Source organism: Acanthopagrus latus, chromosome 5, assembly GCF_904848185.1.
Source record: "Acanthopagrus latus isolate v.2019 chromosome 5, fAcaLat1.1, whole genome shotgun sequence".
NCBI classification, from domain to species: Eukaryota; Metazoa; Chordata; class Actinopteri; order Spariformes; family Sparidae; genus Acanthopagrus; species Acanthopagrus latus.
The window spans coordinates 18,084,821-18,220,655 of NC_051043.1; the positions used below are offsets into that span (position 1 = coordinate 18,084,821).

At 42.0% G+C, this 135,835-nt stretch overlaps 4 protein-coding genes and 2 long non-coding RNA genes across 11 annotated transcripts; 1 reads left to right on the forward strand and 5 right to left on the reverse strand.

Annotated features, from left to right (window-relative positions):
• Positions 1–7,643: 7,643 nt before the first annotated feature.
• Positions 7,644–9,698, reverse strand: zgc:112294 (transmembrane protein 17A). Its single transcript, XM_037097740.1, has 4 exons — positions 9,572–9,698; positions 9,014–9,120; positions 8,267–8,380; positions 7,644–7,961 (listed from the first exon to the last, which is right to left on the reverse strand). Exons 1-4 carry the CDS (start codon positions 9,696–9,698, stop codon positions 7,644–7,646), a joined length of 666 nt encoding a protein of 221 aa, XP_036953635.1.
• A 613-nt stretch (positions 9,699–10,311) lies between these two features.
• On the reverse strand, positions 10,312–12,894 carry selenoe (selenoprotein e). The gene is made up of 4 exons (XM_037098474.1): positions 12,579–12,894; positions 11,931–12,007; positions 11,624–11,702; positions 10,312–10,655 (listed from the first exon to the last, which is right to left on the reverse strand). The coding sequence occupies exons 1-4, from the start codon at positions 12,684–12,686 to the stop codon at positions 10,512–10,514; spliced, it is 408 nt and encodes a 135-aa protein (XP_036954369.1). The 5' UTR covers positions 12,687–12,894; the 3' UTR covers positions 10,312–10,511.
• Positions 12,895–23,326: 10,432 nt separating this feature from the next.
• scarf2 (scavenger receptor class F, member 2) lies at positions 23,327–42,992 on the reverse strand. Its single transcript, XM_037098795.1, has 11 exons — positions 42,743–42,992; positions 40,405–40,463; positions 40,205–40,306; positions 38,708–39,227; positions 38,031–38,249; positions 37,653–37,781; positions 37,220–37,323; positions 35,746–35,860; positions 35,313–35,410; positions 28,862–29,017; positions 23,327–27,859 (listed from the first exon to the last, which is right to left on the reverse strand). Exons 1-11 carry the CDS (start codon positions 42,850–42,852, stop codon positions 26,619–26,621), a joined length of 2,853 nt encoding a protein of 950 aa, XP_036954690.1. The 5' UTR covers positions 42,853–42,992; the 3' UTR covers positions 23,327–26,618.
• A 626-nt stretch (positions 42,993–43,618) lies between these two features.
• prodhb (proline dehydrogenase (oxidase) 1b) lies at positions 43,619–58,518 on the forward strand. Of its 2 annotated transcripts, none has more exons than XM_037098798.1 (14): positions 43,619–43,637; positions 47,988–48,196; positions 50,507–50,541; positions 50,634–50,783; positions 50,950–51,014; positions 51,117–51,233; positions 51,397–51,470; positions 51,889–51,970; positions 52,479–52,571; positions 53,627–53,773; positions 54,838–55,013; positions 55,942–56,040; positions 56,189–56,277; positions 57,269–58,518. In XM_037098798.1, the coding sequence occupies exons 2-14, from the start codon at positions 47,991–47,993 to the stop codon at positions 57,457–57,459; spliced, it is 1,524 nt and encodes a 507-aa protein (XP_036954693.1). In that variant the 5' UTR covers positions 43,619–43,637; positions 47,988–47,990; the 3' UTR covers positions 57,460–58,518. The 2 variants fall into 2 exon arrangements, with proteins under 2 accessions (XP_036954693.1, XP_036954692.1); XM_037098797.1 differs by lacking the exon at positions 43,619–43,637 and adding an exon at positions 45,826–46,357.
• On the reverse strand, positions 51,855–61,960 carry LOC119019864. Of its 2 annotated transcripts, none has more exons than XR_005075176.1 (6): positions 61,805–61,960; positions 59,844–59,896; positions 59,223–59,348; positions 57,334–57,455; positions 53,068–53,118; positions 51,855–51,987 (listed from the first exon to the last, which is right to left on the reverse strand). It is a non-coding gene; the product is annotated as an uncharacterized LOC119019864 (long non-coding RNA). The 2 variants fall into 2 exon arrangements; XR_005075175.1 differs by having other exon boundaries at positions 59,218–59,348.
• A 48,945-nt stretch (positions 61,961–110,905) lies between these two features.
• Positions 110,906–117,588, reverse strand: LOC119019725. 4 transcript variants are annotated; one of them, XR_005075137.1, is made up of 6 exons: positions 117,056–117,588; positions 116,921–116,981; positions 112,206–112,362; positions 111,833–111,937; positions 111,523–111,633; positions 110,906–111,401 (listed from the first exon to the last, which is right to left on the reverse strand). It is a non-coding gene; the product is annotated as an uncharacterized LOC119019725 (long non-coding RNA). The 4 variants fall into 4 exon arrangements; XR_005075136.1 differs by having other exon boundaries at positions 111,760–111,937; XR_005075138.1 differs by having other exon boundaries at positions 111,523–111,885; positions 112,248–112,362.
• Positions 117,589–135,835: the final 18,247 nt, after the last annotated feature.

Genomic DNA, 135,835 nt, shown 5'->3' on the forward strand with positions numbered 1-135,835 from the left:
AATTTAATCTACAATAGTTGGGGATTTACAACTTCTAATGCTGGATGGATGGAGGGACTTTGTTTCCTGGCGAGAGTCCCTGCTGGATTTCTCAGAGCCGAGAAGAAAGTAGCTGTTGCCAAATTTCAGTATGAGATCTCTGTTTTGCCTAAAAAAATGTTCTTTTTAATGGGCTGAACAACCTTCCCAGTGTTATTTTTCTTCATTCACACACTTGATCATATAATGTTTAACAAACACACCGTACATAGATTGAAAATATGATTAAAGCCGGCAGCTTGATTGATTTTGACGGTGCCTCAAAGAAATCCTACCCGATCCATAATCAGCATGTTTTTTTTCCACAACACCTTCTGTTTCATATGGGTATGTTATATCATCTACCCCTGTAGATACAACATCTTTTTCTCATGCTGAAGCAGAGAAGATGGACCCAAATGTAGTAGACGCCATTGTTGGGTGACGTTTTATTCAGGCTTAAGGCAAGCTCAGGGTGAACGCTAAAGAAGAGAGGACAAAGGCTGAACGAAAGACTGGACTTAAATACAAACTGGATTAACGAGGGGATGGGGTGCAGGTGGAGTGAGGTGGAGAAACACAGAAGAGGGAGTGAATGGAAAAACACTGGGAGGAGGGCTGGGCTCACTAAACAGATACAAGACAGGTGTGGTGGGAAAACAAGACCGGTGAGGAGCACAAGAAAACAGGAGGGAAATCAGAATACTGGAAAAAAGGGCAATAGGACAACAGAGAGTCTTTGGAAACATGCAGAACACAAGTAAAACGTATATTATTGTCTTATTTACTATTACCTGTCTGTTAATCCTGAAAGAGGGATCCATCCTGGTGCCTGAATATTAAAGAGTTTTATAATGTTAACTGAAGTCTGGATGTTCATACACCAGACTGACAGAATGGGCCAATTAAATACCCTTTTTTTGTTTTATTGTTTGTATCCTGTGCATATTTTAATATACAATGTCAGAACAGATTAGAAAGCTTTATTGATTCTTGCAAGGACATAAATTACTACAGGTAAACAGGGCAAGTGAAAATAAATAATAAGATGTATGTTGAACCAAAATAAGTCATGTCAAACTGCCACTTTAAGAAATTATTTTTTGTCCGTACAAATATATTTTTCACACATGCCACCACCATGTTAGTTACCTGAAAAAAATCCTTACATTTGAAAAATTCAGGAACCATCTGAAATCTAGTTTCCAAGTTTGTGCAAACAGCTGTGGGTGAGAGGAAAAATTGGGACAGAAAAATCGTGTACTTTTGCTTTTTCGTGCACATAAACTGACCCTGACAAAAGATTAAAATTCCTGCTCCTGGAGTGAAATAACCTTCCTCACATGTGAAGAGCAAATTCAGCTACCATGCAAATGGCTCTATCCCAAATCCTCTCAAATTATGGCAAAAATAATAAAACAAAACATGAATTGAATATAACAGCTTGTTTGTGGTTTGCCCTGAAGGCAGTACATTCTCCTGTGTCATCAAGCTCTACAGATTTAATACTGTCACTCCTGATAAACTATTCATCCGTACTGTACAGTGAGTGGCCATTTAAACGACCCGGAGAGGTGAATTGCCTTGCCATTCCCCCTCACCCAGGTAATCAGACCCAAATTGAAAATATCCAGCCACCAATTTCGGTCCGACTTTCAATATTCCCTGCCTGCCAGTGTGATGTCACATTCCCCGCGGAGCCTCCTGGCTGTGAAGGTGGAGACAATGTAAGTGGCTTATGAATGAGATTTGAATTTCATGGCCCAATATCACTCAGAGTCCATAATTGTGCAATATGTATTCTGTAACCTTAAGAGGCGCATCCTCTTGTTCTGATTTGAGTTGGGAAGCGGTCGGGGCATGGGGGACACCATCAAATATCGGAGCCATACGTGTGTTCCCATCAGCTATCATATTGCCATTTCTTTGCAGATGTAAGGCCCTGTTCTATCAGCCGTGTCTGGGGAAATGAGTCAGAGAGATTGAACAATGTCCCAGAGGATTTGGGGGTAGGTGCGCAGCTTGACACTCTCCGCAGGCCTGCGCAACTGAGGCTCACAGTATGCTCTTGGAAGTATTTTCCTTCAGTTGCTAATGGAAACAGGTTACAGAGGAGTAGCAGGGGCCACGCAGAGGTTGGTCAGCTGTGGATGTCTCCTTGGTTTAATTAGTTTCTCTATTATCTTAGAAGATTCAGTTAAAGGTCTGGTTCATCCAAATTATAAGAACCCTTTGTCCTCACCTCGAGTTAGTACTTTGCACAGCTAAAATGCCACGATACGTAGAACGCTCATCACATAACACGGCGCTCAGACTTGCCAACAGTACCTGCTCTGACCCCTCACATGTTTTAGATGAAGAAGACCAACTTTTGTCCTCCAATAGGTGATTTAGAGTCACCCAGTTTAATCACAATAGGCTGAAGAATGAATCGGTCTGTCCTGTTGCTAAACCAAAATCTGCGCACTGCTAAACAAGATCTGGAACTGTCTGATGTGCTTTAAGCATCTGTGAACATGCATCATATGTGTATCTGTATGACCTGTGTGTAAACCTCTTGATCTAAGATTGCAAAATCAATTTCAGTGTGTACAGACAATAAAGTGGTCTCAGAATGTCCATACCTGATAATTCTATACCTAGACCAGGTCTTGCCTCCTGTGACATTCACGGTTTTACTAACTGCAACCGTGATCTTTTCCCAACTTCAACAAGGTGCTTTGTGGTCCCTTGACAGTTAATTTGCTGTAGACACAATATTTCCCTAACAGTAACATTAAGGATGACCTTAAAAATGGGGCTTTATGAAAGAGCTGACCACCTGTTGAATTTATAATCCAGACACATTGGGTCTGGTGTGCATGGTCACAGTGGTGATAACAGTCACTTGCCAAGAGCTTCAGCCATTGCTGCGATGACTGTTCCCTTCACTGACTACAAATCCCTAAAAGGTCTTATCCTGCTCCCATGTTAAACTGAGGGTCAACTGGAGGCTGCCGCAGCTCACTGCTGCCTCCTCAGGTACAACGTGCTGTTACGAGGCAGCGTGGGCAGGGGCTAGCTGGTGAGAAGGCTTTGACAGCATCCAAACCGTTCACATTCTGTTGATCATTTGAAGTGTTTTGACTGCAATTTTTATTTATAGTAGCTCCTTTAATCTCATAGCCATACACAAAAAATGTAGAAAGGAAGGAAAATCATACATTAGATGGCAAATAGATTATTTATAATGTGGGCTTTTGCATTATTCTGCAAATAGGGCTGTCAGGGGAGGGAAAAAAGCCAAGGGGCTCATACAAAGTAGTACAAAAACAAGTAAAACAAGAATGAGGAAGGAAACATTAATAAAAAGAGCTGGTCGAAGAAAATTAAAGTAAATAACAGAAAGCACCAAAGAAGTATGCCCCGAAGCAGACAGTTTTTAACTCCCCCAGGTTGAGATGTCTGTCTGATATTTTACCGTGATACAATAAGGGTGAACAGAATATTAATTGTGCTGCTCACAGCGATGAAAGCCCTTGCTGCTCACAGGTTCATCAGGACTTCTCCGTAGTAATTGGCTCCAGTGGTATATAGACATATCCAAACTTAAATATAACTAAATTCTATATGGCTGGGAGCCAAAAGTGTTCGAGAATAAGCCTGGTGATATTCTAACCCTTTAAACAATAATCCTGGTGTGCATTAGACAAGTTGCCACGATACAAATTTATGAATGAGGATGATAGTAACCACCTGAGATTAATAGGATGGGAACGTTTCCAGACGTCTTGGCAGGGCCGGTTAGCTCTCCACCAGGAGGGATTACTGAAATGAGGACTGAGGATGTCGCTGCCTTGGATATTTATTCCAACCGCTGCTGAGTCTCGTCAGTACCCTTTCTGTGATTGCCTCTGAGCTGCACCCAATCATAATTAAGGTGAAGAAGGACTCGCCAACGCTGCTCCACCGTTGCATTCTGGAGTAGCTGTGAAGAAGAAAAACTGGATGGGAAGTTGCAAGGAGCACGCTTTCAAAAAGGACGCTCAGAAAGCAGGAAGGAAACAATATGTTTAGCGAGATAGAGAACATTATGTCCCCACATTATCCAAGGCTATTATTCACCACACTCCACCGAAGAAAGGCAATTTGACGGGGCGAAAGGTGCGAGGCGCTGCTTCAGATGTGACCACTGTGTCTTCTTCCTCTCGGCACCTTATAGAGTTCATACTTAAAACAGGAGCAGTATGGGCTTGGTGTACATTCAGTGCTCTCTTGAGGGAGCAACGCAGGACTTGTCTCTCTTTTGGTATATGATCAGTTAAGCATAAAGGCAGGAAGTATTGAAAGATGCTCTGAGAGGCATTTTCAACAAATCAATACATGATTAATTGTGGCTCCTTGGCATAATTACCATCAGCAAATGAGACCCCCTGCAGCTTCAGTGTTTCTCAGATTCACCTCCATTTTGTCTGCATGTGTTTGTTTCCTCTTTGGCCTCGCTGAAGATGGAAAAACATGTTGAAAGCGACTTCTCCGTGAGCACTTCGCTCGTCTGAACATCTGCCGTTGTGGGGCAGCTTTAGCTTTGTTTGCACTGGAGGACCAGTCGTAAAAGACAAACGTTTGGCCCTCCTCCTGTTATGTGCTGTAACAAATTCCATGCAGTGCACCGTAATATGAGGTTTTCAGATTCAAAGAGAAGAAGAGACACAGGGATCAGCCTGTGCTCTGATGGTTCGGTTGGATTCTAGGGTCTCGGAGTTGACGTAGCAGTGATGAAAGTATTTCTTCAGGATTTTTCTCAGAGCTGAAGAAGCCAAACTTCAACAAGATCTGCAGCCCTGTGATCGTTCAACCGTCCCCTGGTGATGGTGATTATTATTGCTCATGTAGTCTAATGTAGTCTGTAGCCGGGATGCTAGCCACAGGAACAACACATCCTCATGCCTAACTGATAGAACAGGTTGATTGCCAGACACTCCCAAAACAACATGACTGTTGCACCGGTGAAAGGCGAACTGGACCGGATGTCACATGGTCGCAGTCTGACTGGGTTTAGGCAGAAGACAACTTGGTTAGGTTTGGGAAAACATTATGGTTTGTGCTAGACTGTTTGTGCTATACCTGTCATTGGGCGTCTTTTTTAACAAAATCTTAAAATCAATTCTCAAACTCAAAAGTTCGCCAGTGAAGTTCGGCAGGATGGATGTAATGTGGCTACTTCTCTCTGTAGGTGTTTAAAGCCTGGCAACAGTGTTGTGTATTAACTGAAGTCTCTGGACTCTTCACTTGCTAATACCAGAATAAAGAGTGTGGCAATAGTCACATATAATGGAAATAAATGCATGTTTGTCTGATATCATCTGCACTGGTTTCTTTAACTTTGTCTTTGTGGTAGGATTGTCAGTGCTGCATTTTCTTTCACTGATTTTTTTCCTTTTTTCCATTTGCAGTTGTCCGTGAACAGTGCAGCAGCCACTGCGGTTTGTTGTTCCTGAATGTAAAGTACAACCAGATAAGCATGTTGCATCACAGAAACTGTGTCTCTCACATAACCAGCTTGTTGACAACATAGTGCACTCTAAATCATTTCTCAACAGAAAAATAGAATAGAATAGGGCACCAGATACTGGCAGTGATCTTGCTGTAAAGCAAGTGTGACATTTTAAATCCAAAGAGAAGAAAAAAAGGTGAAGACAGCATTTTATGAAATCGATTTCCCCGTAGACAGGACACGACTTGCAGATGATCAAATAATACATCATATACAAGTGTGGACATGCCCAACCTTTATTCTGCTGCCAGAGGGTTTCCTGACCAGGACATGTGCTGCATGACAATCTGTTCTCATTGGGCTTTGCAGCACTGTCAAATACTCCATCCCTCTCCTGGTCGCTGACTGCCACTGTGTGGTCATAAATATTTAACACGTTTCTGCTGCAGTTTGGTTTAAAATCTATCACTCCGCGAGCCTCGAGCAATTTTGTTGGTGCATCGCACTTATCAAACTTATATTATATACTGTAGAGTGGCTTAAGGATAAATTGGATAGATTGAATGTTAGTCTCATACTGTTCCTTCCAGAAACAAAAGAACAGGCTGCTTCGTACCTGGCAAACACTAATCTGTTCTCAGGGGCAAAAAATTGAATCTACCTCTGCAAAAACAATTGTGTTGCACCAACTCTGCAGCCTGCATCATCCATCACCATTAAAGAAGAAGGAAAAAAATGAAACACCTTTAATACTGTTTGATAAAAGCAGCTGCTGGCAATGCCCTGCTGCGTATTTCGGAGCCCATTCTGTTGTTTGATGGTGTATTTTGCTCAATTACCCTGTAAAGGCACATCAGTCCACGACAGTTTGGCTGACATGGCTGTAGGTTGCTGACATTTAGAGTGGGGGTGAACTGATGCTTTTTTGATATTTTTTGTAGACATAAGGGCCAAATGTCTGGATTTGTCCTCAGTGTTTCTATTAAATCGGCCTAAATAGGCCTTTTTTTAAAAAAAATTTCAGGATTGTCATTTTATTACAGTTATTAAATGTCAGGCAGGACACACATTTCTGCACTGGCATCAAGTCATTCAATTCATCCTGCACATTCTACCTCAAATAAAAAAAAAATGTAATACATATTTTATAACTTATTATTAACAAGAGGAAAGACATCAAGCAGTTAAAAAATGGATAGATTTATTTAAATGCACTCAGTGCCACAACTGATTGAGAATAACAAAATCACATTCATTCTCACAGGCAACTTAAAGGGACACTTCACCTCTAAATCAAAAAAGTGCTATTTATTAATCCAGCCGTTTCATGTGGGAACTATTCTCTCTTTGCTTAACAGTTAACACATCAGCAAGCAGAACGATGCATCTACCCATGGACGAGAGGCTCTTGTTTGTTGCAGCACAGGATAGAAACATTAATGATGAACTGAATTTTAGCTGGCTCAGCTAGCAGAGTTTGCTTGTCCATGAGTAGATGCACGCTTCCTTCTCCGCTGTGATTACAGTTGGCGAGTGTAGTTCGGCGGAGAGAACATAGAAAACTGCTCACACCGAGGTCTGTGTGTTCCGATGGGTGACCAGGTCATTATTCTGGAGAGATACATTGCTACTGAGTTTTTTTCAGCCCAGTCTCCAGGATGAAGTTTTGGCAGATTACGTTTCCTAAAACCAAAACATTGCAGGCTCCGTCCTATATTGACATCTCTTCTAAACATGTCATGGCACGTTCACATTACATGCTTATGACCTGACTTTGATATCTGGAGATGGAGGAAATGGTGGTGTAGCGACAGGTGAGAAGGCTGCCAAGCCAGTGACCCCAAACCAGAGCATATGTGCAGCTTCGTCACAAGATGAATTTGTAAAATGTAACACAAAGGAATGTAAAGATTCAACATAATCATCTGTATTTGCGAGAAGGCCGACATCTCTACGGCTGGTATCTTCTAAACTCAGCAACCATCTCTTCAGTTATTTTAGATGTATGAACAGCGCTACAGGTAAGAGGAAAATGTGTTTTTAATGTCCCTTTAAATCTCACGATGCGGTTTCAGGAATGACATGTAAACAAAAGTACCAGACACCCCAAATTTAAAGTATCAAAAAGTGAAAAGTTATTTTAAGGACTTTAATGGTACATGTCATTGGGTGACACAGGCAGCACGCTGTGGTGATAGTGCAGCCCAAAGACGGGGCTCATCCCCGCGTGGTGGAGGCTCTCCACCTTGCCAAACTGGCGCAGGTGGAAGAGCAGGGTGAGCTTTCGGGTCATTTTCCGGAGCGCCAGGAAGGAGGCCAGGATCTGGGCGAGCAGGAAGAGGAGGTAGAGGGAGTGGACGGCCCTCTCCAGAGGCAGGATGATAATTCCTTCATCGGTCAGGAAGAACAGCAGCACTGGCAGCTGGAACATGAAAGACAGGAGCCAGAAGGCTGCCAGCTCTGGCACCTGATGACAGGGAGAGAAGTGGGGGAAGGAGAATTTGGGTTGGTGGATGGACGCCATGCAGAGATAGAGCAGTCAGGCATCAAGTGCTTCACTTGTACCCACATGAAAGTGCAGACACACACCTGCACGTCCAAAAACACACACACACACACACACACACACAAAACCCAATAGACAGTCATAGCCAAGAGCTGATTGTTTACACACGCAGGCAGAATACTTAAGCAGCCACTTCCTCCGCTGTGTTATTCAGGCAACGGCCCACAAAAGAACCCTTCCACGGAGAGGATGTTGGTTTGAATTACCTTTTCTTTAAGGTTGCCAATGTAGCCCAGATAAAGTCGGACCACTTCAATGACTGTGAGGAGGATCATCCCGGTTATGAGCAGAGCCTGGTAGTACCCAGGTAGATAATAGAACTGGAAATAAAGCAGAGCTGGAATGTCAGGATGTCAGGACGGTATGAAAACACTTTTTTCCTTCTTCAAACTGAGCTCTATTTAGTGGTCGGACGTACCTAAAGACAGATAAAAGAGTGCTGTGAGCCTTTCTCAAGGTTTTTTCATGGTGTTTTGGGTCTACAGAAGGATGAGATAACCTCGGTGAATCAGGCTCCCTGCATGTGATACTTTAGCTCTATTAAGTTCTTGGTTGGGTGAGAGGCTCCAACAGGGTCGTTTTTTTTTTTTTTCTGCTACCACTAGAAGGCACCAAAGTCAAAGGTTTTTAAATTGCACAACTAAACACATCAACAGTCAATATTATTTTTCATAGGCTTGTGTTTATTTTTACAGCCTTTAAATGCAGAGAAGTGCAGCATGAATTGTTGAACTGAAACCTTCTGATTATGTTATTTTGTCCTAATGACACGACTGATGCAACATGACATCGGATCAAAACTGCCCAATGTGTGAGCGCCTTGTGAATAATTCATTGTGAATTCCTTTTTTACACTCGGCTCCAGACTAGATCTAAAAGGTAAGCGAGATATATTTGGACCAAGAGAATGGAATCTGAAAACCGACCTGTGAAAATGTAAACCACCAACTAACCTTTATTTCCAACATGAAAACAGCAGAGAACCACCAGCAGGGGAAATAAAACATGCTGAAGTACAGCAGCATCTGCAGGGGGAGGTGGGAGACCAGCTCGTTGACCACTGCAAGACAAATAACTTATGTCAAGACTGAAATCCATCACTCCCAATACTATTATGAACACCCGCACAATCAAAATGGATCATTTCTTAGCACAGTAACCATCAAAGCAGACACTTGGGTTGTCAAGTGTCTGCTTTGATGGTTTACACGCTTTAACTTTCACACCTGGATACTGCCTCGTTCAACCAAAGTCAGAGGCTTTAAAGGTCAAATTCACCCAAAAGTGAAAACAGACAGTAATAGCTGCAGGAGCACGATTCAACACAAATGTAATTCATTTGACTAGATTTAAAACAGTTCATCTGCAGTGTTCACCTTATTTTGTCTACCCCTTGTAGTCAGCTGTATGATACCAGAATTTGTGTCAGTTACACATATTGTCCACGTGTAATCATGACACTATGTATTCCACAATGCTACCTCAGATTATGCAGACAGAAGTAAACCCACCAGAGGCGTCCTCCTGCTCCCTGCTGAAGTCGCTGTCTGCCGTCCGGTTGTTGGTGAACACGGAGCCTCCCATATAGGCCAGGCCCATCTGCAGGTTCTCCGGAACAGGTGAGTAAAACACAGGCATTGTGGGTAGAGCCGGCGACCGTGACCGAGCCAAGGAGTCAGGAAGCGTAACCGCCAAAAAAAAAATCGGTGTTTGTTTGTTTGTGTCCCTAGCGCCTGCTGCTAATCCTTGTCGTGTTTCAGTCACACAGGTACACGAATGCACAGATACAAATGGACACACACACACACACTCGAACGCTCGCTGGCAGACACCACTGCTAATCAGATTATAGTGAGGGGAGGCGGGCTGAGGATTAGGCTGAGACAGCAGCGTGGCAGTTTGTGTGGAAGTTAGCGGCCGTTTGTGACTAACAGAAAATGTACTGATCAAATTAGAGAACTGAACAGTTGTTTAGGCTCTGCGCGGACACAACAGGGACTAAGATGAAAACAAGAGCGATGCATAGTCAGTAAAGCTAAGAAATCCCCTTACATTTCACTAACGTACACAGATAAATATATTTATTGTTCTCCAGCACAAATGAAACATTCAGATTTCTGCTCTAAGTGTGTGCACAAATTGTTTACTCAGCCATCTTTTTTATTATGTACCACTACAAGTGAATAGTAGCCTATTAAATGTAGACAACACATTAAACGCACTGATCCACTCCATAATTTATTTATTGTGGTGTTTTTTTTTTTACAGCCTTGCTTTTTAATGCATTCAGCAAATGAACACACTGACACAGAAATGACTAACGCACTGCTCGCCGCTCCCGACCGGCGTCTCCCTCAGAGTGGTGCCTGGCTTATCGCTTTGGCCTTGGGGCCCCACTCGTCATTCACGCCTGCCGGGGGTGCAGCGGCAGAGCTCGGCCACAAGGTGTCGTCACAGCTCGTCCCTGGGGGCGCGCAGGGGGAAGTGCTGGAACTCCTCTGGCACCTCTTCCCCTTTCTTGGACCTCTTGTAGAAACCGTGCGAGTCTAACAGGCTGCTGATCTCGTCCGCCTTCATCTTCTTCACTGGAACAGTCTGACGGGTTGGGAGGGAGCACACACACACACACACACACACACACACACACACACACACACACACACACACACACACACACACACACACACATTTGGACACAGGGTTAAGGGCTTAGAAGCAGTGATGCAGTGTAAATTGCGCAGAGGAGTATGTGTTTGCAGACTTGCAGTGTTTTTTCTGAGTCCCAGTTAGACTGATGCATTCATTTGGTCTCCCAAAATTGGATTTTTATTAAACTTCTCTAGTCTCTGCTGATATGGAGCTTCCTCCTGCAACATTTGTTTTCATTCATTTGCTCAATAATTCGCTCAATAATACTCACAGTCTCAGAGGGCATTGTGAAATGCCAGACGAAAACAATATCCGACCCTGAGCGTGACTCCTACGCGAGTTTTACGAGGGAAAATCCAAAGGTGAAAGCCTCGTGAAAAGCACTGAAGTCCACGAGAAGTTTACAGCAGTGGATGTTTTTTGTTTTTGTTTTTTGATGCATTTTCGAGGAGGCTTACACTTCAGAAATTTATTGGTTTCAGTGGAGAGTTTTATTGTCCCATTCTGGCCTAAAATGCAGGTTCAGGGGCTTTTCCACGCTGACAAAAATAAAAATAGTGTGGGAAACACTGAACGGTTGTAATTCCAGGGCACGCAACCGTTCAAAAACCATATCAGCATTCATACCAACTCGTCTGTTTCACGACAAAAAATATTACCCGGCTGTCTGAAAACCCCTGATTTAAATGCTCCCTGACTCTCTATCTCTCTTGCCATCTGTTATTTTTGTGTAACTCTGCCTCGCTCTTTCAAACACACTCGCTCTCGACTCGGTATCTGACACAGGATCTGATATCGGATGCGGCAGTCTTAAAAACCTCCCTACATGAATGTGTCTTGACATTCACCCCAGATGAGCTCCATCACAAGGCGGAGGAGTGAAGAAAAAAAGATCCCCCGTGCTCACATCTCACCTTTACAACCTCGTCCTTTTCATTATAGAATATCAGGCGCGGATTCTTCTCCTCCGATGAGTCATATTCCAAGTTGTGGCTACGCGGGGAAGCAACAGATCAAGGGAAACAACAGGCAAACATTACATCACTTTTAATATTTTTAGACTTAAAACTTGGAAGAGTGAGAGTTTTGGAAAGCTCACAGAGCTGGCACTGGTCTTGGCAACTTGTTTTGTTTACTAAAGGGGTCATGAGAAAATCTGGGGTGTTTTTTTTTTTGGGGGGGGGGGGTGGAATTCAGCTCTTTATCCAGCACAAAGGATACTATAAAGCCCAGCGCTCCATGAGAAAATGTTGGAGCTCGGGCATTTTCTTTATGCCTCATCCAACCAAACTGGGAGCCTGCAGGGGAAGACGACAGACAGTTGTTAAAAGACAGCATGACAAATAGCGTTGTGCACGCTTCGTTCTTATGTCTGATCAAAGGTGCCAGGAATAGGTCCCGCAGAACACACAGTGACATGACATGACAACACTTGGCTTATCCCTCATTAGAATCATTTTCCCATTTGGAGCAATCCCACATGGAACCATCACACGTGACATTTTTTTGTCTTTACTAAAATGTCATTGTGTGTAAATATAATTATGTCACATGTGAACTGGGCAAGCAAAAAACAAGTGAATGTTAATGTGATAACATGAAATGAATGAATTCTGACAGTTTCACTTCACAATTTCAGATGCTAACTACGGTTTTAAGTTTTACCCATGAAGGTAAATTAATTTTGTGTGGGGAATTGGACATTTTCTAACGTAACTGGCTCTCTTCATATATAATCCAAATATAAATATCACCATTACATGTGCAATGCCCTTTTCCACTTGTGAAAACACAAAATATGTTATGGTCATGACAAGATATGAAGATTTGACAGTCATCCATGTTGTCCATATTCCTGTCTGCACTCACCAGCAGTTTCCCTCTGGCTATAACCAGCTCTTCTTCAGCTGCCGTGTCGTTGGTGGAGTCTGATGCTCTAACAGAAAGGGCAAGAGTGAGCACCAAGAAGGCCCACATTTTTTCGATGACAAACTAAGACCTCTGAGTGATTTCTCCTAAGTTATCACCGACAATATGTAACCCTTTAATCAACTGGGACAGTTTCTCAAGCTGGACAAAACCACGGCCACCCCGTACAGGGGAGTGGTGCCCTCCTGTGTCAGATTTCTCTCACTGTTTCTTGCTGTTTTCTGATCAAAAAATCTTTAAAATCTGAAAAGTAAGTCACTAATTAACCAACTTGCCCACATGTAAATTATAATTCTATTGTATTCTTAGCTATTAGGCTGTTTTGTATTTTTCAACAGCCCCTGGTTTTGTAGTTTATAGTTTCTTCCACATCATATGTTGTTGGGGGCCAACAAAAACCAGAGCACCTGTGCTGTTATCACTTTTTCCCATGCAGTTCAGTGGCAGGTGGTGGATGGCCACTGAGAGGCGTCCACGCTGTCATAGCTGCTGAAACGCAAATTTTACCTGAGGTGGATTTGTACAGATGTCCTTGAAAGAAAAAAAGGAGGACTTTTCCCTTTTCTCATTTAAAAAAAAAAAAAAAACATGAAAAAACTTGCACACTAAAAGAAATCCATTTTGAATCTCGTTGGATTCCTCACATGTCTGTTTTAACTGAGCGAACATTTCTAACTCCTAAAACATAAAGTTATGGGATGTAAAACAAAACACTATGCTGGAAGATACTATATAAGATACTATATAGCTCAATCTGAGGGGATAGACTGCAGGTATGCTGATAATTCTGTATGAGCATGTATTACGTACAAGCGGACATGTGATCCATTGTAAATGTAAATATTAGGGCTATAAAGATTCACTGATACAAATCAGTAATCATTTCTAAAGTTAAAGTTAACCCGGACGATGGCCCAATTCTAAAGTTACGTATCGGTTGACGGAAGTTTTGCTGCTAATTCTGCAGAACGTCTCTTAACTCTCGTAAAAGGTTAAAGGTCAACATGAGACGAATAACGTCAGCGTATCCAAGGGAAAAACCACAAGAAGAAGAAGAAAATGTCTGACAATTCCGACACTGTTTACAATGCACCAGCTAATCTGCATGGAGAAAACTACACGAGCAACGAAGAGTCTGTGGATGCTAACTCTGGTAACATTACAGCTAGCACAAGCAAGAACACGCAAGACAACGACATGGCTATTTTAAAGACTTTTTCCATCCACAACTTAGCCACAACTCGGCGAGGTCCAGGGTGACCACAGCATCTATAGCCCGTTTTACTGCGAAGGACTTACGACCTTACAGTGTGGTTTAGAGTGATGACTTTCAGACATGGTAAGGTAAGCAATGCCACTTTTATAGAATTGCTTATTTTAGTTTACAATGGAAAATTAAAGTCTACATTAAACAAACGTTAAGAATTGTATCAGATTGCATCATATCGTATTGCCTCTCCTCGCCTCGCCTCGCATCGCATCACATCGCCTTGCCTCGCATCGCATCGAAGTGCACCAAATCATTCCATTTTTAAAATGTATCATCCCTGAATTGTATCGTAGCCCATGTATCTAGATATGTTTCGAATTTTCTTATGAGGGAGAGATGCACACCCCTGGTAAATATATTGATCAGAGCCACCTTGATTTGTAGGTCCTAGAAGTGATGGTAAGGGTATTTTCAAATCAATGACATCCAGGCTTGCTGTTTTTCGTTATGACCATTAACAGGCAATATATATGAAAGTCCTTGCAGTTAGTGTTGGTTAACTGCCAAAGTAACAGGGTCCTTATAAGTCATTTGTGAGATTCATATTAACATTATGTGTTAATAAGACAATGTAAGTGTCTTTACAATAGACTCATGAATATGTTTATATGGCTTATATAGCAATTGTTTTGTATTGTTGTAAATAAGTTAGTATGTGTATAACTAAGGATTTAGTAACCCAGTTGTTTCCACTTTAGATCCTGTAGCTGCAAAACACATCTGTTAAAGGTGCAATATGTCGTTTGTATAAGATTTTTAGTTGAAAATGTTTCAAAATAACTAAAACTACTAACAGAATGTGAGAAAAGAGCAATTTTGACACAAAGCCATGATATCTATATATTGTGGTGTTGGGATTAACATGCAAACGTCAGTTAGCCCAGGCCTGTCCGGTCCGAAGCGCATGTTCTAGCAGTGTAAATACCAACACATCCCTGATGTTCTGAGCTCTGGATCACTAGCTGCATGGCTAACAGAGCTAACTAGCTGACAGCAGCCACAACTTGCAGCAGTTACCGGTTACTGTGGTGATATGCTGCCCCCTATTTGTTTGGAGTATGAATTTGACAGCTGGCTGTTAAATTACAGTCCTAAAACATAATAATGTTAAGTATTCTATAAAGACTTAAAGTGGATTTAGTACCAATGATTCATTTAATCCTAATGTAGAGCTTAATCTAATGATAAACCTGTGCCCTGCATAGTTCAGAATTTAGTCAAGAAAAGGTTTTTCCGAGGACATATTTGTTTAGCTTTCATCTTTGTTTTATGATATCCTAACGTAGTTTAGCACACCAAAACATCAGGTGCACATACAATGCGACAACATCACAGACTTCCAGTTTCTTTCTTTTTTTCTTACTTTCATTCTTTCTCACCATGTCGGAGTTGCATGAGAAGCCATGTTTAATTCCATTGTGTACTCATGCTGTGCATGAAATCAGACCTCATGACAGCACAGCACATTTGCACTGTGTTAACACCCTGGAAGAGGAAAACATCTCTCCCCTCCAAGTTTGTTCCTGTGTTGTGAAATGGCAAGTACGTCAGGTCACCACAAGAGGGCTCTCACGCCTGCATGCACACTCTCTGGCAGTTTGGCGGGCAAAGTGTACTTCCAAATCCTAGCCACAGACAATTATGTTTCCAACAAAAATAAACCATTCCTGCCTGGAATGCTGAAGAGAAACCATCTCCCTGTCTCTATCTTTTCCAGACACGGACGTCTGCAGCTCAGAGTCCTGCGCTTGCTGTGTTTGAGATTATGTGTGAAATGGCAGTAAAACAGTTCCCTTTTTAAAAGGGTTTCCTCCCCTTTGGCAGCCATCATAAATCTGCAGACTCGAACACTTCTGCCTTACTTTGGCATGTTTGTGTAACGTACAATGCACCGTATGTTCGCCTCTACAGAGCTTAAAAAACTCGATTTGGAGAAAGACGGGAGAAAGCACAATGAGCAGTGGGGGTGGGGTGATCTCGCTGTGGCTGACTCCTCTGTCTATACGTGTGGATGCATACCATATGTGTTCACAGTTACGAATTCAGCTTACATGACATAGTGCGTGCCAAAAAGGGGGATGTTGTTATTAGTAATCTGCTGACAAAGGGGAAAACGGAGTCGTTTATAACCGGGACAGAGAAGTAGATGATGAGGATGTTTACAAAATTTTTAGAAACTGAGCAACTTTTTCCAGTCGGAGTTTAGCAAAATGCAACACTTGCAGCTGGCAAAAGATCAAAAGCTGAAACACCTCACTGTAATCCTGCCTCCCTCAGAGAGCTTCTCATAAAGACACACACACTTCCTGTTTCTCCAAAGCACCGGATGCTGCCGACTGGCCAGCGGGATGCTGAAGTTTGTGTTGTCTGCTCTCTTTAGATGTGTGGCTCCAGTGTCTGTTTCTCTGTGACGGGAATGTATTTGTATATTTAAGGAGATGAATAAAAAAATATGATTTTGAGCGCAAACAGTTGCATCAGTGTGTGTGTTATCTGTCTGGAGCCTCGGGGCAACTCGGAGGGGGGGAAGCCTGGTGCCTGTGTGCATGCTGAGCTCGGGTCTGGCCATAAAGAAGAGAGGCAGGGCTGAAAGAAGTGAAGGCCATGCGGAGGGCTTCATTCAATAAGAACACAATGCTAATGAGTGTGCTGCGCTGCACACTGTACAGTGAGTGGACATAACCTTGTGGAGGTTCAAAACTACTTCCCCTACTTGTGTTTGCCCAGCACAAAACAACAAGTCCCAGTGTTTTTCTTTGTGTTATTATCTCACATAGAGCTTCTACACAGAAAGACAAACTGTTTTTTTATGTTAATTTGCAGCATTTTACTGTCATGATTCGTCTCTCTCTTGGCTGCGACTCTGGTAATGAGTCCTAATGGAGTGAGACGTCTGTGCGTGACAGCAACTGTAAGCAAATTTACAGCTCCGGAGTAAGTGAGAACGTCACCCAGTTTGATTTAGCCTTGTGGTCGGCTTGAACCTACGACCTAAAATAAGTGGCTCCAATTTTCCCCACGCAGGGAGGCCGCAGAAAGCTGCCCGACGCTGCCGGCCTTGGCAGACGATGTGTGTTGCACAGGCATGGATGACGAGGGCGGCTCGCTGCCAGTGACCTTGTTTTGCAGTGTCTTTGTAATGTTGATGGTGAAGGTGAGAGACTGCTGCTGCTTTTTTCAGCATTAGGGCCTATTTAGTCAGATTTTTTGGAATGGTATTTAATACAGTACTCGACATCTCTCCTTGGTGGTAGGGCGTAACTGGCTTAATTTATTCCCGTATAATGCTGAAGTGCAATTTCAAAAATCCTACATCAAGCACAGGAGACTCGATGGTTTGAATATTTGAATTTTATGCCACTTTATAATTCTCCAATACTTCATATTTAAAGGTCACATTTTATACTCATTTTCAGGTTCATCATTTTATCTTGGGTCTCTACCAGAAAAGATTTGTGTTCTTCACGGTATCCCCCTTCTGTCTGAAACACTTATTGTCTTTTTCGTGTCTTTTTATGGCCGCCCCCTCCTGAACACCCAGTCTCCTCTGATTAAAGGCGAGACTACTGACGAGGTGTTTCAGGAGCCATGTTTTCTGTGGGAGAGAAGAGCTTCTGTTGGTGTGGACTTTGACCTTTGTAACTTTCAAGATCTTTAACATGCACAAGAACCTACAGTGTACAAAACACTGAATTAAAGGGAAATTAAATAAAAAGCTTAAAAGGTCTCCTTCGAGGATTATATTATAACTCCACTGCATCCATTTGACTGCTGCAGTCATGACATACTGTGCAGATTAATGTTTTACATGCAAACAAATCTTAATGTATTAATATCAGTTACCCAAAATAAAGCAAGCTATAGCTAAAAGTACCTACTCTTTGACCAGCTACAGCAACTTATTTTCAGTGCATTTTTCTAGTGAAACCTCTGGACATTTACATTGTGCTTTTACATGCAGAAATGACTGTGGAAAATGTACTTCCAGCCAAGAGTTAGATGAGAAAATTGATATGAACTGGACGTTACTGCCCTGGTTTGAAAAAGTCCTGAATATTAACCCATGTAAAACTGAATTTTTACACTTTCTATCAATCAAAAAAGGAGATGTAACTTGTCTATTTGTGAGTTGTGGATGTGCTGATGGGCATAGAGTGAGCCAGGCTAGCTGTTTCCCTGTGTTTCGGGTGTTTATGCTAAGCTAACAGGCTGCTGGCTCCAATCTGATATTTATCGGATGTGAAAATGGTATCTTGCTTATCTACACCCAGGCAAGAGAGAGGACAGGTTGAACTCTTCCTTTGGGTAAAAGATCTGAATACTCAATTCACCATCCCAGTAATCAGACCTAAACTGTTTTGTTGTCTATTTGCTGTTTGAAATCTCAACATCTCTTGAACTAAAGGCAATTCTTCGGGGTACTTGGCATGTGAGTGGTTTTTATATAGACTTCAGGATGCCTTTCATTAAGATAGTATTATGATGCAATTTGCATCCATGCGGCTGAGAGGATAAAGCTTTTACATTGTTGTTTTAAACACCATCTGGCTCATTGGAAAGGATGATGAAAGACTGATGAAAGGCTGGCTGCAGCAACAATGATAATGACCACTTCTGGACAGATAAAAAAAAAAAAAAAACAACAAAACAAACCTGCAGAAACTGATTGATATACAATTCTAATACAAAGACCCGAGTTAACAGCGTCCATTTTTGAGTTGCTATAATTAAAAAATATACTGTAAGTAAGTTTTGACAATTCTTGGACGTGACTGATGTGACTGAACAACTGCTTGTGCTTTTCTGGGCGGCCCGTTGACCGCTGAGAGTCCCCGATCTGGGCTGGGCTGCTTTCGTGACACATAGCTGTCAAAGAGTCCTTGAGCAATTTGTGGTTTCTTCGCACTCACACAGCGTACTCTCTTGTTGCTCACCTCTGACCTCTCCAGAAGGAGGCGAGTCATGAGAGAATTCCCCCGTGGAGGTCAAAAGTCTCACACTACTGCGGCAACAACAAACACAAACCCCTCGCCTTCTGTGGACACACGCCAGAGCCGCAGCGGTGTTTATGATTAAGCAAACACATTGTCAAGAATACAGCAGTGACAGCTTGGTGTTTTCGGCGCCGTATGTAGGTCGAGGAGGAACAATTCAACTGACAAAAATTCCAGTGTTTACATTTTTTGGGCGTCATCAGGGCGGATGTGAGGTGGGAAGGGGGCCCGAAGGCGGGCGGAGGGGTCCAGCTCTGATGGATGTCCAGTTTTCTGGCCACATCAGACGAGCCCGGGGGCAAGCAGACAGCAACTCGCTGCTCGCCTCCCTCTAATCTGTGCCTGGGTAAATCAGAAACACATGGCTCCCCATAATGGCTCCAGTGTTGTCCTGCGAGGCAGAGCGGGGCTGTGAGGGTTGCGTACACACCAGCGCGCACACACACACACACAGCCACGATGACGGTAAATACACAGCTAACACTTCCCTTCACATGCCAGTGCACTGTGACCACATGCAGTAAATACATCCTGGCATCCATGTGCAAGCAAAGGCGACTTCTCCGGCTTAGCTATCAAAGTGTGTCCGACCAAGCAGCCCGTGGGGAAGAAGGGTGTGAATAATCCCCGACCTGGCCTCGGAGTCGTGATCGAGAAAATCAGTTGGAAAAAGGAGGAAATGTTCCTGCAGGCAAAGACGAGTATAACTCTGCATCGACGTGTGTTTGACTGGTTTCGGAGGAAGACTGAGAAAAAAGAAATTGGAGTGAAAGTCGGTTGTTTTCTCGAACAACCAAGCTGTTGTAAGCTACAGTTTGTCAGTCGCAGACTGATTGTGGGACAGTTGGGGTTCAGTGCATAAAAACATAAGCCATCTGCTTATTTTCCTTGGGCTTGGGCAGACACATCTCAGGTCTTGTGATCATTTTCCGTCCCAATATCTGGAATCAGACAGCAGCTTTCTCTCTCTTTTCTCTGCTCTCTGTTGGAGTGAATGAGAAGCAGTAATGGAAAAAAAAAAAAAAAAAAAAAAAACTTTGGGTCAGCCTGTGGAATTATTTGAAAGCTGAAACCTCAAGCCACATTATGAAGTCTCGAGTCCCACTTTACTGCACAGATAGCGGATTGACGGGCGTGTGAGGGAATAAAGGACGTGGGTGGGGTGGGGCGGGGGGGGGGGGGGCGGAGTGAATGAGGGAGAGGGAAAATAGGCTATGGAGGGGGAAAAAACATGAGAGAAGGAGAGAGGGGTTTTAAAAGAAAGAAAGAGGAAGAGGGGGGAAAAGAGGAAGAGAGAGAAAAGAGCATCTGACTGATCTGCTTTCTATTAGCCATCCAAATCTTCTCCCCTGATACACTCGTTCCGCAGAATTATGCTGACAAAGGGGGAAAAATCCAGGGCAATTTGAAGTCCCAGACAACTGTTTGCACACCCCTCCATGTGAAAGAAAAAGGGCTGGGGGGAAAAAAGAGAAAGAAAAGTCTCCATCTGGATTGAGAGAGTAACTGTGGCTTAATTACATTTCTGGCTATTCATATTCATTCGTATTTCCACATTAGCAGTTCTTGTCAAGACAAAAACTGGTGTGTGTGTGTGTGTGTGTGTGTGTGTGTGTGTGTGTGTCTTCCATGAGCAAAAATCACGATGCATCAGTCCGCCTTATAGTAGCGTGAGATGTCACGGATGCAGCAAAGTGGGTTGAAGTAAAGTAAATAGTAGTTTTCCGTCTCATAGGCTGACTTGAAGCAGAATACTGAGACTGAGACTTTTCTGACCCAGATTCAGCACTTCAACAGCTTGTCTGAGTGTCTAATTGGGAGGTCGGCGCGCTGTGCAGTTGCTCTTAATTTCTGCATCAAGAGCGGACCCTTTCCTCGCTCGGTGCCACTGCAGAAAGGGAGTTTCAGGGCCTATTATAATGACAGTCTTAAATCGCAGAGTGAGTAGATGTCATTGGAAATCTATAAACACACATCCCGGCGCTGGCCCTGTTTCTCCCTCCCCATCCCGGTTGCGAGCTGACCTCAGTTCTCAGCGGTTTTGGCTCGAGAAAAGCAACCAGCTCCGTTTCCAGTAAATGTCATTTCATAGTTACTGCATTTCCACGGGGCTGAGAAACAACATTTAACGTGTAAGAAGGACTGCAATTAGACAGAGTTTCTCGCAGACAGCGCGTCGACAGGGATAAGAGACGAAACAGCATTCTCAAATCTCCTCTGGCCACGTCTGATGCAACAAATCCACCGGGGATGTGAGTGCATTTTTTAGGGAAATCTCGCCGCAACAGACACATTTACTGCAGCCTGAACGCGGGAATAAAAGCGACTTTTTCCATTGTCGACGTCAAAAAAGCTCGGACTCTCTGCTACAGTGAGGTTTTTTCAAGACATAATGAACACTGCAAATACTTCAACAATAGGATTTTCAAAACAAATAAGGGGATTTGCACAGAAAATATCTTTGTGTGGCCACTCGCAATCTTGCCTTTGTTTCTTGAGCACACGCATGCTAATACAAGTTGCTTTCCACTGTAGGCCTCTTACACAATTTCAGCTTGAATAAAGCTTAATCCGTTATCCTGGACTTCCATGGGCACCGAAAGAACCGCTCTCGACAGAGTCCACGGTCGAATTAATATTTTCAGCCCCTTTTAAGTGTAACTCGACTCCACTTTCTTTCTGCTTTGCATTGCAGAAAATATTTGTCTTTTTCCCCCTCACTCATAAATTTCTTTCTTCCTCTCCTTGCAGGGACTGAAATGGCTACCAGATGTGGTTCCAATCTGTTCCCGTTGCCGTGGAAACACAGAGACTGGAATAGGTTTTCTGAGTCCAGGGCTTTTGGCTGACTCATAGTGCCTGAGTCTTAAAGCCTCGCCGTTTTCTATAGACTTGGCACACTGTGGACGCCCAAGCTCCAAGTCATGTTTAGACTGGCAGTCGACATGTCACTGAACCCCCTTCCCACACTCCTAACCCTGACTTTTTGACCAAGCGTTGCGTTATCCTGCATAGTCGCTCCTTTGTATTCGCTTGTGTTGCAGCGCCAAAGCGAATTTATGTTTCACGCGTCAACCTTCAATACCAAGTCAATAAAACAAGCAAAATATTACTTTTAGCTAACTGCAGAGGGAATATGAAAAAAGGCCAGGTTCCATAGTCGTACACAGGCCTCTCCCACTTAAATTCATTAAAAAGCAACAGGCACAGAAATCCATCACGAGTCACACATATGGTCAATCAACACAGTTTATCCACAAATGCTGCACAGCGGTGACACGCAGCGCACATTTCCAGGCTGTGACTTCACCACAACATGTCATGGATGAGAAGTCAGAGAACATGTGTTGGTATGCTCAGCTGAGCGTCTTCTCCATCTGCAGGCTGAGGATGGGCAGATGGAGACAGTTGTATCAACATTCCTCTCCATCCTGGCGATGAATCAGACTTTGAGCCATTGTCACATGAAAAATGGGGCGATTTTAGATTCCAGTAAGGGGTTTGGCTTATAGACTGTAAATCAAGTTATAAGGAAGATTGATTCGGAGACATCGAGGTTGTGATAGTTGAAACAGGCTTAAGACCAGGCCCAAAGCCGGGCCAAAAAAAAGAAAGACCTAAACCAGATCAAGCTGTGACCTATTAAAGACTAAACTAAGTCTACAGCCAGTCTTTCTACTCTGGGGTCAACAGGTGGCCAATACTGGACCTCTGAGATATCAACAAAGTTATTACAGTTTAGACTGTGGGGACATGGATGTCTAAATCAATTTTCAATTTCAGTTAAAATGGTCATGCTTATGGTGAAACGCTGGGAAAAAGGCATTCCCAGAGTTATCATGGTTCTTCGTCTTGGGACAAGGAACTGTGTAAGCATTTGATAATTATCCTAAAGCTGATGTCATTAGTTTTGTAGGTATTGATCATAAACCAAGGGGAAAAAAAGAGAAATAAAATTATAGTTTTGCCTGGGGGGGACCGTGAATGTCTGAACCAAATTTCATGTTAATCCATTCACATCAACTTCAAGGTGGCCCAAGAGGAAAAGTAAACAAACAAGTAAAGAACAATGAATGGCTGGACAGTATATTGTGCCAATCTATCCAATATCTGTTTGGACATTTCATGAAAATAAAGGTCAAGCTCAGTGTGGAGCTACAGAAAAGGGGCTTTCCAAAAGTGACCATGGTTCATCCTCTGGGGAACGGGAATCTCTATGCAACAATACATAGCAATCCATCCAGTAGTTTCTAAAATATTGTTCAATAAATTGTTTGATCTACTCTCAAGAAAAAAGGTAAGGCATTTCATGTTGAGCAAACCTTTCGATAATCTTTATCATCAGATGCACATCCTTTTGCTGTCAAGGTCATTTTAAGGTATATTCAAAATAAGCAAGTCCAAATGTGAAATATGAATCAGACTCAAAGTATAATAAGATTTTTCAGGACTGCAGAACTTAACACTTCATACTCATACTGTGTATGAATAACACACATGTACATAGTAAGTAAGTCGACACCAAAAGAGTGGAATCCAAACACAACAACCTTGCCTTCTGGTTCCAGTTACCCATCATATGACCCATCCATCCATCCTCATATCCATCCATTCTTCCTCCTTCATTGCCTTGTGCCCCAGTCCTGCCATATCCCTCTCCCCCCGCCAAAAGAGGACACATATGCAGCGCGTGATTAACTCCTTAGCACAGACTTTCCACTGTTTTTCCCTCATGAAAGGAACTCTTGTCCCCCAGTCCTGAAGGAGCCAAATGAACAGGTCCCTGGTTCCCTCCAGCGCTTTGAAGAGCCACCGTGACCGAATGACTCCGGAGGACTCCTTTAACCCAGAGTCACAGGAAAGGGTCAAATATCAATAAGCATTTGAAGGAATCTGTTTGAAGCATACAAAGAGAGATTTATGTGGCATATTACCCAATACATCCCTTTTTACCTTTTTGTTGTTCTAGTTGATTGTGCACTGAGAGAAGATGCCACGATGCCCCCATGAGAAAGTGTGGGAGTGATCAATTAAGATGACCACCATTGTGAATCGATTAAATGAGGATTGATTTTTAGGTTCCGGTTTGACTAGAGCTACATGTATTGCTTTTTTTTTATTCCAAAGAAGTAAATGAGGAAACACCAATTTAATGAACGTACACAAATGGAAATCAAAGATGCTAAAAACAAACCACAAAAGACAAAATATACCTTACAGTTGGTAATGATTTTGCAGCTTTTCAGGCCCTTCTTTACAAAAAATGCACTGTAAGCCTATAAAAACAGGCACGGGCCAGTCAGATAAGAAAATTGCCACTTCATAATTACACAATGTTATTGTTTTAAGTATAAGTTTCAACAGTGGTATCATAGTACTGTACAATCCTTTCTGCATGAGTTATTTTTTATGGGAGGCAATAATAACAACCGGATGGGATGAGAAGGTTACAGAAATCCTGTGCAGCTATTAATGCCATATAATTACACTCTGCGTCATGCAGTTAAGTGTTACACAAACAATAACATCAACAGAGAACAATTACAAAGCCAATGTAAACTTTACAGGAGGAGAGTACTCATACTGTAGGTTTGGTTCAGAGCCAAAAATAAGCAACATAGCAAAAGAAAAAAAAACAAAAAGCAAATACAACATGAAAGCCAGTTCATTGACACCAAAGAAAACAGAAGAACTAAAAAGGTCATATAAGCACAGCTTACAAAGATAATAAAAAGTACACAATGTATACAAGTAGAAATTGTTGAAAAAAATAACCAAAGAAATGCGTTGTACCTTGATAAAAACAAACAAACACATAAAACCAGGACGATTTTTCCAATTACGTGTACATGTAAAATAACCAAGAGCACTTAACGTGTTGCATACATACCTATCGTCCACTGGTCGTAGCTCATGTTTGGAGCGCTATTTTCAAAATAGCTGTCCACCATTACCAGAAATAAAAGCTTTTTCTCTTGACATACTGAATGAGTCAAGTTTAAGTATTCCACCCTACTGCTTTCTTTTTTTGGCCTAGCTGAAATAAAAAAAAACAAAAATAATAATAAAAAAAAACAAAAAAACCTGGCAACAACATTTAGGCAAACATAGTTAGCCTGGCTTAAACTGATCCACAGTTGAGGCACATTTGAACACTTCAGGCATGGTACCATTTGGCCTTATAGTCTTACCCTAAAAACAATGACATGAAAGAACCCCCGTTACTTCAGCATTTATCTACTAGCTTAAGATAAAATGATCCTTGAGGGACAAAACATCTATGAAAAGATTGTCTTCTCACACAAATAACCCGATGGCGTAAACAACCTAATGTAAAATGAGAATAGCTCGGGTGGTGTTATTGACCTAGTTTCTTGACTCAACTGAAAGAGCCAATACAGACACATGGCAGTCTCCTCCTGCTCGGAAGAGAAGGCAACTAACAGCCGTTGCTTTAACAAAATCTGCTTTACAGAGGGGAATATGTCCTGAAGTATGTTTTCTTAAGTACAGCATAGGGAAACTACAGATGTTGTATTACAGAAGAAAGTAAGTGTGTTTAAAGTGATTTATAAGCATGACATAAAGTGAGGACACAGGATAGTCTGGGATTTCATTTTTGGTTTAGTGGTTTCGCTGACTGAATAAAACTTACAGTAAGAGCACATTCTGGTGATTTGGTGTTAGCACAAGTATGAAAGAGGTTTTTAAACAGCCCTTTTTGCAGAGGGATCAAAGAGCGTGTTTGGGTTCCAGCAAACCATGTCTGACAGAGTTGGACAAAAGAGAGCTAAGACTTTAAATCCCAAAATGTAACATTTCTGTAGAGGAAAAAAGCCTCAAAACCAACTCTTAAGCTCAGTGTAGAATTAAAGGTGACTCACACAAGCAAAGAAGACAATTAAGTCCTAAATGTAGCATAACTTGTGTACTGCGGGGTGTCAGATTGAGATGATTAAAGGGGAGCTTGCTAATAACATGGTTTATCAACCTGAAAGTTGCTCTCGTAGCAAAATAGAGGAAAATTAAAAAAAAAAAAGAAAGTTCTCCAGCAAATCACGCTGAAACTGTAAACGTGTTGCTTTTAATAAACACCTTATTTGACCATTATCTGTAAAGAGTCAAGCCTTGACTCTATTTCAGGGTTGCTTTAGATATAGAATTTGTGCAAGTTGGTCCTTGGAAATGGAAAAAAAACCCCAAAAGAAATAGCTTGCAATCCTCAGAGGATCTAATGTTCTTGTTATTCTTAGTACCTTTTGTACCTTTGGAGAGTGTACATAAAAAAAGCTACTTTTGTGACACCTGCATATGAAAACTCAAAAGCAATCCATACATAAATATAGTGGTGGACATACTGTGGAGGAATAGAGATGAATGAACTTTGGATTATGTCTGTGCACCACTGTCCTCACAGTTGTGTCCAACTTAGCCACAGGTTGTGGTGTGAGATTGATACATAGTTGTTATACAAAAAAATGAAATGCTTGAAATGAAATACAATGGTGTATAGAGGTCATTATAATACAACTCACCAATCTGACTCGCCTGCGCCCTTGATTTTAAAGCATTTCTCACTCTTGAATGGTCCTGGAGTCACAGCACACTCAAAAAAATGTTCAAATTCCTTGATTAAAAAATCTATGTGGTTCACTGTCCACCAAATCCATTTATGCCTCTTTGGAATCCATCTTTGGTCATCTTTAAAAAACCCACTTATTTCACCACCTGTGGTGGCATAATAGCTGTCTTTTGCTGGGGTGTTTTACCCTCCGACATATCCAAAGTACCCTCCTTGCCTTTCTTCCTGGGTGGCTTTTTTATGGGAGTCTTCTTTGGTGTAGGATCCAACTTTGGGTCCGCTGCCCTTGAGTCGTTCAAGTCCTGCTTCTCCGGGCTCTTGGCATCAGGGGTCCCGAGGTCGGTGGTGACGGGCGCCAACATCTTCTGGAGGCTGCTCGAGGTAGGCAGCAGGGGCTTGGTGGAGCCCTGCTGGCTCAATCCACCTGAGGGGGTCCTCTTGGCTTTCTGTGGCGGTGTTGGCTTCTCCCTGTTTCCCTTGGGTGTGGAGAGACCATTGGTTTTTGTCAGACCTGTCCCCTCGTTCCTGTTGATGCTTTGGGTTTTCTCCTTGAGCTGTGCAGCGAGGAGTGTTGCCGCCTCAGAGTTCATATGAGGGTGGATGACTTTGGGGCTCTTGGGTGGCTCCTTGGCGGTCTCCTTTGGACTGTCAGCAGCACTTTTCTTCTCAGATGAAGAGCTATGGAAGTTACTTATCTTCTTGAGGGCATTTTGAACCACACCGTTTATGTGCTCCATGTGACTGGGACTGCTGTGCTCGTCCCCAGACTTCTTACCTCGCAGAGGTTTGTGTTTGCTGGGGGAGCCATTGACTTCTGCCTCCTTCCCCTCCTGTTTCTTCTGTTGTTCCCGGGCCTTCTCCTTCGTTTTCTGCCGCTCCTCGCTCTTGGCTGAGCCATCGCTGGAGCTTCTCTTTTTCTCCTTTGGCACTGCAAGTGACTTCATTCCACCCTGCCCCTGCTGCTCTACCTGGGGAGAGCCTGTAGTATTTCCATGTATCCATGAGACCTTGGGCTTGGTGGATGGGTCCGGTGGGCGTGGTTTGGGCTTGCCAGGAGAAGGTGGTGGCCTTCCATTGCGCTTTGCCTCTGGTGTGGGAGTACCATCTCCATCCCTGCCGCTGCCATCGTCCTCCTTGGACTGCTTGGAGAGGCGGGCGATTCGGGCGTAGAGGGCTGCAGTAGTGGACTCGGAGCCACTGGTGGAACCCTCGCTGTCAGAGGATTTGAGCAGGGGCTGCTCACTGCCTTCTGGTTTTGTGACACTGGTGTCTTTCAAGGAGGTGTACTCCCCAGCATCGTCTTCGTCAAGGACAGCCTCTGGCTTCTCTGTTGTCGGGGAGGGGCTGCGCTTCTCTTTGCATTCGTTTACAGATTCTGTGGATCAATGGAGGGTGGTATTAGTCAAAGATTAACTATACAACAATGACAAACTATGGCTTCACTGGTCAAGTATGACTACTTCCTTATGGTGGCTAATGTTTGCTAATTTGTCCTAATTTCAGTAAGATTCTCTATTTTTGATACTACTTGTCTGTGTTTGAGCATTTACCGTCATGCTGTAATTACCACATGTGGCCACAATGTTCAAAAAACAAGTTGTGTCATTGTTTCACGTTTTGTGGTGTCTATTTTCATTCAAATCAAGGGGCTGAGGTTAGAGCATGCTGTTGGTATACAGATTGTAAAAGCCAAGCTACATAATGAGCTACATGATTAAAACTGAGCAATACAATCAAGACAATCAGTTAAGAAGACTGTAAAAAATATCTCTTCCCCATTAGAAAAGCAACAACACATGTTATTTAAAGACTGATATCTGTAGCATTCATTGGCTAATTTGTATACACAAGACTGGAGCAGCTTGGTGCGACTCCAATTCAAAACCCTTTCCTGATGTTTGCAGTAATTCTTTTGTGCTCAAGGCGTTTTAGTCAAAACAATTGTTTTCAAGCCCTTGAATCACTCATGCCCAGAATGAGAACTAAACCAAATGAGCACTAAAAATCCAGCGATTTGCACTGTCACACTTTGAAAAATAGAAACTGATGGAATGGGTGTTTTCCACCAAACTTCAAGGAGTTAGTCATTGTTTGGATTTGTGCCATATGCTGACTGGAGCGTTCCATTTCCTGTTTATACACTCCTTGTTCTCGAAGCAGAACCTGGGCCTAGATGGCATATGATAAAGGAACTATCTCCATAATGAGATTTACAGAAGCTGGTGAGTCACTGAACGGTCACACTTTTCTCCGGGTGTCTATCAGCATATGTGTGTGTGCGTGTGTGAAAAGGCTGCTTCATGCCAAAGACAAATTACGGATTTATGTGCGTCATTCCAGATAACTAAACTGTTTATTTACTCTTACGATGACTCACCTTCATGGGGCACGCAGTAAACTGGCCCCTCGTCTCCGCTCTCAAAGGAAGAGAAGGACTCCTGGGACGACCATGAGGAGGGGGAGGGCTGCTCAGCCACTGAGGGGGGCTCGATGAAGCTGCAGTTGAAGGTGTTCTCTGGGTCGTGGTGGGCTACTGAGAACAGAAAACAAATGCAGAAGCCAAAAGGTCAGTGAGAGGGTATTGTACCGTGTTACAAGAACAACAGTCTGTTCTCACTCACTCTCACAACTGCTGCGGCGTCGCAGAAAGTGTTGGTTTAGGTGAGTCTGCGGAAAAACTGGGTTTTACTGGCTCTGCATGTGAGCTAACAAAGGCTCCAACATTATGAAAAGCGAATGAGCTGTCAAGTATTTGTTATATGCTGATGCCAAAAAGCTGAAGTGATTCAGGTTTTCCCCAGAGTGTTCTCCCAAGCAGGTTAAAAGACAGACAAGAGACAGCGATACGACCTTCATAAGGGACACAGACTTTAAATCAGCTTTGGTTGATTTTGACATTTGGTGGGTGAGCGGTATGCAGGGATGAATAGGGAATAAAATGACAGATTTCTCTGGGTGTGAACATCTGGGATAATATAAGTGGACAGCTTGACAAAATATTTAATAAAGGTCTAGTTTTTTTCGGGACATTTCATTGTGGAAATGTTACATATTAATGCTTTCAAAGGGTGGCAGAGGACTGATAGCAGTCTCTTCTAAGGACACTCTTATCCTAGCTTAGCATAAAGACAGCGAGTCTATAACCTTTTAGCTGTATTAATTGTGAATCTGCGTTAACATCAGCAATTTTTGATACAGAATCAGTAAGGTAATCAATTATTAAACCTAAGTTTAACTTTTCACTTTTAGCATCGTGGCATCTCGTGCTCTGGTCATTTTGTTTTTTTGGTAATGAGCAAACTGAGTCAGAAAATCGGTTTGTTGGTCATTTTCCGCTAAAACCCTCTCCCTCAACCATACTGTATGTAGGTCAAGCCATGTTTCTCGCTCCCTGTCTGCCTCCCTCGCTTTCTCAATCGTCCTCTTCCTTCCTCCCCTTCAGACGCTGCAGCATTCTGCTGACCCTACAGTCTCAGGACAGCTGCGGTTGCTGAGGGATACTTGCGGTTGATCATCCCATCTGGCGTGAAGAGCGCAGTTTGGGCCTGAACTGTGCTGGGCGTTAACTCGACATGACCGACCACATCAGATGCTCCTGTTTACATGCCCAGAGACACATGGGTCCATCCGTTTGTTTAGACCTCAGATAAACCCTGCGCAGAAGAAAATCCCCTAACTGTACCAGGACCCTGGCCAGGAACAAATCCCAGCTCCTTAGCTGTTGTTGTTTGACTGTAACTAAAAAGATGAACTACTTTAAGAGATTGACAGCTGGATTTTTGCCGACATGATGACTTGTAGAAGCACTGTCAGATGAAACACTTTACTTTGCATTTACTTTGTCTTTCATCTGTAATGTCGGGGTGTGAAAGCAGCTCCGTCAGTCAGATTTCACACAGCTTTGCTTAAATTCTCACCGCATCTCTCCCAAGTGCTTGAAAGGCATGCACATGATAAAATACTACAAAAGAAGAAAATATTGATCTAAATAACATCCAAAGAGATATAACTCTGAGGACCTGTTTAGATGTTCATCTCACCAGAAAGAGTAAACGAAACATGTCTGGTTTATTTTTCTTCATAAACCAGCCTGATGTTTATTCTCTTGCTTCCCATGTCAATCTGTCCGCCTCTCACCATGTGACTCTCTGTCTCATCTGCTTTTCTTGCTTCAACATTTTCTCAAACAACAACCAGGTTTAGTCATGGTCACTTCAGAATCACAGAGGATGCATGCGTGTGTTTGTGCCACAGAACCGTTTTGTATACTGACATGTTTGAACACAGCAGTTTTTTCACGGACAGGCTGCTGAGATTCATCTAGTTCGCCAAATCTTGGGATTTAATTGTAATACCTCAGAGCGGAGATCTGTTTCTAAGAAATAAGATTGACCTTTGGGTCAGTCTTATTTGATACACTGATCTAAAACCATTGCTCTCATCTTATGTAAAATATATATTTACCTCACTAGTGTGCACTAATTTCAGCTCGTTGCGGGCCTTGAATGAGTTTTGCTGTCATTTACTGTTGTGCTTGTTTCTCTCCTCTGATTTGTTAATCACGGGCGCAGCAGCTGACACTGTGAGATCACTGGGGGTGGGGCCTCACATACACGCACAGGGACCAGAAGATAACATCTGTTGATGGAATCTTGCTATGATGCATCTTGTTATGTGTGTTTATCTTCTGTATGATATCACATGAATTTCAAAGGCAGAAAAGACGAAGATAGATGGTTTAATAGATGGATATAGGCCATGGGATGTTCTCTACAATTATTATGTTTTAGAGGTACCGGGGTGAAATAGACAGTAGTTCTGCTTGAGCAGCCCTAGAAGAGCCCACAGTCAGCTATGACATAGGCAATGTATTTCTCTGAAAAAACAGCCAGGTTCAGGCGAGAGTAAGGCTTTGCTGTTTCCTGACAGCAGTGCCCACATTCATTGCAGTGGACTCCACAGTGAATTTCATTTTTTTTTTTTTTTACATTTCATTAACAGAATTTGAAATGTGTGGGAGCCGAGCATCCCTAATGTCTGATCCTAGAGTGGCCTCTGGTGAATCGTAGGATGGATAATGTCAACACAGGTGCAACTTATCCACAATAAGAAACTACAGATGTGTGTGTTCGAAGGGGAAAACAAAGACAAAGAATAACAAGCTAATATGTATGTAGAGGGGGACTTCCACCCAAGGGCACCCATTTATGTGATTATTTAAGGATATCCTGTTTGGCAGAATAATGCCACACTGCTCTCTCTACATGCGTACTCAGTGATGGACTGTTGTGTCTACAGAAACGACTCTACCATGGTATTACTATTTTGAGTGGATTGTCTGTGAAAAAAAACAAAAAAACAATCAACTTGGTGTGGATGTGGTAGATTAGCAACAACTGTATACAACTGTATACAAAACCCAGAAAATATTTATCAGGAGGTGTGGATGAAAAACAATATTCCTGCCCTTGTGAAGAGTTCTGGCTGTGCAGCAGCAGGCAGAGAAGCAGAGACTATTTGAGTGACTGAGGAATGCAACGCAGCCAACCTATGCAAAGACTTCAGATGAGTTAGTCAACAAGCTAGCACATGGGGCATTTTGCGACATCACTTGTATGCCGGGATGAACAACTGCTGCCCTTGAAGGCTGTTCCCTCCAGACTTGCAGGACTGGTGGGGCAGACTGCCTCGCAGACTGGACGCCACTGTGATCCCTCCCCTGCATGGAGGCCAACGCACAACAGGGCATTATTGACACGTCCCAGCTGAACAGCCCCACCGCCACAGTTGCTCAGAGGGGGGATGCATTAACAGACCTGGGGCAGATGTAGTCTAAAGGCTCGGGAGCCGGGCCTGGGACATGAAGGTGGCTTGTTCTAATGCCAGCTGGATGTTAGGTGCCGATGATAAGAAGAAACAATACGTTTCAGCCTGAAACAGCCTGAGTCAGGGTTAGAGAACAGTGAGTGACGTCTGACGCGGCCAACCCAGAGCCTGTTAACTAATCAACCATGACAAGTATTTGTGAAATGATCTGATGAGGACAACAGTAACAGAAGCATGTTTCCCATGTTCTGAAGCACTTAAAGGGCCGGTGTGTGGGATTCAGTGGCGTCTAGTTGGCAGGCTGCACACACTGTAGAGAACCGAATACCCTCCCCCTCACCATCCCCCTACAGCTGTGTGGAGAACCTACACTGGCTGCTAAAAATGCAATAAAAGCAAAAGGCGCTCTCTGTAGCCAGCATTTGGTTTGGTTCTTGGCAAAGGCAGGCACATGCAACATGCAACATGGCTGACTCTGTGGAAGAGAACCCGCTTTTCATGTAAATATAAAGAGCTTATTCTAAGGCAAAAACAATGATTGTTACTTTCACAGGATTTTACACTAATCAAACCATTTCAGAATCTAACAATAGATCCTCCTTAGTCCTTCACACTGGACCTTTAAGAGTGACTTTAACACTTGCAGTTCCAGACAACTTTCCCACGATATCTGAGGATGAAAAAAAGCAGGCAGTGCTGCTCTCAGCTGTCACTGATGGGGAAGCATTTGGACACAGAGGATGCAGAAAATGCCGACAGACGTGTATCTGCAGGGCGTGGAGCAAATATGCTTAGAATGGAATGGCCAAACTACAAGCAAACAGCTCTAGTTGCGCCAAGAGGCAAATAAGTGACAGTGTGTTAATGACGCCATTTCTCTCGGGCTAACTATGCTAGTAACGGACGAATGAATGTTGTCTTCCTCCTCTACTTCCCTCCTTTCCTTTTTCATTTTGTCTTGCCACATCTGTTGCAACTGACCCTGGTGTGGATAAATCACAGTTCTGACACGGGCTGGGGTAAATTTGACCACTTCCTGTTTCCAGCCCCATCGGGCCCCCTCTGGAATGTGTGTGTGTGTGTGTATGTGTGTGTGTGTGTGTGTGTGCAGGACTGTGAAGCCCCAGTCAGAGTTTGAGTTTCTAAGTGTTGGCAGTCCGAGCTTCTGTGGGTAACCCAACAGAAAGCAGCGGAGAGACACACAGCCGTGATCTGTTTGACTGGGTATCGAGGACTGGTCTTCAACTTCATTACATGTCCGTCTTATTTGTTGATTGTCTCAAAATGCAGAAATCTTGACTGCAAAAAAGCTAAGAACCTAGTTAAGTTTCTTTGCTTCGATTCTAAACACAAATAAAAAAGTGATTATTCTTTATTTGATGGTGCTTTTAATGCCTCTGGCATTAAAATGCTTCACATGGTCAAACTCTTCAGGAAGAAGCACATTAATGTCCCACAAAACGATAACAAAGGCAACTCTGTCCCAGTGCTGTGAGGCATATTGGAGACAGAATCTAGCCTAAATAATCAGCTGGATAACTGAGGAGGCACATGCTGCTAAGACGTGGAGAAGAAACCAGGTCATCATGTTTTAACTCCTTCCACAGCACACTGACTGCAGCGGAGCCCAATTAATGAATCAAATTACAATGACGCTTAAACTATGGCAAAGTTTGAGACTGTCAAACTATTTTTCAGCCAACCTAATCGATAAATCAGTAAATAAAGAAAGATTCCCATAGTTTCCACTTCTCAGAGCCTAAAATCGAAACCATTGTTTTGTCAGACTAACAGTCTTTGGAGTGACATAAATCGGACAAAAGCAGCAAATTTGACAAGCTGCAGCAACAGAATGGTTTTTCATGATAAAAAATAACTTCCTGTCAGTGGACTTATTAATTAATCACCTAATTGCTTTTGCACTGTTGCAAATTTCATCCGATAATCTGTCATTGTCCATAGCTAAACATTATTCATCTTCCTCTTCAAACTATCAATTAAAAAAATGGAATAATCAATACAAATGGTCTCCTGAGAAGAATATTTCCATGTCTTGAAAATACTGAAAATTTGACGATTGAAAAGTACAGACAGATACTGCTGTTCTATTATGCAGTACATAAATGTACCCTGCGACCTGCATGTGTGTTGTGTTGTATAATGATATATATTTTAGGATAATTGGGTGTTTTTTAAACCAATAAAACTATTCATGAGCTCAGAACAAAAACATTCATGTTAAACTGTGTGTGGTGGGGTACTAAAGATCAGCACATCTCCTCTGTCTGTGACGAAGAAAAAAAGCCCTGGGTCACGGACAGATCTGTCACAGACCACGAGACCTCCACATGGAGCAGCAGAGCGGCAGCGTCCACCCAAACAGTGCGGCCTTTGATAGTGTGTCACTCAGCACCACCCGTCCCCCCAACGACCACTGGCCTTCTTTTAATAACACAGCCTCCTCCTCGGCCCAAGAAAAGTTTTCTCGGGGAAGAAGACGATGGAAAGGAGTAAAAGAAAATGGGGCGAAAAAAGCCCCAGTTTAGGGTTGTAATAATATGAACACATGGCATTTGAGGGTGCCAAGAATAATAAGGGGCTCTAAAACCAGTGCATTCCTTTCAAATGAAACCCCATACTCGCCTGGCAGCCACCATACACTTTTCAACCCTATTCATCATCTAAGAGGCGGACTAAGGTAGCACTGAAGGAAAATGCTCGCCGACCGACATTCACTGCTGTCACTGTCTCTGATGTTTTAAGCTGAAACCCGTATGAAAAGCGCTGATAACCCGCGAAACCACAGTTTTTTTGATTGTCCACCTCCATCAAAATCATTGCATGCGCAACCTGAGCTTCTTATACTATAGCTATCAGTGAAGCGGAGAGTGATGTGACTCCAGCAGACTGTGTTGTACAAGCACCAGAGAGGTCGATTACATAAAATACAGCAGCCTCTGGCAGCAGTGCGGCGGGATATGAGAAAGAGTTTTAGGGCTTACCGACTACTTTGGGCAGTTTCTGTCGCCTCAGTGGAATACGGGGAAGTTTAGTGCTGATTCGGCTGAATCGTCCACACAGGATCCGCTTGGCTTTTTTGCTGTTGGTAGAGTTGTCTCGGTTAGGATTGAAAAAGGGATGACGCCATGGAAATCCAAATGAATCATTCAAAAGGAGGCATATTAAACCTGGCCCCGTGCCTCTTTCGAGGGCTCGGGGGCCGCTCACGTTGCTACTCACGCCGTAATGTCAATACATTAAATTCACTCAAAATACAATTCATATGCAATTATTCATTTAACAATCTGGTACCTGTGAGAGTAAGTAAAAAGAAAATATTTCCCCCTGTTTTCATAACCGGAGGTGAGCGTCCTACTGGGAACTCTAGCTCCCATTGTGGACGGTAAAAGGTAAAGACACTCGTCTGTCACTCACTTGTGGTCGTCTTTGTGTCGACAGAGGCAGCAGCAGCAGAGCAGCGAGAGCAGGACGATCAGTAAGAAGGAGACCAGGGTTCCAGCCGCAATCACACCCATCCGCTGGTTGGGCTCTGAAAAACGAGACACAGGGAATTCTGGGTGTGCCACATTCAGAGCAAACCTCCCTGTGCCAATTTCAACAAATCTCTCTCTCTGTCATCACTAGACCCTAGACACCTCGGCGTGGAGCATATTACTGTGATTTACTGAACAAGTACATTCTAATGACTTGAGGAGAGGCTCGAGCTAACTGTGCATAATCTTTATTGATGTGATGGTTAGCTTTGATAACAGAGATGAAGCGAGGGGTTGCATAAACAATTGATTTTCAATCGCCACTTGACGTGAGGCGTCTCTCCGAGGAAATGAGATTGCAACAGGCGGTAGTTCCCTCCAAATTATTCACTATTAATCTTATCTCCCTCAAGACGTGGGACCACTTACCCTTTCATTGCTGATTTCCTGCGAGCGACTTCCTCCCCTTTACCCCCTCACCATAAGTCATCGATGATTTATTAGCACCCCTCCCTCCTCGAGCGGAGCGCACACCCCAAAGATAATAAGTGTAGCATTGCATAAGTGTGGACGGCATTTTGGTGACAGATGACACCAAGAGGGGAGCAAGCCATCAGTTAAGGGGGTAAGTAGAAGTGGCCCTCTGGTCTTCACACTGTCACAAAAGGCCGAGATGGATTGTTGGGCAGGGTGGGCGTGACATGTTGTCATTGCGTCACGTTTCGAAGGTGGATAAAGAGCGGACAGCAGTTTGGGGATAGGGTTAAAGTAAAAGTGGCAAGGTCTTGTCATACCACGGGACGACTTGCCGCTGCCCATCATACCCACAGGCCCTGTTACCGGCTGTCTTTGTGTCCTATGCAACAATATTCTCCCCGCCTGCCTCCGACCATCTCCCCTTTCCAAACAGTCCACATTTGCCTCTCCCTCAGTCTCCCGTCCAACTTCTCTTTTCCTCTCATATTTTCTCCATCCCACTCTCTTTATGTCTTCCTTCCTCTCTCTCCTGCTCTCTCTCTCTCTCTCTCTCTCTCTCCCTCTCTCTCTCTGGCTGGACAGGAACGGAGCCAACAAACACAGCCATAAAAAGGACACCGGTCTGGGTCTGGAAACACTATCAAGGCCTCGCTACGTTAACTCTCCCACTACACACACTGACCTGAATAGACGTGTTTGTTGGTGCTCGGTGTGTACAGCCGGCTATTAAGACATTTAATATGCAGGCAGCAAACTGGTGGCATCTGGCTCATTGGACAAACAGTTTGGAGGGTTATAATTCTTTCTGTTTGTGCAGCACAAGTAAGAAACAACTGTGTTTTTTTTCCCGTCTCTGAGAGGGTGCATTATTGAGAAAAACACCAGTTTTGCGTCAACATCAAAGCATGCTCCGGAAGAAACAGGGGAGATTTCCTTACGTAGATGGCAAGCACCAGACACAGGATCGCAGTTCTTGACATGGCAAGAGCAGGTTTGGTTGCAGTTCACTCCATACTGGCCAGGCTGACAGGTCATATTGCAGCTTGAGTACAGAGAGGAGACAAAAACAACATCTGTTTAATGTTCCCTCCAAGTGACAGATGCAAAAATAGGACACAAAAAGGAAGAAAATGACTAATGGGATCGGGGCTCTTTTCTTCCTGTGATGGAGGTTTGTAGGTATTTCACTTTACTATTCCAAGAGTGTCCTTTCTCAGTATCTGTTAAGATTGTTCTTCAGAACACAAGCTCACTCATTCAATTCCCAAGAAATACAAGTGTGCGACATAAATAATATAAAAGCATGTGTGCTGTAAAGCTGCCGAGGGCGTAAACATGAGTTTTCGTCTCGGGTATGAGGACGTGACTTACTAGGTGCCATAAAACCCCGGGTCACACAGGCACTCTCCGGTGACAATGTGACAGATGCCGTTAAAACAGTGACTGCAGTTGTTCTCACAGTTCTCGCCGTACGTGCCGTTGGGGCAGCGCACCTCGCACCTATCACACACAAAAGGAATGCCATGATTACAGTCATTTTCATGCTGAGCCGTGTGAGTCATCGCCGTTATTGCCGCAAGGAAACACGTATTAAAGCAGCTACTAGTTAAAGATACTGCTTTTAGGTTTTTACCCCTGAAAATGACAAAGCTCTACGAGATCAAAAGGTCTGGCTGAACAGCAAAATATAGATATGGCACGCTGCTTTTACACAATGTCTAAAGTTGGATTGCGTGTGTGTTTCCTTACCTGTCCCCAATCCAGCCAGGGTTACAGTGAGAGCACTTGCCATGGATGGGATCGCAGTGGTGACCGTCTTTGCAGGTGGGACACACTTCTTGGCAGTTTTCGCCAAAGAAGCCTTTGGAGCAGAGCTGGTCACAGCGGGTCCCGTTCCAGCCTCTGTCACAGGTGATGCAGCGTCCCTCGGTCACCTTACAGGGCTGCTGGCCCTTGCAGTGCCCACACCTGTGGTCAGCCGAGAAAGACAGAAGAAAACAAATCTGTTTATCTTATTTACACAAACTTCCTCCATTTCATCTGAATGCAGCAAAACTGTTCAGTAAACATGATGAAATGAACCCATAATTGAACGCTGCTGTTATGATCTTTTAAAGAGGGCAACAACACTAAATGCTGACTGTGATCTCTCTGGTTTGTCTCATGTGAGAAAGGCACAGTCCACAGACGGTAAATTACCTAACCTGAATTGCTTTTACATGTTCCCAGATCTCACTTTATTATTGCTCCATTAAGTAACATTTACAGCTGCAGCGTATATCAGATCTTATTTCCTATCAAAACCACAACAACCGCACCATGATATGTATCAGACAAGGGAACTGAACATTAGATATATGCAAGGCTGCATGCTTGCTGTGTTTTTGAAATGCTGCATTTGCGCCCTGCAATGTCATTTCCCTCACCTGTTCCTGCAGTTCTGGCCGTAGAAGCCGGCGGGACATGGCTCCCTGCAGAACTTCCCGCGGTACCCTGGTGTGCAGGTACACGAGCCGTCCGCCTGGTTGCACTTGCCGTGGACGCATTGGCAGTATCGCTCGCACCGCGGGCCCCACAGCCGCTCCCTGCACTGGCAGCGTCCTGTGAACTGGTCACAGGGTGAATTGTTGCAGTTACACTGGATTGCACAGTTCCTCCCGGTCCAACCAGGGTTGCAGAGGCACCGCCCTGTCATTGCATCGCAGACAGAGTTGATGCTGCAGTAGCAGTTGTTGTTGCACTGGGGACCCCAGACGCCAGGGTGACACGTGCATTTGCCCGTCTCTTGGTCACACTTGCCCTTTTGGCATAAGCAAGCATTCTCGCAGTTCGGTCCCCATCGATTGTGGTTGCAGGTACACTCGCCGGTCAAGTCGTCGCACTGGCCATTGGGGTAACAATTACACTTCCCTTTGCAGTCAGGGCCCCAGAACTGGGTAGGGCACTCTGTGGAAAGACAGTGCAGTAATCACGAGATGGGAAACATTCTGTATGATTTGGCAAATATTCTTGGACTTGAAATGTCTACAGCGGTGTTAGTGGCGCAGCAGTGCTTTGAGCTAAACGCCAGCATGATGACATACCCGCAACCGCGATGATGTTTTGCTGGTGTAGTGTTCACTGTGGTCACCATCTTCGTTTAGCATGCTCACACTGCTAATTAACACTAAACACAACATACAGCCCAGGCCTTTGGGAATAGTCCCCAAAGAAAGCGATTGCTAGTGGTGCTAGGACTGGGCAATATGGTCTCAAAATAATATCACAATAATTTTAGGCTATATCACACAGTATACTGTACATCTTGATATTTTGAAATCTCCTCATTTTTAATGAGGACTGGGTGACAGAATCACATATAACAATATATTTACTTGAGCTTCTTGATAAATAACCATCGTTCATGTGGATATAATGACTGAGTGGGTGAAGTGGAAAGTGGAAAAAAGTAGAACAGTCTTCTTCAAAACCATTCAAAATCCAACACAATATGTAGTCTTGTACAATGACAAGCATATAATATAAACATATTACCCAGGCCCCGACAATTTATCCCAAGGGGAATGTTGTGTGTGTGTGTGTGTGTGTGTAAATTTCATCCCAGTTCAACCCCAGTCACACAAGAGGAAAAGAGGTCACAGGATCACAAGTGTCATGAGGGTTGATCCTCTGGGCTCCATCAGCATCAGTACAAAACTTTAATTGCAATCTATCGCTAGTCACTGAGATACAGTGGCAGACGAACAAACATACGTAGAATGAAGAGAATTCTGCTTGTATTATAGTTTTAAAAGTTCAAACGAGACCTACTTGTATTCACAAGTGAAACAATTTCTATTCATTTGACCTTTAAACGACAATGTCGGGAGGCAGTGGGGTTGAAAATGCTGATAGTACATGTAGAGAAAAAGAAAATCCCTTACTGGTGTCACAGCTAGCTCCAAAGTATCCATGACGACAGCGACATTCATTGGGCCTGACACACACCTCATTCTCCTTGCAGGTGAAGTTGCCTTCGCAGAGAGCTTGGGTGAACAAGAACAGGCCACATTATTCAACTGGCTCGCACACCGAGCTGCGTGACACATACTGATAAATGTTGGCACTCGGGTACAGTACATACGTGTCAGGCATTCATCCCCTAGCTGCCCCCATCCAGTGCAGCACACAAATCCTGTTGATCTGGAAAAGATAAGAGTGTGGGGATGAGAAAATGGGGCGGGGGGGGTGAAGAGGAATCTGGCTAAAATACAGCCAAACAAACACATATCAGCGAGGCAGCATCCACGCCCAACTTAGGCCTCTTTGATCTCACACTGCTTATTGATGTGGCCTGTGCCAAATGCTGCGAATGTATGCGGGGCAGTTGTACATGACACACATGCCTCGCACATGGTTGTACACTCAAAAAGCCCTTAACCCCTGAATGTGTGTAGTTTGTCTGTGGGGGGGGGGGCATGAATATTCAGAGAACAATATTCATGCGGCCAAGTTTTTCGGCCCCTGTCAGGAAGGAACGGATGTGTCTCCTCTTCCTCCCACGCCTGTGGCCTCCGCGGGGCCCCCCTGCAACACGTCAGCTTCCCCTGAAGTGTTTGAAGATGGCCATTTGCTTTCAGTCAATGAGCAGGGAGCGCCGCCATTCTTTATCCTGCCAAAACAGGCGCGTGGTAGAGATCACATGTTTAACCTCCGTACGCATTTCAAGATTTCAGTCTTTAGATCTAAATAAGCTTTTTATCTTTTCATGAACACGACACGGAAGATGGGCTCAACTTCTCTGTGACACCGCTGCTCCATATTTGGATGAATTCCAGTCGACATGCGCACAGTTGATCCCCCCCCGTCGAACTTTGACATGCAGCCAATCCGTATCAGCACTCGAGATGAGAGATTGCGCTCACTGTTTGTGTCCATTTAAATTGGTGTTTTCGAAGCGTACTTGCGCGGCTGTTTACCTTTGATTACTAAGTAATTTCAATAGCTGCTCTTTCGCCAATTCAAAAACCCATTTTTCTGCATCAGCGCTGAAAGCACTGCATTCAGGTCAGAGGAAATAAAAACATAATGGACATGATGAAAAAAAACAAACAAAAAAAAAACAAGTGAGCGGTGAGTTCACTGCAATGAATGTTGAATGCTGCAAAGAGGGCAAAATGTCAAACGTGTGGAGCAGTGATGTCCAGCACTATATATATCACAGTGAAAACCCGACAAAGTGCTAAAATAAACCATTTGCTGGATGAGGCTGGCAAAAAAATAGATAAATAAGAAAAGAAAAAACTAAGAGGCGACAGCATGACTACAACATTTTCGCTTGGATTACTCCACATTTCATTATATTGAAATGCAGCGTGTATTCTTATCAGAAAATCTATTCTGTTTTGCTCCAATACTTTTATTTTCACTTACTTAGTCTTCATGCTGGCAATGAAATTGCAGCAAAAAAAGAGACACTTAAACATGCATATGACATACATTTTGTTGTTGTTGTTGCTGCTGCTGTTGAAAGTATTAAGCTTTCACAGAATAGCGTGTTAGAGTGTGAGCCCTGGACTCGCTCACATTCACTGTTTTTACATACCGCAATTTTTAGTCCAACAAGTTTGGATGCCGCAGTCAGCAATTGTGGGCTTGCGTGTTTTTTTTTTTGTTTTTTTTTTTATTTCTCTGCTACACTACTTACTAGACATCCACAGGCTAAGCTATAATCCTCGAGGTCATGAACAAATGCTTTTATGGTACTTTGACCTTTCACAGGTCTTTTATGATATATTGATTATTCTAATAACCCAATCATCACTATTTTGAAACACCTCCCCGAACTGTTAACACAATGGCAGATTAAACCCTTTGATTTAAAAACCTCCCCAGAAACCCTTTCAAAGAGTGCATTATAGACCGCAGTGTGTTATCAAACGGTGCCACGAATGCTGTACAGGTCAGATGAGAGCGCCCCCTGCAGAGCGGTGACAAACAATCCCGCTCCAGATGCACACATCTGTATAGCTGCTTTCTTCAATGGGCTCCGCCTCCCGCTGTAGAGCGGACTGGGAACACGTTATATGTCCAGAAAACAAAGTGGCCAAAGCGAAATACGATCGAAAATAAATGCTGCAATAATAATAAAGAGGAGTTTAGAAAAAAATGAGGTCAGGGAGTAATCTCATAGTAAACAACGACTTTTTTCCCCCACTTTGTCTAATACCGCTATTCGTGCCTGAGGCCAACACACTGCCAAAAAAAAAAAAAAAAAAAAAAAAAAGTCATTTCTTATCAACGATTTAACGTCTTGTTCTCCCAACACCCAATTACCCTTCAAGGACGTAACACCACTTAAGGAGTGAGAATGGGAAATGAGGCAAATAAGAAAATAAGTCAAGAGAATAAATCTTCTCAAACAAAACTGACAAAACCGACCACTAACTCCTACTTGTTTGCTCCTCTGCGCTCATGCTTACCCAGGCGCTTTGCATACATTCTTGCCTTTGGGGTTGAGTTCTTGGCTGAAAGTGGCGCAAAAGAAGACACAAACCAGCGCAACAGCTGCAAAAAAGTTCTTCACTTCCATTGTACAAGCAGCAGCATCCTTCTAGACGCCGTCCTCTCTCCGCATTTCCCCCTTTTCTCCGAAAGTGAGTGGCGACGATGGCTTTTGGATTTTAAACCCTCCGACTGGTTTTACGCACGTAATCCAGATGTATCGGCATTATAAACATCAAATCCAAAAGGTAATTTAAAAAGAAAAAAACAAAAAACAACAACTCTTGCCACCACCTACGCCATCGAGCGAAAAAAAGGTGACCAGCGACAGCAATCCCGAACGAACAGCTGAGGCATAAAAGTCATACAAACAAAACTTGCAAGTCACAGTATTCTTGGTAAAAGTCGCTCTCCCGCGGTGCGAAGTTTATTCCATCAGAGACTCTGAAAGATGCCATCGTGCAAAGATGACGGGTCCACACTCATCATGAAAAATATTTTTTTTTTTTAAAAAAAACCTTCTTTTTGTTCTTCTTAAGTTCCCCAACGCGTCTGGAAACGTGGAGACTGGTAATAATCTTGACAAAGAGATTGCGACGGAATTAGCTGCCTTTCGTGTGTTCCCCTCTGAGGAGAAGCGCGTAATCCCTAACTTTTGTCGTCTCCTGCGCACTCAGGAGTGGCAGGAGGCAAATTCCTGATTTGTTACTCTATCTTTGGCATTGTGCGCCATGCGTGCGCCACCGCATTTACATAGCCGAGGCCTGTGTGCAACAGGGTCTGTTTTAATGGCCGCGGTAAAGAAGACATAAGCTCGTGGCCTGACCTGTGACAAACTAAAATCAACCCAAAATGTTACATGCGGACGATTAGGTCGGAACAATATCCTTTTGCTGTTCTGTGTCATGAAAATTATGATTATCCTTCTTAAAAGTCGCTTATTTCAAGCATCTCCAAAAGTCAAACACAGATAAAGTTACAGTTTCCTGATTTGTATAGATGTTAAATAAGATTTGTAGAACATTTACCGACTTAAAACACTAATTTAAGGTGGTTTTTAATTGATGGATGAGGAGTGTGTTGTTGTTGTGTGTGTGGGGGGGTGGCAGTGTGATGACTACATGTTAGACAATGGCTCCCCCATCTGTTAACGCGAAGTAGTTTTGGCATTTGGCACACTCCCTGCACTGGATTAATGCAAGCAAGGCCTGCTAAAGCACTGCGTGCTGCAGGACGGAGCCAAGAGAGAAATCTGGTGTTTTTGATTCATTACATCAGATTCATTATAACATCCAGTCCAACGTGTTTCTCTGCTAATGATGTGCCCGGGGTCTCTCAAGACCACATCTCATTTTCCAGCCGCTGGCTTCCAAACAGATTCAGGTTCTGAAATACAGTCATTCATTACCTCCTCCACAGAAACACTGTGACATGTTTGTAATTTCATTTCTGCCGGCATCCATGATCCATATGTCAACAAAACCCTATGCCAGGATTCAAAACTGAAAACTGCCTTTGACCCCAAACTGTTTGGCAGGTCTTTTTTATGAATGGCTTAACATGAGACCTCTATAATTTATTATACATAATGCTCCCTGTTATGACAGTAGAAGAAATGCAGATCATGTGTTTAGCAATTCACGTGCATTGTTATGCAGGACAGATATGTTCCAGGGGTGAACTGCAAGTACAATTGCTCAGCTATTATGCAGTTTTAAGATTACTTGTCTGTCCAATTGAGCTGAAAGGTAAAGTCCTCATTTTAATTTGTAGCTGTCGCCTCCATGTGATGGCATTTCATGTGGCTGATTAACATGAATATTGTATCAGCCAATCCCAGGGTGCAAAGAGTCAGCATGAGAAGTATTCCGGTCCTTTAAGTAATCATAGCATCGCCACTAAGGACAGAAAGTCTATTACAAGTAAAAGAGTGAATTTGAAGTAGGTTACCTCATCAGCAAAACGTACTTCACAAGAGTACTCGTCATGCACAATGTCCCCTTTCAGGATGAATGTATGTCATTATATAAGCATATTATGTAGCATATAGAACACAATTCTGTACTGATGTACAGTGTGAGCATATTGTACAGTGTGAATTCAGTGAAATGTGCTTTATGCTGTCTCTTTGTTGTCTTGTTACATCCTGGAGCTGCTGTTTTGACCCCGTCTTGGCTAGTTCTCACTTGTAAAGGAGATTTTAGTTTCAATGTGACTTCCTAGTTAACTGCAGATTTTAACTAAACTAAACTATTTATCTATCTATCTATCTATCTATCTATCTATCTATCTATCTATCTATCTATCTATCTATCTATCTATCTATCTATCTATCTATCTATATATCTATCTATCTATCTATCTATCGAATGTACAATGATATATAAGTAGAAAAGGGACAAAATAAGAAAATAGGCCGGTCAAGTGCAGTACGAGCACCTCATAAATGTAATTAAGTACAGCAAATGAGTACATTTACTTTTGGTAACCTGAATCAAAATAACTGGTAACTATGGTTTAGTAAATGTATTAACTATAGTTTAACTTTACTGCCACAAATCTGTTCTAGCATAAAATAACATGTAAATGTAAATTACATACAGCTTACTTTGTATCTTTTCCTCAGTGATAGCTTTGCCTACTTCCTAGCAAAATGTTACGTTTAAAGGTGCAGTATGTGGTTTGGGGGAAGAAATTTTAATGAGAAGAGAAAGAGATCTACAAATACTGATTTTTTTTTCAATGCCTGAACGAACTCAGTGAACAAACTCTCTCCATTTTCATGTTTATTCATTCAGTCATTCATGAGAAGGTCAGTTTGTGTATTCATGACTGAATGAACAAACTGACCTTGAAGGTGATATTACTAAGAGACTTTTAAGTCTCATTACCAATTTTTCAAAAACTGATTTTATTTAATTAATATTATGAATATTAAAAGTCTTGGCTTGAATTTCTTCTCCAAAACAACAGTACTTTAAGCCTCCATAGCTTCTACATGGAGGGACAGAAGAGGAAGTCATCCTGGGCGTGCACGTGCTGTGGGAAAAGTTTAGGAGCCAAGAGCAAACCTCTTACGTCACTGGTTCTCCACCAACCAGGTGATTCCGGTGCGACCTGGCGTCCTCTCCTACAGTGTGTGTTTACACTGTAGTGCGCGCGGCCGTCAGTCAGTCGGATGGTTGACCTGCACCGCTCGGCTGACATCCACCTCCTCCAGACTGATGTTTCATGTGAGAACCGTGCCAGCCCTGACACGGGCAGGGGCGGACTTTCCCTTTAAACGCTTGCTCTCCAGCCGAAGACTCCGGTCCACCGTCACCTCCACTTCCACCTCCGCGACCCAGGCGGAGCCGCAGGACGATGTCAGCAGCGGTCGCTATGACTCAGCGCGGTCCGAGTTCGCCGGACAGCCCGGGAGAAGAGGAGGGAGAGACGGGACCACCACCACCACCGCCGCTGCTAATGAGATCTCCGTGGACTTTGAACAGACACAGGAGGCGTATAAGAGCAAAGACTCGCTAGAGCTGCTCAGAAGTTTGGTGGTTTTTAAACTCTGCTCCTATGACTTCCTGGTTGATAAGAATAAAGAGGTAATGAGGCGCTGCTTCATCTTCACGTGAAGCCCGGATGTGAACCTTTTTTGTTTTTAGGTGACACAGGTGGGCTTCTCTAAAGGGGCACTGTGTAGTTTAGAAGAAATTCAAGCTCGGAATTTTAATATTCACAGTATTAATGGGGCAATAATACAAACCATAACTGAATAAACAAGCTGTTCTCAGAGGAACACAAGGTCCCCAGAACATTTTGAAGCTATACAGGTGGCAGGGTCCGCCACATGTAAAACCTTATGGAATTGTCTTGTCCTCTAAGGTCAGTTTGTTTATTTAGTTGGTTTGGGCATAGAAAAATAACAGTCAAGATCAAGAAAGTCAAGAAAGAAGATCTTTCTCTCCTGATCAAAATTGACATAGTGCATCTAGCATTGTTGTTCAATTCTGTGTGCTGGTATTTCTCTAGAACAGGCAGTAAAAAGAGTGTCACCTCAGAGACAAAAACAGGTTGAGCAGGTATGAAAGAGCAGCAGACCCCAGGGAACTCCGAGATTAATAGTTATTATCGCTAAATAATGTGCGATTTGGGCTGCAAATTCACATTATTGACTGATTAGATTATCGGATTAGTGATTCCTGTGATTGATCAATTAGCCTCTAGGTTTACAAAATAGGGGAAAAAAGACTGAAAAAAGACTGTTGTTGTTTTGTCAGACATTCACGTTACTGTCAGAAACCAGTGTACAGAAACCAGAAAATAATCACATTTAAGAGCTGGAATAAAAATTGGATTGCCCTAGTAAGTTACTTTAACTAATCAGCTTACAGAAATAAGTGGCAATTAATTTAACAGTTGACATCTAATTTACCAATTGTTGCAGCTCTACATGCAAAATGGGCGCATTTGAATTGTTCACCCTGCCGCTCCACGTAAGGATACGTGTATTCATTAATAATGTATGGAAGCTATACACAAGCTGTAACCTGAAAGGCCTTATGTACTGTCAAAAAACGTCAGCTTTATGTCAAAATGTAACCTTTCAGCCTAACTGTCTGAGCCTCAGGCTCAATGTGTAACACCCACCTCTCAAATTACAACCTGTTTTTCCAAGCTTGCAAGTGAACCTCTCGGCAACCCGTGTTATCTATCCTCGGCTTGATGTCAGCTAATGTTACAGTGTTGTTCATCTGGTAATGTCAATACACGGAATATAAATGGATTGGCCACAAGACACACTTTCCATTCACAAAATGTCTCACAGAACATGTTGCAGTGCACAGTGTTACAGTGCTTTAATAGACTTTACTTTCCACACTTATCACGTCCTTGTGGAATAAATGGAATACTTGGCAGTGACTGTAAAAAGCAAGGAGCTGCATCAAATGTGAATGATCTTGAGTGTAGCTGCGATGATACATCCTTTGTCCCTATTTTAGCCTTACATACCGTGCTGTTTATAGCTCGGGGGTGAGAACATAATTTGTCATTATAATCTGTCAAGTAAACCTGTTGCCTTCAAAACCTGCCCAGACCGAGACATTATGATTCATAAACTAGAAGAAATGGAATTATTAGTCATAAATTACAGGTGTATATATACCTGTCAAAATAATACAAAAAAAAACAAAACAAAAAACAGTTTTTAATGTTCTGTGTCTTTTTGCTCAGATAATGGATATAGGTACGAAGCTCCTGGGACAGAGAGCCTTCAACCAGTTCATGAAGATGACATTTTATGGCCAGTTTGTAGCTGGTGAGGACCACAAGGCCATCAGGCCGCTGATCCAGAAAAATCAGGCCTTCGGCGTCGGCTCTGTCCTGGATTACAGTGTGGAGGAAGACATCAGCCAGGAGGAGGCCGAGCAGAAAGAGATGGAGTATGCAAGTTGTGGTATTACCAAACATTTCAGTAGACATCACATACCAAACTAGAATTAGCAGGAATCATTTTGTACAAACATAAATCATTTGAGTTGTATTAAGATAAAAAATGAGCTTATAACTACAAAGATTTTGTCCTGTTTTGATGATCAAATGTTAAATGATTTCTAGACATATTACATTTCCTTGCAGAGTATTTGCCCCTTCGCTTGATGCCAAAAATAGGTTGATGATAGTGTGCCTCACAACCAGGAACTAAATGCTCTTTGCAACATGATTTGTTCGCTCAGCCATGGCCCCTTGTCCTGGATTGGCTGGCGGCAGAGAATCTGTCTCTCATTAGGAATCCCGTCACATGAGTAGCAGAAGGCAGTGGCTATCTCAGCTGATGTGAACTAGATGACATTGAAGGCTTTATGCAAGAAGTCTCTCTATGCAGCAGCAGTAGCTCATGTTACCTAGGTCGTGAGATCTGTGCGCTCATGCTCCATAAGTAATTAGGACGTCTCCTTGTCCAAAAATGACATTTAGGAATTGCTTTGCGGTTAAATCAGTGAGTGAAATCACTAGAGTGAATATTATTTGATGCACATTTCATTGGAGTGCTGCACTTGTCATATTTACTTAGCATGAGTATGATAACGATTGGCCCTTTGCTTTTCTAATCTCACATAACATCTCTAAGGATTTTAAAGGTCAAATGTATTGAATAAACAAATAGCTGTATATTTCAGGCAGTATATTTAAGTGTCTGGCATTCAAGTCTGTTGACATTGAGTGATATCTCCACCCCAATGTCAGCGTGTGCCAGACAGAATGTCCTCTAATACTGTTTTATTATGTTATCACAGTCTGTAAGATGATAAAGCTCCCATACAAGCCCTCTGCTGTGACTTTTTTGACCCTGTGTGTACATACGCAGTGTTTTTTTTTTTTTTTGCACCACATCACTGGTAACAAGATACCACTGCACAGCTTTGATATAGTTTGTGTTGGGGATGCCTGCTCGGGAAACATCAAAAGAGGTATCACACCTCAGCCTAGAAAGCTTTTGTTTGGTGAACATATACCTTCAAACCGTAAAACAGGAGGACAGGGCACATTAAGCTAGCTTGATCTCAGACAGCAGGGTTTGACAGGCACTCCAGCGATCTGTCAAGATAGCAACAACAACATCAGTCAGCACCCTGCAACAGAAAGAAGATATAAGGAACAGAGAGCAGAGAGGCAAGCCCGGGCAAGATGTGGAGAGCATGACATGATAGCTCCATTGTGTAGCTTCACTTGTGTGTGTGTGTATATATATATATATTTAAATATATATTATACTGGATTTCACAGATAGGATTCTGTTAATGCAGGCTGCAGATTAATTTTGAGGGCAAGTACTGACAGCTCTGTAAGAGTTGCCAATAACCAATAAAGTGTGCCAGTAGTCAAATTCTATTCAACATGTCCAATTTCATGCCAAAAGATTACTGAAAATCTGCATTTGTAGCGCAATTTGAATTTTTGGCAGTGTGACACAGAAGGCAATTGAAACAGAATTTCAAATCAAGCACGGTTAAGTTGTGATAACAGGGTTACTTGCCCCAGCTATTCAGTGCTTTGTGAAATGCTGAGATTGATTTAGGGCTTCGCTGAATGATTTATTTAATAACAGATTACTCCATCATTATTTTTGCTCTCATTGAATTGTTTTGGCTAAAATAAATGGCCATTGTTTTGTTAAGACTGAATTTCCTGTTGATTGATTAATCAATTAATCGACTAACAGTGTCTGTTTTCATGTCCTTTAATTGAAAATTAACATAAAGAAAACAGTACTGAACAACTTGAGTGAGACACCACAGTTTCAGTGTAAAATGGATTTGGTTGCAGTCAGATCCACGTTTCTACAAGAAAAGTAATGTACTATTACAAATTAGATAACTCCCTGTTGTTTCCTGGCTCTGAGTCCTATTGACGTCCCTGATGTCCAGCATGCTTCATGTTCAGTCATCTGTTTGGTTACATGAGCTCCCCAGTTGAGGGGGGGAGTAGGTCAAGTGTGATTTGACGTTACAACTGCCCTCTCTGGAGGGTCAGCCGGCTGACAGCAGGACAGTTCAGCATATAGGGTCACTAAACACAATGTCAGCTTCTGGCGGGCCATTGCTGAAAGGCCAAAATGTTCAGAGAAAGAGCGCAGCTTCCCAAATTAAATTCAACAAACGCCTGCGACTGTGATGAAACCTTTTCTAAAGGTTGCCCCAATACAAAGCAAATGAACTTATTTTATGATTTTGTTTTTGCTTCCAATGCAGCTCATGCGTCTCCGCTGCAGAGAAAGGGAGCATAGGTAAGCGGGGCTCGTTTTGTTCTCATTTGCGGACACAGTATATGATGTAATTAGAAGTAATAATAGGCATGCAAATTTGTTTTCACCCCCAGGCGAGGACTACAGAGAGAAAAACTACAAAGTGCATAAACAGTTTGGGGACCGTCGTGGGGGAGTGACTGGAGCCCGCACTTATTTCTACGCCAACGAGGCCAAATGTGATCAGCATATGGAGACCTTCATCAAGTGCATCAAGGCATCTGGTAGGTAAACATAAATTAAACTACAGCACTAATGCAACGTTACTGTATGACATTCTTGGCATATTGTGTTAAAGTTGTAATAGCTCTAATCCTTTACCATTTTACCAATTTAATGTTTTGTCTTTACATCATTTAATTCATTTTAAACCCGTGTTCAACCTCTTAGGTGGGAGTTCAATGGATGGGTTTTCTGCCGTCAAAATGACTGCTCTAGGACGACCTCAGTTTCTGGTGAGACGCTAAGATTGTGATTAAAAGGTCAACGCACCAATCTAGCTGATACTCCTGCTGAAGGGGTATGGTCGACTGATATTGTGCTGCTTTCATTTAAAGCTCCAGTTCTCAGAGGTCTTAGTTAAATGGAGGCGATTTTTCACCTTCTTGGCATCGCAGCAGGGCAAAGATGGCATGGAGGCCCTAGAGCAGAGGCTGGAGCTGAAACAACTACAGGTGGAGTTTTTTTTTGCTCTTCTGTTCTCACGCTGGTTTACTTACTGGTACATGTGTAATCTCCACATAAACTTACATCCGAAGACATAGATGATCATGACACTCCTTTTTCAAACGCGAGGGTATTGCTACACTTTAGATCTTAATGCATGTTTCTATCTAGGAGTCCCTGACCAAACTGGGTGCAGAAGGTGACTTCTCTGGCTGGTTTAGTGGCAGGAAGGAGGAATGTTCAGGGTAAGCATGAACACAGACGACCCAAGTACACAAGAAATATCTGTAAAGCAATATCTGCTGTGTATTCAAGGCAAGTTAGAGGCTTCTTTTAATCAATGAAAAATGTACAAGTGTGCTGAATGCAAATTTGCAAATGATTTGTTTAAAATGATAGGGTAATCTGATTTCCAAACATCGACTGCTGAAATGTGTTTGCATTTCAAATGTGTTTGAATTTGCATAATATAGAAGGACAACACAGATGGAATAAGATCAAAACCAGCTTTTAAACCACACCTAGAAACGTGTGGAACTATTTTATTACAACTATTTTGATATTAATATTAAAGGACATTCATGAAAAAAATAAGAATTTAGCCAAGGCAATCAGAATATTTTCACTTACTTTACAAAACATTTCTACCCTCTGCCTTGACAGAACCATTGATGTGCTCGACTGGAACAGCCTGATAGATGAGAGAACAAAGATATCAGACCTGCTGGTCGTCCCAAATGTGGAGGTCAGTAGCATAAAACACTGAGCGAGAGAGAGAGAGAGAGAGAGATGTTCTGTAAATAAATGCAACTAAAAGAATACAATCTTCAAACATAATTCAAGACCCAAATTAATAATTGAGTTGCTGGCAGGCAGAAGATTGTAAATATCAGCAGCACCTTGAATTGGAAGCAGTTCAGTGAGATGCACTGTGGCTGTCTACGTCTGTCATGTATCAGTGTTTCGTTAATGTGTTAAAATGTTTCTTCTATCTTTATTTATGATAAAGACCTATCACAAAAACAGCGAAACATAATCTGATGTATCTTAGATTATTATAATAACTGAAATCCACACTGTCAAGGAGCCCTTTTGAATATTCAGTGTTTGGGGAAGTTACTTCCAACATTTTTGTCGACCTTGGACTAAAGACAGCTGAAGGGTGGATAAGAAGCACTAATAGGTTTCATGCTGTGTGGTATTTGGTTCATTAGCATCTCACGGTGCACACTCTCTGGGGTTTGTTTGCCCAGCTAGGTAAACTGGAACCTCTGCTGAAGACATTCACTGTAGAGGAGGAGAGGCAAATGAAGCGGATGTTACAGCGCATGGACATCTTAGTCAAGGTAAATGTACACAGAAACTACAAAGACTGGTCGCTGTACATAAATATACACACACTTGGTAGCAAATTGCATTTGCTGTTGATCTGCAACCAACAAGTGTGTGTAGCTGAGGCAAATGTGGAACGCTTATTGGTTAAATTGATGTTTATTATGTAAATCATCACTACACTGCTGTGCCATGTTCAGCAGCGTAGTGATAATTTATAGCCAGCTGTGTGCCTTTTTTTTTTTTTTGTTTAGCATCTCAATCTATCTGTTTTTTTAGTGATGCTTATACAGAAGGTAGACATACACTCAAATACGAGAATATGTTTTATAATCAGTACAAATGTGTTGCTAGCAACTGTGTAAACATGAATTGGTTAAAGTTTCCTGTCACTCAACTTAAGTCAATCTGAATCCAGAGAGGCCATGTATAGAATGAGTCTCTCTGGAGGCTGGCTTGTTAATTGGGGCAGGTGCAATCATTTTTTGTCGAGTACATTTTTAGCTTTACCTGGGTGCCACTTCTTTCTCGCTTCCATTAGGTAGACGTGTTTTAAAGGACCTGAATGAACAAACAGAAGTGGAAAGAATAAACAAACCTTGGTGCTAAAACAAGAGGCAGACTAGGTAGAAGTCCCCAGAGGCTGGTACAGCTAAATGTTTCAAAATAACTAATTATTCATTTTGGTGCCGTTTCCAGTCAGTCATCTGCGCCTCAAGGCAGTGGTGCTATAGACGAGAGAGCAGCCCAGTTAGACCAGTTCTCTGTTAGTAAGTAAGACAGTAAAAGAGGGATAACAATTTGTTTGGATTTGGCTGGCTGGCTATTCAGCTACAGGGTGTACCTTTTGTTAAAACACATTTTTCTCTTCATAAAGTCTTTGTCATTTTCCATGAACCGAGCCATCACAGCCTAGGTGGGGCAGGCCATTAACAAAGGGTTGACATGTTACATGAGTGCTTATGATTACGTCCCACCCTGCACATTTTAACCCCAGCATAATAAACAATGTTGTCTGATGTTCGACTAAATAATATATAATAAATGAGATAATTTTATTTTATTCCAGCATGCCAAGGAGAACGGTGTTCGCCTGATGGTGGATGCAGAGCAAACCTACTTCCAGCCGGCTATCAGCAGACTGACATTAGAGATGCAGAGGATCTACAACAGAGAAAAGCCTGTCATCTTCAACACGTACCAATGCTACCTCAAGGTCAGAATCTGCGGCTGGCAAAAAAGACCGAAGATGTGGAATCGAAAGTGTAAATTATGCATATGCGCACAAAGCAAGCAGACACAACAGTCACGGTATAATTCCCGTGATGGATAATACTCTGTGACAAATCATTTAACACCAGATTTCAATGTGTCAACATTACGATGAATCAGCTAAACTGGGGATGAATCAGCAACACAAAGGAGCGGATAATGTTGGAGGGAATTTTGGTTCTTTATTTAAATGTTCTTTAAATACACCATTTCAAATAAGAGACTGTTTAAATCTCAGTATCATTTATGAGATTAACATCATTTTTTTTCACTTTATTATTATTTCAAAAGAACATAGGCTCACCATATTGTAATCAATTATCACTTATTACCTGTGGGATGAAATACAACTCTGCTCCTTATTTTGAGTTCCACTTTGTCACAGTTAGTTGCTGTGTGTAATCATAAACAACTGCTCTGCTGTTGGCATTAATATTAACATAATTATTGAGCATATGTCCTATATTCACTGTTTGTAGAAGTAATACAGAGATGGTACCGATGTTTGTCCAACTTACTTTGTCTGCACTAGTTCTAATTGGCAGGCAGTCCTGGTGTCTGTTCAGGAAGAAGTTTATTTTTAGCTTATTTTAAGTGACCTAAAACTAACCTAAACAGTAAAACTAGGTGTGAAAGAGTTTTAGTTAATTGACACAAAAAAAGCAAGAAAAAAAACGGAAATGTTCTATCATGGTCAAACTTGCCAAGTGCTGTGTTTGTTAATAATGCAATATTTACTGTGATACGTATTCTGAAGACCTGAATTTCACAGCCCCCAACTAAAACTTAACATTTTAAAACAATAAAAACTAAACTGAAACAGGAAAATAAATCAATAAATCAGTGGAAATAAATCAAATTGAAAACCGAATTGAAAACAAACATTTAAAATGGGTAAGCTGATACATGGCAAATGTGACACTCAACTTCATATTGAAAATGACTGCAAGTATTTCAAACAGTCATTGCAATAGACAAAATCGTCCTTCTTTTTGTTTCGCTCTGCAGGAGGCCTTTGACAATGTAACTATGGACGTAGAGTTGTCTCGGCGTGAGGGTTGGCATTTTGCTGCCAAGCTCGTACGAGGGGCCTACATGTATCAGGAGCGAGAGAGGGCTGAAGAGATCGGTTATGAGGACCCTATTAACCCTGATTATGAGTCTACTAACCAAATGTACCACAGGTAAGATGCTCGTTTCTGTGTTTTTCTGGCAAAATCTGAACTAAATTTAGTCACTGCAGCCGAACCAAGCTCTCATTTCCTCGTAAGTTCCCTCTGAAGCTGTTTGCTAATACCATAGCCTTTTACTATGAGAGTTTAGAGTTAAATGTCACACACTTTATTAAATTCTGCCACACCGTTTTCCTGTGTGGTTCACAGATTGAAGCTTGCCACCTTCTGGGCACAAACGCGCTGCAATGGACAGCACAGGGATTACATTTTCTAGCAAGGTGGTCCCTCAGTTGGAAGTACCGGGTTCAACATCTTGTGTCAGCAAGCTTTCACCCTGTTGACTCGTGCAAGTTACAGAAGCTCCAGGGGTGTTGTGTTGTAACTAATTACTTAGATTCCTAGTTTAAGGCGAGATAAGAAAAAAATCCCCCTGTGGAGATCAATGTGTTTTGCAAAAAAAAAAAAAAAAGGAAGAGGAAAGGCCACCCTCAAGCCTTCAATTGGAGGTTGAGGTAAACATCAACACAGGACAGATACAAAGTTTGGCTGATGGGGCTACAGCACAGCGTGAGGTAGGATTTAAGAATATGCAGATGGCGGTAGAATACATGCATATTAACACACTGCACGCTGCACTAGCAGGCAAGAGGAAAGGAGGATGGATTAGTTTGGATTTCAGTGTTTACGGTCATTTTTACTGTTGTGTAAAGATAGTCCTGCGCCACATTATGAATCTCGCATGCGATAATGAGGAAGATTTGTTTGGATGAGTTATAAAACACTGTAAGCCACAATATGCATCCAGTAAATAATATTTTAATATTTTATGGCAAATAGTTTAGTAGAAGACCATTGTGGTAATTCCCACTTTGCAGTTTTGTCAAGACAACAACACTGTTAAACAACGTCCTTGTGTGTGTTTGTGTGTTCATCTAAGATGTCTGGACTATGTGCTGGATGAGATTGCGCTCAGCGGAAATGCCAACGTGATGGTGGCTTCCCATAACGAGGACACGGTGAAACACACCTTGAGGAGGTACGGTTTCAACTCCCAACACACGCCGCAGAAAAACACACACATTTTTTGTACACAGCCTCGCATCTGTATAAACCAAGTTATTAATTATTCAAGTCTCTCTCTCTCTCTCTCTCTCTCTCTCTCTCTCTCTCTCTCTCCTCACCAGAATGAATGAGCTGGGTCTCGTACCGACAGACAACAAGGTGTACTTTGGTCAGCTGCTGGGAATGTGTGACCAGATCAGCTTCCCATTGGGTGAGAAAAGCACACACACAACAAACTCCACAGTATCTTGACGACTAGGCACCTCGCAGGATGATTTGACAGTTTAAGTTCACCCTCGGTGCGATTTTTATCTGCTGCCCTCCCCTGTAATTCTCACCTGCATCTCAGCCACACATATATACCCGGCTCACCCTCTACCACTGAATGAAGTGCACATGCAGGAGTCCATCTGCAGCCCGTAACGTGACATATGAACTGAGACACCTCGGTATTGACAAGCTGTCTTAACAAAGCGCTGCTGCTGGCTCCCACCACTTTGTTTGTCAGTCAAAGGCAGACAGAGTGGCGGCAGGCGGTTGTCTATCACCGTGAGGCTCAAGTTGAAACCTTGACCGGTATTGATGTAAATAGACACACATGTGTTTCTTGGCTGTCTTCTCAGGGGGGTAGAGCAGCCAGTGCCGGGTATTTGAAACAATTCAGAAGTTGTTATATTGAGATCTTTATTATTCGACCTAAAAAAGTTACCATATCCATATTTTTTTTATTTTGTTTTCAGATATACAGCTCCAGACTTTTTTCTTTTTTTATCATATCATTATTTTATGGTTTGCTAGCAATTGTAGATTAGTTAAAAGGGACATTTATTTCAGTGGACTTGATGAGTGAGCCTGACTGGCAGACAGTGGCAGCTGTCCTAATTCAAACGCTGCAAACTGAGGGTGTATGTGCCGATGCGATAAACCCGCCTGATTAGAAGGATTTATCGAAGTCATTAAGGGAGGGAAGACTGTTGAGATGATGTCCAGTCGTGATGTGCTTTCTGAAGTTTGTTTGGAATAAACCTGTTATAAATGTTGTCGTCATGAATTTGTAAGAACCGAAATGGGAGCCAGTCGATCAAAATATTTGAGCATGAAAAGAGAATTATTCTAATTCATCTACATTTAGCATCTTCATCCATACCATGCCACCTTTCACTGTTGTTTTTTTTATCCCATCCCGTCCACCTCAACCCCAGGCCAGGCAGGCTTCCCCGTCTATAAGTACGTCCCCTACGGGCCGGTGAATGAGGTGATGCCCTACCTGTCTCGGAGAGCCCAAGAGAACAGAGGCTTCATGAGGGGAGCCCAGAAGGAGAGGGATCTGCTGTGGCAGGAGCTGAAACGCAGACTTGCCTCTGGGGAGCTTCTCTACAGACCAGCGTACTGAAAACACGGAAGAAGAGACAAAGAGGAGAGGGTGTCAATGTGTTGAGATTTTCTTTTTTTTTTTTTTCATCTTCCCTGTTTGACGGCTGCTGCTGTGGCTGTCTGCTCTGTCTCTCCCTGGATGTAGATCTCCTGTTCCAGCCTGTCCTGGAGATTTCTTTTTGCTGATGGACCTTTTCGGGGTGTCACTCTCTTTTTTTCCGTTGTGTTTTTTTCTCTGTTTTGTTCTCCCTCCATCTTTTCTTCCATGAACTGCTCATGTACTCTCTATTACTTTCCTTTATCCACCTCTGCATCCATAAGCATCCCTCATGTTGTCTTCCCCTTTGTCTATAGAGCTCTGGTATCCATCAAGTGGGCATCTTTACTGCTCCAAAAGGACTCCCTAAAATGTCAACGAGACCGGGGCGGGCGTCTCATTTTATCGCCCTATTTATCTTGGAGAGGGGACAACAACAATAAAAATAACAGGCTTGATTTAAATGGTAGTAAAGGAAACATCAATATATTCGCCTCCTACGGTATATTATGGTTTTTTTGACTCTTGGAGAGCCGCACAGCCCCCACAAGGAGGCCTCTCTGCACTGTATATTTGTGTGCCGTGTTCGAGGCTGCACTGCCGGTTTGAAAATGATACCCGTTTATGAATCAATGAGAAAAGTATAAACAGTTTGTCACGGCACATCCCTCTTCTTCTGAGAGTGCGGCGCTTTTGTTATTGTATTTACTGGAGGAGGATATATTCTCGGTCACTGAGGTGTTGCGAGGGAGCGTACAGCATTCGGGATTCAGTGAGTGAATCTCCTTTGTAATGCAGACACCTGCAAGTCTGGCAATGCTGTTGTTGTTGTTGTTATTTTTTTTTTATAGCACAAGATAATATGCAAGGGAATACAAAGTTAGATGGTTTGGTCCTAATGTGTTTGGATGGAATTTACACTGTGCAATTTCTGTCTCTGATGATGTAAGTATGTCTGACACAGACGATTACATTTGTTGGTTTTACAGTGCATGCTTCACTCTTTGAAATCACTCAGTGAATAAATATGCATTGTATGAACAGCTTCACATTTTTTTTTTTTTTAAAAGGAGAACTGAACGTCATCGACCGCGTTATCACAGCTGTGAGCTATTTTGCACAGCTTGGGCTGTTTTGGGCTTCAATTCTGCGACGTCTTCCGCTTGCTTATTGATACACAATTAGTATTTGAGTCGGAGGGTAACCAAGCTTCATGATAATTACAGCCTTGTCATTTTATGAGAACAGTCAGCGCTCTGTAGACCATCATTTAATTACCCATGATGCTACGCTCAATACAGATCACAGAAATTGGATGCATTAATCATTACTCAGAAGAAACTTTAGTGGCTGTTAAGTTTTACTGAGGCAAAGCGCCACAGAGCTGTCACTGCTGCTGTATTCTATCGGTTTAATTAAGAATCAAGTCTACTTTTGATGCAAGATGCGCCTCTGGGTATACATTTGCCAACAAATCCCTTCTCGCAGGACACTCAGCCGTTCCTGGTTTGCTTCAGTCGCACAGACTACTTAGAGGACACATTATAGTGTGAAAAATTCCACACTAGTTCAGAGTCAGTCAGAGCCAGCATGGGCTCAGCATATTCTTCGGCGCTGGGACTTATCAACACTTCTCCCTACATTAAAGCACACAGGCATGTAATGGAGTCAGCCAGGGCTAATTTACTTTACGTAATGAATGTTGACTTTGTATTATGCAAGACGTGAAGGATGGCATACTTAACTGATTTCTTTGGGCTCCTCAGCCATTGGTTTCACACGGTCTGACATCTTAGATTCCTTGTTAGACTCTGCCCTTAGCTTTGTGGTTTCAGTGGGACCACACTGTGCTCCTGTGGTGTGACAGGCCCCTGATTTGAAAAAAAAAACCAAAACACTGCGTGTTGTTTTCCTGGTTTGGGGAATTATTAAAAGAATTTGTTTCCCCGTAGCACAATGGTTGGATTGGCTCGCTGTGCAGTTCAGCAAGCAATTTCTAATCAGCGCTTGTGTGCCAATACGTGAACTGACAGTAAGGAGTACGATGGGCCGCCCAGGAGTATTGTGCATTTTTATCTTTTGACAGCAAACTGAGAGATTACCAGCTCAAAGCGCACAAAATACACAAACAGGGCCCATGCACATTTAGTTCAATAGCTGTAATCAAACCCTCAATAATGAGATGATGTTTAAACTTTATTTCACTTTGGGGGGCTGTGAATGATGTGAGAAAACATTGTAAAATACAGCAGAAGGACTGATGCATAACAAAATATCTTGGAAAAGTAGAGAGGGCGTTATCAGTCGTCACGTTCGGGATGTTGCCCCACCTTAAACGTTTTCTCTCAGCGATTTGATCTTCTCACCTCTTAAACCTTTTCTCTGGAAGATTCATAGCGACGGCAGCAGTAGTCACTGTCTAAATACCAGAAAGAGGAAGAAACGGACAACTTGAACAACAGAACTAGAACTGTATATCCTGATATTTCAACACATTCGCACCCTCATTTCTACATGGCCACGCAGAAAGACAAGCATGGCATAATTCATTATACTACTGGAATTTCAGTGAAATTCAGCAAGACATGATGTCAGTATTTTAACACATCCAAAGCTAACTTGGCTCATATGTCTAACAAAGCCCAAAGTTGTTAACTTTCTACAATTAACTGACATTTGACTGAAATAAGTATAAATCTTGGCAGAAATTCCAAAGTAATTTCCAATAAATAAACCAGAAAGAAACACCTGGGAATTCATTCATAAATGTCCCATAAATAGTTCCTGAATAATTGTAAAAGTACAAATCTATAGTCTATATAGAGTTAAGTAACGTTTGGCATTTGTGGAAATGGTCTTATTTGCTTTCTTGGTACGAGTAAGATGAAAAAAAAATATATATCACACTCTATATCTGTACAATTATCATATTGCTACAGTGGGAGCCAGTTAGCACAAAGTGGTGGCGCGATGAAGCAAAATGGATGAGACATGGTGCAGCACTGAAGTTTGTGACAGGTCTCCCAGATAAATGAATCTGCACCAAACAAGACAACTACCAAGACGAAGACAAGAAAATATATCTCTCCCTCTGCTTAACCAACAAATGGTGGGTAATGAAGAGAGACCATAGTGTGTTGTTTGTCTTAAAATATTAGCTTCCGGCAGTAAGTTAAAATGCGACTTGGAGACTACACAGACAACACTCAGGCTTTTGTTTTTTCCCGATAAAGTGTCATTTTTATGAAAGAAATACATGCTATCACACAGTAAAACTTGAGAAGATGCATGTTGCATTTTTAAGGAGACTTCCCTGTTTTACTTGTTCCAGTGGGGTGTCACACTGAAGTTGCTGTTCCATATTAAATGCAGACAATCTTTCAGATAATTTCTTTTTGCAAGACAAAGACGTATGTGTTTGGCAATACTGTTATCTAAAAAATGATGTCCCTGCAGAAAAAAAAAAAAAAAAAGTTTAAGAAGAATCCAGAAAGTCCCCAAGCCGAGCAAAGAAAAAGTCCAGCACATAACTCCTGGTAAGATAAAAAGACATAAACAACCTAAATAAACTAAACGTTATACATCTACAGAGCTTGTAGAAAGGTGCAGAATAAGAGTAAAAAAAAAAAAGTAAAGATTTTTTGAAGTAAAGCTGCAGGTTTACTAAGCTGAAGACGCTTCGCCTATTCTGCGCATGAAGAATGTGACCTCTGACCAGCTTTCTGACTCTGATCCATGTTTCAGGCTGTAAAACGTGTTTGAGCAGTTGATGTGTGTAGATTGTCTCGCATAACAAAAGGAATCAATATCATGAGCTTGTGATCCAGAATTACTACAAGCGGCTATGAAAAAATGGATGCAGGGACGGCTGGACGAATCATGAGCCTGTGGAAAACAGCTTTGAGGAAGAGCTCATTTTCCAGGCTGGCATACATTAAAAACATCATGGCGGACAGCTCTGGGTTTCAGCAGAGTTTCATTTGACCGTGAATGCCTCCAGCTGCGTTTCTAGGCCTACTGCCCATAAACATAATGTGAAAGTATTGCTTGGCCACCTGTCCATGTTCATGTTCACTATTGTAGTAAGCAACAAAAAGCCGGCCTGGTCTGGGTACGTCAACACTTGTTAGTCTGGGTCGACAACATAGTGGATCCACAGAATTAGCCCTGCCAAAACTTGCGTTTTGTCCGCACTTCCCCTTCGGTCTCTGTTCAGTGGCGTTTTCCCATTACTTTGCCTTTCATTGTGATCACAAATGAAGGGAATCTGTGTTTTTCATCACCGCTACTTAGTGAGAAATGCGACGAATCATTGAGCCAAACTGACCTCCGAGCCCGAACCCAGCCCTGCGCTGAGGGAATCCCCCCCCCCCTTGGTTGCAGTGAGCTCTGATGTGAACCAGCGAGTAAACAAATGAGTCGTAAACACAGCAGATGGGACAGACGCTGACGAATCTCATCGGCCCCCGAATGGAGTGGCAGGACGTCGTAGCACAAATGATCAAAAAGCTGAGGGGGAGCAGTGGAGTGGGGGGGGATGGAAAGTTTGTGTTTTCCGTCCCGCGCGCTGTCAAGTGTGCGTGACGGAAAACACTTTTTGTTTCACACACCAAAGCGCCACATCGTGCCGCCTCCGTCGGTGTCATCGCTGTGCTATCAAACACAAATCACTGAAATCATCTGCCAAATCTCTTGAGTGGATGTGTGTGGCAGAGCGTTGTCACTTATCACAGGTTTTTATGACAGGGAGGGCTGGGAGGAAAAAAAAAAAATGCAAATAACATATCACACGCCTCACACATCCCTGAAATTAATTTTTAGGTTGTCTGTTTTTTTTTTTTTCTTTTTTTTTTTCTTTTCCTTCCAGTCTGTCATCGCTGGCTGGTTTGTGCTTTTAGTAATCTCATTTGAAGGTGGGAAAAGCTGTCCAGGAGAATACAAATAATAAAAAAAAAGAATAATAAAAAAAAAAGAAAATGGCCATGACAGCGGCGTCCCTCGAAAGTCAGAAGTAAAGGTGGGTGACACAAAATGAATCTCGTCTCGATTTCTTCTGCTGTTTCTCCCCTGACGCCTCAACCTTTTGTGCCGTGCCAATGAATAGCGCCCATGTATTATAGATCATTAAACCGCTTTCATCTCCTCTCTTTGAGATGCACGCCGTTTTCCCTTTGAAAGCGATAAGCACAGTGCAGCATGAATGAGCCACCGCTGGATGAAAAAAAAAAAAAGAAAAAGAAAAGAGACTGCAGGTTTTCTGCGCGCGCCTGAGTGTGCGTGTGAGGAGGTGGGCTGTTGAAGAGGAAACTGCTTAGAGAACGGCGCCAGTGTGGAAAATGAGCAGAGAAAAAGCGATCCGTCACAGCAGCCTTGTTCCAAACCTCGCCCCGAGGGCCCAGGTTTGTCACCTTTGCCCCCACACATACACAAACACTCACGCACAAACACGGGAAGGACTTGACATGCAGAGAACATGAAAGTGTGGGAGTACACACACAAGTCACACCTTCAAGCACTTGCATAAACACACCTGCATCCACACACACACACACACACACACACACCCTTCCATCACTTACCACATATATATCAGTCTTGGGTGAGAGATGATTTGGAGTGGCTCAATGTTTTGATCATTAGTTTGGACTCATGGTGTGCCGCGGTGGTGAAAAATGAGACCGCTATCTCATGGCCACCTGTTCTTTTAATAAGAAAAAGGAACAATTTCCCACACAGGGTGGATTGGCTACCTGATGCCTGAGGAAAAAAAAACACGCTGGGGTGTGTGTGTGTGTGTGTGTGTGTGTGTGCTCGGGTTGACTGTTTATTTGTGCCTCCATGCGTATACATTTAAATTAAATTCTGCCTGTATGTGTCTGTGGATATACTGTTCACACAATAGAGAGCTGGGATAAGGGTAACACATACATCTTCCCGGGGTACAGATCACACGGCAGGTACGCGTGAAGGCATCAGAGAGTGCAAGCTGCTATTTATTTGCCACCTTTTCTTGTAGGAGTCGGAGCCGAGATGACGTTTTCAGCCCCTGGGTGAGAAACCTTTGAATTATAATTAAGTTGGAGCGTTATGTTATTAACCCAATTTGATTATCATGTACCTTCAGACATTTCGCAGTAACACTGTGGATGTTGTCTGTTAAAGTCACATTTTAGGGCTGAGAACAGCGAATTGCGAACTTTAATTATATGTAAATGCAAATCCCAACTTCATGGGCAAAACTCAATGACTTGACCAAAAACAACCCGACAACCTCTTTCTCGAAAGCATAACCAAGTGTTTATCGTGGATGAACCTCATCATGATTTGACCCATAGATTGACTTTTTGACCGCACACAGATTGTGAGTGCTGCAGGGCTGATGTTGTAGGCCAAGACAGAAGTGAGCATAACCTTGTTTCTGTCGATGAAACACCAACAGGATTTCTCACCTGGATTTTGGATGGTGGCAGAAAATGAGATGTGTGTTACGACACTAGCAAACCTGAAGCGTAAATGCCAGTGAAATGCTAATGTTAGATTAATCTGCAGATAAACTGCACTACTGTCACATTTACCAACACTAAGATTCCTACTGCATGATACTACACACACACTCTGTAGTATCTTTGTTGGTCATTATAACGTTTAATCTCTCAGATAACCTCTGTGGTCTCATTTAGCCATATTGCAGTAGCCGCCTTTTTTTTTAAATGTGTAAAAGCTGATAATCTGATAATAGATTTGTTGAGATTGTTCTCATTAGAAAAAAAACATGACTGCTTTGTTCAAGTGCTTGTTTACATAAGTCTGATCTGTTGTGATCGTGTGAATCAGGTCCTCTCAGAAGCAAAGGCAGAGGCTGTGTAGCATTGTTTATTAACCGTGCGAGCTTAAATCGAACGTGAATTACAGAGAGAGCAGGTCAGGAGCGCTCACATGAATTGTCATGTTGTCGTTAACTATGTGAGCTTGTATGATCCTGCTGTTTACAAAGGTCTTCCTGTAAATTAAATTACCAGAGGGGGAAAAAAAAAAAAACACTGTTTATACACACATGAACACCTACACACTGCCGCGTAGCGTGTGGGTGTTCGTTCGTCTGTTTGATTATGGCTGCGTGTGTGCCTGTGGCTTTTCTATACAGGTCCTCACATGTGTCTTATTGCATATGTGCGTGTGTGCCTTATAGAAAGCAGCGTGCAACCAGGCAAGAGCAGCGTGATGCGCCTTGGTTTGGGGATCCAATTGTCATGCCAGAACAGTTGGAAGGAAATCTCACCCGACCGGTGATGCTGAGATGAAAGCAGAGAGAGAAGAGCAGCCATGGTGGTTTTGTTGCTGCTCTGCGGTGAGCAGACAAGCAGCGATCGACCAGATTGATGTTGAGATTTGTCGGAGGTATCACTGAGGTGCCTTTGTGAGAAGCAGCAGAGTAAGTAAACTGAAGCTTACGGCTCTGACCCCCTTCCAGAATGGACATATTCTTCCTCCTATCATGTTTGCTTTCGCGTGATATTTGTTTTAGATTCCATCATTTTTAGTCTCCTCGAAAGGGTTTGTTCACCCGCATCACAAAAACATCACGTTCAGATATCAGTGTATCTGGCCAAGAACATGCATTTGGATTTATTTTTTTCCAGATTTTGAGATACGCATGCTGTGCTTTCTACCTCCAGTTCGATAAAATGAAGGTGAATGGAATTTCATTTTTCCCTTTTTTTTTCTAAGCATGGAAACAATTACAGATTTTAAAACACCTGACATGGCTAGATACCACCAGAGGAAAGTAAATTAAAAAAAAAAATCTACCCATCCTCATACATAAACAACTGACATAGCTTACGGTAAATGACAGTTGGAGAGTACCTACAACTGGTGGACAAGACGTTTTTCACACCAGAGGGATCTTCATCGTCACTTCATCATTATGTGTATGTTTTGTAAGATCTATATGCATCTATATGTGTTTGACTCCCAATTCATTCTCCAACCTTTGTGGACTTTACTGCACTTCAGTCACAAGGTCACTGGAAAAATGATGGGTAACACTTCTGGAGCTAGCATAAGTAACTAAGTCTCATAATAAGTGATGCACCAGCAGCCCTTTAAGGCTTTACAAGCTTTTGATTAATGGACTAAGCAATAATAATAGTGTTGGTAGTATTCACGCTAAAAAAAATCGCTAACCAAAATCCTTATGACTGAACCAAATACCAATTGCTCTGAGAATGATGCTGTTACCATGGAAAATGTTAGTTAAGATTAAGTTTGCATCTATGTCACCAGACTTCCTCCTTGGCTTCAATCATTATAACTACAGACACTAAAGGGTGTTAATTCACACTGAACATGTGTGGGCCAAGATGAGCTGTTTGCACAGACAACCTTACAGCCATTTCTTCATTTTTTACATGAAAAGACCCTTTAATGCAATAATTCGTAGCTTAAAAAAGAGCAATGTAATATTTTCAGCGTCTACATATTTCAACATGGCAAAATTACAGACTTGACACTGTTGTCATATTTTACAGAAACTAAAGCTGAAACGATTAATTGAGTAACTCAAATAATTTGACTACAAAAAATGGTCGAAGCTAAATCTCTGCCTCTAGGCTTCGTTTAATTCCTGACACCCGTGTTATGTGGCCTGCTTAGCTCAGGGATCATTTTTCTGCATGGACCGCTATTGCGGACACACACCGCTACGTTCAGAATTGCGTTAGCGTGATGGCGGAGAGCCAAGAAACCGTCTGTGAAAGACAGAAAATGTCCAAAGTTTGGAATCATTTTACACTTAAAAAGAAGATAACAAAGTGCAATGTGTCTACTGCAAAGCACAACTGGCATACACAACAGCATGTCAACATCACCAGTGATTCAATAGCTGAGCTGAAAGCATCCAGTTGTTAACACCAGCTCACCAAGCATTGCCGACACAAGCTAACGCAAACATTGATGTTAGCTAATTTAATGTAGCCTACCATGGCTAGTAAGAACTCATGGTATTTGTAGAGGCTGTAGCCTGATGTTGGTATGACTAGATATCATGTTAAGATGTGGAAACTAATTTGTGTTAAACTGCAATATAAGTTATAGCCTACACACCAAGTAACTCCTTTCCACACACACACACACACGCTCATCTCGTTTCTCTCATTCTCCCTCATGCGTGCGTGCACACATAAACAAACACACACCCTTCTTCCCGGTGTTAGGAATAGTTAGAATAAATACCTGCATGTTTTTTTCAGGAATAAATGCGAATTGCTTGGTCTATTTAACGGGCTATGTCATTTTCATTATGCATTATTCGGTATTGTCGTTTAATAATGCAAAACTATTTTTTATTAGATTACTCGATTAATCAATGTGATAATCGGTGGAATACTCGATTCTGATAGTATTCAATAGCTGCAGCCCTAACAGAATCCCTATAAAAAAAATAAAATAAAATAAAAAAAAAAAACTTTACATATGTAAATCCAAAACCTTGATATTTTTAAACCTGCAATAATGCAATATTTAAGTTGATGTGTTGGCAGACAGTAGCAGGAGTAGTGCATCTTGCCAATAGATTTTCACTCTCTTTGTAGCTCTGTTTTTGGTCTCCACCATCTCCTGGGAAAACAAATTCTGCTCTAAAGCTGCCAAACCCTCCACTGTGTTCACCGGCTAGCCGCTAACTATGCTGCTGTTTGATGCTGGTGAGATAGCAGGTGAGATTTTAAAGCCTGTTAGCTGGTGGCAATCTGAAACCAGATCGTTAAATGCCACTGAATCCTAAACACTGGACCTTTAAGTGAAGCAACACATTATTGTATAATGACAACATGACGACCATGTAATCCACTGTATGATACGATTGCTCTGTTTCTTACATTTTTTCCTCTCTCTGGTAAAATATCCATTCTTCACTGGGAAGACTTGTTCAACTTGTTCAGCCTGGTAAAAATACAATAAGACTGAGTTCTTGTTCAGAACATGATGAACAAATGAATTGATTCAATGGCTGTCTTGAATGAATGGGACTAATTTGACACGGACACTTTAATCAAAACTCATTTTTTTTTCCATTGTGAACAGATTAAAGGATGAGGAAACACGCTATAGCAGAAGATGGAGTCGATGCATTAAACAGAGTTGAAAGGAAGAGCAGTCGGAGGTGAGTTAACAGCAGTGGAGAGCAGAATTATCTCATTTGATTCTTCTCCAAACAGGATATGAATAATTGCTAGTTTTATTCTGGGACGGAGATGACTCAGAGAGCACCTCCCTTATTCTTACACAACCTGGACTGAACGTGAGGCGGCAGCCTATGAGAGCGCTGATTTTTTCCTGGAGGAGAGAGCCAAGTCTGGCAAATCTTCATTGATTCTCCCTCTCCCTTGTGCTTGTGTAGGCACCGACTCTGAGAGCTATACGGAAAGAGGGCGTGCGAAGGGAGAGGGGGGTAAAAAAAAAAAAAATGGACATCTCATCCGTTCTCCTTCAGCGTTTCTGGACACCCACATCTTCAGTGAAGCCGCCATCATGATGCCTATATGAGGAAAACTGAACCCACACGTGTTTTTTTTGTTGTTTTTTTTTTTGCCTCGCCAAATGCTCAGTGCAGGAGGAGAGCCTCTGGATGCAAGCCCACGTTGGGGTGGAGGGGGGAGAGACACATGTTATTTTGGTGGCAAACACTAGGGGGCAGTAGTAGTCTTCAAGGCCCTTACATGAACCTCGACCCAGCTGTGTGTAAGGAAGAGATCCTCAGCAGCATCTTCTCCTCCGCAATCCTCAGTCCTAAAAAGCCCTTTTAAAAGGCTGTATGAAAATCGTGCTTTCAAACTGACCTATTTTGGGAGATTGGTTGCTTGGCTTCTCTGAATTTTCCATCCCCCCCACCCCCCCCACCCCTCACTCCATCCCTCCTATATTCTCTCTTATCGTGTTGAGGATTTCGAGAAGACAGAAGAAATACTGGCAAGTTGCTCGGACAGATTTAAAGCACATGGAGGCACTGGCGAAGGGGGGTTTTTGCGTCCGTCGGTGCTAAAAATAGAGCCACAATGCTCGATACGTGTCTTTATTTTGCCATAAATTACCTAAAGAACATATGACAAGCTATGCACCCACACACAGCTGTGCGAGAGACACCTCCTTTTTCTCTGTCGTCTTCTCCCCTGTCTTCTCTGTCGTTTCGCAAAGCCTCTTGGAAGACCAAACATGCCACCGTCGCCGGGTGAGAGCACTCCATTTCCACAGACATGCACCGTAGTAAACACAGTAATCCCCTCCTCCATGTTTTAAGGATTAATATCATCTTTATTCATAAGCATAGCAGGAAGACTGCTGTCGTGCTTCTGAGGACACACACACACGCACGCACGCACACACACACACACGGACTGGCATGGGCGAATTTACCATTAAGTGTCATGCGGGCCGGCTCAAGCACACGTGTCCCGGTCTTCTTTCCGTGATGACATGATCTGTGGGTGGCAGATTGATTTGGTCCTGCGCGAGCGAGCGAGAGAGGGAGAGAGTGAGAGAGTGAGAGAGAGAGAAAACAATCAGATCAAAGAGGAAGAGGAAGTAACAGGGAGAATAAGCAAGGGGAGGGGAGGGGGAGAGAGGGAGAGCGCTTCCACTTTGACTTGATGGATTTAACTCTCATTCAAAGGGACAGACTTATGACACATGGGAGAGAGATTCGCTTTTCCTCCCTTTTATCTGCGGAAGTACCACAGTGTCTCTTCTCCGCGCACACACAGGGTTTGTAAAAAAACACCCTTTCACTCTGCTCTCCTCTCCGCTCTCTCCGCTCTTCACACACAAACACACACACACACACACACACACTCATCTCTCCCCCCACTCTTCCTCTGTCTCCCCTTCTTTTTCCTTTCAGAGATGGCTCCGGCTAACAAGCCCGGGGCTTGGGGGTTGCATTAGCGAGGTCCTCGGTCCGCGCTCCCCATCACCGAGCAGAGCACCGCTATCTGTCTGATTGCCTGTGCGATAAAAGAATAAAGCTGTTAGGAGAGGAAGAGGAGGAGGTGGAGTAAGGGGTATCATCATAACAGCCTTCTGGGGGCGGGGGGGGGCCCACAAGTTTGGCTCCTGGGGGCAAGATTGTGCTCCTCTGATTTCCCTGCATGCTCTGTGCCCGGACTGATAAGACACAGGGAAAGTGCGGGGGGGCTTGTCGATGTGTGTGTGTGTGTGTGTGTGTGTGTGTGAGGGGTTGTGGTGGCATTTTGTTCCATGTGTCTGTTCGTTTGTGTGTTGTGTGCATAGTCCCGGGCGAGGATTACCTTAGCACTCATTATCACTCATGGTGAAGATCATCATTATAGCCTCTCCAGACCCCGCACGGCTCCCTCCACCTCCCACCAGTAACTCAATGCTAATACCCACAATGCCCTGAGACACACTGTAGGCTGCGGTGAGCTGCAAAGGGCACATACTGTACATAAAATGAAGGCTGACTGGCGGGGATGCTTCGCTTAAGATGACAAAAGAATATTAACTGTTAAGCATGTTCATCCATAGAGAGCACGGGTCTCGGAAAAGCAGGCGGACGTATGCCGCTGTTGTTTCATCTGAGGGAAAGCTGCTTACAAGCTGCTCCAGCGGTTTACAAATCTGTCTCTGGAAAACAATTTCACTTCCGCAGACCTCCCTCACATCCATTGTTCTCAGTCTTCTGTTTCCCATGCGAGCGATAGAGCCAGCTCAACCCCGTGATCTCTGTCCTCGTGCATCGAAAAGCATTGTTACCCCAGACTGTTGCTTTGCCATGTAAATGCCGCGCTAGATCGACTGCACGTATATGTTAATAACGGTAACGCGACTTCATCTTTGTTGCGTTTCTGGCTGTGAAACCCCTGCAACAGTGACTCAAAGGTTCACATGCGGAACGTCGGATGAAGATGTTTTGTGTGAAGAACTCTGCTTTGCTGCAGCACAAATGCACTGAAGCATGAACTCAGTGTTGGTGAGGCTACAGTGCACATATCATCTTCCAGTTTTATCTATGACTAATGCCAGTGTCGTGATCTGCTTCCTATTTTTACTTGGACCGCACCACAAGTTCTTAGGCTCAGTTTTGTTTAAAAAAGAAAAAAACCCCAACAACCTACTGTTCAGTTTAAGACCGGAAAGTTTCACGTCGGAAGCACCGAAGAGGAAAAATGCTGTGAAATCATGAAATATGCCACACAGTGGCAGAGCGAGGCTTTTGTCACGCCAACAAAGTGAGCCTTTTTTCCTCCCCTCACTTTTTCTCTATTTGTCAAAAAGTAATCTTAAAAAGCTGAAAGCTGTCATCTAGTTCTCGTTGCATGTTGAAATATAGTCTTTACGAGTACAACTGTATTATTATTATTCATGAGTGACATCCAATCACATCTCACCTACATTTTAATGTTGACTGAGGAAAAGTGGCGGGTTGTGAGTAATGCCATCTCGAGCTCCTGAAGTTCTGATTATTGCTGCTAGCCCGGAGAATAATAAGACCCAGATCCCAGACAGAGAAATACCACTACTGCTTTCAACATAGTTTAATGAGATCTCGAGTTGTTAAGCACACTGTTTTTACAGCCGGGCCCGTTGCCGATGGGACTTTTAGACCTCCTCGTGCTGTAACGCACAGAATCTGATGGATGAACTTCAATCACTCATTCAATAACAGCAGCGCAGAAACACACGCTCCAGGGGATACGTTCTTGGAGCTAATCCTGCTCTCTTTTAGAATGTGGAAAAACAAAAAGAAGGAAAAAAAAAGATCCTTATTAGCTCTTTAAATGCTGATTTGCTGTGTTGTGTGGCACATAAGAATTGAAAAAGAACCCAAAGGGCACGAAGAATGCGGCAACAGTGGTTATTTGTCTCAGTTCATTTGACAGTGACATATAGAGACAATCCTAAGAGGAATGTGTTTAAGCACTTTTCTGGTTGCCCGCCCCCTCCCCTCCACTTTTATTGTACTTCTGCTTGACAAAGAACCTGCGCTTGAAAACCTTCCCCGACGCTGGTGCAGCTCCAGTGCAAAGGAGCGATGAGGTGTGGCCGAAGTGCACTGGAGACTGTTTCTGAATGTAAACAGAGGCATTCACGACCATCCAGTCGCATCCGTCTCTGTCTGCCTCGCCGCCTTTTTTTCTTTTTCCCCTCAAAAAAATATTTACCGTCATGCACGCTCTCACATAAATTCATCTCCCTTTCCCTATCCCGTCATCCCAATTCACGCTGCCTTTCGGTTGTTTAATCACTGCGGAGGACTGTGGGAAGCAGAGCTGATAGAAGGTGGGAAAAGAAATACCAGATGAACAGTGAGGGAGAAGATATCGGCTGGGCAGTGGAGTCGACGCAGATCCCAGCCTCAGCAGTCCCAACCTGAGCCGACCTTGAGGTGGTGTTAGAGATATAGAAAGCTGTCTGCACGTCTGGCTCGGCAAGCCACCCCCACCCGCCCTCTCCTTTTCAAACACACACATCCTCACACACTTCCTCTCACCTGCTCGCTTGCTTTTTTTTCAATTTCGCTCTCTTAACTCGGTCGCACATAAAAGCATACAGTGTTTTTTTCTATTATCCGTCCACCTCTCATGCCACCGTTTCTCCCTCTCTCTCCACAAAACCTCGCCACACACACAAACACACACACACACACCAGACTAATCTCATCAATTGTAACACCTAGCGGAAATGAGTCCCTCCTTGCCATTACCAGCTGCCACGTGTACCACAATCTATTACACGTAGACGTTTCTTGATTATAAATGAACAGTTATTTTGCTTCCCCCTATTGTCAGTTGATATGCATAAGAGTCATTCAGCCCAGTTCACGATAGCTTTTCATATCTTTCTCTGGTCCGTACACCTCGGAGCCGGGTCTGACTTTAAAAAAAAAAAAAAAAAGTACCCCCTTCACATTCGGAACATACTGTAGACTGATGTGAAACAAGGTTTTTCTGGGTTTCGGCCAGGAAATTTATTCAGATACCTCAATAAACCTGCCTCTCAAACAGGCCTTGGTGTCTGACAGCTCTGGATGTGTAATGAGAACCAGGTACTGAAACAAGATGGATCTCATTCATTCCATGGGAGGATGGCAAGTCATATTTCTCCCTTTTGTGCGTCAACGCTAAAAATATATGTTGCTTCCAATAATTCACAGATGTCACGGCGTTTGAAAAGCTTGTCACAGGGACTTAACAACAGAGATTACAGTTTTGAGCTTTGTTTTCCTTTCGTACGTATGTCTACTTAATATTTATTTGTCTCACTTCTAGGACATCCTACACACAGTATGCTTTAAAGTCACACATTTGTTCTCTTTTTATTCGCAGATCCCTCTCAGTCATATACAGTGAATTGCATGAAAAGGCACTAATGTTTCATTGACACTTGCTCCAAATTCATACTATACATATATATTTTGGTATGTTTACCTAACGTTCATTCTTTTAAGTTGTGCACAGTCAATAGCATTGTTATTTTACATAAATAGGAATATTTTAATTGATTTGTTGGTGGTGCCTATTTGCATTTAAAGCAAGATTGTCTAAGTATTCCACCTTAAAATAACTAATAAATAAATAAGAATAAGTATCACATTATGATTTGTATCGTTTCTGTTTCTTTTGGTGAAATGTTCATGTTTTTTCTGGTCACAACGTTTTGCTCATGCTCTGATTAGGTGTAGGCACAAAACCCACTTGGTTAGGGTTACGATAACATCATTTCTGATTAAAATACCTGTTTTGGTCGCCACAAATGCGGCTGGAGATGGCCCGTAACTCGACCACTGTTCGATCCACCTCCCAGTGTAAAAGTCAGGTAATAAACTTTGTTTCTACATATCATATAATGTCATATCCTGTACTTTGGACAGTGCCACTAAGGAATGTAGTCTATGACATGTACAAATGCGTATGTATCGGTGGTATGCAGAAAGCTTACCCGCTATCATGTTATCCTTGCGACTAGGCTGCCAATGGAAACCCATCAGAGTGAGAATGACATGCTCTGAGCAACTGCTCCACCTGATGTTGGTTAGAGCATGACAAATGTCCCAACAGGTGTAGAGTTGCAGGTTACACACATGGCCTTCACCCAGGAGACAGTGGTTTGAGTCTTGTCTGAATCCAGATGTCAGTGATTTTTTTCCCCAAACCTAACCAGACTGCCTCCATATCCCCAGGATAACCACAAGTGCTTAAGGGTACCTTGGAGTGTTAATAGGGAGAATAGAGGTGTGTGACAAAGCAGCATTGGTTTTAATGACCTCGGAAGAGAATGTGTTGTTCTGCCTTCTTCTGACCACGAGGAACAAAATATGGAAATGGGGTGGATGCCATTTTTCCACATGATGCTCCTCTGAATCTGCTGAGATTTTAACCTCAACCCAAAACGAAAACTTCAAACTATGCAGCGACGAAGCTCCCTAATTAAAAACATCCTTGCAAATACACACACGCAGGCAAAAAAAACAAAAAAAAAAAACACCCGAAGCATTCATGAAAATCCAGCATTGGTGAAATGTTAACAACGGGACTAAAAAGATAACCGAGCTGTGGCACGTCGAGTAACCTTACAAAAAGTTAATATGGATTAAAAGGTCATCCATTGCCTCGACTTCAGTGAAGTAGAGGCAGCTGAGCCGGAGAACGGGCTGAGACAGCGAGGGGGAAAAAGGGATTAACCCTCTCCTCCAGGACAGCAGGCTGCCGTGCGTGTCTGTCTGCACGACTACGTGTGCATGTTTGTGTGTGTACGTGTGTTTCGGCGATGGCATATCCGTATCCCGCTCTCTTCCCCCTGTGCATGTGGGATGCAGCCGGTAGGTGGAAGGTGGTCTGGCATTTAAGCGTTTGACACTATCAGTGGTGTGTGAGCGAGCGTCAGGAGTGCGTAGGTGTGCAGACGTGGGCGAGAGGAGGAGGAGGAGGAGGAGGAGGGTGGAGGAAAAGGGTGTGTGAGTGTTTGTGTGGGCTGGCGGCGGCGGTGGTGGTGGTGGTGGTGTGGGGTGAGGGAGGGATTTCCACTGAGCCACACAGCAGATGGTGCAGATGTGAGTGGGTGTTCTCAGTCTCAGCAAGGCCAGGTTTATCCAGCAGCCGTGCTCAAGTCCGGGGGATCCATCTCTGTCTCACTGTCCATTGAGGATTCCGCTGCTTACTAGCTCATTACCGGCTCCGGGCTAAACTGTGAACATTTGTATGTATACAGCACAAATGGCACCAAGCCCGGCCACGTTTTTTGTACGTGGCAAAGTTTAGCTCGGCGAAAGTGCAGGCTGTGAGTTGTCGAAGTCATGCATCATCATCTCGCATTGCTCATCACACGGTGGAGGAGAGGGGTTAGGTGTAGGATGAAAAAAAAAAAGAAAGGGTTTGTCAGATTGTAGCTATTTCTAACAGAGGTGTTGAGTGTCGAGGTGCGATGCTGCTGACAAATCTCACTTTCATATTGTCTCATAAATCACGCACAGTGGAGCTATTTCAGCGTTATTTCTTCATGTCTGAGTGAACATCACAATAAAACACTTTTCCCTGTAGTTTTGGATAACACCCTTGACTCCGTAGTGCAGAAGAAAAAAAAAAAATCCACATCATTAATGAATGTATGAACCAATTACTTCTCCAATCAATTATTTAATTTGGCAATAAATTAACCATCAATCAACTGCATATGAGTCAGTCAATCAGTGTTGATCCAACAAGAGCCTCCTGACACCGTTCTGCCCTTCTCCCATCACAACAGAGAAGCAAGATGGGAGAAAAACTGTACAGAAGCAGCCTCTCATGTCCCTGCCTGCAGGGTAGCCTGGGGCCAATTTTCATCATTACTTCCACATTTTTAAAGTATTCTACTGTGGCCTGTTCTTGACGCATCGGTGGCATTTTCAGTATGTCTGGTGTATGATTTTAATCATCTCTAACAGTCAGAAGTAATGTCTGCCTCTGGATGCAGTCCATTGCTCAGATGGCTTAAGCTGATTTCGATGTGTGGCAGGATGGCTGTAAATTACAGGCGTCTTCCGTTAGATTAGTTCAAACGACATTTACGATGTCACATTTGGCTTTCGTTGACCTTTACAAGTGGGCCCAGGTTTTGTATGCATGGTGCGAACACACATAAAGGCTGAACACCTGGCTGGCTGTTCTGGTGATCAACAGTTGGTTGCAATAATTGATTTCAAGAAAGAAGAAGAAGACAAAGAAAGAGAATCCTCCTAACCTTGCCAAGTCCCAGCATACATAAATCCAATATATGACACTATCTATAATCTACATGTAGAGTGCATGTTTCCATATATGCCTCACACAAATATGCATCATTGAAGTGATGTACATGAAAGTCATGATGCTCATTTGCACCAAGAAGAAGTCTTCATCAATTACATTCTGAACGAGAGTTGCACTCATCAGAACGCCCCATCTCCAACCAATAAACAGACCAAGGCAAAAACGAAATCTTATTAGTGGAGGAAATCAAAACCATTGTCATTTCTGCAGCTGATGATGGAAGCAGCGACTGATGAGCTGTCCCTGCTGAGAACTGCAGACGCAGGGAAGCAATCGGGTTGGATGTACATATTGGGTATCTGACAAATTAATGTTTTCTCATGCGAAGTGGTTGTGATTACACTTAGTAGATTTTCAAAGCGTCTGGCCATTGATAGTCACATGCAGGGGAAGTGCTCCGTGGAAAACATGTCTCTGTCAACCCTGAAACATAAAACTGATGAAGACTGTCATCTTACCTCTGCCTGGACTGGTAAGTTTTTGCTTATCTTACAGCTATGGCCAAATGTGATTAATTAGAGTGAGTTGCGATAACCTTTGAGACGCAGCATTAAGAAACCACCCATATCACGATTTAATTTGCCTCTGGTTAAAATCTGGCCCAATTCAATAAACACTTTTTGTGACAAAAGGTAGTCTTTACTGTCTGTATCTGATGCACCAGGCTTTCAGCTTGTAAACTCATTTGTAGCAATTAGATTTGTAATTGAATAGCCCCACTGTAGGCACTGTAAACCATGCAGGTTTCAAAATAACTGAATAAATGGCCTTGCAAATGTTTTGTGAGGAAGTTAGTGCATTTAATTAGTTAGAGCATTAAGAAGAAAAATGAATGAATAATAATAATAATACATGTATATATATATACACACATAAATGTTGTATTATTTCGACAATGATGTTTTAAAAATAAATGAATTCATCATTTCAGAAACAGAATGATTAAAATGAATAATTAGTTGGCAGATTTAATTACATACTGTATATCCTTTGGTTTTTAATGCATTATTTAAATGCAAATGTTATTGTTGGCTTTAATTTAGCTATTTCTTAATTCATTGCAATTAGACGCTGAATGAGACTGTGATTACTCTACCAGTGCTGTCTGGGTTCAATAGTACAGCCCAATCTAATGGTGATTACATTATATAATCCTACACATTTTAACATTGGAGTGATAAAGTCATGTTTTACCTAGAGATGAGTCATCTGCCCAATTAGGGCACAAATCCTACAAAGACACATCATTTTTGGGGGTTTATTTTGCCTGATAGGACAGTTAGCTCAGAGGCCGTTCTCTTCCAAACCACAATAGAGGCTAAAGAAGTGAGTTTAAAAAGCTATCCATGTTAAATATAATTGCAATTTCATAAAGTAGTCGAGTCATCGGCACTGATCAGCAATCTGCTTCACCCCCCTGCAGATAAATAGTTCATTTCTTTTGCTGTGGGCTGGGCAAAATTTCAGGGTCTCTTTAATTGACCCAGTAAAATGTGATCAAATCTGTCTATATTACAACCACATTACAGCATAATAACCAGACTGATTAACCCACTAAATTGCACTTTACCACCATCTGATATGCATCAGTGTGAGTCAGATTACGTGTGGCCACTGCTGCAATATTCTCCAGCTACAATCAAAACCTCACCCTGTGGTCATTCCTCGCCTTCCTTCCTTTCATCATCTCAGTCTCATTATAATTATCATCCCCCTTACTCTATTTCTTTTTCTGTATTTTTCATCGCTCTTTTCTCTACAGTAGAGACATTTGGAATATATCTCCTTTCTCCTCCGTCCTCTGCTTCCTCCTCTCCTCTCCTCTCCTCTCTCCTCCCCCCCCCATGTCTAATAAGAACCAGTACGCTGAGGCAGGGGACAGCAGCAGGAGCCTGAGAGCAACGATTTGTTCATTTTGGATTGATTAACACACAGTGCCCTGCCTCCCAGCCACCACCAGTGGCCAGCAAATGAAGTACCTGATTGACAAATGAAATGGTGATCGAAAAAAAAAAAAAAAAAAATGGCACACGCGAGGACTTAATGGATGTCGATCCTACTGCTGATAGGTCAGAGGCACTGTTTTGCGGACGTGTTTGACATTTCAAGCTGTTCCTGTCACCTATTTACCTGCTTAAATAAATTCCACACATTTTTCCATCTTTATTTTGACGTCATAATTCCCCAAAACAAGCTGGCATCCTGCAAAGCAAGGGGAAATGCTATGATTTTCTCTTTTCATTTAGTAATTAATATAAATGCTGCCTGGATTGCAGTCAATGGCAATACTTTCATCATAGAAGTGTGTTATCCTTATATGCTGCAGAAAAGGTCACTAGAGGGAGGTAGGTCAGGTGCATACACTGCATCAAGCTTTAAGTGAGCACTGACTAAGAAAAGTTATGATAATTTCCTAAACTTAAGCAAGAATAAAGGTATAAGTACATATTACTTAAAGGGGCACTTTGTTACTCTTTATTGACCTATATTCTTGAACTGTCCGATCTCTAGATGGGCAGTTGGCTCTTTTGATCTAACCTCACCAAAACTTAAAATACACGCCTGTTTTTCCTCTAAGCCAGCAACTGTATTGGTTAAGTGTAATGACTGCTCTCATCAGTCTTGATTCCAAAGTAAACAGGCATCTGTTCCCAGTGGAAAAGCCCTCATTAACTTGCTGTATACTTTCTGCTTAGCACCAAACAGCAGAATGACAAAGTTAGGCACTAGGTAAGGACCACATTACTATTTACAGTAGCAGCCAAGGCAGCAGGTATTCATGTTGGACTGGGCAATGCTTAATGTCAGCTTGATGTGTAAATATGCATTCTTTTATTTATTTATTTATTTTTTTGTGATAGTATTTTTATACTTTGGAAAGTTATCCAACAGCCAGTAACTGAAAAAAAAACCCAAAACGTTAAAGGTTTAGTGTGTAAGATTTAGTACCATCTAGTTTGCAGACTGGAACCAACTGAATATCCCTCTCTCTCATCCTCACTCTCCGAAGCTGGTGTTTGGTTTTTCCAATCCTGCTAACTTGAATGGCAGTCAATACTAATTCTGATGACTTTTTGAAAATGTTTAAAAACATATGTCTTTTGTCATCCTTTCAGTCTGCCTCCATCAAAGTGGACGAACGACCACAGCGAGTGGCCGGACCTGTCGCATCCTGACAGAACTACAACTAGCTCATTGAATCACCAGGTATACGTAATATCTGATATGTTATGTCGCTGTTTTGGAAGTCTGTCCAACGTGATGTTGGTGTAAAGAAATTACATTGCCAACATTAACACCCGCTGGTCAGCATTCAGAGATGGTAATGATTTAATCCTAACCCCAGTGACATACGCTACAGTGGGCCCTCCCATTCATCTATCCATCTATCCATATATATTCAAAATTCGGATTAGCTGACAGTAACTGTTTATCAGATATGTTTAAGATTTTCTTGCTGTGACAGCTGGTCAGTTTTTACTTATGTTCCCCATTGGAAATAAGTTGCATAACATTAGTAGGAGATGGTGTTGGTCCCAAAATATTTAGTATAATTTGGTCAGATATATTTATCAGATATGTTTAAGATTTTCTTGCTGTGACAGCTGGTCAGTTTTTACTTATGTTCCCCATTGGAAATAAGTTGCATAACATTAGTAGGAGATGGTGTTGGTCCCAAAATATTTAGTATAATTTGGTTCAAATTTGACCTAGAAATGATGATAACTGATGTAAAGCCATCTTCATATTAGATCACCGTGGTGATAAGGGAAAATACATATCATGCACTCCTGTCTTTCTTTTTTTTCTGCTCTGCTCTCTCATCTACTTTCTTTGTCTGTACCACTCCTCAATAAAGGACCACTGATCACCACAGGCAGTACACAGTACCTCATCATGTATGGTGCTTTGAGAACACTATTAAGAAGAGAATAGGCAGAGGAGGTCCTTACTCATCTCTTTCATGTAGATGTCTGTAATTCAGTAACTCAGTTCTGCAGCTGGTATACAGCATTGGCCAGCAAGTTCAGTGTTACCATGCAAAAGGCTGATTTCAGCTTGTTCAACACGTGAGCCCTTTCCATACTTTTTGAGCATGTTGGCGTGTAGGCAGCGGCAAAAGGAATAAGCAATTGGGTGAACTGACACATGTTCTGGCAGCCATATCACAGGTCCAAAGCTCTTGGGCAACAACAGCTGCGAACAGCTGGTTGTGTTACTAAAAATATGACTTGGCTCTCTCACAACTGAATTCAGCTTGCGCTTTATTACTGTCCGCTTTTCAACTGGGAGCTGTTCATTGCACTATCGATGGATCAAATCAATTTCTGCTTCTTCAGCTTGCTAACGACGTCCTGTCGTGAGCACATCTGATTAGTTTTTTGGCTCTAGTTGCCGAAGCTTTTCCCTTGATGGCACTGACACTGGGGTAATTATTAGATACATGCTAAAGCCATTATAGCAATAAGCAAATGGTTTCTTTGCGATGCTTCAAAAATAAGCATGCGTAAAAAGTTTCACATCAAAGTCAGCTGGATCTGTCGCTGATAATGGAACTTCAAAGAAAAAACCTTTCTGTGATAATTTCTTCAGTCCGACACTCACATTGATCAAGTGCACCCTGTGGCAAACTCACTCATTTACCTATTCATTACAAAGCCATTCAATCACCTGTTATACTGTCGGCCGTAAACGCCACACTGACAGTGTCTGTTGACACTCGAACATCTCATAATATTCGACATTTCTCTTTAAAGTCACAGTAAAATGTCATTCTGAGAGCACGCTGCTATTTTTATTTGATACCCATGCAGGGAGGAATTATTGCAAAGTGTTAACCAATGGCAGAGCTGCAAGGTAAAAGAGGACGCGTGTGAAGGGAAAGCACAATTGTGACCACAGTGTGTGATGGTTGTATTGGTTGTTTTGTGGTGTTTACACATCCTGGTAGAAAATTAAGGAGCCACTACTTGATTTTCTGGTTTCATAGAGGTAAAAGCAACAAGACTGTAATTGTGAGAGAGCAAGAAACTGTTTCTGTGAATCCGTCCTGATTGTGTTGGGACTTTAAATGACATGCTCGCCTAAGCACATACAGCACAAGGATCTGAATATATCATGAAAATAGTTGCACGTAATGTCTGTATTGGAAAAGCAAGCGGAGCAACCCTTCATGCTTGGTTACATCTACAGCACACCGAAATTGCCGCTATATTGAATTTACTTCTCTCATGACTAAACCCATCAACCACTGCAGGAGTTCATTTAGCAGTTTAATGTTAACATATTGAGGGGTGGAGGAAATCAATGATACACTCATTTCACAGACTCAGCTTTTTTATTGTTTTTTTTTTTTTTTATGTATTTCGTTTGTAGTTGTTTTTTTTTTTTTTTCTTTCTTTTTTTTCAATTCAGAAAGCCAAATCCTTTCACACACAAACTCTTGGCACACAAATCTCTTTGGTGCAATCTTCTGATGAATAATTATCCATTAAGGATAATTGATAAACACATCTGCCCGAATTGATCTCATTTCCAGCCCAGTTTATTAAAAAAAAAAGAGAACACATCGTCAAATTAACCAAATGCGTACTTATGTGCAATAAAACGTCATGGTACATTTGCAGGCAGTTAACACTTTAGCTCACGGGCTCATCACGTCTCAATCAGTACGAGCAGGTGGTGGCATCTTGGCTTGTAATGAGCTTTCATTCTATATGGATGGCTGCAAGCTACGTGTCATCGCTGTGCAGCCATGCTGGCCTCATAAGTGCCACCGCAGGGGAGCTATGACACGCTAACATCCATAATCTGCCATTACTGCACATGTAACAGCATCACATGTGTGTTTGTCCTGGCTCTATGGGTGCAGTGTTGGACACCAAGAGAGCAGCGAGCACGCCAAGAGAGTGGACAGCTTGCCAGAGATGAGCAATGAAGATGCAAAGGGTCCATCTGTTGGGAGCATAAGTTGGAATTTTTAATTTGTCAGGCTGAAAGTAAATTTAAATTTTCCTCTCTCGTTTTTTGGCACCACGAGCCTCATTAATTACATGGACAGAAGCTCCCGAGACATACAAGCATGGGACAGTGAGAAAAAAGTGTCAAATAGGAATTATTGTTTCTTTTTTCTTGGTCTGTTATTAATATTCCTATCATATATCTTTAGTCTAACACATGTCAGGAATGGATTCAAGGATGCTGCTCATGACCAGTTGAACACACAAATGTGATATACGTACATATGTGGAATTTTTCATACATTGACATATATATATACATATATATCGAACACACATGTTTATGTACTTATATATGTACTTATATATGTATATATATATATATATGTATATATATACACACACACGTGGGTTGTCACTAACCACAGTATATGAATGACTTGTGTCTTTGTTGGGAAATATTTGTGGTGGTTTAAATATTTAAACACAGTTTACTTTGGCTAAGGGCTTCAAACACATTGTCAAACACATTGTCTCAAAGCATGCTGGGAACCCCACCTATCCCCAGCACGCTACAATAACTAGTCTTGTATGTATGTGTGTATACAGATTTCAATATGGGTATTTTGTAGATGTTATAAACTTATATCTAGGGTATTTCATATATGTTATGAACTTGATTTCGGGGTGGGATATAACTGAATGGAATTTAAATGTACACAACTACATTTGGGGGCAATGCTGTATTTTTCACTCCACTACATTTATTCGGTAACTTTAGTTACTAATTAGATAGTTAGCGGCATCAGAGCAATAGTAGTGCATTTTGAAATACATTAACTTGACCCACAATCAGATTTAAAATCACACCAATTGTAATAATCAAAAAATGCTGACTCTCATAATTAGCCAGGCTGATAGCACCAATGTGTATGTTTAATTTACTTCTACTTTTGAACTACTTAAGTTCACTTGCTGCCAGAAAAGTTATTAAAAGTAAATAAAGTATTCAAATTTACTTTCAGTACTTTAGTAAATATCATATCAGATACATTAAGACTTGTACTCAATTATCATTTGTATGGGTAACTTTCACTTTCACCAAAGAAATATTGTATCATGATATCTTTACTTTTACTCAAGTATGTCTTTTGGGGACTTTTATCAACATACTACCTAATATCTCCATGTAATCACAGACTGTATGCATGTAAAAATATATATAGACTTATAGGTAACATATAATGCAGTCTTACTCTTGATATAGGGTCATATAATAACATTTCCGTATGGGCTGTTTGGTCTGGTTTAAGGATATTTAAGCATGTTTTTAGGTGGGCAGATAGTGTTTCCCTGACTGTGTGTCTGTGTACATGCGCGTCTTCACACGCATGTGTTGAGAAGTGTTATGATTAATGGCGTTTGCGTTATTCCAGGCTGCCAAATTGTTCCTGCTAGCTCCTAAGCAGACAGAGGTTAGAACAATTTAACCTCTGCTCATTCTTTCCCCCTCCAGACCAAATCCAGCGTCGGCGAGACTGATTATACTAAGAAACATGCATAAATCATACTTTGTCAATCGTTGGGCCAATTCATTATGTTTTTCACCCCATTTGGCTTGGCAATTACATTGATTCACAAAGCCAAGTACAATGCACAATGGGTTTGTTTACCCTCAGTATTGTCCGTCCAAGTGCCAATTACTGTACCTGGTAGTCTTAACTGTTTCTCTGGTTAATGCGTATGTGTGTGTCTCCACAACCCCACGCTAACACGTGTAGATCACATGGGATTCCTCTTTGTGATGGCGTCTTTACACTTGTATTTGCGTGTTTTACAGTCACAGACACCGCTTTGCAGCCCATCGTCACACTGCTGTCACCACTCTTTCCTCCTCCACACACCCCTCCCTCGCCTTGAGAGGGCCAACGAGAGCCGAGATTCCACATCGAGCCAATTAAGCTGATGGGATGGTGCTGCGCTGGCACGAGCATATGTTTACGATCTCATTATAAACACACTTCCATGTCCTGATAGGGGCCGCCTCATCATTATTCCGCTCTGAGAGTAATTCCCTGGTCCTTAATTTGGCAACGCACTTAAACAGCTCGCCCGCCAGGAGTGGAAAGGTAAATTGAGATTGTCAGTACCTGCGACTCGGGGGTGGCGATAGCAGGGCGTTGGCGGTGACGGGCAGGGGGGGTTGAAGTACTGCAGAATTGTGGGAGATGCTCAGTGACGGGCTTGCACTAATTAAGGATGTTTGAAGGTGTGAAATGCGGGGGTTCCCTCGCAGGTGACAGAGCTGCAAGTCGGTATGGGGGAAACACTCAAACCACCACTAAATCATAATTCACCTCTCCTCTGTCTATCTGCATACATACACCTTTTCAGCCATAACTTGGCTAAAATGAGCTATAGATACATCACCATTTCCTTCCACAATGGGATAGAGGAGGTATGCCAAAATATGAACATAATGCTTGGACCACTGGTCGACGAGTGTCAAGATGGTTGGCCGCAAAAGTTCCCTCTTGGTGCCTTTTAAGCAGATAAAACATTATAAAGTGCCTTCTGCGGTGGCCCACTGTGCAAAAAAAAAATGTGACCAAGTGCCCCCAAGGGTTCCTTTAAAATTAGTAAAATTTGACGCAGTGCTATATAGGGTGCCTGGCAAGCTAGGACAAAAAAAAAAAAAAAAAGGTTTGGATCTCTTTTATCATAAATGCATCGCTACTTTCCGTGTACTGGTTCCCCAACACATGCAACAGGTGCCCTCAGCCCCTCAGCAGCCGCTGTCTGCCTCTGCTGAAAACATGGATTGACCTGAGAGAAACTGCTTACACAGAGGAAGCGTTTCAAGAAGTTTCTGCGGATGCTCGGATTCTTTTCCCCTGATGTCAGAACTTGACAATATAGAATTCCACTATACAGTAAACAACATAAATCAAAATGACCGCAGCCACTGTTCTTTGTGGAGTTGCATATACAAACTTTTAACATCATCCTTTCCGGGGCTGCAGAGTGCGAGCGCGTAGATTTGGAGTGGAATATCGCTTTAAGCAGCCCCGGTGTTCCGTGTTAATGCATTTGCCATGTCTGAAGGGAGTCATATCTAATCGGTGACAAGGCTCTTTTTTCACCCACAGTCATGCGTGGCAGCTGCAGTTGCCATCTGGTCTGGAAAGAAATTAAACTTTTTTTTCATCAGAGGAAATGCAGGAGGTTTTATCATCAGTGACAAAATTACACAATATGTCCGACTGTGGCTCAAGAATAAAATTAATGAGTTAATGAGTTAATATTTCATTTCCCAACAAAACAAGATTCAAAATGATTTCAAAGGCACTCTGTGTAACAGTCTACAGCAATTTACATGTATTAATCACATTTTTTATTGGCGATACAGAAGCAGGTGTACCTTCCCGTCTCTCTCGGTTACCTATAAAAGTCTTTGGATGATTTGTTTAGGTTTTTATCTGCTGCTGATTTCTTTTTTTTTTCAAGGGGTTGCATGAGATTTTCCACAACAGTCTAAAGGATGTAAGTTTATGCACGTTCTCAGGTGCCTCGTCTCAGTTTTTCCTCTCCGCTAAGCAGAGAGACAGCAGCAGAGTAGCTAACGTTAGAAACTGAGCCCACTTACATAATCTAACAACTGCTTTTCCAGCAGAAGTTGGCACAGAGGTCCAGAAAGCCCCTTCTATAAAACAAAACCACAAAAAAATATGAATGAATGCATGAATGAGTAACTTAAAATGACCTTAAAATAAATAAGCTACTGCTAAGGTGAGTTGTTCAAAAACTATCTTTTAGTAAACAAACAACACAAACAATGTTCTCAGTGCTCGTGTTCATGTGTAGAGACCCTGGTGATACTACGAGCAAAGACTCATGTTATGTTGAGCCTCGTAAGTGTTTAAAAAAAAAAGTGCCTCTTGCACTCCCATTGGAAAATGAGCTTGACCCGAAAACAAAAATACTGTAAATCTTGTGCTTCTTTCGTCGTAGTTATTGCTTTTACGTGAAGGTTTGACTTGTATACATTCACAAAAAAAAACGCCTAATTTGCATTTTGGTGAGAGTTTCACTTTGACTAAACAAAACAGCAAGCAACTAATCCACAAAGCGCTTAATACATGTAAAGGGCTAAAAATTGTTGAACAGACCTTTAAATTAGCAGCCATCTTTAATAGTGAGAAAAGAGAAATGCTGAAATGGAGTCTCACAAATTGAATGAGTTCACTCTGAGTTGAATGTAACTCGATGTGGCGGGATTCTAATTGCATGCAACATGCAGGGTGCAGCCCAGGGCCTCGCGTGCAGAAAGCCCATACAGTATTTTTCAGCTTACTGCTTACACTAAGGTGTACCTGCCGCAGCGAGCCTCTCACCTGTACAGACAACTCACAGCGGGGATGTTCCTGTGAACGAAGCATGACTAGACCTGGTACATGCTTTCATGCTCCGGTGCACAGTGAACACACACACACATGCACAACTGCATGCTGATGCCGACAAAGCACGCACACTGGTCCTCGCACAACAGGTGAACGGAAAGTGTTGGGCAGTGAGAAAAGGCAGCCTGCTGTGCACATGGTGTGATGGGACACATAACATAACGCTGAATCAAAGCGAAAGATTCCGCACGAGAGTAATTGCATGTAAATAATACGAGCGTGCACAGTTGTGTGTGAGTTAGATGGGGAGGAGTAGGGGGTGAATTATAGAGCGCTGTATATGCAACTAACAGGGTTAATAAAGATCAAATATAGAATGAGTCATGCATATTCATGAGGGTACAGCATGCTGGAATCCTGTGAAGCGAGAACATAACTACACAAACAGGAAAGCACAATACATCCACATGATTTATGCACGTGCTTTCTCCGTGGAGGCTGGCTTTTTTCCTTACGGCAGTAAGAGGAGAGATGAACTTTTACAGCTCTAAGGTGAAAAAAAAAACCAAAAAGAAATACTAGGAATCTTAAAAGTTTGCCTATACAATATGATTGCCTTCGAAATAACCCAAAAAGCGAGCCATGCCCGGTGCCGTGACAGTCACTCACTTCGCCCCCGGAGCGCTTTAATGCTGATGTGACAGAGAGTTTAATCTTGCTACTTTACTCAGACCCAGCGCTTTGAAGTTGTGGGGAAAGTGAGCGCAGAGGAACTGGACCAAATTTCAGCCGAGACTCCACAAAGGTTTTCGGAAAAAGGCACCCAACGCCGTCACCTTGATTGGCTCAATAGGCCGTGAAAACCAGCCAATGGCTGGTTCACGCGCAGGCCTCTTTTTCCGAGCATCAGCAGTCAGCCAGCCATCCGGCTGCTAAGTGAAAATGAATCTCCATCAATAATGATTAGCCGGTGCCGAACACCCTGTCTCACCCTCTTCTCTGCGGCTGTATAGATATAGATGGTTGTTTCTCTCCCACCAATATGCAACATAATTACTTGCAATGAACTGTCAAGTGAAGGAAAGATGAAGTTTAACATTAGCCTACTTCACTGGAGCCTTGGGTAAAAGGGATGGGATCATGCATTGACTGCGAGTAGTTTCTGGAATCAACAAGATAGCAGCTAATTAGTCGTAGCTGTGTTTTCCATTACCCTCTGCCCTGCATACAAAATGCAGCTGTACTTCCAAGCGCGTTTAAGCCACGCCGGGCCGCTGTGTTTTACAGATGTCCGGAGAATACGACTGTTGTTTCTGCTGGTCTTTCGTTGGAACCAAATCTCACCTTCGCTTGCCTCCGCGTGATGCAGTTCCCTCAAGACTTGCTGGCAGGCGAGCAGATATCAGCCTCGTGTGCTCTCAGCTCATTGCCCACCAGCGGCTGAGCAGGCGATGCATACATGGCTCACAGCGTGGGAGCAGCAAATAACATGCCTGTATGCTGAGCCCACTGACTGCGATTGTCAAGGTGAATGGACAGGAGAAAATTAGTTCTCCCCGCCCACTGAGCTGCTTATATGCCACCCATTAAGAATGCAGGGAGCTTAGTCCGTACATTGAATCTGACAACCATCGCTCGGCTTCAAAACAGCCAGTTACGCTGAGCGAGGGGAAGGCAGTGAGGAGAAATTCCAAGCCAGTAGCCTCGCCAGAGCATATTAGGAATCTGATTGCCACTTTTAGTTTTCTCATTTAGCTACCAAGTACGCAACTACTTCTTTCCAGGACTTAAGTTTGCACAAATCATATTTATGTTGCGCCACGTTATACATATGCATGTAGAGTCTATGATTCAGCAGGAAGGGGGACAAATTTCTCTGCTGCGCCGTAACTAAAAGCGTTTGGAGAAAATAGAAAATGGATTCCATTAGCGTGCAGTCCACACTGCGTGGCAGAATGGATATTGAATCATTCCTGCGCTCCCCAACACGCTCAGTGGGGGAAGAAAAAAAATAAATGAAAGCAGTCAAGTAGTAAGTGTAATGGCACCCGTGAGAACAAGCTCAAAAGCCCACATGTGTAACCCGCCACCCCTGGTCTGGCATCACGACGCAGTGGTCAGTGGCGGGGAATCAGATGTGATGATCATCCCAAAGATCGGCGATGGATTATCAGTTTTTCCCCTCTATGTGGGTCCAGCTCTATCTATCTGCTCCAGAGAGCGTGCGTGTTTGCTCAGTGCAATTTTCTGATATGGGCCCCTTCTGGTGACTCGGAGGCCAGGAGGTCCCTGGAGAGAGTGCATCCTTTAATTCCTCTAAACAAATAGATAGCGGGTTAGCCAAAGCGCTGCTGTGGTGGCACAAGACCAACAACACACAGCTGCCTGGCTGGCTGCAGTCAATCCGCCTCCAAGACATGCTCAGGAGGATAGAGATCAGAGAGAGAATCAGAGACAGGCAGAGAGAATGTGTGTGAGAGAACACTGAGTGCTGCGAAAGAGGGAGGGAGGGAGGAGGAGAGGGAGGGAGGCCGACCGACAGGGAGGAGGATGTATTTGAGAAAGGAAGAGGTAGCAGAGCAGCACAGAGAGAGGAAGAGAACCCGAAGGACACAGGGAGGATGAGGGAAGGTGTTTTCGCGTGAGGGACTGATCCGGCCGATATATGCTCGTGCCCGCTCCCAAAATTGAGATTTATCGAGCAGAATACCAGAAGATCCATCATATTTCTTTTCCCTGACACTTGCTAACAGACAGATTTAGATAAATAAATATGCTCTTTGTCATTTAAAAGTCCAACCACATTTCTTTTAATTCCTAATACCTTTAAGAATTAGGGCCTCACAGTGCAGATTTGACTTTTCTTCTCATTTTCTTTTTCTTTTTCCATATTTTCTATTAGCAATGGTGGAAATGAACTGAATCTATTGGATCAAGCACTTCAATTCCATTCTTTTTTACTCTTAATTAAGTGATAATTTCAGAGGGACACATTGTGCTTTTCTAATCACAGAGAAAAAAACTTTTTCACACCTGTGTGACAGGTGCGTAGATCAAGGGGCGACAAAATCATGACAAAAACACCCTGCACACTGTTCACCTCACCTGCAATCAAAGATTCATTATTCATTCTGGCACAAACAGCAGGTACAAGTACTTTTTGTCCTGTCCTCATTTTGGCAGTTTGACATACAAAACACATTAAGTTTACATGAAGCGTTGGTGTTTCTGAAACTCGGTATAATGCATAATCAGGGGCAGGGGAAAAGTTAGGACAATTCTGACTGACAGGGGCCCCAAAAATAGGTAAAGAAAAAAAAAAATCATCATTGAGTGTATATTTCAAATATAATAATAAAATAAATGAACTCTTTGTTCTTACTTCTTTTTGGCTTTAAAAGTTAAGTTCCCAATATAAACATCCCCACTTACCAAAAAGTAAACATCCATATTGACCCACCACCCCCCTGTATCTGCATGAAATGGTTTGGTCCTGCCTTAGCACACTCATCAGTGACAGTGTTTAGTTGCAGTTAGTAGATGCCCCAGAACTATGGTGATCACAATGTTGCCTAAATCAGAATCTGGTTTTCAAAAAAGGAAAGAGAGGAAAGAGAGATAGGAAAGATAAAGGAAAGGGTGTCAATTTATTCTCAGTTTTTCACCAAGAAAGGTGGGTAGCCTATAGTCTGTGAGTGGTATTAACCTGATGGCTTAATGTCCATAGCGAAATAAGCTAGCTACAGACTAGTGTTAGCCTACATTTCATCAACATTTAATCAGTGCAGGGAAATGTTTAGTGAGATATTCATATTAAATCATTGTCCCTGCCCCTTTTAGCAGACTTAACAGCAGATGAGTCAGCAGAGCCCCAGTCTCCCCATGACTGTCCCCCTCCCTGTCCCAGTGAAGAAGCTGAGCAACATTGTGTTCAATGACATGCCAGTTGGCATCATTGCGGGGAGTCTGTGGGGGATTTCTCTGTCACTCTTGCTCTTTTTACCATTACAAAAAAAAGAGAATAAAATACTTATTAACCCTTTAAGCCCCAAGCCAATTTAGGGTTAGGGTTAGGGTGATTCACGCTGTTTAGTTGTTTATTTGAGTAGTGTTTGGGCTGTGTTTGGGTCATATAAACATGCTTTTTACACATTGTAGGCCAGCTTGTGCTGTTTGACATAAAATATGACTATATTCTTTCCTAATTAGTGCAGTAGTGGCTCTGTGGTTGTTCTGCATGTCTTAAAGGTTAGGGTTAGGGTTAGGGTTAAAAACCTTAAGGTCCCCCAATTGAGGGACAGAAATTCAAACACAAATTTCTCACAAAATGCTCAATGAGGCAGAGTATAATTAAAATAAACATCATCAGCAGCAGCAGCTGTCTGTCAGCCCCCTATAAAATAAAAATAGCATATAATCCATATTTATTACTGAATGGTTTTCATGTATTAAAAACAGTTCTGAAATAAAAAGAGCATATGCATGTTTATATATGATATAGTTCAAATTCAGCTATCACTAAACTAGAATGTTTGGTCAGTAGTTTGGGACTCTCGCCCCTCTGCTTTGCAGTAGGAACAGAGGACAACTTTTCTGTTGCATGCAGACTGTGTGACTCAGTACAACTCTCAGTACAGTTTTTCTGGAAATCAGAAGATTAAATCGCAGTGACCATAGACCCTCATATATGTATTTTTTCAAATCCAGTGCCACCACCTCTACAGTTATGGAGATAAATTAGACCTGCATGCGGGACTACAAAGGAGACAGTGAGCAGTAACCATGTAACTATATAACTGTCAACGTTGTTCTTTTCACTAAAATTGGGAATGATAGTCAAAGATCATTGAAATACACGGTGTTATATAAAATGGCATCAAATTTTTTCACTGGCCTATACAAGGGCCCAATTAGATTTCATGTCATGGGGCCCTAAATCCCTGGCGGCGCCCCTGTGCATAATATGCATCATGTTCCACTATTGTGACAGATGTTAAATATATTTTCCTGCCCAGTGCCTGTATTCCCAGAAGTTCACGTGTTTTTAACCCAAATTTAACCTCCGCCTACTATTTTGATATCGTATTACGATAGAATCAACAGTATCTTTTAAAATCGACATTTACCTAAAAGGTCCAGTGTTCAGGATTTAGTGGCAATTAGTGGCGAGCTGAATTAGAACATCCCTTGTCAAATATTAAAGGCTAGTCGGAGCCAGTGTTGGGTTTGTAACATCTGTGCTACTGTGGAAAACATGCCGGTGCACTCCTTGGAAGTGGACTCACTGGCTCTGCTGATGTACAAATCTCATTCTAGGGTATCAGAAACAAAATAATTCTTACAAAGTGATTGCACATTAATGAAATCACAAGTATGAATATTATATCCCATTCCTGCACATAAGTTCTTAAGAATCCAATTACTTTTTTCCATTACAACATATCAGTCCACTGATCCTTTGTATTACATCAATCTACATGCCACCCACATGTGAGCTACCTGTGCATGCCACAAATGCTCACTTCCCTTCATTTCAAGTCGGTCTTCACACAGCCCAAACCGACAGACATCCAATATGTAAGGCTCTGTGTTCACATGAAGGAAATCCACCCAAAGCCACATAATGTCATGCTGATTACACTACGGGGCAACACCAAGCAGCATGATGTATCAGTGTTGCCAAAGCGGTTCAATCTGGTCTGTATTTACTGTACGTCGATGCATTGAGCCGAGCCACTGACTGTGAACCGCGGCTCTATCGCTGCTTAAACAGATGGAGCCGGCATCTCTGTGCATCTCGCCGGGTAGGTCACCGAGCTCACCAAAACAGTTTTAATTAACCCAGATCTCTGTAGGGTGAGTTTTCTCCTAATCCTTATGTGCTCGCGGCTGGGCACGGCCACCCGCTTGTGCTGCCGTTACGCAACTCCTCCTGCTAGCCAAGAAATGATGCACAAACACACACGTACCTAATCTGCCCTTCCCCCCAGGTTGTTTAAAAAGGAACAATCTCCTGTGGAACATTTGAGCGCTGGTTAAAAAAAAAAAAATACAGCTTTTGGCAATATTGCTTAAATTTCTAGCTCTATTTTGTTATCTGGTGGGGTGATTCTTCCTTCCTTCTTCCTTTAACTGGTAATGGCGTGTCAGAAAACTTGTGTTGAGTGTATTTTTAAAAGACTTTAATGGAAAGAAAGTTCTGTTGTTTCTATCTTCAATAGCAGATATCAGGCTTTGGTGTCAGTCCTCCAGTATCAAAGAGCAAAAGTCTTCTTTATAGTGTCAGAATTTCGTGGTGATGTTTCACTGTCACACGGGAAGAAATCCAGCACGGAGGCGGCAGGAATCATTGCTTCTTTATTCCTCAAAAGCCCAGAATGCAAGTAAGTATAACACGCTCTCACTTTTACTCATAAGTCTTGTGCAGTCACTACAATGTCATCATCACTATTACTTTTATCAAGGTAAATGCAACAAGTCCAAGTATGTTCCCAGGGGTGTAGCACAAGATTCTGGGCACTGTACATTACGTAAGGGCTCTGAATACTCCAACACTTCTGTTTTCCCTATAAAGGCATATGGAGGAAGGAATTAGGAATCCAATATTATGTCTCCAAAGATGTTAAAAACTTAGTTTGAGTGTGTCGGACTGATAATATCTTTTAACCTGGAATAACAACTCAACTAATATTGCTTTCTCTAAACTGCAAGCAATTAAAGCGAGAACGTACTCTGTGGTCTTGTCTCTTTCATCCTGGGTTGCTGTTTTTAGCTGTATAGGTTGCAGGCCGGCCTGTAGACATGAGTGCAAGCCACTGAAATGTTTTTATCTGATTGCTCCTTGAATCCACTGACTTTGATCCCTAACACTAGTGGAAGCACTTTCAGATATAATTTCCTCTCAGTCCAGCTCAAAAGACCTCTTTTCACTGCAGACATTTTTGACATTAATCATAGCCTGTCAGCTAGCCTCACTGGGCACTAAAAAGGACAAAAAAAAAAAAAAAAGGGCCTTCATAATTGAAGAAACTTACAATTCAATCCCTTATCCAGCAATGAGGTCGGAGCATTACTACTCGCTTTCACAAGACGGTGTACATCGATCACTTTTGTTTTCAGGAGCTCTTCCAAGCACCAAGGGTAAAAACAGCCATAGCGACCTAATGTTAGCATGTAGCTAGCTAACATTGCTGTATACCAAAATGAATTACAAAAGCAAATGTACCAAACAAAATTAAGCAAACTGTGATTATTTTTTTTTAACCAAGCTGGCACCTGCAGCAAGGATATAAAGTTTGTAAAGGGTATATATGTCACATTACATTGTGCAACTGGTACTACCACAGTTAAATACAAAATGTGGCATTATTAATGTGAACATGTAAACCTATGTTTGACTAGTCAAAATATCTGCTATAAGTAACATTTCGATTGGAGCAGATGGCGAAACTGATTTACATCACCCTGATTATGATCCCTGTGAGACACGCCAAAAGAGTAAAAATAGTTTAGACAGTAACTCCTTCACGCGAAAGACACTGATGAATGGAGCACACACGGCCTGATATAAATGCCATCTGGCAGGTTGTACAGTGAAGCATGTGTCCCATGTTGTGCTTCAAGTGACCTGTTATATGCTACATTTATTCTCTTGCAGGGTCTAAGTGACGTTCAGAAGTCATAGAAAAGGGAAAGAACAAAAATCATCAGCAGCTTGATGTGATGGTGTCAATGAGGAGACAGGGCAGGTGGTGCGACTTCAAAGCAGCTTGGATAGACAGAGATATTGTCTGGTGGAAGATGGCATGCTTTGATACGATTCGGCTCAGCAGTATTGACATCAAAGTGATTTATGTAAAGCAAGCCGTGGATGATCTTATTATCGATGTATGGATACCAGACTTCCAGCAATTAAACTGTAACTATACGTTCCTCTAATTACACATAGACAATGCACACAGCTCAGAAGACCCTTTGTTTATCGCCATCTTTCCCTGTGCTATTTCTCTAATGTGGGCAAACTGACAATTAACATTCAGGATGCATATATTTTCTGACTTCATTTCAGCCACGCATTTACATTCAAGTGTTTTGTTTTTTTTTGTTTTGTTTGTTTTTTTGCAGGCATATTTAAATGATGGTTTTCACCACTTGGCTCAGGTTCAGTGCTCATCCACAGGCTGTGAGAGACCCTCTAAATGACACAGCGGCTTAATTCACTCAAGTTTGTGAGCCACATTCAATATGTCTCACCGTGTTTAAGCACAACAGGAAGTGATTAGCAAAAAAAAAAAAAACCCTGTGAGTGCTCACACACTGACAACCACTGTGAACACTTTATGGGCTTAGCGAAAGCAGCAAACAAACTACAGCCCTCCCCATGTGTCACTCCCTCAAGGAAGCCATTTTAGTTAATCCATGTACCATAGACCTTGGAAAGGGAGGGGGTTCGAAAGAAATTAATTTACCCACTGCAAAGCCCCCTGATGCTTCAATCCCTGGTTTCTTAGCTCATGAGAAATATTGCCTGAAACCATTCAGTTTTTTGTGCGGTCCTTCGGACAAGCCAGGGGGCTTGAAACATATCACTCTCTTCCTTTAAAAAGAGAAGCTGTCACATTTTCCTCATTAGACCTTGGCTGCATCTTGGATGGCGGTCTTTTAATCTGGCAGTTTGATGCCTTAATCTGCCTCACATATGGTCTTCTGGATAAATCAGACTAGCTCCGCTCTGCTGTGCACAGTGCTGCCCCACAGGAGTTATCAACACATCTTTCCCTTAGCAATAAAAAAAACTATAGCCGCAATAAGCCAGAGTCGACTCTCACGCACTGTTTTTACACTGTTGTCACTTCTGTCTGACACCCTCGCACCACCGCAGACATTGTCTGTCTCCTACAGGTTTAACAATTTACTGTGTGTACAAAGTAGTCCTGACTCTTTTTAATCACATTGAATACATTTGTGTGTGTGTGTGTGTGTGTGTGTGTGTGTGTGTGTGTGTGTGCCTGTGGATCTGTGTATGTGGTGTGAAGGAAGAAGTTGTAAAAAGATGTGACATCCTGTCTTCTATGCTGTCAGAATAATTCACAGCTATTACCTCGCTACCCCCACATTCAGCGTTAATCTTTTTTTCGAAAATGACACACCTGCGTCTTCCCCTGCTCAACATCAATCTGAGTGATGTAAACCGTCATCTGGATTCGCTTAACCGTTCATTACCTTGGCCAAATGTTTACTAGTACAACATACACACAAGAATGTGAGCCCTGGTTCTTCTACTTTGTATGGCCAGCCACACATGCCAAATTTCTCTTCAACTCTTTTAGCATGGTCAAACTTGACAAAATGTTCCCGGTCAGCATAATCCAGCTGGTATTATCTTTTAAAACGTGTTACTGAAAATCATTCGTATATGAACTGAATCGCTTTTAACAAATACTATTTCCCACAAGTGCAGAGAGAAATAAACTAGTCCATGGGGATGTTGATGGCTCACAGCTATTTCAGACATGTCTGTAACAACAGCATGACAGGGGGGCTTGAACAGAATAATATTTTTGAGAAAGTGGAGACAGCAACTAAACATTGGGTTTTCTTGTCTTAAAAGAGAAAGTTGGTACATAATATGTATACAGGCAAACCAAGTTAAGTCAGAGACACCCGCAGCAAAACATGAGATCACTGTCTCTTCCCAGTCTCCAGGATGAAATGTTAGGTAGTTAACATTTCTGCAAAACGCAGCCACTACTAAATATTGTACATGACAATGGCTACATAGCATGATGACATTTCCACAGAACGTGTCATATTGCAACACTTGCATGAGCAGGAAAAGGGCAGATGTAGGGATCTCATGCCAATAGACTGCAAAATTGGGAGGATTTGATGTGTACAGATAAGAAGTGAAGTATGAAAAAGCCTTTTTTTTCCTGAACATGATTATCAGAACTTTAATTCTGCACTATTGTGTGTTAGCAATGGATTTGTCCTTCCAGCAGATTTCTTATTTTCCCGAGCGAATGCTTGAAGAGATCTTTTCAAGAGCAAGGCCTTGCAGCTGTATAACCATCTGCAATAAATGGAAACCATTCAAGCGAAACTCGCTTCAGGAAGCCGTATCATTTATGCAATCAGTTGTAAAGTACCGTGAAAGAGTGGAAAACCAACCTTGCCACACGATCACATGCCACAATTGCAGCATCTGCACGCGTGAAACGTTACATGAGAGGTTCTGTCAGTCAGGCTGACGTACTTCCGGGCATGGTCGACTCCATATGCCATGAGTCAGAACCATTAATTCAGATATTTCCCCCAAAGAGGTCTTCATTTCCCAAGACACTGCAGGGAACGTACATCATCAATCATGCAATCCTGCTAGTTTGACTTGCCTTACTGTTCATTGGCACACTAATTTAAAGCTCCCCTGTGAGGTGATTACAGCTTGGGCTCCTCTAGTGTCCTGAGCAATTTGTAAAGCTAGAGATGGCATTCATTCAGATACCTAAATGCCATCTCAATTATAACTCTAAAAAAAAAAAAAAACACACACAAAAAAAAAACCAGGAGATAATTAAAATATCTATATATCAAGAATAGATTAAGGACTTGCACTGTGGTTGCTGTGCTGCTTTAAGGGCTTCTTAAAGGCAGTAAATAAGTAAAATTTAAAGACAAAGAGTTAAATCAGGATGAGGCATTTGGACCATTTCACAAATATATCTCACAACCTTTCAGAGTTTATATAAAAATGGCATTGCTCTCATCACAATCAACAGCAAATGATATGTCGTTCTGACGTAGAGGCTGGGGCCTGTAACTGGATGTAGTTAGGATTAAGCAGCAGAATGAGGATTTTTCGGTTAAAAGGTGGGCTGGATAACACTCTGTTGGCACATATTCCAGACATGATAAATGCAGTAGGTACACTGAGGGAGAGCACCGCCGTCGAACTGTCATTTATTTTTTATTTTTTCTCTGAAAGCAGGGATTAACCTCCATTGGTTGTAATTAGATGGAGCAGTCACTTCCACTCTACTACAATAGATTTGTGTACCAGTGGCTCAAGCAGGCTGCTGCTCCAATTTCTCTGTGATTCATTTGTCATTTGTCTGTGTCGAGCGCTCGCCTTGGACAGAGGGCTCAAGGAGGTAAATGGGCTCTGTGCCATGGCGTTAAGGATTTGGCACTGATCTGTTATTAGACCCCTACTCCCTATATCACAAAGCAGACATGTATACTTTCAGCCCTTCTTAGGCGAGGCCATATATCTAGACACATTTCTTTATCATTGAGCACTACATGCATGAGTTAGTTTTGGCAAATTACATTTTAATCAATAGAAACATTAATTGCAGATTGAGGTGTTCAGTGTGTTCTTTGATTTGATTAACTAGTCACCAAGCTTTTTGAGACAGAGAGCTACCTGAAGTAAAGAGTATGTTACATAGAGCAACTTGTTTCATACAATCCATTACCAGTCTACTGGCCCAGTAGTTAATCCATCATGGATGGAATTGTTGTCTCGGACAGAAAAAACAAACAACAAAGCTTAAAATGCTTAAATCGGCCAACAAATATACTTGTGACCACCTAAGTGTATGTGTTAGAAACACTGTGAATAATTATCATACATTTCCTTGGTCCCATCTCTTAGGAACACGGTCTAGGTTTCATGGTCACTGCAGGGCGACCAAGTTAGCGTCCTCTGATCTCGTTACCTGTTCTGGTGTTTATAGGAAGTTTAATAAGCACTAGGTCACCCGCCAGTTTGGTGGGAGACCTAGTGCAATATAGGTGGTGATTCAAACACCTAGAACTTGGCTAAACTAGAGTCAAGCATGCAGTTGACCATAGGTGCATGGTTAACTCTCCTGCCCTTTTCTGCTTTTCTGTTTCTCCTTATAATCAGCACCACATGCACACTTGGAGTCTAACATGCAGATATTCACGCAAAACATTCTGACCATATAAATGTGCTGTACATGGAAAATATCTTTTAAATGTGCCCTAGAAAGAAAACCAGGAACCAATGGCTGACTTGTTTTTTTTCCTTAACATATCTTATCATTGGGCACAGATGAAATTGACAGAAAATAACATAGATAAAAGTCAGATAACTGTTGTCAGAGATATGGCTGCCATTTCATAGTCGAGCCATGCACCTTATCAGTATGGGAACTTTGTTGTAAATCTTTTTCTTTCCCTTTTTATGCTTCTCTGAATGGCTTATCAATTTAATGTCCATTCAGCCTTTGCATTTCATTGCGTGTGTGAACACATTACAAGCTACATAATATTAACGGTATTCAGAAACAGCAGAAATACCATTTATACTTAGAATTTATAACCTTTGGGCGCTAAATTTTGTGGCATATTTGAATATGCCTTTTTCTATCTCCTGTGAGCTTGGGTTGATTCACTCTCTTAGAATGAAACCACTGCGACAGCTACATATCCATCAATGTACAGTATTCAGTAGAAGAGTCTATGTCCTGATCTTTTTGAGTCACCTTTTTATGACGATTACTGTGTCTCAATTCAGGGTCTGCATTCTTTAGAGGCTGCATTTGAAGGCCAATTATGTCACAACGCTGTGCGAAGGCTGTCCCAATTCGAAGGCTCCTCCAAAGGCAGCCCACAAATGCGGCCTTCTTTTCACTTTTTTTTTTGGCGTATGCACCGCTACCATCCTTTGTGGCCTCACATATCCCAAGATTCTTTGCACGCCCAAAAAAGAGAAAATGGCGCCATCGCGTGCCGTAGATTATCACTTTCGCAGACCTGGGCGTCAGAAATCATGGCGTAAGGGTAAAACATCTTGTGATGCAACCTCCTCTAGCTGTTGTCATGGCAGCCCAGACGTACTCGGGGAATCAACACGTCTGGGTAGAGTTCATGTGGTTCAGTTGAGCTATGTGTAGAGACCCTTGTAATACTACGAACAAAGTTTTATGTTGTGTCGCGCATTCTTAGTGTTTTAAAAATAGTGATTTTGATGCTATCACTAATTTGCCCCGAAAAAAACAGCAAATCTTAAAAGTGCCTCTTCTGTTGTAATTTTGCTTTTACACAAAGGTTTGACTCATGCACATTTACAAAAAAAGCCTAGGTTGCATTTTGGTGAGAGTTTCACTTTAACTAAAGAGCTTAAGGAAGTAAATAGGCTCTGTTAAGGGTGAGGTTGTAATGGAGGACCCACATGCAGATCAAACTCAGGAGGCAGGAGATGGGGGAAACAAAAGGTGAGCTTCATTTAAAACAAAGCTGAGAAACACGAAAACCAGATGCACGAACGGGAAAACCAAAATAGACGAGGACTAAAACGAAGCAGCAAAAGCAAAGTTCAAATCAAAATGCAACAAAGAAAGCAAAATCCAAAACACACCAAACAGGAGACTGGAGACACGAGAGGCGACATAGGGAGGAACCTTCACGAGGGGCATCACACAAAACGAACTGACAAACACCAGAGGGAAGACAGAGACTACATACACAGACACTAACGACAAGACGAGGAACAGGCGAGGTGGAGCAGCAGGTGAAATAACGAAGGGGTGAGGGGAAGATACTGGGGAAACAATACTGACAGACCGAGGGAGACAAACATACAACAAGAAGGAAGGGAAAAACATAGAGGGAAGAACACAGAGGAGATGCTGAAAGGACAGAAGAGGGCATAACAATCAAAACACAAGATAAAACACACTGAACCATGACAAAGTTCTGTATCAGTTTAGAGACCCCTGCTTGCCTTTATGCAGACACATTCACACGTATGCTTTCATCCCATCTTGAACAGCTAGTAAAACATTATGCTGATGACACAATCCTTAAAGACAATGACATCATTAAAGACATCATACTTGTTTTTCTACCCCATTAATAAATATGTAAACCATTGCAGATAAACTCAGCATAATGCCAGTAGGTGTTTAAAAGGTGGCCTACACAAGCAAATTTGCAACACCCGAGAACAATGGGGCAAAGGACTGTTTACTGAATTTGTCTCAAGGACCCACCAAAGTGCTTCTGTATAGCAACCACCAGGGTCGGAACAGATAATCTCTGCTGCGACACAAAGCAGACAAGGCCGAGTGCTGAGCAACACATCCGCCATCGCAGACTTATTTGCTAGCCGGATAATCAAAAGGAGCTACTTAATGAATCAGCACATATCCAGACCACCGGCAGTTTCAGTAGAAGACAATACTGAACAGAATTGAAATCCATAGTTCCGTTGGAGACAAAAACCTAACGTGGAGGATTATCCGTTGAGCAAATTAGGCCAAAGAAAAACAGCTAATGTGTTAAAATGGGGGAGAAAGGAGAGGAAGAAAAAATCTTTATGGGTGTAACAAGATACAAACAGGCCGATAATCCACTTTTAACAAGATGAGTGATCATGGCCTTTTGTCAGTGCGTTGAAGCTGCACAATCAATGGTGGTGATTTAGCCCCCCGTGAGCTCCAGGGCCCCCCTCCGTAGCAGAAGTCTGGATCTTCATTTATCAGGCACATGTCTTGCACAAGACAACGTCCTTGCCTGCGGTGCGGCTGATCAGGAGTAGCGGCGGCGGAGAGGTGGAGAGGCATTTAGAGGAGGCAGGATATAGGATGAAGGTGGAGGCAATTGGGGAAGACAGAAAAGGAGAGACAAAGAGGACAAGAAAGAGGAAGGAAACACAAGGTATGGAGATTCGAAGGGAAGCGAAGGCTCTATACTTGTCCACTGCCCTGCTGTCAGGTAAATGCCATCTGGTTGTTTTACAGATGAGACTGTAGCTGTTGGCATTTTGAATGCACCTCCTACACTTTATCATGCTCTCCTCCTCGCTTGCTTATTCTCTATGCTGTATCTCCCCTCGCACAGGCTTTGCTGAGAACAGCCCAACGTGACATTTTCTGAAAATGTTTTAGTAATAGCAATAAGTAATAGTCACGTTCGAAATCAAACTGCTTAAGTAAATAAAATGGAAAAAAGAGAGAACAATAGAAAGAAAAAAAAAGGCACACTGAGTTATGGCAATTTTCTCTATCAGCTGTATGTTGAAGGTGGAAGAATTGATGTGCGTAAGCAGAGGTAACAAAAGTCGTTTCAGTACAAACATATCAGCATCAAAATAAACAAACATGCCAGAAGGAAAAATCATTTTATTTTTCAGAATAATGTAGGCAATTGGATTACTGGATTATATTCACTAATGTGTTCAGCACATATAAATCATATTGATTTGTCTGGTTGCTTGCTTCCAACTGGGAATCAAGAAATCTTTCAATTTAAAAAGGTGCAATATGTAAGAATTTTAGGAGAAACCATCATCTAAAATCATCAACAGATAGATTTGACATCAGAGGTTTCTACAACAGTTAGCATACTGATGCCAAAGCTCATCTGCTAGCCATGTACACACCAACACACCCAGTCAGGACTACAAGCTACATGGATAGCTGAGCTATCTAGCTAACAGTAGCTACAGTTAGTAGAATTTAGAGATTTGACTGGTGATATGTTGCACCTATTGTTCTAAGCATGACTTGGACACCAATTCTCATGCAATACTAATCTACTTTTGAATTATTGTATTATTACTAACCCAAAATACCTAAATCTGCAAAGTGACTAAAGTTGTCAAATACATGTGGTAGCTTAAAAGGCAAATCATTTATTTCTCGATTTGTAGTGAGTAGAACAATAAAGTAGAAGAAAACATCAGCATTCAACTAAAATAAATGTGCCAAATAATTGAGTAAATGTATCTTCTTGCTACCACTGCAATCATCAAAGTCAAATCAACACTTTGTTTCCTCTATGTCCTTTGCCTATAAAACACAAACACAATGTAATTTGTCATTTTGGAAGCATAATGTTATTGTGTTTGTGGTACTGATTGCTGTCGGCCAGACCTGTCTGAAATTACTGGCTGTCTCGTGTTTTTAGTTGTTTACAGCCATTTTTGTAGCTGGTGGATTATTGAACCATTTTAAAACAGCAGGATTTACTAGAATGTCTTAAGTTTGTAAACCCAGACTCTGCAGATCATTCATTTTGGTGCTCTCGATTGCTCTGTCTTCGATGCACTACAATTGTTTTTCCGAACCCCTAAAACTAACTACCAGTTCACTTTCATATTTTGACCATGTAATGACAGCACCGTGATGACTATATCAGCTATCAATCACATCTTGTTCTTCAAGTGCAATTCAGGTTTTACCCTGAGGCTTCCAAAAGAAATTTTAACATTTGTGTCCTACTAAAATGAACAGGGCCTCCATAGCAATTTTCTCTCAAGGCCATGGAGCTCATGAAAAATAGATTTTGAAAGCCTTGAAAATATTTTTGCTCTGCCTCCAAACCTCTCTGTTTTCGAGTAGGGAAAAACATAACAATAGATGTATTATTGAGACAGGAAATGCCTGACAAAAATCCTCCTCTAGTAATATCAGTAATTTTCCCAGGAGATCTGGAAGAACTGTGAACATACTCACAGCCAGGGCACCCTGATAAAATTGCCCTGCATGCTCTTAATTCCACAATATTCTCATCCTTTGTTATTGTCCATCTCCGAGAATGTAGGTCAGAGTAGGCTGTTGATGTTCTGTTGAAAGGTAGATTTACACCGCCACAGCTCCCGACTCACTGACTGGACGTCGACTTCACGCCGGTCCTCCGAGATAAAGCCTGAAATTTAATTATCCTTTCCTCTGACTTCTGTTTGCCCTGTAAGAAAACACTGGTTAGCTGTTAGCCTCAGCCAAAGCCATTATTATTACATTAAAGCAAATGGGACAGGGCTCCTCATCTTAATTTTATACCAACTGTTCCTCTCGTGGGAAATGCAGAGCACTACAAAAACACTGGCTGTACCTTCCTAGCCCTGCTAACCAACACCCCGTCTGTACTCAGTGAGTGAGCTAAATTATCATCCATCAGGGGGAACAGGTACATTTCTGTTTTAGTCATAGCTGAATCCAGGGGCATCACTTGTTTTTAAAGTAACTAAGTAAGATTACGAGTTACTTTATTAGTAACATTCAGCAGCTTTGGACAACACCCCTGCTGCCTCAACATAAAAATGAGGACCAGTTTTGCCAGTACTCACTTTGGAAGTGCATTTTTAACAGTAACGCCAAGCACAGCATTGATAGTAGTGGGGATCTTGTTTATTATGTTATGAAATGAGGGCGAGTCAACCGTGTTTAAGTGCAGCATTTCCTCATACTGCCTGACCAACTTCTTCAACTCTCCCCCACTTACTTGTTTTGCACCGAAGTCCAGCTTTTGTTGTTTGGGTTTTGGGGGACCTCCTGCAGAAGTCGAGGCTCTGGCCGTCGCAGCTCTCTGCTTAACACCACCTGGTGGGACTTTAAACCGTAAACTTAACTGTGCTGTGCTGCGACTCCAAATGTTTCTTCAAATTTGATGTCGTGTTTTTGAAGCTTGATAGTACTTTGTTGCCAGCACAGAGTGTACAACGAACCTTAATATTCTCATCCCGAACTCTAAATAATGACTGTATTTCTAGCTAGAAAACGCGCATCTCTCTCCTCCCTCCATTGTTGTATTGCTGTGTGGTGTTACACAAGTTGTCCTTGTGTTGAAGACGTGACTTGTCGCATACTTGACATCACTATCTGAGTGTTACATCCACCCCTCATCCAGGGCTTAATTGTCATTTCCCCAGTCTCTCTCCCTCTCCTCGTGTGTTTGTGTATGTGTGAGTGAGAACATTCCCTATTATAATTTCTTTTCTTCATTGTCTATCTGCATTAGGCCTACAGTAGGGTATTAAGAGAATAAAATCATCATTTGAGAGAGACTACACACCCAGACTACACCCACGACCACAGTTCAATTTATCATGAACCTGAGCTGATGGAAGTATTGGGGGAGATGATGTCTCGCTCTCCACGTCTGGCTGAGACTTTTTTTTTTCCAAAGCACCTCCGTATATCCATAACAACTAAATATAAGCGCTACAGCGGCACTAAACCATAGGCTAATAGATGGGCTCTGTTAATATCAGTGACTGTTACGCCGCAGCCAAGGGGTCACCAAATCACAACACTGTGATCTCTATCTTCCACACTCTCAAGAATGTATCACCAAAACAAACAGATACAGTCCAAAATAAGGGAAATTTAATTACCCAAATGAAACCAAATACTTCAGGGTGAGCATAACCTAAAATAATAAACAAAACAAGCTGGGTTTAAAACTCACTTGTCATCCCAAAACAAAAGTCAACAGAAACACAGGTTTCTTACCTCACCCCCTAACCAAAAACAGGACAAAAAGATCCCACAAAGAAAAAGGCTGCTCACCTCTACCAAAACTGGACTGAATAATAATCTTAACGGTACATCATTTACAAATGAGATGCTAAATCTCTACAACACAAACGATCATCACTTTTACAATTGCCACAACTAGCCGGATCGGGTTTGGAGACAGGAAAAGATCAAGCCAGGGGTGCGAGAGAGAGAGCGAGGCCTGCTGCAGCCTCCGCTTTTGAACATCCCACCATTAGGATTTTACTAATCATCAGCCTTCAGGATTCCCCCGGTCAGCAGCCTCCACCTGCACTGGTACATTTTGGGACCCTTGACAGGGAGGGAGAAAACACAGACACATAAACGAACAGGACTGAGTATACAAATTATGACCCCTAGGGTCATAACAGTGACGCATAGAGGGGGAAAGAATAACACTGATGTTGAATTTGCAACAAATTCTTCTGCAAGGGTGATTGCAAAAAAACATCCTGAGCCTGAACTTTTTTTTCATGCCGACGGGTGCTTACTGGTTGTGTCTGTTGCAGCGAAGGGGAGATTAGTTTAAGCCATATATACAAAGGTTGAACTATGTACATTTTTACAAGATAGAGGAACATCCTAATCTGGAGCAAGGGTGAGAAGATCAAATGTGATCTAGATTCAGCGGCTTAAGGTTATCACCGGTAAAGTACCAGTGGAACCGCAAAAGACTAAGAAGTCAGAGAATTAACAGATCAAAACAGAGTAAACAGCAGCTATCCAGTCTCAAATCCACAGAGCGAGCATCCGCGGAGTCCGTGGTGTCCACTCCTGCCTGCCCCAGCCAGCCCCCACATACTGGCCTGCCGCCTGCACGAGAGGGGATGACTCTGAGCAGCATGTGACTAACAATATAACATATTTCTCGCCTTTCCCCTGATGATCTGAATAAGTCGCTAAATATGTCACTAGTTGCTTTTTAGATATAAAGTTGTAAATGATTTATTCATTTATTAATTGATTTTTTCACAGAGATCCCCAGGCTATTCTTGGGGCTGTTCCCAAAACATCTGGGGCTATATGGCCAGATCTAATAACGTGCCTGACTGGATCCACATGGGTGTGAAAAACTTCCATTTTTTCCCCCCTCTCAAGTGTTGAAGTGCATGATTATGTCTCAGGCCTGTAATTGTTGGAATATTGCAAGTACTGTTTCTCAACAGATCAAGTTAAGACACTCCTGAGGACTCCAGCTTCTACTTTCTTTGACGCATTCGCTGCACAGCTGCTGTAGACAAGGTGTTAGCTTGAGAGAAACTAAAATTAGTTGATTTGACTTGGAGTCAAATCCTGTTAACTTACTTTCTAAAGACTAAAGGGCCAAATCATGACGAAACATGTCAGATCCCTTTCGTGGCTTTCAGCAGTCTAATTTTTTTTTAATTAAATCCCCCTGGCACATTGATTCAGAGATACAAAAACATCTCTGTTGTGTTAGTGTTTCTAATGTGTTTTTTCCAACACATCCTCATAACCAAACAACTTAATGGGATGATTGTCAGTGACTCCTGAAATGACATCTATTACCCTTCTCAAGATGCCGTGACGATTGTTGTGCACCAGCGACAGGCGTACCTTTATCGTACGGTAGTATTTTTGTTAAGTTTGGGCAACAAAAACACTTCTGTCATGATTCTACGTCTTTGTGTTGTGTCTTATGTTCTGATGTCATGGTTCTGTCTCTGTCTCTGTGTCTTATGTTTTGATTCCTTGCCCTCTTGTGTCCTTTCAGTGTCTCCTGTGTTCTCCCCTCTGTGATTCCACTTCATTACCTCACCTGCTGTTCCACCTCACCTGTTCCTCGTCTCGTCATTAGCGCCTGTGTATTTAGTCTCTGCCTTCCCTGTTGTCTTTGTCAGTTTGTTGCTTCTGTCTGGTGTTAAACTTTGCTGTTGATTTGGTCTTTGCCTTTTTTGTTTGCACTTTGTTTTGCTGTTTTAGTTGCTACTTTGTTTTTTGTTCCTGTTCAGCTTTGTTTGATATTAAAGCTTGCTTTCTGTTCCTCCTTATCCTGCTTCCTGTTGTGATCTGCATTGGGGTCCACTTTTAGTTTTCCCCTTTAAACCCATGACAACTCAAAACAGGGGTCCCTAGGTGAAGGTCCTGTATTTGTTTTACTCGTTGATCCACGCTGTCCTCATCACTAAAACGGAGATTTATACTCTCAGCAATGAATGTGGCAACAGCTTTCTGCTGTCAAAATCTGCACGCACACAACATTTTACGCAGTGAAGCTCAAAGAAAACAAAATTTCTGACTGGAGGGAGACTTAAAGGCCAAATATATCATGTTTATTTTTGCTGTCCTCTCAGTGTTGCTTCTTTGCAGTGCAAGGGCTGTGACTATGGTCTGAAATATGTGCCACTAGAAACTGAATTTGAATCATCAATATTTGAATTTCAATTGCTAAACTTGAATAACTGCATTAAGGAACTGAATTTCAATCACAGTTTAAATTTGTATGTTTAATTTAATCATTGCATTGAAAAACTGAATCTTAATATTGTAATTTGAAATTGAATCTATTAGTTTGGAAAATTCAGCTTTCTATATATTTTCACATTCAGTTCTCATAATTCAAGTTCAGTTCTTGCAATTCAGTTTCAATTTACTGTGACAGACATCATGGTAGTTGAGGAAGAACGATCGAGTGCAGATAACCAGGACTCTTCTTCGGCCAATCAGCACCTACGTAATTTACCTTAACGCTGACTGGTTGCTGGCTGGTTGCCACCAGCCATGAAATGGAGGAAGAAGTTGCTGATCCACAATAATAATTTGAAATTGAAATTAATTCAGTTTCAGATTCCCACACTCAGATTCAGTTTTTCAAGGCAGTGAATCAAATTAAACAATACAAATTCAAATTATGTGATTCAAATTCAGTTTTTTAATGCAGTTATTCAAGTTTAGCAATTCAAATATTGACGATTCACATTCAGCTTCTAGCAGCACATATTTTAGCCCATATGTGACACATGAAACACGATGAAATTGGACATCTGGTTTGGCAGGACGTCAGCTGACATCCTGTACAGGCTTATCTAATGGAGACTGTGTAGATAAAACATCAGCGTGACAGTGTGAGAGGGTGAAAAACAGTCACGATTGTGAGATCCCGTTATGTCGGCTATTCAGAACGGAGCTTTGATCAGATTTGTCACATTATACCTCAAGGCATTGGAACAAATTACTGATCAAAGCTGAGGTCAAACTGGTGACAGGGAGAACAATATCAATATTTGTCTGATTGGAAAATGTTATTGGTGTAGTGTATCTATTGGGTATTATTTATGTGAAATTGACATAAAAAAACAACTAATGTTTGTACAGATCTACATGGATATTGTAATGTACTGCATTTTAATACACTAATGATCCACTTTGATATGAATTGTGGAATTGTAAGCTTGATATGAATTGTGGAATTGTAAGCTGAACGTAACACAGGACACTGACAGTAAGATGGACATCATAAACATCAGCTGTAATGCGTGTAATGCTTCACTGTATAGCAATCTATCTCAAGAAAGTGGTAGACATTCAACCATATCAAATGCTCGAAATGCTTAGTGTCCTCCATCATGAGTGTGCATTAAAAAGATTATTTAAAACAAAAAAAAGGATAGACAGCCTGAGACCCTGGCTTTCTAACTTCCATGGTAAAAGAGGATATATATTTATTTTAATGAACTATGAATTGACTGAATGACTTGAATTATCTACTGGGATGAAATACTTTCCAAGAAGGCGTCACTTATAGGTAAAGATTGAAAACCGTTGATTTAAAAAAAAAACATCGACCTATCACACTGACCACGCCTTGACTTTTCTATTAGACTGGTTCCACGGCTCCGAATCACTGCCTACATCTCGAATCTTCTCCAGCAATTCAATGAAATGGCCATTCAGTCTGGATATCAGGCTACTATTCCTCTACAGCAGCCAAAATGTCAATGGCTAATTACAAATGGTTGCCTTACTGTGGTTCTCAAGGTCTCAGCTAATTGGCTATTTAGTCCCATGGAAATGGCACTGCCTCAAGGCCAGTCACCCCTGGATACCTGGGAATAAGCAACCCGGCTCTCATGAGCAGGAGATGGCGGAGGATTAATCAGTCAAGTGCGGGCAGACAACGAGGTAATGGGTTTGAAGACTCGATACAACATATCTCTGAAGGTTAGAGCGCAAACCTAATGACCCGTCTAAATCAGTATAAAGGGTTAATGGAGCCTGGTCTTGCAAAACTAAGGGAAATTAGGGCGATGTGTGCGTAAAGGCAATAACATGGTCCGTGCATGTAATCTGAGAGAAGTGCATTTCCTGACTGCAGAAGGATTTAGCTGAGAATGGACTACAAACAGCCAGTAGCTTGACAATGACATAGAGTGGAGAGGAGTAGAGTGGTTTGAGGGTAAAGAGGTTGGATAGGAACTATACATTTCCAGCAACCCAGCTTCCTCCGCCACATGAATGCAAAGAAATGCTTTTTCCTACTGCCTACTAACCAGAAAGTACCCTAATACAGCCTTACAGTAGTAATTCTACTATACGCTTGGTAATACAAATAGTCTAAATGTCTTTCCAATTGCATTGTTGGCCTTTTACACACACAGACACATCAGTGTGGTGGTGGTTACATTATTCCTGTACACAACATGTGTTTGGGTTTATTGGGTTACTATATTTTTTTAAACAAAGTTAGACTTACTAAAAAAATGTTTAATGAAAATATGTATCTTTGGAGTAAAGAAGAAAAACCTAAAACATTGTTAGTTTTGTCTAAAATGCTTCTTCCAGGAATCCAAACTACTATGCAAATTAATTTGTGGAGTCTCGGAAAAAAACAACAGTCATAGTCGTTCACTTTCATTTCAATGCTGCAGTACAAGACTTGAGATAACATAAGCTAACAAAAGCCGGTACAGGCAGAAGAGATGATCTTTACATAATGAAACTAGTAGTACAAGTTGAGGCTGAGGCTCCTGAAGAAACATTTATTCTGTGTTCTTTCTCACCCTTGTGTATCTGCAGGAGATGGATGTATCACACATGATCTTTTCCTCCCTCATACTCCAGTGTTCACTTCTGGGAGTTACTCACCAGAGCTGTGGAAAACACTTTAAAATAGACCACAATGTACAGTAGAACAGAGCTGGCACGTATCAGATCTGATTTTTAGCAAGACCTTGCTCAAGGGTGCCTTAACGCTTATCAAACTGTTAGTCGTCTGGCGTGTGATCAACGGCACGACTTTCCAATCTTGAAGGCCACCGCTGCGTAACACTAAGCTGCTGAATTTAAGGTAGGTCAGCTTAAATAGGACACTCAGTGACTGTTAGTGTGAATTATGAATTATCTAATAGCTGCTGTAACACACATGACTAAGCATCTGAAGTATTACAGGCCCAGAGGATAACAGATCCCTGTCCTGTCCCACAGCAATGATAGATAGAACAGGGATGTTTGACTTGAACAAATCCCGCCCCCGATTCAAACCATCTGTTGGATGCCTCACTGCCTTTTTTTAATGTTGCATAACCAAATAAACCAGACCAAATAATAGATTAATTATTCATTCTCCTAACACCAAATTTCTGAAGTGTTTTTTTTCTTTCTTTCTTCTTCTTCTTTTTTTTTTTTTTTTTTTTTTTATCCCAGTGGCATGAAAGAATAAAGTGTCAGCAGTCAGCACTATGGGCTCTTGCACCGAGGGCATGGCGCACACAGACAGTTCTATTTCCAGCCACAACCACTCTGCACTCTCCTGAGATGTAGACCAAGTTTAATCCCGGTGCAACGGAATGTCAGCCAAAAAAAAAAAAAAAAAAGATACATCCCTCTTTGCGAGAATGCAAAGCAAATGAAGTGGCCAAAACAGCTGTTCAGACATGTTGTGTTGGTTTACGATTGAAAACAGAATGACACTCACCTGCCCACTGCAGCCTCCCAAGACAAGAGATTACACACTGCTGGATGGTTAATCGGACTGTTGAATACATTCATGCTTCATTGTGCATGTATGTGTGTGTGTCATGTACTATTGGGTTCAGTACAATGGGGTTTAAGACAAACCCCCAAACTATTTGCAGTCTGTACAGAGATGACAAATCTTTGAGGCGAATTGAACCAAGGAGAGGTCAGACTGCAGACAAAAGCAATTTCCCCTTCAGGATCGCACTCTGCACGCACACACACATGCACATACACACACAGACACGCACACGCACACACACACACACACACACACACACACACACACACACACACACACACACACACACACACACACACACACACACACACACACACACACACACACACCTTTTCAACAACGGAAATCCACCCATTGTAAGCACATGTATTATGCGTGTGTGTCGCCCTGTGTCATTGCCAGATTAGTCAGCTATTTATTAGAATGGTTTAAGATGCATCCTCCGCAAACTGCTATATTTGATGTAACTTTCAGAAACCAGTTAACATAATCCAGGCTACAAGACTGCAACACAATATGTAAACATATTCAAAATAACCTCAAAACTGTTTCTGCTCACATTCTGTTGTTAATTTCAGTTATTTTTTGTATGTATTTAACTAAATGTCGTATGTATTGCGTTTTTAACATGGATTTAAGAGGAAATATTCATCTCAGTGAACGTGGATTCAACACAAAAAAGATGTGATCACATCAGCCAGTCACATCTTTCCAACAGTACACAACACACCTGCAATGTTATCTTATCCTATCATCTTGCTGCTGTCTTTTAAATACTCTCTTTGCTTTAGTGCACATATGCAAGAATCCACATTATTCTCCCAGTCCTAATGTTAATTGCCATTACAATAGTCTGAGTTTCTTTTATACCTCTTAACACTAATCAGTGTCACCTAGCTGCACGGTCGCGTTAAGTGAAACCTCCCTGTAAGTTAACTGATCAATGCTGAATCCTATGGGAGATAAAGACAGCAAAAGGAGGCCATTGGAAGAACAACAGTCAGGATTTTTACACAGTGGGGGAATATTTGTTGCACCGATGTCTGAAGAGATGTGGGCAGAATGTGTCCATACCTGGATGAACAGACCTGTTTAGATTAGAGAATGCTAATGAAGGTGATAGACACAAGCATTTCCTGTAACTTTATCACAGAGTATCCAGTGGGGTCGGGAAATGCAACATTTCTGATGTGAAGAAACAACAACAGGAAAAGTTAGTCATCACAGCTCCGATGTGGATGAAAGGGTTCAGTAAACAGTAAAACAAGACTCAAACCTCAAAGTGCAGACAAGAGCACATAACATACAAACCACAGATTCCAAGTTCAGAGAGCTGAACACATAAAGCCTTTGAAAACAGAGTTTCTTCTCAAGTCCTTAGTACCGATGCTTGAGGTTATCCCCTAAGGCACTGTCACAGGTTAGCAGTGATCAGTCCTGCGACCAAAGAGGACAGTGTTAGTGAGGCGTGGCATGGCGTAGCTATCCCCTGCTGAGAGAAAGCAGTGGAGAAGTATGTATCATGTATATCATGGCTTGACATGGCAAAAGTCGACCATCCTGGGTTCATGGAAAAATTTTATAAGGGGCTGGATTCAGTCGTAGTCGTAGTATCATACAGGCTGATAAAGGTCTTTGCATGCAGAATAACTCTTTTTTTTTTTTTTTTTTTTTTTTCCTTTTTGCCAGAATTGAGACTTCACTGCTGCCAGTATCACTGGCATTGTTGAAAGATGCCTTTAGGCAATCATCCTCACCTATTCAAGCCAGGAAATGTCATATAATCAAGTCGTAATCACCAGGTATTTGTCTTCAGGTAGTAATCAGTCGCTGGCATTTTCTGTGTTCCACAGATATTCATGCCACATCAGAGTAATTGATCGTCACATCTTCAAAAAATCTTCAAAGAAAGACCTAAAAACCAAACACCGCAGGATGAAAGTAATGTGAGTCTCACTGTACGAAGTAGCTAGTTGCTGGGGTTAATCAGATAATGTAAAGGAGACCTATTAGGCTTTTGTTTTGTTTTGTTTTTTTCCCCTCCCCTTCTGGTCCTGAAAGTTAAAAAGGTCAAACGGGAGCTCCTCTGTCCTACAGAGAACACTGCTCCTGAAACACCTCATCATTAGTGTCACCTTTAATCCGTGACTTTGTGACATCACAATGTGTCACAAAGTCACACATTTGCATAATTAATGCCTAGCAGGTAGTTTGGCATGTGACAATTGACTCAGCATGGCTGTTCTGCTGTTGGTGAAGTGCTGGCTCAGGCATGTATGAGCTGACCAATCACAGCAGACTTGGTATCCGGAAGGGGGTTTTAAAGACACAGGGGAATACAGAGCTGCAGCACTGGAGAGTATGAGAAAACTGATGTGTTTTCTGAGCATTAAAACATGTAAGACTATTCGAGAAATAACCCAAAATACAATTATTAACCTGAAAATGAGTAAAATATATCTCCTAGTGACAAACTTGGAGAGTTTTTTTAAATGTACAAATGACTAATAGAACACACTGTTTGTCATGGTCCCCACCTAATTTAAGCACAGAGAGTGGGCTCAGCTGGCTTTAAGGACCAGCTTTGTGGGCCGAGTCCTTCAGAGGATGCCTGAACACAGCAACACAACTGACTAAATGACAGAATCGTTTTCATAAATGTTTGTATTGTGTCAGTTTAAGACATAAACACATAAACCTTTTGAAATCTGCACTCAGAAAAATAGACAACCCATTGCATTTTTATTTATGGGAGCAAAGTCACTGTAATTCTCTTCTGCATTCCAGTTAGCGCAAATGAACCTGTAGAGGCAAAATTGCCCACATTGCACACATTTATCTTTTTTTTTTTTTTTTTTTTTCGGGAAAGGAATAGCTAGTAAAGAAAATGCACGAATAACAACCAGTCATTACCTATGATGAGTTTCTACAGAGGTAAGCACTAGATTATGCATGCAATGCGTGCCTTTTTATATATTTTAGGTAGCAGCTGAATCTTTGGTCAAGTGTTATGCCTCACTTGAGAGTTCAGCTAATGATCCATTTATCTGAATTATGCTGTGAATTATTTGTAGTTCAGTTCAGACTTTCACAGTCCCAACACTCAAGAGTCGAGGGGGTGGACTCTTTTGGACTCGGCCACACACACACACACACACACACACACACACACACACACACACACACACACACACACACACACACACACACACACACACACACACACTTTCTCTTTCATGAGAGTGCACTGGAGCCGGAGCATTGACCTTAAACTGACAGTGTTGAGGGGTAGCAATTGTCAGTGTCAACAGGCCTCAGATCCAGTTTATACACAAACAGCAGAGGGGAGTATTGAGGTGAAAAGATTGAAGAATCACAGATATTGATGTTGAATATCGATTGTTTGGTGTGAAATGATGTGATACACTATGGAAATCCATACTGCATTAACACTCAATTAAAGTCTCACCCTGACCAGACCTCGGCCCTATTGGGCGTCCCACATTCCAGGCATGGATCTGCCATCTCATGCTACACACCGACACACAGATTGGCGCCAGGATGGATACCACAGCCCAGTCAAGAAGGCAGGGAGACAAGAGAAGTCAGCATTTCAAGCGGCTGAGCAGAACCCGAGCCCTGGAATCTGGTGGAGCCTCGCTCGGGGAAGAGTGACAATGGATCAATGCCTGTGATTAATTAACTTCTAATGAGTTCATCCGAGCGTTGAGAGACCCAGAAACTTGGACACATCCCATCGTCTCCTTTCTCTCTGACCTATCCCGTCCCCCGCCCCTCCTCTCATCCTCTCGTCCTGCATCCGTCGATCTGATTTGAAGGCAAATGAAGATCAGCTGCTGTGTTTATTTGTGATGTCACCGTTTTCCTCTTGCGGGATCTTTTTTTTTTTTTTTTAAACTGAATTCTAAAATCATAACATTTTGAATCATCAGCAGTGCGTTAAATGAGATGGATTATCGGTTTTAAATGTCGGGGTCGATACCTGTATCAGGTCTCGTCACGATGCAGGTTCCTCATTGTTAACCGCTCCAATTATAATGCATCGATAACGCGTGACACAGGGAAGATCAAATGTGATCGAGCTGACCTGGTTTGCCGTAGGTGCTAAAGTTAAAGCTGCGCATGTTGTGGTAAAGTCAGTGCAGCGACGATAGACACGCAGGCTCCCACATGTGATTACCCCAGCAGTCATTATGATCCTTCAGAGAGTGAGAGTGAAAGCTGGGAGTGCAGAAGCAATGGAGATGAATGGTCGTGTGAATAGGGAAGTGGATTGGGGAGCCTCGACTCCCCGTGTTGCTCGGTCTGCCATTTTCTCTCTCCATTTCTCAGCTCCGAGGGGCCGGGCGCACAGTTATTTGTCTCGCAGTGAAATTAGTAATCGCAGCGCCATCCATCATTGGCTGACCTGCTATTGATCGCCAGTGCACCTTCTCTTTTCAACTAAATTATATTACAAAAAAAAAAAAAAAAAAGAATAGCAAATGTCTACTCGCTCTGAGTGGTCCACACTTTTTGCCTGCCTCAGCAAAAGCCTTAGAGAAAGAAAAAAAAAAATGAAATGCGAAGACTTTTTTTTTTTCTTTTTGCGTGTGTGTGACGTTCGGCAGGCATGTCAAGCAATTCTATTCAAAGAGATTAGAGTTGTTGTTTTGAAGGTGACAAGTGTGGAACAGGTTTAAACCAACATGGACTTTGAAGCACAGGGATTTTCAGCTAGCACGGCTTGTTATTCAGCAGTGACACCTCGGTGACAAATGCTGTGTGCTCTTTCCTTGTCCTGAACAATATACAGGATGGAACATGCTGATACAAGCACCGACTTGTGAATGTGTCCGAGGTGAGGTGCGTGCCCTCTCCTGCAGAAAGATTTTTTGCACAACATTGTGTATCTAAATATAAACTTTCAATTCCGACTACAGCTATCGAAAATGTACTGCAGTGCACCAAAATGAGGTCAAGAGCAGCCCTTTCTTTTTTTTTTTTTTTTGTGTCTAGACTTTTTCCATCACGCAGTCGATAACAAAGACAGGCACAGCGCTCACGATTCGCCCGCTATTGATCACTGATGCTCGTGACTACCAAAACATGGAGTACACAGAGGTCACTTGTCAGCGCGTATTCACTTGTGTCCCTTACAATAGCACGACGACAATAGGATTTTCTGCTGCGAGTTAGATTATGAGCTTAGTGGCTCGCAGTCAGCGCATGATACAAATACTGACATGATACAGACAGAACCGTTAAAGGTTGGAGTGTGTGGGAGACACAGCTATACGCTGCACAAAATACAGACAGGGAAAATGCCACAGTGCCAGAGAAGCACATTAAAGCGGCATTAATTGCAATACAGCTTTCTAATTGCTTAGAGGAAAAAAAAAGGCATTGTGGGAGCATATTGGTAATACAGCATCCGAAACCTGCAAAGAGGCAGATTAGAGAAACTGAGATTACTGTCGGGGAAATGTTTGTCAGGAAAGGGGTTAAAACCTCCTGATGCACAACACACGACCTCTGCATTTACTTTGTGTGTGTGTGAGTGTGTGTGCAAAGTGACAGGATGGGATGCTATGGTTCATGTGTTAAATCCCCTTAGGAGCAGATCAACACCAGGGCAAAGCGCTGAAGGTACACGGCCTCCTACACAGAGCCCACTGTTTCGCATCGGACCAACGGGCCTCACTCGCATTTTCCCATTTACAAATCCCTAATCCCTCAGCCCAGATGTGGGACACTCTAGCAGTATTCTCCACCATATAATCACAGCACAGCAAACTGTAATCCCACAGGCTCCATGTTCTCTCGGGTGTACTGTACATGTTGTGTAAACACCATGCTTGTTGCGCAGCACAACTCGTAAAGCCTGATGAAAAAGATGGTCGGCGCTCACATGGCCTTTTTTTCTTTTTTTTCTTTTTTTTCCTGACCGTCTGCTCTCTGATGGACATATGAACTCTCCCTCTGATCTCCCTCTCCATCCTTATCTCAGTCCTTCCATTCCTCCTCACCTTCCCAACCCCCGCGTCCCGACGGATTCTTTCACACCCATTAGATAGCCTCTCAGTCAGCCGGTGCTGTGTCTTCTTCCACTGTCTGTGCGCTGTGGACTTTGAACTGTGGATGCCCCGGGCACCCAGGAGAGACCTGAGAGGGCCTGCGGTTTGGCCTCGAATCTATCATATCTCGCCGGCAGCCATGAAGAGGCAGGCACCCCTCCATCCAGCACATCACAAGTATTGACCCCAGCAACGGGCCACTGAAGCCCGGTGCCTCTCAGATTGCATTCAGATTGAGTTTATGTGTGGATAAAAAAGATAATATTACAACACTTAAAAAAAAGTGTTTAGCCACAGGGCAAATCTGAGGTGGAACTTGAAAAAAGATACTGTTGTAACTTTTTTTTTTTGCTCTTTCGAGTTTCCTGAATTAGAAGTTTGAATTCATGACTCACTTCTTAAGAGTGTAAAACTGCTGGTCCAAATCTTTATGATCATTCTCAGAGCTGCAGCATCCTGGACAAAGAGTCAAAGCATTAGATTTTCCTCTTTCTTCATCTGCTGTAAACATGGATTGACAGATAACTCACTGCACTGGACAACCTTTTTCCATGCACGCCATGATGCACATGTCCTTCGAGGCACTACATCAGTTCATAAATAAAAATACAAAAAGAAGACTCAAGTGTATAAAACATACTTTTCACTCTATTTGCACATACGGAACTAGAGAATGAGACAAAATTCCATGACCTTGGGTTCTTTTTTCCTCACAGTTCTGGTTCACATTGTATTCCAGTTTCCGAAAAACTCTCCTCGGTGTTACTTAACATAGAATCACAGGGATCTCACAGACATCCCTGCAGGCTTTATACCATGACTAACAGTTTTAAATATTTCAAATTTGTTTCCCAGAAATCATCCTTTCTCCATGATTTTCACACACTGGACGGCCATGAGGCTCAGTGGCTGTTGCCATGGAGAGGAAGCAGGTCAGGGCCGTTAATCAGAGCCGCAGTGAATTCAAAAGCCCCTCAACATTGTTGTCACAAACAAAACACACTGTGCCGTAGTTGCTGAACTTAAAACAGTCACAGAAATTAAAAAGTGGATTATTTTGAGATTTAAACGTGCCCCAAAACAGAAATACAGTGTGCCTATAGAGTCTTCTGTCTGGCCCCGTCCATCTCCTTAATGGTGGATAGCTTCTGGTTGGATATATCTTGCAAAAATGCATTCTGGAAGTCAAACCGAAATTCTACCATGAAGTTGTTTTTTCTTGTTTGTTTTTAAAGCGGATCAACTTTACATTTTTTATGGAATATATGACTTAGACTTCTACCAAGGAGATCTGAGATAGTACGTCCTCCTTTGCGATTCTGTTTCATCATCAGAAACACGGGTCAGCATGGTTTGTTTGTTTTTTTTCAGGCATATGTCAGCATGAAGCTGGAAAGGACAACAACTTAAAGTCAACAGTGAATCAGCGTTTTCCTTTTTCGATCAAGGGAATTAAACTGCAGGTGGCCCAGGAAGTAGAGCGGGTTGTTTACTGATCACAGGGGTTTCCTCCTGGGTAGGCCATCGCCCCGAGTGTGTGAGACTGTGTGTGAGAATGTGCAGCGCAATCCTTGTAAAGTGCTTGGGATAAAAGCAAAATATAAATGAAGCCAGTCACTTATCTAACTTCAGACATGAATGTGGCCATTAAACTTACTGAGGAAACAAATTGTACCTTAAGTGAAAAAAATATGAGAATAAAAAAAATTGGACATTACAATACAGACTGGATAAGTTGTTGGAATTGCTCTGGATAAGGGCCGCACATTTGGATGTTTAAAATTAATCTGTTGTTAAAAACAAATTTTCTCAGTATAGCAACACACGGTTCCTTCTCACCACCACCCGGGGGGGGGGGGGGATTGAATCATTCCTTTTTCAAAACTTTGCTGTTGGCAGGAGCCCAGCTCTCCCTGAGCAATACCTAATAGAACACTCTGTTCTCAATTGTACGGAAATCTCTTTTTCAAGTCGGAAAACAAGTCAGCCACCACCCTTCCCTTTTACCGCTGCCACAGGATGACGTATAAATAGTCTGAAGACCTCCATTCGTATCTGCATGTGTGATTTATTGTGCCTGGGGAGACTTCCGCTGAGGTGTAATGTAACAACTGGACAGTCAAGGCTGTATTTAGCTCTGACAAAATGGAAAACTAAACAGAGCGGCAGGCAAGATTCTGCTGCGGAACCGAATATTAAAATGCAAAAGAACAAGACAATGTTCTCCAGGAGAAAGAGCTCCTTCATGTCAAGTTGCATCATCTGTACTCAGAGATAAACGGCTTTCTTAACTCCCAGCCGATAATTGATATTGTTATATGAAAGTGTAATTGTAACATGAGCAATGTTTTTAGGTGTCACCTTGACATTTTGTGCCACTATCTATCACATGATAATTAACATAATGCACCAAATTTATGCCTCTCTGAAGGTTGGCCTGCCCTCATCACAAAACTCCCACAACTCTGCGCCACTCTTCTGATCATCCATTCTGGAGGCAGTGCCGGGCGTTTGAACATCAACTGCCCGTAAACCTTCCTGACAGGAGAATGAAGACATATTTCCCTCGTCTGTCCATGTATCCCCGGTGATTGTCTGGGAGGATGAGAACATCATCAATAACGCAACGTTAGAAAGCGGGTGGGTGGCTGTCGCTACCGCTACACAAACCTCCCACTGACACCTCCACGGGATGCAGGGAAATTAAATCGAATCAAAAGGAATCACTTTGCCCCTGATGCTGGTGTACACAAAGTCTCTCTCTCCCCCCCCCTGTCTCTCTCTCTCTCTCTCTCTCTCTGTCTCTCACATACACACACACGCAAAAACACACACAAAAAGTATAAAATCTTGTGGGAAAACTCCATCTGCTTCACCTGCTCATTTCTCTCTTCGATTGTTTATCGTAAAAAAAAAAAAAAAAAAAAAGGGAAAAAAAAGACAGAAGCCAAGAAGCACCCTCCAATTTCTGAATTAATCAGCACGAGGGGAGCGTCCATCTGTTTGCCGTCTCCGTACGAGGCCACGTGCACGTTTACCTTTTGAAGGCATCCTCCAAGTCGATGCCGGCAAATTACGAAGAAAGAGAGAGGCAGCAACTGAAGGCTCAAACCATTAATTTCCCTGGAGAAAGTGTGCACTCTGCTTGGAGGGCCAGAGTGACCTTTCGCTGACAAGACTGGAGCGGAAAAGACAGGCACAGTGGACAAATGAGATATTAGAATACAGCAGCAGGAGTGAGAGAGTGGCTGGAGGAGAATACAGACAGCTGGGGATGGATATAATCACTGTAAGCATGACGGCCGGCTCGTATGTGTCAGAGAAGAACTATTAACTGAGAGTTTGTTGCTACTGTTTTACTACTGTCATTATGCTTTTGCAATGCATGATGGGTAGTTTTCTGGCATCTCACAGTAAACCACTGTGAATTTGACTTCAAGCATCATATCAGAAAAAGTGAAAAAGGGACTTTACGAGGACATAATGTAGTAATGTTACAGCACCATGCAGTAATCAAGCAATACAAAAAAAACATTACATTTACAATGAGGTACACCTGCTAACAAGCTAACAGGATAGTGGGGTAATATGCTGATAAGCAATATGGTTGAGTTCATGTGAAAACAGTACATCAGTGTAATGTGACTGTAAATGTGTATATTTGAAATAACTACAGTATCATGGGGTAATCAGAATAATCAGAATAGAATATGGTAAAAGGGTCCCAGGTCACTGAAGTGTCTCAGGTTACTTAAGAAACACAATATTTTACTGTACATTTACTGCAATTATTAACCAGTAATTTGCAGTAAAATTACACTTATCATTTTTACAATGCAGCAGTGGGATCTTTTTAAATGTTTGGCCCACATCATTGCAATTCTCATTTGTAATACGTTGACAATACATTGATCCGACATCCCAGTGCACAGCCTTTTTGTCCGCGTAGAAACACAAACCTCAGAGCAAATATTGATGATCGGGCTAAGTGCCTCTTGAGTTGGTCTTTTCACTCAACGGCATTTGATTGAGAACAAAGACATATTTTTTTTATACAGAATGTCCCAACAGAAATCAAACAACAATCTAAAGCAATTTTTCCTTGTTTGCGCCCCTCGCTCATATCATATGTCAATCACCGAGCCACTGAGGGCGCTCAGACTGCTTTACAGCAGAGCAGCACAATTTAAAATAGCAGTCGATTGAGCGGATGCCTGCATTTTTTTCTGGTGCACTATTTTTCTAGTGCTAAGGGCAAGGTTTTGGGATAATGCACTTAGAAATGTATCCAGCGTTAATAAAAGCTTGTCACTCTGCATTCAATGAGTTTACATTGTCAGCAAGGGTCATACTCCAGTCATCAGCATTAATACAACTGTGATTACATATTTCAGTTGTCTAAATAAGTGAATAAAACTGTTTTGAGGATGATAAATCTGTTTCCAAGTCCCAGAGTAACTCCCTTCTGAGGCGAGAAGCCGACTGAGATGACTTTCTAGCGCTCCCCAAGAAATCATGATTGTTTTGTCACAGTCCTGGTCAACTTTAGCTCCAACAGTGGTTCTTTACCCAGCTCTCCCAGTATGTTGAGAATTGAGCTTTTATTTATGTGCACATATGGAGGAAGATAAAAAAAAAAAAGGAAGAAAAAAAAAGTTGAGATTATGCAGAAGAGATAAAAAAAAAGAACCCAAGGGGGTTGCAAACACTCCTCACCTCAAAATAAACAAAGACAAAGACGTTTAAAAAGAGAGCATGGTGATAAATAAAGACACAGCTAAGTCTGACTGCAAGCCCTATATAGCTCAAGTTAGAGAAATAATAAAAGTAAAGGCAATGGTGCCCATACAACTGAAGTCCAAGCCCACAACTGTCTCTTGGACCATGACGCGGATTTATGATTGTGTACCATGTGTCATTTTGATGGACAAGGTCACTTCAAACAGGATACGGATCTGTTGCAAGTTTCTTTCAATTTTCTCATACCGGGCTCTCCTGTGAAATTTATATCTGTTGTTTGCTTTGAGACTACACTTACCTGTCAGGGCTGACGCTGAGAGAGGTAATAAAAGGTAAGAGGCAGGGAGCCAGCGAGAAAGTTATAACCAACCTATGAGTGTACCGGCTCCAGAGTTTTGTCTCAAAGCCACTGTGTTGAGAAATTTTGATCTGACCTGGACATTTCCTCTGCAGAAATGATAGAAGTTGAATTACTTTTTTTTTTTTTTTAGCAGGGTCCTATGCTCACACAGGGAAGCCGTCTTATACAACCTTGGTTTTATTATGATGGTTTTGTGCATCATTCCTTTTGGTAACAATCAATCAAGATCAATTTGAAGGGTCACAAGTTGATGAAAAAGAGATGAGAAAACACTTTTAGGAAGTTAATACTGTCACTGCTTCAGACCAACGACAATCTTCTAAATTAAACAATCTGAGATGAAACACTAGGAATCTGCAGCCATGCTAGCAGCTCTGTGAGTTTATCTCGAAGCTATCATCAGCATGCTAACATGCTCACAACAACAAAGTGATAGCATGCTGATGTTTCGCAAGTTCACCATCATACTTCAGCATGTTAGCATGCCAACATTTGCCATTTAGTGACAATGCAAAACAGCTGAGGTTATTGTTGAACTGATGATGGTACTAGAGGTAAACTCAGGGGGTGGACGTTATTTCAAATCGTCTTGAGCAGTCGCCTATATACCAAATTTCATTGCAATTTATTAATATTGAAGGGGCTTTGTGGAACTTTTGCGTTGTGCTAGGAGCCGGTCATTAGGTCATGTTAGTGGACTCCATTTCTAAACTAAACATTAGCTACTGTTGCCTTTTGTCAGCGGAGCTTTTGTTAGTTGTGTTCAAAAGAATGTATAAGGCCATATCCTTTAGATTGTTGCGGGAAATACGACCTGAGTCCTTCACAAAGAAATCGAAAGTCCAGCAGCATTAAACAACTTCGTCCACAGCCTTGTAGAGCCCACCAAGAGAGGTGGGGAAGGTTTCATTTTTTTTACCTAACATTACAAACCAATTACGTAATGGCCAGTAAAAAGGGATTAACACATGTTATCATAGCAAATTGCAACACAGACACACTTTATGATCATAAATGTCAACAACATCAGTAGGATTCATCCTGTAAGGACTGTAAATTCAAAATTTAATTCATATGAATTCTGCTTTAATACAAAAGGCTCCTCCACGTATATCTATGATACACCTGGTCCTCACAGCACTTACAGCATACCAGCTGTCACTTGCAATAAATGCAGGTAGCACATATATTTACTTCACTGATGTATAGAGCTCACACTGGAATTTGAATTCCCAGACATCAAATCTCCTTCAACACTAATGGAGGTCTATGACCAAAACATATCTTCTACAAGACTGCCAGCTTACATGGGTCCTCTACTTTCCTTTTAAGACGTCAAACTACAAAACTTTATCACACAAAGAACAAGCATAATCAAGTACCCTGTTCAAGGGTACATTAGAGAGTTTGCATGGACTAAAAATCAGCAAGCTCTCAGCCAACCTGCAGTCCTGCATTAATTATAACTGTGAGGATGTGAGGATCAGTGCAGTAATCTCATAAAATACATCCCCTACCCACACAGAAAGAAAATCAACAGCAGCCCCAGCAGTGACTAATGACTAACACCCACTTGCTTGGGCTAAATTACACAGTAGCCACTTCAGTCCAATGGATAAGGTGCACTAATGCACATTGCTATGTTGTGTACTGGAAATGTATAACAGGCATGGCCACTGAACAATATCTGAGAGGGTACTTAGGCCCGAAGGTTATATAATATAGAAATCAATTGAATAACCAAAAACACAACAATTTGGCACCTAGCAGCTGCCTTGGATCTACCACACACTTGTGTTTTTACCATTACATTACAACATTTTGTCTGGCAAGTGGATGTGTTCAAATCAGAGTACATTTTACAGTCACTGGGAGCGATTTATGGTTCAGTGTGTGGTTCAAGGACACTTGCACATGTGGAGCGGAGGAACCAGGCATCTTCCGACTAAACTACAGTCGATTTGTTGCATAAAACACATTGTATTTTTGTATTTGGGAAATGTTTCACTGCATCCTCTGTGAAACTTCCTCTAACTTTCACAGAGGCTCACTAGTTTACAGAAAGATTCGGGGCGGTCCCTGCACTGACTTGACGATACAAGGGATGTTCAGCATTGGAGGATTGGACTTTTCTCAACATCATCGCAAGTAGTCCTTTACTCAAGTATACTAGAGTAGGGCCCTTCCCTCCGTCTGGTCCAGTTGAGCTGCCCAGGAGATTTAATTTGATGCCCTAGACAACTTCAAGGTATGAATGTCTATAACTGAATGCATGACATGGACGTGGAATGGTTGATTCATCAGGTTGAAATGAGTATTCTCTACAATACCGCCCACTTTTACTTAAAAAAAACAAACAAAAAAAAAAACAAAAAACCCCCCACATAAATAAGAGGCCAGCTGGATGGAGGACACTTGCCAGAGAGCTAAAAGCTTCTGGTAAGAAAACACCATCTTGCCTTTAGAGAAACATCTAAATATCACAGTTTAACCATGTTCTGTTTAAATAACACAAATGTAAGAGCCAAGGCTATCTTAGCACACCCAGCCATCTTTTACTTTAGCAGTTAAGTCTCCAATTTGTTCTCACACAGCACAGCTGATAGGTATGTATCGATTTTAAATGATGTACTGGAATGCATATTTAACCATTATGTTACGTCGTATTCTCACGTGCAGTTAGGAATCGAGTAGACTGCCCTGAAAAAATCAAGGGCTCCCTTGACTCAACATTTTAAAAACACATCCTCAAAAAGGTCACCTTTTTCAAACCACCATGGGAACATATAAATACAGATATAGGGTAACTGGAACAACCAAAAGTTGGCTGCTGTGCTTCATATACATTGATTAAGCTATTTTGTCAAAGCTTTAAAATGTATACAATTTGATGGACCAGAAAAAGTCAATGTATTCAGATTTGAAATAAAAATTAAGGAAAGTATACCAATATTTAATCTGCCATTAAATGTTTTCCACATTGGATTTCAAATCTATCGTGACATACTATAGTCTTAAATGAATGGCTGTGTATAAAGTAGTTATTCTCAGCAAACAGTAAAACAGACCATGTTCTTAGATCGCCTCACTGGTTAAGTAAATGTATGAACAAACACATCACATATGGACTTAACTGCATCATATATGTCAGTTATATGAACTGCTTCTAAGAAGGCAATGAAATTACACTGACCGTGTTCAGGAAGGAGCCTTTAATTGGCTCGGAGGGTATTGACCACCAGCTACGTTATGGGCGGTCGATACGCCGGGGGTAGCGGTCAAAGGCGAGAGAACCTGCCCTCCTTCCTACATCCTCAGCTCGATGTCTCTGCCCTTGCATCATGGGGGTATCTGTCTATCATGAGCAAATGTTCAGAGAGGACTCTAGCGAGCCTCTAATGGAGTGAGCCAGCATGTTTGCAGGTGAGCCGGTTGAATTTGGCAGCTATCTGACCCTGACACCTTTCAGTTCAATTTCAGTTTAGTTAAGCATTAAGCCGCTCCAGAGGTGAAAGTGAGAGTGGGAAAAAAAACAGAGAGCTTGATGCAATACACTGCCACAGAAATGTTCAACAAGTTAATTGCCTGCACTGTGTGCTTGCTGAATTTCATTTATTTATTTATTTTTTTTTTTTACAGGATTTTGTAGAATATTAGCAATGAGCAAAGTGATATGCCATCTGCGGTGTCTTTTCAAGCTGTACACCTGAGAAAGTTTCCTAAATAGTACTAAAACAGACAAAAAAATGCATTCATTCATTACAATTAATTAATCACATCCACATAAAAAAATGTGAAGGAGCCCAAACTGTACCCAAACAAGCTGGTGCATCATGCTGTACAAATTAAATGCACTCAAAGGAATCTGATTCACAATCAGTCTAATTTCCTGTGACACACCAAGTGTTCAGTATGTCACACATACACACACACACACACACACACACACACACACACACACACACACACACACACACACACACCTGTGAAAACTCCCAGCTTGTGTTAACATCTTTCCTTCTTGGTCATGGAAATAGATCACAAAGCTAGGACTGCTGTATGCCAGCCTTAACAACTTGATGCAAATTTGCGTCCTCCATATGTTCAAAGGTGATGCAAATTGCCATTTTACAGTACACAGAAAAAAAAAAAAACAACACTGCTTACATGAATACAAAGTGCGTGCATTATTTTACATAAAAACATGGACTGTATGCAATTATAAGGTAGGAACTGAAATGTACCCAAAGCTGCGGAGACGCGGTGTGATATATAAGGTTTTTGTGCACAATGTCGCCGCCAAAACGTTACCGCGTTACGCCTTTTATGAATGGGCACATTTAAGCTGTACATTTCTTTGTTGAGCTGGTGTGAATCACTCCTGAAATAACCTGTTTCATTATCGCAGCGTAATTGCAGTCAACAACATAGCATGATTAATCAAAGTGTTTTTCCGAACCGGCTGGAATTGCCTCGCTCTCATTTAGAGGAGCACATCCAATCATGACATCACAGGCACATCACAACAAATTAGATGGGGCGGTTTCCATCTAATGATGTTTATCGCTTGATGTGTAGATGTAGGGACTTAATCACATTTCCTTCACTTGGTGTGAAACTAAGTGTTTATCCTTGAGCCGGGCTAACGCATTTGTGTTTAGCAATGCTGTAAGTGCATCATGACTGGAAAGTTATCTACAGAGGGCGTTCAATTACATCCTGACAAGAAGGGAGGTTTTTCAAACTCCACGCAAATGCTTTTCTCCTTTAAGCCAATTAAGGGCTTTGACGAAAACACTTCTTTCATTATTCATCATAAAGCGTGTCGGCCTTGTCAAGTAGGACTTCTCTCACCCTGATCTAAGTGCTGTTAAACACAACACCACTGTGAATAGTGAAATGTGTCAGAAACACAGATACTGGCTCTGGGTGCTGCCGGTCTGTTTCCACCAGCCCCTGCCAAGGATTTAGTCCTGTGAAGATGGCCTGCCGAGCTGACGGTAATTAAACTCCACATTTCCATTGATCTCCTTCAGCTCTTCCTACATCCTCCCTGCCCGCTCCCTCATTCCCATCCCCGTCCTGAGGATGGATTCTGAATAAATAATGCAGGTTTCCGAGTGTGGGTGTGTTAATTGGCCTGTCTTTATGAGCCCAGAGGGTTCCTGCTGACCTTTTGCGGAGATAGCCAGTAGCCCAGGGCCAGACGCCTGCAGAGAGACAAAGTGAGAGCGGTTAGCAATGGGATTGTATCAAGGCAGCTGCCTGGAACTTCTGCTCTACTAGCAGGGATCAAGTTCAGCCTTTGAGCTCATCACGCTGGGTCTGATACCTCCTCACCCATGATCATCCCACGACATCTACAATCACTCAAGAATAATAGGTTGGAAAGCTTATTTGAACCATCATGTTTAAAGTAATTTAATCTGAGAAAAATGAAGCCATCAGACTGATTGACTCAAGCACTACCTGAACAAACACTTTGATTTTGTAAATATCTCTCTTTCTCTTTCCTGTACTTGCATCTTGAGCTGTTGTAAAAAGTGAATTTACCCATTGTAGGATTTTTTTTTTATCTAATCTAATCTAATCTAATCTAATCTAATCTAATCTAATCTAATCTAATCTAATCTAATCTAATCTTATTTTTTTTGTTTAATCTCCCATACATGCAGTTCTACACATCCCAAACAGGGGGGGCATCCAGTGCCATCCTTAGGACCACAGAGGGGTGCCACAGCATGGGTTGATGTGTATCACATGCTAAATAAAGGGAGGGTGTTACTTATAAACTCTTCCCACCCACTGTTTGCCCATGTCAAAACCAGTGAAGCTCTGCTGAGCATGATGCTACCAGCGTCGACTGATTAATGGGCAATACTTGATGCAGAACTAAACCCACCCATAATCAATCATCATGTTTGTATGATTAATGCAACAAATGATCTGTGCCATCATTTTCAAGCAGTGATGTGCTTTGAGTGCATAGAGAAGTGTCTGTCAGGGTTAGACTGCATTGATTTGGCTTGAATTACGAACATGATGATTTTTTTTTTTTTTTTTTAAATCATCAAAACTTAAATCTTACTATTAATGAATGCTATCTTGTCTGTCCACTGAGTGGAGATACTATTAAAAATACCCAGCAGAGTCACACAAAGCTAACTGATGGTCCATGCCATGTGAAAGGTATTACGCCATGACATGAGCTTGGAAAATTGGGAATTTTTTGTAAATATTTTGGACACAGAGCAGGATACACATACTGTAGCATACATTTTGACCATAAATTATATATTTCTGTAATAAAGTGGCACAATCCATGAGTCTGTCCATACATGCTCCCCCGGTGCCTGTTATGGGCATTGAAATGGATTTCAATCCATTGTTCATTCATTTCTGCACTAAGCACAAGGCTCGTAAGTGCCTTGTCCTCAGACGATAGAACACCATGTTCCCCTTGGGAGATCATGCTAGTATGGGTATAAGTCATTATTTCAGTAGGCAATGTGAGGAGGGATGAAGGGGGATGCTGTCACCCTTGTTAGGCCTAGTAGCAGAGAGAGTGGAGGGGCGGAGGGGAGTTTAAGCAGACTATTTCAGGCTAGTCTGGCTGACTGCTTGATCCTATATCGGACTAAAGCTTGAACCTCTGACCCTGATCATGGCTCTGAAATATACGTGGTCGAACTGTGCTGTGTATTAGTAAATCCATGGTCTGTGTTGCCAAACTAACAGACAGATCTGGATTATTATTAATATTTTGGAAACCAGTGTTACTCAGACTTTCTACATTGTGTACTCTCTCAAAATGTGTAGGCTCACCAAGCACCACACTTTATGACTGATGTTAAAATGCAGTTTCATCGGCCTTATTTACTCAACTCAATGTGTTTTTTTTTTTTTGTTTTTTTTTGACAGGCAGTGCTTGCCACCAGGCTGCTTGGAGTGGGGCAGCCCGCCCTTCTGACATCTGGCTCGCTGGTTTCTCTCCAGCCCAGAGACACTCTGGCAGTGAAGAGAGGCTCCAGGGGAAGAGTTAAACCCAAGAAGAGCGGCAGCTGGCTGGTCAGGAGGGACTGAAACAGCCAAAGAGGTTGATGTGTTTGCTGGGGAAACTACAGCTCATAACCCCTGTAGTGTTTTTGGACCTCACATTTTATTTCTGACTAATATCCTGACATCACAGTTTGAGTTTAGCTTGTATCTAGTTATGGCTGATGTATTTATGTGTGACCTGTTTTGATTTGCGTTTAAGATTAGGTATTTTGATTTAAATGTCTGCAGTATTTAGATCATTCTATACGTTTTTAAATTCACTGATTTAATTTGTTGGACTCCTCCGTGTACCACTAAAGAGAGCTCATGTATGTGTTTAAAAAAAAAAAAAAATCAATATTCTTTATTACATTGTAGCCTATGCATCCTATGCATTCAGAGTAGTGTAACCTTCAAAGTGACAAATAGCAATGTGAAGTCGCGGAAGAGCGAGAGGATTATAGAGACACACTGCTGCATTTAGAATTCCTATAACATTCCTAAGATAAGTAGTGTCAGTGCTGCTGAAAATACACCCTAAAAACCAAGCCTCCTCAGACATAGCTTTTCTTTAGGGTTAGAGCAATGAGTAAGAGGTTACGCGAAGGAGATCACTCTTTTTACAAATCAACCCCTGCTTAGAGTGGATCATGCACAGGCTTTAATGTACATAGTGGCAGTCTTGTTGTTTTTCTTTAGGTCCTCATGTCCCCTGGGAAAGACGTTCTGCTGTCTGTTGTGAAATGCAAAGTCGGAGTCACCCACATTAGTATGTTTCTACTTAAAACCAAAACAGAACTTACATTTTTCTTGTGTCTTGGATGGCCACAGAGAGAATCCTCAGGCTAAACTCCTAGTGATTTCCCCATTAATTCCTCTGAGCAAAGCTGGCAAAGTAAGCAGATGCACCCTGCCATGGTGAGGGCAACCCATCACTTCCTCTTTCACTTCCAGATCAGGACTACTTTGTAGCCACTTGTGCATGGGCAACTACCATAAATCAAATGGACTGCCTAATCTGTAATTCATTTGGGCCGGGAAAATGTGATGCAGTTAAGGGAGATTTACGCAATATTGCTGGGTAAACAATGTATATTTAGATATATGTTCTGCTAAGAGGCTTAAAATATGTTTTTTGGTGAGGGAGGGAATATTTTTAAAGGAAATGAATAGTTACATAAGTCAGACTGACAGATTACTGACAATCTGACAAATATAGCCTGTAATTTCTTGTGGTTAATCGAGTTGGGGGGGAGGTTATTCTTTTAGTGACCATCGGCATGTAATCTTAATGCTTGCATCTTATCGCCTTTTGGAAGCTGAAGGAAAAAAAGATTCGAGTCAATGCAAGACTGATTATATTTTCACGGACTCAATATCTCACAGGGAGCCACATATTTCTGAAAGATTTAACAGCCGACCACATTTAAATTCGAACACAGACATGCCATCAGACTGTATGAATTTGGGTCTATCGCTGTGCAATACATGCCACACATTATTGATGTTGCAGTATGATACCATCTATGGATCAGGGAGTAAGAAGATCTTATTATATGATTTCACAAATCATAAACTCAGTAACTGTGGCCAGGGATTGCATTTGGATTTTAATATTGAACTCCAGAGATTGTCAATTGATAAAAATCTCTGAAATAACTTTGTTGCATATCGTGTTACATTTACTGAAAAAGGACTGACTTTAGACTGTAATTGTCTTGAAGAATACAACAAATCTGATTGTGCTGGGAAAAAAAAGAACCGCATGGCTGCACTCCTTGCGATGCTTTCCCCGAGACTAATACAATGAGAGAACAGGAAAAAAATAGACTAAGCTCATAATCCAATCTGATTCAGAACTACAATGAGATCTGCCTTCGCTCAGCCTGTGAACAACAGAAGCCCCCAAAATAGTCTGGAATTTGGTGGCAAATCCGAGACTCCCTTAATAATTCGATAGGTTGAGCTGGGGTTACCCTTGTTTTTTTGTGCTTTCCTTGGGACCAGCTGCTGTATGTAGTGAGTGTGAATTCTGCATTTAAAAGAGAAATAGCTACCGTGTCTCAATTACCATTCTCTGGGCACATCCTTAAACAGCTTTTCAGGTCCCAGAGTTGATGGTGAGGAAAAAGATCAAATAAAGAGAGGTAGCGGCAGAGGTGAGGTTGGCAGTGGAGATTACACTGAATGAAGTGAGGCAAATTACCTAATTCCATTTAGAGACGGTGTGTAATCGGCTTTATCTACCGTGAAGATGGTATTAGAACCCTCAATAATCTGGTATTTGAAAGACTGAAGAAATATAGATCGGAGAAAGCAGTGGCTATAAGCTTTGCTTGTCTGCTCACCTAGTAGACTTTTTAATCTGACCTGCATCGACCCAGAATCCGAGAGAGTGCTACATGGCTTCTTCATTGTGAGACTCTATCGCTCTGACTTGTTTCAGTGTTCAGGCCAGGTCGGGGCAATTTGTTCCAGTGTATGGCTGTGACACAAAGCAGGCTAAATAAAAGGAGAAGAGTTTGATCTTAAGGCTTGATAAGTGGCTTGTTTCAAAATGCAGCGACCACACACTCTTAAATAAGAACCAATAAATCCTTGTCCTTTATTAATAAATAATGTTGGGTTTAAAAAACCCTCCTGGTGATGAAGTGCTAAGAGAACAGAAGAGACAGAGATATGTGTAAAATAGAATATTTAGGAGCTGTGGAAAGGACATGGACAACATCAAGATCATCAATCCCTGCTGGCAAAAGGCCAGCGTTAACATTTCTGGCCATGCTTGGTGTCGGGCAAGGGATGGCATCATGCTGTCGGTCAGTTCACGACCTTGTTCCCCACCAACTTATCTAAAAAAAACTGATCTGATCTTGAAACTTCTGTATAGACATTGATGGCTCCTATAAAAATGAATACCAATGACTCTGGTAACCTTGAATTTCATGAATTTTAAAGGTTTATTTTGGTAGATGTCTGCAAAGATGAAGACATTCGCATCAAATTCCACTGTGCATTGTGTTTAACGCTACTTAGAACATACCCACTTAAAGCTGCTGCAAGTAATTAGCAATCCTCTCCAGACATGGTATCAAACAAGAGGATCCTGTTCTCTGCATGTGTACGAGCAGACAGGACCATCTCTTTCTGGACATTTCTCTGTCCTGATTGGATGAAGTTGGTATGGATACCAGAAAATGGTAATTAAAGCATGTCTTTCCTTCCTCTGCTCATACAGCAAAAAAGAGAAAAAGACAAACACTCTATAACCATGATAACTGTTTGAATCTGGAGCTATTCAACACTCATTTTAGAAGAAATACATACAACTTTCGGCAGTTTTAATAGTACAGTCTCACAGAGCTGCCAGCATGAATCAACTCTTTGGGTGTAAACTAGGTAATAAGTCTATACACTATATTCTACATATGTAAGTGAGAACACAAGGAAGATTTTATTCATCCAGCATCTAAAAGCCTTGGTTTAAAACATTAGACGGTCAAGCTATAAATGTGACACAAACATTAAAACCAGAAATATAATGAAACCATTATAAAAACTCATTGTAGATCACTGTTTGAGGAGTAAGTAAACAAATCAGCATACTTTTATACTGCTAGGAAATTATGCAAAACACCAAAGGCCCAATGTCAATCAAACTGCAACTTTGCCACTGACAATTAAACTTCAGAGAGAGACAACAGACTGTTTTTAATTAAAATTCAGTCCCTAGTATTTGTTTTCTAGTATCTTCCTGTTGTTGTGTCACCTGTCCCACAATTTATTTAATTTGTTTACATCCATGAGCAGCTCCCTCAATTTCCTTTGTGCACTGTGGGAGAGTAGTGCACAACCGTCAGCACTCTCAGAATCAACCATAATTAGTATGCATTGTGCTCAGTTTATATGTACCTCACTTTGTCACTTTTCAAGTGTGAACACACTACATACTAAACATCTGTTTAGAATTAATACAGTCCGGATTTGTTCCACGCCATTAGTCTGGAAATTGCATGGAAGCTCTATGCAATTTACTGGTCATACGCGAAAGGGAACAACTACATGGCCTTTTATCGTGTGGAGCTCCGGAGTAAAAACTTTGTATATTTAGCCCTGAAGCAAGGTTAGATGAGCAAAATGATCAGGATGTTGTTCCAACTTTTCAGCACTTCTCCATGAGCTGCAAACAATACCACAGCCTCTGGGAGCTCCAAGACCTTCACCTTCTTTTGAATTTGATAGCAGTGTAAAAGTGTGTTTACTTGCTAACAGGTTTCTAAAAATGTTTCTTTTCTTTTCTTTTTTTTTTTTTTAATTCATTTTCAGGAACACATATAATTCTCATTAAGAAGCGATGTACCAACTAAAAAGCCGGTGAAGAATTCCCCAATGAGCCCCTGGAGATTTGATTTTCAAATTCAAATTGATTTAAAGGGGACTGTGTAGTTTATGAGAAGACATCAAAATACTGAATTTTAATATTCATATTATTATTGAGGTAATACTACAAACTCAGATATATTTCTCTTTTCCATAACTGGATAAAAAAATGTTCTCAGAGGAAAACAAGGTCCCCAGAATACTGTTTGAAGCTAGAAAGATGGCAGGGTCCGCCAAATATAATCAAAGTAAAGCAGTACGAAACTGTGTTGTTCTTTTGAGGTCAGTTTGTTTTATCTGTGTATTTATCACGAAAATTAAGTGAGTTTGTTGATTTTGTTTGTTCAGGCATTAAAAAAACAGTCAAAGAAGATCTGTCTTTTCGTCTGATTTTCTTCCCCAGAACTACCTAGGGCACCCTTAAGAAGCTGTTTTGCTGTTTGGAAACAAGGGTTTGTTTAAGATCTGCAAAACAAGAGGTCTGACTAAATGTTCTTCGGGCTAAAGGCTTAATTAGTTAGTCAGTTTTCATTGGTGTCTAAGAAATCTCTCTGGCAGGAAGACAAGTAGACCTTATGGGTAAAAAAAAAATTAAAAAATAACAAAATGAAGATCTTCTCGCTTCAGCTGATGAGTTATCATCAACTCCAAACACACATTTGTCAATGAGCAGAAAAATATTGCATTGAAATGGCGTGGTCTCCGTAAGTAATTTACATGATGTGAATACCATGAGTGAAGCCTGCCGTGCTCTGAAAACTGCAGCAGAAGGAAGGCGTGGCTGACATGTGCCGTCTGTGCCCCCCATCACCCTTTGGACAAGACCAAATCCGATCCACATGAGACAGATGCATAAAGCCTGTGTCCAACCAAGCATCTCTCTCTCTCTCTCTCTCTCTCCCTCTCTGTCACACAATAATTCTTTTTTTTTTTCCCTTTTCCCCCCCTCTCTCAGTCTCTCAGTTGAAAAGGACGAGAAAATCAAGGTCGGGCCACCGAACACGTGAAGTCGCAGGAGAATAAATTTCCACACACTTGTCCTTTCCGACCCACTGACACTCTCAAGGAATGTAGCCTTGTCAAGCCAGGTAATATATATGACTAGTGAAGACGTATTGCATGTTTACACGGGGCCCTTTGTTTACCGTCTACCCTATCCCTCCCCGTCCTATCACACTCAGCACTCAAATCCATACAGGAAATGATGGCTAGGTGCTTAATTTACGAGTCAAAAGCAAGTCCACACTGTCAGTGTTTGAGGAGAGGAGAATCTAATTAATATGGCAAATGGAAGAAGAAGAGAGAGAGCGAGCGAGTGAGGGAGAAAGTGAGTGAATCAGCATAATTACAGCTTAATGCAAACAACTCCACATTGTCTTTATTCCAATGAGTTAATGAGGTTACAGACTGGAAAAAAGAAAAAAAAAAAAAAAAACAATTCCATCACTGCTATTGTCTTCTGCAGGCCGCCGAGGAAAATGAGCTGTCACCCGATCTTAATGGCGAAAGGGCTTTTCACCCGGGCCGGAATTAATATCTGACTCCCAGGCCTAATGAGCAAGAGCTTGGGAGAGCAGAGCGAACTCGTTGTCCTGCAAGTTTGGAGAAGAAACGGGGGAGGGGGGGAATCGCAGAAAAATAAAGAATAAGAAATAGAAGGCACAGAGAGTAATGGCACTTGAGAGAGAATACATCGCTGGGATTGGATTCTGCTCCTCAAGGGCAGCTGCAATTCAAAGATGCCTTATCAGCGCGGCAGTGGGAGAAGTAACAATGATCTCAAAAATGTTGCACCCACTGCAAAAACACATACAAAGACATAGTTAGGCAGCAGCGGTAGTAATAAAGTTGTTACTGTGAATGTCATCATTGGTGTCCAGCACCTCCACCGGCTGTCAGTCGGGCATTATATACATCATAGCATACACTGGAGCCCACCGAGGACACTGAGGTCTGTGTTCGGGGATTAGATGTACCCAAATGAGAAAATTCTAATCCACATGTGAAAAAAGCAATCCGCATATGCAGCTGACATGTATGTACATTCATCATGTGGAAATGTTCTCGTATATGTAAAGAAAAGACAGCCACTTATTAAAATGTCCAGTTCACATGTGGCACTATTTTATCTTCCACGTTCCAAGATCACCCACATCCATACATTAGTATGTATTATTTAAATATAGAGGGAATAATTGTAAAATGGTGTCCACGACTGGATTAGCAATTCTGTACATTTTCCATTCTGAATCACAAACCTTCTTCTCACGTTTTCCTTACAGCTTTGAACTTGTGTGTGTATTACCAGAGTCTCAGACTCAGTATATTCACATTTAGAATAAAGGATTCAGTGTTTCTGCACCAGAGTTTTCCCTTCTGGGAGTATGGAGAGGGATTTGAAACAACAATCTTTCATGTTATTACATACTATGTAGATAAAATATATATCAGTATACGTTTATATTATCTATACACATACAACATACATTTCTAAATCCCATGCAGTTGGACCCTGTCAGCAAAGAACTAGTTCTTAGTTGCCGGTGTAAAATCTTGTCCCTTCAACATGATTCATACTTCGTTGTTATTAGCTATTATGGGAAATATATGTCTTTGATGTGCTTATATTATAAACCGGAGAGTAAAAATGCTTCTTGTCTTCTTTGTGTCCTCAGCCTAATGATCTGTTTGGGTCCTGCAGATTGCAGGATCTCTAAAAAACATACTTAATATTGTTTTATAAGCTTGATACGTATACAGCTTTTCCTTATGCTTTGATACTTGCCTATGAACA

Coding starts and splice junctions, on each gene's coding strand:
- prodhb (XM_037098797.1), top strand. CDS start 45,989: ATGTTTCATGTGAGAACCGTGCCAGCCCTGACACGGGCAGGGGCGGAC. Junction 51,971..52,478: donor TGGTCGTCCCAAATGTGGAG/GTCAGTAGCATA, acceptor TTGTTTGCCCAG/CTAGGTAAACTGGAACCTCT. Junction 55,014..55,941: donor ACTAACCAAATGTACCACAG/GTAAGATGCTCG, acceptor TGTTCATCTAAG/ATGTCTGGACTATGTGCTGG.
- zgc:112294 (XM_037097740.1), bottom strand. CDS start 9,698: ATGCCTGTGTTTTACTCACCTGTTCCGGAGAACCTGCAGATGGGCCTG. Junction 8,381..9,013: donor TTTTCATGTTGGAAATAAAG/GTTAGTTGGTGG, acceptor CTTTATTTCCAG/TTCTATTATCTACCTGGGTA. Junction 7,962..8,266: donor TTGGCAACCTTAAAGAAAAG/GTAATTCAAACC, acceptor CCCTGTCATCAG/GTGCCAGAGCTGGCAGCCTT.
- scarf2 (XM_037098795.1), bottom strand. CDS start 42,852: ATGGAAGTGAAGAACTTTTTTGCAGCTGTTGCGCTGGTTTGTGTCTTC. Junction 38,250..38,707: donor GGCCAGAACTGCAGGAACAG/GTGAGGGAAATG, acceptor GGCTGACCACAG/GTGTGGGCACTGCAAGGGCC. Junction 35,411..35,745: donor CGACACAAAGACGACCACAA/GTGAGTGACAGA, acceptor CTCTACCAACAG/CAAAAAAGCCAAGCGGATCC.